The 106,253-nt window shown below is 39.4% G+C and overlaps 9 protein-coding genes and 3 long non-coding RNA genes across 19 annotated transcripts; 7 read left to right on the top strand and 5 right to left on the bottom strand.

Annotated features, from left to right (window-relative positions):
* The first annotated feature begins 4,050 nt into the window (after positions 1-4,050).
* Positions 4,051-12,088, top strand: ctsd (cathepsin D). The gene is made up of 9 exons (XM_028014628.1): positions 4,051-4,208; positions 6,703-6,859; positions 7,799-7,922; positions 7,991-8,109; positions 8,357-8,556; positions 9,191-9,313; positions 10,215-10,359; positions 10,724-10,822; positions 11,608-12,088. The coding sequence occupies exons 1-9, from the start codon at positions 4,147-4,149 to the stop codon at positions 11,767-11,769; spliced, it is 1,191 nt and encodes a 396-aa protein (XP_027870429.1). The 5' UTR covers positions 4,051-4,146; the 3' UTR covers positions 11,770-12,088.
* A 401-nt stretch (positions 12,089-12,489) lies between these two features.
* cdhr5a (cadherin-related family member 5a) lies at positions 12,490-21,135 on the bottom strand. 2 transcript variants are annotated; one of them, XM_028014627.1, is made up of 14 exons: positions 20,961-21,133; positions 19,493-19,665; positions 19,289-19,348; positions 19,102-19,191; positions 18,950-19,036; positions 18,222-18,341; positions 17,970-18,155; positions 17,207-17,297; positions 16,179-16,276; positions 15,876-16,082; positions 15,250-15,363; positions 14,508-14,574; positions 14,268-14,428; positions 12,490-13,469 (listed from the first exon to the last, which is right to left on the bottom strand). In XM_028014627.1, the coding sequence occupies exons 1-14, from the start codon at positions 21,049-21,051 to the stop codon at positions 12,918-12,920; spliced, it is 2,097 nt and encodes a 698-aa protein (XP_027870428.1). In that variant the 5' UTR covers positions 21,052-21,133; the 3' UTR covers positions 12,490-12,917. The 2 variants fall into 2 exon arrangements, with proteins under 2 accessions (XP_027870428.1, XP_027870427.1); XM_028014626.1 differs by having other exon boundaries at positions 17,970-18,341; positions 20,961-21,135.
* On the top strand, positions 14,503-15,330 carry LOC114142968 (uncharacterized). Its single transcript, XR_003595135.1, has 2 exons — positions 14,503-14,639; positions 15,204-15,330. It is a non-coding gene; the product is annotated as an uncharacterized LOC114142968 (long non-coding RNA).
* An 8,939-nt stretch (positions 21,136-30,074) lies between the features above and the next one.
* drd4b (dopamine receptor D4b) lies at positions 30,075-39,052 on the top strand. 2 transcript variants are annotated; one of them, XM_028013841.1, is made up of 6 exons: positions 30,075-30,318; positions 30,445-30,509; positions 30,578-31,077; positions 33,692-33,804; positions 35,017-35,612; positions 38,639-39,052. In XM_028013841.1, the coding sequence occupies exons 3-6, from the start codon at positions 30,829-30,831 to the stop codon at positions 38,839-38,841; spliced, it is 1,161 nt and encodes a 386-aa protein (XP_027869642.1). In that variant the 5' UTR covers positions 30,075-30,318; positions 30,445-30,509; positions 30,578-30,828; the 3' UTR covers positions 38,842-39,052. The 2 variants fall into 2 exon arrangements, with proteins under 2 accessions (XP_027869642.1, XP_027869641.1); XM_028013840.1 differs by having other exon boundaries at positions 30,440-30,509.
* Positions 39,053-43,811: 4,759 nt separating this feature from the next.
* On the bottom strand, positions 43,812-53,882 carry sirt3 (sirtuin 3). 2 transcript variants are annotated; one of them, XM_028015699.1, is made up of 8 exons: positions 53,650-53,882; positions 53,503-53,554; positions 52,538-52,714; positions 50,617-50,849; positions 50,435-50,535; positions 50,035-50,196; positions 48,807-49,008; positions 43,812-44,852 (listed from the first exon to the last, which is right to left on the bottom strand). In XM_028015699.1, the coding sequence occupies exons 1-8, from the start codon at positions 53,732-53,734 to the stop codon at positions 44,794-44,796; spliced, it is 1,071 nt and encodes a 356-aa protein (XP_027871500.1). In that variant the 5' UTR covers positions 53,735-53,882; the 3' UTR covers positions 43,812-44,793. The 2 variants fall into 2 exon arrangements, with proteins under 2 accessions (XP_027871500.1, XP_027871501.1); XM_028015700.1 differs by having other exon boundaries at positions 53,486-53,554; positions 53,650-53,665.
* Positions 53,883-54,114: 232 nt separating this feature from the next.
* Positions 54,115-59,309, top strand: psmd13 (proteasome 26S subunit, non-ATPase 13). The gene is made up of 12 exons (XM_028015698.1): positions 54,115-54,331; positions 55,474-55,552; positions 55,652-55,742; positions 55,828-55,871; positions 55,956-56,042; positions 56,611-56,782; positions 56,855-56,934; positions 57,014-57,139; positions 57,445-57,507; positions 58,682-58,762; positions 58,833-58,949; positions 59,031-59,309. The coding sequence occupies exons 1-12, from the start codon at positions 54,231-54,233 to the stop codon at positions 59,124-59,126; spliced, it is 1,137 nt and encodes a 378-aa protein (XP_027871499.1). The 5' UTR covers positions 54,115-54,230; the 3' UTR covers positions 59,127-59,309.
* A 2,048-nt stretch (positions 59,310-61,357) lies between these two features.
* jph3a (junctophilin 3a) lies at positions 61,358-75,496 on the top strand. The gene is made up of 5 exons (XM_028015304.1): positions 61,358-63,054; positions 69,590-70,370; positions 71,109-71,233; positions 72,389-73,593; positions 74,011-75,496. The coding sequence occupies exons 1-5, from the start codon at positions 62,673-62,675 to the stop codon at positions 74,089-74,091; spliced, it is 2,574 nt and encodes an 857-aa protein (XP_027871105.1). The 5' UTR covers positions 61,358-62,672; the 3' UTR covers positions 74,092-75,496.
* On the bottom strand, positions 65,761-69,568 carry LOC114143364 (uncharacterized). The gene is made up of 2 exons (XR_003595234.1): positions 69,224-69,568; positions 65,761-66,418 (listed from the first exon to the last, which is right to left on the bottom strand). It is a non-coding gene; the product is annotated as an uncharacterized LOC114143364 (long non-coding RNA).
* Positions 75,497-78,481: 2,985 nt separating the features above from the next.
* Positions 78,482-84,730, bottom strand: LOC114143317 (uncharacterized). The gene is made up of 2 exons (XR_003595216.1): positions 84,593-84,730; positions 78,482-78,863 (listed from the first exon to the last, which is right to left on the bottom strand). It is a non-coding gene; the product is annotated as an uncharacterized LOC114143317 (long non-coding RNA).
* LOC114143311 (zinc finger protein 319-like) lies at positions 78,795-83,271 on the top strand. Its single transcript, XM_028015200.1, has 2 exons — positions 78,795-78,938; positions 79,722-83,271. Exon 2 carries the CDS (start codon positions 79,814-79,816, stop codon positions 81,572-81,574), a length of 1,761 nt encoding a protein of 586 aa, XP_027871001.1. The 5' UTR covers positions 78,795-78,938; positions 79,722-79,813; the 3' UTR covers positions 81,575-83,271.
* Positions 84,644-95,889, top strand: LOC114143315 (casein kinase II subunit alpha'-like). Of its 5 annotated transcripts, XR_003595214.1 has the most exons (14): positions 84,644-84,829; positions 87,096-87,472; positions 87,556-87,667; positions 88,317-88,418; positions 88,537-88,587; positions 88,719-88,778; positions 89,539-89,622; positions 90,615-90,725; positions 90,796-90,897; positions 92,185-92,285; positions 93,040-93,188; positions 94,197-94,284; positions 94,455-94,554; positions 95,495-95,889. XR_003595214.1 is itself a non-coding variant. In XM_028015210.1 (13 exons), the coding sequence occupies exons 2-12, from the start codon at positions 87,366-87,368 to the stop codon at positions 94,268-94,270; spliced, it is 1,053 nt and encodes a 350-aa protein (XP_027871011.1). In that variant the 5' UTR covers positions 84,644-84,829; positions 87,096-87,365; the 3' UTR covers positions 94,271-94,284; positions 95,495-95,889. The 5 variants fall into 5 exon arrangements, 4 of the variants coding, with proteins under 4 accessions (XP_027871011.1, XP_027871012.1, XP_027871008.1 ...); XM_028015210.1 differs by lacking the exon at positions 94,455-94,554; XM_028015211.1 differs by lacking the exon at positions 95,495-95,889 and having other exon boundaries at positions 94,455-95,087.
* Positions 95,890-97,563: 1,674 nt separating this feature from the next.
* Positions 97,564-104,945, bottom strand: kiaa0895l. Its single transcript, XM_028015201.1, has 7 exons — positions 104,605-104,945; positions 102,050-102,701; positions 101,832-101,975; positions 101,631-101,763; positions 100,972-101,277; positions 100,492-100,589; positions 97,564-100,287 (listed from the first exon to the last, which is right to left on the bottom strand). Exons 2-7 carry the CDS (start codon positions 102,659-102,661, stop codon positions 100,126-100,128), a joined length of 1,455 nt encoding a protein of 484 aa, XP_027871002.1. The 5' UTR covers positions 102,662-102,701; positions 104,605-104,945; the 3' UTR covers positions 97,564-100,125.
* Between the last annotated feature and the right edge of the window lie 1,308 nt (positions 104,946-106,253).

Raw genomic sequence — 106,253 nt, 5'->3', positions numbered from 1 at the left:
TTATTTATTCATCATAAAATCAAGTATGCATTAAGGCCGCTCTGAAAAACTGATGGTTGTCGTCAATGTCAACAATTGTCATTTGCTAATTGTCCACTTGGAAAACACATATTATCCAAAACTTTAACTTCTTTTATAATGGAGCGTTAAAAAAGTTACATGTAACTTAATCAAGTTAATTTTATGGTCTGCATTTAATTAATCGCATTTTAGTCAAAACCTGTACATTTTCAATTAAAAAATCATTTTTGATAAGATAGACACATGAGCTCAACAACAAACATATTTATTGTCTTGTGCGTCTGATATATGACAGTACCAGAAACATGCACTTGCAAAGGTTCCTGCTGGAACCTTTATATGTAAAAAAAAATATATATATTATTCAGTTAAAATTTTTAACATGTTAAAATCTATGTATTTAATTAGTCAAAAGTAACAGTGTAGAATATTACTGTCTTGTTTGATTTAATTAAAGTTTTGGCCCTAGCTAACTCCTGGACGCCTGATAAAATCATCAGTGGTCTGAGTGAAAACAGATACTATATGTGCAAAATATTTCCTTTTATCACTAGAAATGTAAAGATATTATTGTGAAATTCTGATCATATTTAAAAGGTTTTCGGGGAACCGTGGATTTGTTTTAGTTGACCATATGTGTCGAGTTTGGTTAAGTTTCTGGTGAGATCAAAATGCAGACTGGAGTTAAAGGTTGTCATAAAGCACATAATTTAGGAGATAAAACTGCAATAAAAACAGAAAACCATAAAGCCAAAGAGGGAAATGAGGGAAATGCACAACTTAAATTTCCTGAGGGACTCTGGAAATGACAAAAGGGACCAAAAGAGCTAATCAAAGGTGAGTAGATGCAGCTGGGAAGAAAGAAGAGGAGAACCAAAGAGAATGAAAATGAAAATGTAAAATGTTTTAAAAGTCAAAAATAGGTTAATTGATCTGTATATTGCTGCTGGTTTGTGGATGTTTGTGTTGTGATGGACTGCTTATCCTTCAGAATAAAACTCTGGTTTAAAACATTGTTGTGGTTTGCAGTGCTGAGGTTTCTCCTGATTTAAAGCAAAGCAGCTGCTGCTCTGCTGCTTCGTTACCTCATATTGACTAAACTTCTTCCCAAAGTTTGACCAAATTAAACAAAATCTGTTCTGTTTGTGAGACCAAATATTACTGTAAAATGATTCATTTCCCTCCTCCAGCAAGACTCAAACTGTCTTTGCTGAGTTTATTGATCAGGCCAGTGGAAGGACTCAGTAATTTGGTTAAAACATCTATTAATCAGCTGAAAACTGATTAATGAAAACTGTCCTTCTGCGTTCCTAATGTGAATCAAGTTCCTGATTCATGAATCACTGGCTTGTGATTCATGTTCCTTTTTTTGTCTCTGTTTGTTCTCATGATTTTCCAAACCTGTCAAGTCGACACTTTTACTGCCCTGAGTGCAGTTTGGCTTCACATGATTGGTGCTTTTGTGCAATTCTGCGGTTTCATGTTGCTGTGAAAGTTTTCATTATGATAGAAAACAAATGCAAGTCACTGTCACACTGTATCTGACCACTTTGATGAGTCACTTTTTACAGTTTGTCCTTTTCCTTTCAGACTGTTGCCCTGTTGTTCCAATTGGACAGTATTTTAAAACCAACTTCAGGTAAACATCTTATTTAGATCAGATAAGATGTTTATCTAAACATCTTATCTTTAGATAAACATCTTATCTAAAGATAAGAACTTATTCAATGCAACAATTTGCATTGAAACTTATTGCAACAGTTTCAATGCAAATTGTTTCAATGTTTATATAGCTAAATAGCTCCAGCTATAACACTGAAATGTTAAGCTAATATTTAGCTAATGTTTAACATTAAGCTAAATCTTAGATAAACAGATGTTTGTCTAAGATAAACGTTTATTAAATCTAAACAGATCTAGCTTTGTTTATCTAGATCTTAGATAAACATGTGTTTATCTAAGATTTAGCAAATCATCTAGCTACAACTATAACACTGAAACATTAAGGTAAAGATTTAAATACTTAGCTACCAGTTAGCTACCAGTTAGCTACCAGTTAGCTACAGCTATAACACCGAAATATTTAGCTAAATATATAGTGAACATCTAGCTAATGATTTAGCTACAGCTAAACATTGAACACATAGCATTTTCTAAACTGTCTCATTCAAACAGAGCTCCTTCCTCTACATCTGCAATTATGCTTTGTTTTGTGTTTCACTGACGTTTTTTCACTGATACTGTAGCATTAATACACAACTCCATCAGATACAAGTGATGGATGGCTGGATGTTGCCTAACCACTGAAAGATACAGCAGCTATTATTCTTTTAAATACCTGGGTGTCTTTTTAATATTATCCTGTAAAACATAAGAAACAATTCAAACAATCAGATGATTTTGACAGCGCACAGTGAGATGTATCTGTAGGGTGAGGCAGCCACTCGCTGTTCAGTCCTCAGCATTACAAGGCAACAGCTTCACTCTGAAAAAACTGCAGCTGCAGCGGCGCTGATTAATTATTTACATCCCAACGTGCTGGAGATAAAATGTTTAAAATAGAAAAGGTAGATAATGGATTCATTTTCTGCACCAAACAACCTGTTTGCTCATCTTACTACAAAAATGCAGCAGAAAATGATTCAACAGTAAAACAGATAAAACCTTACTGGATAAAACATGAAATTATTTTTGTCTAACCTGGATAATTTTTGATCATAAACCTAATTCTGCAGCTTTTTTTATATTGAAAAGACAATCCTACCAGATATGCATTGGCTGTTTAAATAAATAAATGGAAAATATAGAATAATTGCTGCTTTGTCTAATGCATACCTACCTTTTTCTATGTCTGCATATATTTTCCCATATTGTTGGTATTTCTCCACTATTCGCTGCAAACATGTCAGATATAATGTATAATGTTTTCTGTAGGTAAATTAATTTTTTATCATGCTTTCCCACATATGGCTGATTTTTTAAATTCATCAAGTATTTGAGTTTTATCTTAGCAACATTTAGCGACATATAGTGATTGTTTACAGTCATACGGGCTTAATAGAAAAACAAAATTAGTCAAATTTGGCAAATCCCATATTTATTATAGCTCACTTCAAGAAAAAAAAAGTTTCTATCTGGGTGAAACAAATCCCCCAAAAAACTTTTAAATATTTTCATTTACAATTTTTTTCATTTATTTCCTTAATATTAAGAGAAACAAAAAATTTGGTCAGAACAAGAAAATGGGACTTCTACGCAAATAAAAAAATAAAATAAAATAATTTTAAAAACGTTTTCTCTTTTCTTTTTGCCTTTCATGGCTTCCATAGTTTTCATAACTTATGTTGAAAAAAATTGGTTTGGAAACATGTTTCTTCCCTGAATTTGTTATTTTGTAATCATTTTTATTTGCACCTTTTTGATTTTACTCTCTAAAATAGCATAATTTGCACATAATTTTAAATGTTTTCATCTGATTATTTTGTACAAATAAAGTGTTATTAGCTAACAAGTACTTAACTAGTTTCTTTAGAAAATACTTTACTCTTACTTTTTACTTTTACTTGAGTAAAATTATGTTGAAGGAAGAAGTGCAACTCTTACTTGAGTACAATGTTTGGGTAAAGTACAACTTTACCCAAATGAGGATTATGTTGAAAGATTTGGGCGCTAATTCCTGGCGGCCCAATGAGGTGTCAAAGGTCGTTGCAGTTAATCTTTCTAACTTGGAATTTGGAAATATTGTCTTTCAAGAATATTTCCAAATTTGGAAAACGGCATTTTTATTTTGTGCCTGTATTTTCACTAATTCTGATGTCTGTTTGCTTTTTCATACAAAAAAAAAAGGATTAATTTGTTTTAGCGCTGTTACTGTGTTGTATCCTAAATCACATAATTTTTTTGTACGTTTTTCTAGCCTTCCTGTTGGCTTTTTCCCTGGTTTTTTCCTCAGCTTAAAACAGGAAGTAAAAAAAAAAGAAAAGAAGAACCGTCAGTGACGTCACCACCGTGCTGTTCCGGAGGCACGTGACGCTGACTGGGTCAGCTGATAAAAGTCGGCTGTTTGTCGACAACAAGCTCGAAGTGCTCAGTCATTGTGGTTCTGCTGGTCCCGGTTCTGGCACAATGAGGAGCCTGGTCGTGTTGGTGTTGGCGGCGTTAGCCTTGACGAACGACGCCCTGGTTCGGTAAGTAAAAAAAAAAAAACAAAGAAACAAACAAAGAAACGTTTAATCCTTTTAGTCTATCAGCTTAAAACGACCTTAAAAGCTATAAAGTTAGAGCTAACAGCGTTAGCAGCAACTTACACAAGGTTACCTGTGTTGCATTAACGGTCATAATGGCGGTTTGTAAGCGTCATTTGGAGGTTTGTGTGCTAATGTCTCCCTCTGTGATCACCTGACCCGCTGTTTGCCTCAACAAGCCCCGCTAATCTCGTGACATGAAGCTGAAGCCGTTAGCTGACACCTGGTCTCACAGTTTCAACAAAGAAACGCATAAAGTAGATTAAATAACATCAGGCTGGTGAGATTCTGTAAGCGGAGAGTCTGTTTCGGTTTATTTTTTACTAAATATGGTTTTGAATTTACAATAACGGGCGGGAGTTTATTTTCAATCTAGAGCCGCAAAACGCCTACAAGAAGGTTTTTATCAGTCCATCCTCTGCGTCATTTCCGGTTGTCTAGGGACAAGTTACTGAGATACCGGGTCCAAATGGGAATCTCCAACATCCCTCTCATGGTACCATCCAAGTCAGAAGACATTATATAATCTTTCCAGGAAATTCAGTGTCTGCATCCTGGTTTATTCCCAGTTGAACCTACTTAGAAATGGGTGTCTTGGCAAAATTTGCTAAAACGATTATGTTGGTACACAAGTTTTAATCTGAAAGAGAATTAACAGATCTTGTGTGCTGATTAAAAATGTGTTTCTGTGACTAATGATGAGAATAAACTGTAACTAGGGCCAAAGTAAGGCCTTTTGGGGGTCAGGGCCCCACGTCCTGTTAAAACCAACAACACAACAAATGTTGTTCAGGTTTGGTGTAACCTGGAAGAGGAGTCCGAGTTTAATTGGCTCAGCCTAAAATAATCAAGAATAATTGGTTATTTGGCTGAGATGTAATTGCAAACAAACTGAAGTTGAAACACAAATTAAACTCATCTTACATTGTAACTATGATAACAACAATCAAATTATTATTTAGTGAAGTTTTAACAATTAAATGTTGTGATCTATACTGAAAACAAATAAAGTTGCATATTCTGATTTTCAATAAACAAATCCTTATGGTAATAAAAGTGACAGAATATTCTGCCTTGAAATAAAAGGCATTCAGCTGATGTTTCTCCAAACAACCGTTACAACAAAAACAACAAAATTAAGATGAATTTCCATTTTTTGATTCATTTCAAATACTCATACTCTTTGGTGTGTACATAGCTACTTTTAAATGATTAAAACCTCTTTCTGCTCCTCTTACGGTAAAGCTAAATTATTCTTGTCAAACCAAAAGTTGCCACAATACAATAAAATGAGTAACATGACTGATTTAACAAGTAGATATGGACTTCTCTACAAATTTATCTTGGCAGGAAGTCTCAAAACCACCAACTGCAGCAGCTACTAACAACTGTTTGCTTGAGGCGACTGTTGCAGCCAGTGACTGAATCCACCAATAGGAGCAGAAACGGCCACAGTGTCACTGATCCAAGCTATTCCTAATTCAGAATCAATAATTTATATACTTTGTTTCTGCTGGGGTTTACTTTTAGTTCTGTGCATCTTGAAACCTTCTGCAGACCTTTTGGTGCAGCGAAGCAGCAGCTCTACTCTGAGAAAAACCCTCACATTTCTAAACACTTCCTGTTTTAAGGTCTTTCCAAACTGTTTTACACATTGCTATTGAGTGGCTGACTTTTAAAACATGAACCCGAACAATAAAATGTCTTCATACTGATCATCATCTTTATTGTTTTAAGAGGTGACTATAAAACTCAACACCTGACTGAGGAAAATAAAGTTTCAGCTGACTATTTTTAGGCGTGTGGTAACTGGGTCAGCTGTGAACCAGATTGTACCAATAGATTTTTATTTTCCTCCTTGTGGAAAATTTCTGTTTGTCTTAGGAAGCCCACATTTCACCTTTTCTGCTCTTGCATCTTGCAGTTAAATTTGTGACGCATTTGTATCCTAAAGAAAAAGATGAAAACCTAAGATTCATAAGTGTTGCAATAATTCAATAAAGGTTCATTTCCATTTGCATGGTTTATTGTTTTTCTCTTTCTACCAAAAACTGGGTGATTAAAGTCCTCAGTCTGGAGAATTTGTCTGAACTGAACCGTTTTTTGAAGGACAACTTTGTTTGGAGACTTCATAATTTATTGTTTCTGTTTTGTTTATTTTGGATATTTAAAATGTTTTCCAGTTCCAGTGTTAAATGTTCATCAGAATTTAAAGTTTGCTCTTTGAGTAAGCGTTCTTATCCTACCATTACATTACTTGAAAAAGTTATTGGAGTAGATAACAGAAGTAGATCAGATCTTTGGTTTTCTTGGGCATAAATGTTGCTGTCAGTTCAGCTTTTGCTTCATTGTGGAAACTGGAGTAAAGTGTAACTGTTTAAATTGTCTAAATTAAACTTTTAACCTGTTTTTAAACAGTTTTTTGTTTTTTGTTCAGAATTCCCTTGAAGAAATTCCGTTCAATCCGACGCGAACTGACCGACTCGGGAAGAAGAGCCGATGAGCTGCTGGCCGACAGACACTCCCTGAAGTACAACCTGGGCTTCCCGTCCAGTAATGAACCCACTCCAGAAACGCTGAAGAACTACATGGATGTAAGCATGTCTGCTTCTCTAAAGCTGCGGCCTGAAAAGCTTTCAGCCGTTTTGTTTCAGCCGAGCTGCAAGAGGAAAGAACAACGGCTCGGTTGTTGCAGAATTATGCAACGTTTCCAGAAAGCCTGATAAAGTGCTGAAACTCTGGGGAAGTGTGACGGTTTCTGATCTCCATCAGCGGGTGGTTTGTTTACTCTGAGGCTGCAGAATATTAGATGATCACAACTTTTAGATCAAGGGTGTCCAAAGTGTGGCTCTGGGGCAGTTTGTGGTCTTTTGGTTTATAATTTTTATCTTCCACCTTTAAGAAAATCAAAATTGTATTTATTGTTGAAGTAATACAATTAATTCTGAAGTATTTAAACTCTAAATAACTACAATTTGTAATTATTTTATTAACTTTACATTAATATCTTATTAAATGACTAAAGTTGCACTATTTTGTTTTATTTTAAGCTTATGTTGAAGTTTTTTCCACTTATTAAAATATTCATAATGAAGCTTTATTAGTATTTTATCACAAGTTATGTTACAACTTCATATATTTTTAGCCTTAAGCTTGCTATTTAAACATTTTTATTTTTAAATGAACTCGGTATAAGCTGCGTTTCAGGGGTAATTCTGCTGGAGGGAGAAACGTTCTCCACTCTCAGGGAAATTTAAGCAGAAGTGAAAACTAATTGTACAATAAATCCGAATCCACTTCTCCATTTTGCGTTTGAGAAACTCTTGAGCATGACTCAACAGAAACGCAGCGTTTGGTCACATGAAGCAGAAATCTGATGGAGGTCATGAGTAATCGTTTCCTTTCTGTTGTTCCTCTTCATGTTGTAGCGGTTTGACCCGCGTTGTCCGCTGCTGTGAAAATGGGTCAAACTGGCTGATTAATTATTAAGCCTGCTCCGTTTGACCTTGATTGACCTTGTTTTCCCCGACCAGGCTCAGTATTACGGGGAGATCAGTCTGGGCACGCCTCCCCAGTCCTTCATGGTGGTGTTTGACACCGGCTCGTCCAACCTGTGGGTCCCCTCCGTTCACTGCTCCCTGCTGGACATCGCCTGCCGTGAGTCCGTCTCCTCTGACGCCAAACCCGGAACAAACCGGGAATTTAACCGTCTGCTTTCCTTTCAGTGCTTCACCACAAATATAACTCCGCTAAATCCAGCACATATGTGAAGAACGGCACCGCCTTCGCCATCCAGTATGGATCTGGCAGTTTGTCCGGATACCTCAGCCAGGATACGTGCACCGTAAGCTCCTCCCACTGCGGATCGGATCAGAACTGCGAGTATCAGGGCCACGCTATGAAAAAATTTAAATATGAGAATGCACTCATGTGAGGGTAAAGTTGTACCATTTTGTGAATCATGACTTCTTGTGAATTAATACTTCTCATATTTTGGCTGTTTCTCGTAATTGAATCATATTTTCCTAGCGTTGCCGTGTGAAACCCGAGTCGTTGCCGTGTGAAACCCGCTGACTCGGCTCTCCCCTCAGATCGGTGACATCGCCGTGGAGAAGCAGCTGTTCGGCGAAGCCATCAAGCAGCCCGGCATCGCCTTCATCGCAGCTAAGTTCGACGGGATCCTGGGCATGGCGTATCCCCGGATCTCTGTGGACGGCGTGGCTCCTGTGTTCGATAACATCATGAACCAGAAGAAGGTGGAGCAGAACATCTTCTCCTTCTACCTGAACAGGTGAGACGGATGTTTTTCTTCACGGGAATCAAACACCTTGATGTGCAAACGATGGATGAAAGGCTCCATTTGGTATGCTAGCTGGTCAGTAATGTAAAGTACAGACTTGGTGGGTCTTTTCAGAGTCTCTTATTAAACTGTCATAGTGACAATTTCAATAAATATGGAAAAAAACATTTTTTTGTATCTGTTACATGCTGAAAAACAAACCCTAAAAATCAGAACTGAATCTCTGGACTCAAAGATTTGCATCTCTAGAACTACTCTAATAGAAAAGGCTGTCTGTCTGTTAGCCTGTGAAATGTTACTTTAAAGTTAAATATATCAGTAAATTGCTACAGATTCTAACAAACTGCAGCTGGTGATGAAATCATGATTTAAAGATGGACAGGTTCACATCTTAACCCCATATAAACAAAATAAATGCAGATCTGAGAATCTTGAGCTTCTTGTTCTCCAGCTTTCAGCAAGTAGATGTTGCACTAGCTCCCTCTAGTGGCGCCACAGAAATAACTTATTTAATTTTGAGCTAAAAACCTGCAGTTTCTGTAAACAGACAGACCTTTGCAGTTGAAAAGTTGTTTAAATAAATTTTGGTGAAATAATTTTTTGTTTTTTTAATTGTTCTGCTCAGGAACCCGGACACGGAGCCGGGAGGCGAGCTGCTGCTGGGAGGAATCGACCCGAAATATTACAGTGGAGATTTTCACTACGTCAACATCAGCCGGCAGGCCTACTGGCAGGTCCACATGGACGGGTAAGAGTCACACAAACCTGCACAGCAGTCCCCAAAGTTAAACTAAACCAGTTTCTGTTTATGCTTCATTTAAGATGAACACACCGAAGGTTGATCTCTTTAAGAAAGTTATTATAGTTAATCAAAGCCAACGAAAACTGAAACCCAGAAAACCTTCTAACTGAAATAAAACTGTGATTAATGGGGGGGAAAACAATAACTGCAACTATATAATGCATTTATGAAACTAAAACATTGTAAAATTACAGAAATAATACCCTTCCTTTTTCTGGTTACGAATTCTTTTCTTTTTTTTCAGCTGTCGGCAAATTGCGGCACCGATGCTAGGCTACAAAATGGTGACAGTAAAAGTTGGTAGAAAACACAGAAGTCAGTTGGTTATTTAACAATAAATTAGTGAAATTTTTGAAAATGGCACCTTGTGTCTGTTTTGCTACCCAATTGATGTTTACATAATCACAATACAATAGTTTGATCTTTTTTTAATTCTGCAGCTAAAAAGATTAACAAAGGTATAGAAAAAACTTAAACTGCTACACCTAATAAAAACTAAACAATATTTGACTAATAAAAACCAACAGGCACTCTAAAAACTAAGAATTAGACGAACAAAAGTTCACAGCTAAATAAAGCTAAACTATTGTAACCCTGTCCTCTTTTCTACATTTTATTGATCACATAGCTGGAAGTTTGACCTCAAAACTGATCAGGAGCTGCTGCATCGTTGCTTATAGTTTAAAATGAGTTTAATGGCTTTTCTTAACTGTATTACAATATTGGTGTTTTTGTACTAGTATCTCTTTGACTTTTTAGAAATGCAACAAATATTTTATGGCACTTTATTTATTCTACTCAGATGGGGAAAGCAAAGTTCTGTTTTTAATTTTCTGTTGTGTTCCAGGATGACGATCGGCAGCCAGCTGAGTTTGTGTAAAGGCGGCTGTGAGGCCATCGTGGACACCGGGACGTCTCTGATCACCGGCCCGGCCGCCGAGGTCAAAGCTCTGCAGAAAGCCATCGGCGCGTTGCCGCTCATCCAGGGAGAGGTGAGGAAACGCCACGGCTTTAACCTTTCACATTTTGTCATGTTACAAGTTTCAGTGAATTTTATGTGATAAACGCAGAATGGAGACGTGTTAGGAGAATAATTCTTCACTTTCATGTCTGTAAAACACGTCAAGCCTCTGAGAACTTTAGAGGCTTGAAGTACTCTTTCCACAGACTCTCCGTTTATTTTAGGTTTGGATTTAAACCAATATTTTTATCTTTATTTTTCTGTTTTGGAGGCTAAAACTGGCAAATTTAAACCACTGGCAGGCCACAAAATTCATTAAATTAAAATGTCAAAACTTTGTGAAAAAAGAATTTTGCCTTCTGACAATAAACATTTTTTATTTTAATGTCTTTCAGTACATGGTGCCCTGTGAAAAGGTCCCAACGCTGCCCATCATCACCTTCAACATCGGCGGACAGACCTACAGTCTGACTGGAGACCAGTACATCCTCAAGGTGAGTGAACCAGCAGGGGGCGATGGTACCAAACACATTGACTCTGAATCATTAAAAGCAGAACAAGTGCAGCTCTGAAGCTGAGGAGGCAGGTCTGTTGGAGAGAGAAGTTGTTCTGCTCCTTCTGTCAGATTTACTCACAGGTCATTAAAGGGGACCTATTATGCAAAATTCACATTTGCACAACTTTTGTTCTTCCATGTTTGTTTCTACTGCTTCTAAAAACAGCCCAAATGCTTTAAAATAACTTCTTTTTTAGCTATAAGTTAATGTTATTTGCTGTCTCACATGTTTCAAAAACCTCTAGAATGTAACATCACCAGGCACTGCCCGTTACCTAGCAACCCCAGCCGAGTTCCACCCATCACATAGTAACCCAAGCGGAGCTCCAGCATGTTTGGTCAGCTAGTTTTATAGTTCTACGCGCTGTATAATGGCTGCTGGAAAGGTCAAGTGTTGAGTTACCATCCAGGAATAACTTCCTGCATTCTTGTTTGAAAAGCAGAAGTGGAGCCTCCTTAACAAAGATGTACAGTTGTATGATTGCTCATCTGTTTGCAGCCATTTTAAAGGTGTGAGTTGAGTTGGGGGGCGTGGCCAGCAGCAGCTCATTTGGATCTAAAGTATCAAGAGGTCCTAAAACGACTCATTCTGGAAGGATAACCAAACTAAGTTATCATCTAAAAATGAGTTTGCACAAAAAATGTATTGAGCATGTTTTGTATAGACCCATGGTAACGCGTTCAGGGAAGCGTAACGGTAACATTTTGCCCTTCGTCCTGCAGGAGAGTCAGGCTGGGAAGACAATCTGTCTGAGCGGCTTCATGGCGTTGGACATCCCTCCCCCCGCCGGGCCGCTGTGGATCCTGGGAGACGTTTTCATCGGTCAGTACTACACCGTGTTCGACCGCCAGAACAACCGGGTCGGCTTCGCCAAGTCCAAGTAAAAAGACGCATCCTGGACTGCAAGCTGAACACAACGCTCCGGATCTGAGCTGCTTGTTTCCTGTTTCTGTGATCAAAATGTACCTAACCATAGACTTTAGAGCAAACATGCACTGCTGAGGAGTCTGGACCGGTTCTGATGGAGCGTGAAGCAGAACCTGGATGCAATGAGTTGTGCTACGGCATCGATTCTGCTTTTTGAGACATCCAAGTAATTTTCTTTTCCGTCTTAATCAGGGATTTGTTTTAAATGGAAGGTGGTTTTACTACTGATGTTTTTATCAAGGTGATTGGGCTCAATAAATTTTTTTTTTAAAAGAATATTGTGTTCTGGTTCTGTTCAGATGTTTGAATAACCTGGTATTTGTTCAGAGGATGAGCCATTTCTCCCCCAGCGCTGTATTCCACTTCCTGCTTTTGGAGCGATCTCTGGTCTGCTTGGCGTTCACATGTGCATTAGAACCGAACCAGAGTTCACTGCAACTGAACCAAAGCTGTCCAGACAACCGAACTGGAAGTTGGCCCAGCGGGTCTGGCCAGAACTCACCCTAACTGCTTTTTGGGGATTCTATCTTTATATTTTTCCTACTGATTAACTCCCAACAAAATGGCGCCCAATGTGGAATTATTTTCAGTTTCTCTGCACATTTGTTTTTAATGTTTCACTTTAGTCACAACAAACATTCTAATATTTGCTTTTAACTCAAGAAAAAAGCATCAAATCATTTGTATAATGAATTAGGAATTTATTTTTCTGCTGCCTTAAAAACTGAATCAAAATAGGGAAAAAATTACACACCAATTTAACACTCAATCATTTTAGACTGTTAACAGGAAATGTTTAGTTGACTGTTTTTTGACCATAAATCCTTCAACTCCTTTTTTTTTTTTTGTCTTTTATTATAAAAATTGTCTCCCAACACTTTGAGGAAACGGGCGTCCCAGGTTATCTTGAACTCGCCAACGAGAGTTTCTGGTCCCGGTCGGTGACGCCGCGTTTCCGGACCTCCGGATAAAAGCTGCTCTGATCTGTGGGTTCCTGTTTGGAAGCAGCTCAGGGAATCCTGGGAACGCCATCCTGGAACTGCTGGACCAGAGTCTGAACTGTATAATAAAACCAGCAACGTTCAGCCCAGTCTGACCTCTGACCTCAGCGCTCCTGCTCCTTCTCCTCCGAGCCGTCTACCGGATCCGGCTCGTCGCTCTGGTTCTCCCGCTCTGTCTCCGGGTCTCTGAGCGGGGCGGCGGGGTCTCTCACCACCCCCTCCATCTCCACCTCCAGCTCCTCCTCCGTCTCCTCCTCCACCCGGCCCACCGAGTCGGGGATGATCTCCACTTCGATGTCCGAGGAGTCTTCGCTCTCCTTGAACCACACCGTCTTCTGCCCCTCCTTGCGGTGCTGCTTGGACAGGATGGACCTCATGCCGTACTCGTCGCCGTCGCTCCTGCTCCTCTGCACCGACGGGCTCCCCTTGGTGACGTGGTTGGCGTAGACGCCGCAGGTGGAGCAGTGGCGGCTCCGCCTCTCCAGGGGCAGGACGCGGCTCCGGGGCTGGGGGAAGGTGCTGCGCCGGGGCAGCACGTTGTTCCAGCGTTTGCCTCGGCTCGGGTCGGCCTCGTTCTGGAATCCGTCGTTGGTGAACTGGAGGGAGTCTCTGTGTCCGGACCGAGGCCGGTCGGACCGCAGGCAGGGGCCCAGGCACTGCAGGGGTCAACACAGGGGCCCCGCGTTAACCTCTCCACAATATTGGTAAAAATAAATTCAACTTTTTAAAGCAGAATTTTAAAAACCTTCAAACTGTACAGCAGAGTATTGGGACCATACGAAGAAAAAATAAAATTAATTTGTATGAGAATTTAGTCAAATGAGGATAAAGTCATGTTTTGAGTTGTCATATTACAAGAATAGTCAAAATTATAAAAATAGTCACAGTAGAAAGAGATTAAAGTCAAAGTTTAACAAAAATAGTCGTATTATAAGAATAAAGTTGTACAATAAGTCATAGTATTAAGGGAATAGTCAAAATAATACCATAAAGTTATACTATAAGAATAATGTAATATAAGAACAAACTCATAGAACAATAAAGTCATAATGACTTTCTTCTACTGATATTGTGACCTTGTTCTTGTAATTTTATAACGTGAATCTTGTCATTTTACTTTTGTTATTTACTCACCATGCCCTGTACCTCGTTGTAAAATTGGGAACATTTATTAAGTGAAAGAAAAATCGCACATTTAGATTTTTTTTTGTCTTTTCTACAGAAATGTTTTCCACAGGATTTAGGTTCAGGGACCAGTATATTAATCTTGTCTTATTTTCTATTCTGCGAAGGTTTTATATTTTGCTTCCAGCGGGCCAAATCTTTGAGTTTTAGTTTGAGGACAGAAAAAGCAAAGAAAGTCCAAAGAAACATTTCAGAAACCCTGGAGAACAAAGTGTGAGGAAAACGCCTGGGAAGATTTTTCACAGTTCTTTTGGATTTAGCAAACTGACCTCACAAATTTTCTCGAGACTCGTGTTTTCCTTCCACAGGCGGGAAATCAAGAAGCCAATCACGATGAGGGACAGAACCAGGAGAGCCGCCATGATGAGACCGAGCAGCGCCATGTCGCCGGGCCGATAGCCGATGTTCGACGGAGACGGGACGGCCACGGCTGCAGACAAACACGGGCAAGGGCTCAGAGATTCATTCCAGACAAAACCAGAGCTGAACTTTCAGTACTTCTGTGTTACCAGGTATGACTTGAACAGAGAGCGCTGCAGTCCCAAACTCTCCTGTGACCGAATCCACGGCTCTGAGCTGCAGCCACAACATTTACAGTCACAACAAGATGGAGCAAAGAGTCTCCTGGCAGCAACGAGCTGGTCGGTACGACGGCTTATTGGCGCCACTACGTTTGCGGCAAAACAATCTCAGAAATTTTCTGGAAAAATCTCATAAATTATCTAGAAAAAAGTATAACGTTCTGAGTTTGAAAAATTACTGGAAAAACAGAAATTTTCTAGAGAAAACTTGGCGATTTCTGAGTTTGAAAAATGGTAAAATTACTAGAAAAACTAAAAAAACTCAATTTTGAGTGGTCTCAAATTTTCTAGAAAAAATACGCTGACATTTCTCTGATCGAAAAGTTGCAAATGTGCCAGAATAAAATCAGAAATATTCTAGAAAAGAAGACATGAATAGTTAGAGTTAGAAAAGTTGCAAATTTGCTTTTAGAAACTGAAATTTTCTAGAAATAAAAATGGACATTTCTGAGTTTCAACAGTCTCAGAAATTTCCAAGTTTTTTCTAAAATATCTGAGAAAAATTTATCAAAATGTGAGTTTTTCTAGCTTCTTTTTTTCTTTTTTTTACTTTTCCAATTCAAAAGTGCTTTTTTTCTACAAACCTTCTGAGATTAATCTAAAAATTTCTGACTTTTTTGGCAGGAATGTACTCCTCTACATTGGCCATAACGGTGGATCCGTGGGTCACCTGAAGGGCGAAGGACTCCGTCTTCACCACTCTCTTCAGGATCACGAAGCCGTCGGGAGTCACGTTGACGTAGCTGCTGTACTGAACCTCATACTTCATGTCCGGGTTCAGACCCTGACACCAAAAACACCAAACAAAGGCGTTAATTATCCATGAAACATCAGGATTTAACTAGACTGTAAATTTAATTTGTGGGCAAGAAGGATCTCCTGTAGCAGTCTGTATCACCGTGGTTTTGAGAAAGCCTCTGACTGAAGACACTATACACTGCATCACTCTCTCCTGTATCACTTTCTTTTTTAAGAGTTTATCAAATTGTGTCAATTTATAAAAATGGAATAAACAACAAATAAAGCTAAAATAAAACTAGCTGCACCTGTTTTGTTTACTAGCATGAATCTATTTTGGAAGAACATTCTGTATGTTACTCATTTTTTTCTCTTTTTATTTTTAAAAATTTTTGTCCAGCAGTTTAGCAGTGTTACAGCTTTCACTATAATTCCCTGCTGGATATTAATATACACCAAAAACACACTTTATTGGACTTGGCTTTTGGTTTATTTTTATGCCACATTATATTTATTAAAGCAGACTTTAAGGAGTTTGTGTGAATGGGGGTCACTTACACTTGCGAAGTCTTCGTCGCGGGCTCGGACCCTGAAGGGTCTGTTGGTGGTCCGATCTCGGAGTATCATGCTCTCTGGGATGGAGTTGCTGTAGATGAATCCCTCGAATCGCTCTTTCTCAAAGCGCGGAGGGTTCCTGCTCTTCTTCATCACCTCTATGGTCACCTGAGTCACTGCAAACTGATCCCTGTTGTTCACCTGCGAAGCCTGACAGAGGAAAACTTGTTCAAAATCAGAGCTTCCCATTGTTGGATGTTTTTTATATGATCCACAGAAAAATTTTGTTTTTTTTCCCTGTTTTACCAGGATTGTCAGAATGATTGGGCCAACGATATCTGCAGCTTTGGTCATTGTAATGTTCCCTGTGTCTTCATCAATTTGGAAAATATTCCCTTCATTTCCTGATGATGAAAGAAAACATAAATCACAAAAAATCTAAAACTTCCCTAAAAACTCAAATATAACAAAACTAATAAAACTTATGACAGTTTTTTTTACATACCAAAAATAATTGTACAGATGTATTCATGAAAATATTGAGAAAGATTTTGGCTAGTAGCTCCTGAGCTAATGAGCTAAAGCTAATTGTTAAACTCTGGATTCTTTTTTAAAATCTTTTGAAACATTAGTGTACTTAAAAAAACAAGTTTATTGTTTTTCTTTAAGTAATGAACTAATAACTTTTGTCATATTTAATGAGCTGACTTAAATTGTTTTTAAATCTAGAGAAAAAGTAAATGCCAGCTAGCTTAGCATTTACTAAGCTAGCTGCCATGTTTTTAGCTTCTTAATTTTTTTGTTTTATTTGGTTGTACTAAATCTAATTCCTGAATGAAACATATTTATGTAAAGATATTTTCCTGAAATTTCTGATCAAGACAAGAAACCAAAACTAATTTCTGTTTATTTACTCATCTGGATAGTTTTGCTTTAGAATTGGGGTTGGTTCATGGTTAACGTAGGTTATAAATTTTAATTTATTAACTTCATTTATGTCAAATTTAACCCCATTAAATATTTTTACCAGTTTGATACTTTAAATAGATGAGAGAAGTTGGCAAAATGTTTATTATTATATTCAGTAAACACCTAAAACAGGGAAAAAAGAAAACGTTGACATATTTTTACTTACAATTCAGTGTGATACCATGAGATTCTTATGTATTTATATACATTATGTATAAAAAAGAAATATTTTGTATGTTTTTAATCTCAGAACTGTTAATTCTTCTCAATGAATAATAAATTAGACACTTTTTATAAAGTTATCAAGTCAAAAGATGAGACCTGAGAAAATAAAAATAAACACACGTTAGTCTCTTGTGTCTAACCTCGTAACATCTTGTAGCTGATCGGCTCGCTGCGGTTCCTGTCTCCATCTCTGGCGAAAACCGGGCCGGGCTCCAGAACCAACGGGCCTTCCTGTGTTTTAAATCAGTCTGGTTTCATTTACGATCTCAGAATTAAACTAAATTACCGATCAGATTCTGGATCCTAATCAATATTGTCAGTATAATCACATTTTTTCACAGTAGATATGATATAGAAAGTTAATTAAAATCATCAGTGACAGTCGGCCTTTTGCTAAAATAAACAACTTGCTGCTTCCGTTTTAGCGGGTCGCTAAAGTTAGAGTCAAACTTCATCATATTTTACAAATATTAAAAACTAAAAAAAAGAAAATCACACCACTATATGATCTGCAGATTGAAATTAAAGAATTTTGATTTTAATGCATGTTTCTCACATTTTGTTTCAGATTTTAGTTCTTACTAAAATTTGAACTAAGTTGAAATTTGTTCGTTTTTTAATTTTTTTGTTTTGTTTTTTGTGTAAAGTTTTATGATAATTTAACATTAGAGACAAAATTATTTTACATTTTGTACAAGCGCTGCAGATGTTCTGGACAGTAATAGTCACCCACACAAAGACAGTGGCCTGGTTTTTCCAAGTTGTGATATTTTGTGACCCAAACATCATATCTTAAAGTTTGGGTGAAAAAAACACAAGAAGAGTAAACATTTGTAGATTTTTAGTTTTAAATAGAGATGTTGTGATATTATAAGACTGCGTCTGGCTTTGACACAAACTCACTTCCTTCTCGGTCAGGTTGACTTTGCCTCTGTAGCCACCGCTGACACAAAGCTTGGCCAGTCCTAAGCTTGTCCTGAGACACGGCTGGAACCAGGGCGGCCGGTTGTCCACGTCCCTCACCTGGACCGTGATCGTGGCCACGGAGGTGAAGAACGGCTCGTTGGAGGCCGAACCGTTGAACGTGTCCTGGGAGTGGAAGATAAACGTCAGGGAGCAAACGAAAAGAAAAACAGACGAACGTCCTTCCTGTACCTGAACGTGCAACACCAGAGAGATCTTCTGCACCACATCGTAGTCCAGGAGGCTTTTCACAAGGATCTTTGGTGTGTTGATGTTCTCCAGACGGAAATATTTGTCCTGAGAAATTTGTGTCTAATATTGTCGGTGAGAAGGATAAGTAAGAAAGATCAATTATTTCCAATCATTTTACACCTTTAAGGGGAATGAAAAACCAGCTGAAATCTGTCAGGACTAGTAAGACCAAAATAATAATAATCATAATAACAAATTGTTTAAACACAGTTTGATTTACTCCAGCACTGAGGAGTCCATCAGCTTTTCACATCTCAGCTGGATAATTTTCCAAATCTGACGGATTGTGACAACATCTCCTGTTTTCAGAAATGTTGTTACCTTACAGCATTAAAGGTACAGTATGTAACTTTTAGAGAACCAATCAGAGCCAGGAGGCGGGTCTTAGGGCTGTCAATCACTATCTTGTGTGGTGTTGCTCAAGATATATATATAATATATAAAAAAACATTTTAATAAAGTTACATTCTGCACCTTTAATTAGCATTTTATTTCCCTCTTAATGCAGCACAAAATAATGTGTTTATATGCAGCAATATGCCAGTGATTTAATCCACATTGTTAACACAAATAACCAGAAGAAGACAGAGGAAAGAAATGTAAAGGTACAAATACTATTTTTGTTAAATGAATAATAATAAAAACATTAATAATGGAGGAAACCTTACAGTTGCAGACTCTAAGCGATAATAAAGCGGCTCTGAATCAACATCCGTTGCTTCTATGAGTCCGACGCTAGAGTTCACTGGAGCGAGCTGCAGGAACACAAGAGTTAGAGCCGAAACGTTTTACCAACACGTCGCAGAAAAACTCCGTCCACCTCGTTCACGTCCAGAACGTAGTGGTTCTGGGCGAAGTTCGGAGGATTATCGTTCACGTTTTCCACCAGAACCTCCACAGACTCGTTCACCTGCAGAGGAGATGAACAGCTAGTTCTGGAGGATGTAAAGTTCAGCGCCGGCTGAGCCAGAACAGGGAACATTTAGCGTGTTGTTGGTTTTACTCACAGAACTGGAGCCGGCTTTGCTGCACTTCACCCAAACCACCAGAGTGGGACTGGAAAGGGACTGGGAACACCAGAACACTGCTTGTTACCTACTCTGATTACTGTACATTTACCAAACTGTGAAAAGGTTTTATTACTATCACCTCATAATCTGGGAGGATTATTGTTATTACCTGATAATCCAGGGGATCATTATTGTTATTACCTCGTAATCCAGGCCTTTCTTCACCATCAGGACGTTGCCTTTGACGTAGAACAGATCCTCCGGGTTCACCGAGACGCTCAGAGTCGCATCGCTGCTGGAGATGATCTTCACCACCTGGATGTCGGCCGTGTTGTTTTCAGGGATGGTTACTGGGCCGGGCGGCACCGTGCAGACTGGGAACGGGACCAGAACCAGTAAACAGCAGAACCAGTAAATGTTAGAACCAGTAAAAAGCAGAACCAGTAAACATCAAACCAGTAAACGGCAAAACCAGTAAACATCAAAACCAGTAAACAGCAGAACCAGTAAACATCAAACCAGTAAATGGCAAAACCAGTAAACATCAAAACCAGTAAACGGCAAAACCAGTAAACATCAAACCAGTAAACGGCAAAACCAGTAAACATCAAAACCAGTAAACATCAGAACCAGTAAACAGCAGAACCAGTAAACATCAAACCAGTAAACATCAAAACCAGTAAACAGCAGAACCAGTAAACATCAAACCAGTAAACAGCAGAACCAGTAAACATCAAACCAGTAAACATCAAAACCAGTAAACATCAAACCAGTAAACATCAAAACCAGTAAACATCAAACCAGTAAACGGCAAAACCAGTAAACATCAAAACCAGTAAACATCAGAACCAGTAAAAAGCAGAACCAGTATGACAAGATGCATCAATGTTTTTTCCAAACCAAACTGATCAAATTAATCCCCAATAAATAATCAATCCTCTATAAAGGATTTAATTCTGTTTAACTTGGTTCAAATTTTAGTGTTTTTCTATGGAGCTAAATTGGGGCCAAAAAGTTTGTTCAGTAGGAAATAAATGTTTTCTTAAAAATGCTTTTTAAGAAAAAAGCTGTTAGATTATTTCACTTTTAAAATGTAAAAATGTGTTAGAAATAAAATAATTTACTTTTCGCACAAATATCTTACTGCACTAGAAATAAGACAAAACTAACTTACAACTGTTTTAATAATTCCTTAATATTGATTTTAAAACTGTACCAGTTCCACTGGTAGGTTACACCAGGTCTCCATGTTACAGATGAAATAATAACTAATCTGTTTTTTAAAATCAATATTAACTGAATTATTTAATTTCCCTTTGGGATCAATAAAGTATTCTTTAACTGAGCTGAATTTTTTGAATTTGCTTAAAACCAGCCCATATATTTAGCTGAAGACTTACTTTTGTCGTATTTACAGTGAAATCAGATATAGACAGAAAATACCTGGTAAGGTTTTGTGTTTTTGCAGTGAACCATATACACTAAAAAAAGAGAATGCAGCTCCAGTGATTTAAAGAAATTGTGAATTGATCCGAAGCTGAACTCAGATAAAACATAGCAAAGTAAATTTGGTGTTTCGCTTCATCCGAGAAGGTTTTGGAGAAGATTTGATCTGAAGTGTTTTAAAGGTCAGAGGTCGTCAGCAGGACGGTGGGTCGTCGGTACTCACGTCTCTGAGCCCAGCACGGCGTGGAAAAGCAGAAAGCGACGATGCATCCGAGCAGAACGTCCGCAGGTTGCTTCTTGGGTTTCAGTTCCATGTCCCGGTTCTAGAGGCAGCGGCGAATGAAGTCCAGAGGAGGACGAGGCGCCCGCGGTACCAGCTGGTACCGGGCCACACAATGCCCCGTCTGTGCCGCCCGGGGGGAGTGGGAGTCGACTACAGTCGCGATGTTTGTGACTTCATCAGGGCCGCTGTCTGCCAGCAGCAGGCTCCCAGCCTCCCACTGGAATAGCTGCATCTCCTTTAGCCTGCAGAGGAATGTCACCAGCTGGAAACGTTCCTGACGCGCTAAATACGGACATTTTCTTAGCTCCCTCTTTTATTTTGAAACCCGGTGCCAAGTTTCCTGTTAGTTTAAAAATCTCAACATCACAAAAGTCCAGTTGGCGAAAGCGTTACTTAAAGGGGCAGTGTCACGTAAAATCATGTAATTCTCTCATCAAAAACAAACCTGGAGTGTTGCCTTGATTCTTTCATGCAGGTTTGAGAAATCCTTTGATCGCCATGGCAACCATTCAGCTGTGCAAAACACCTGGTTGAACTAAGCTCCGCCTGTGAGACGCAGCTCCTCCCCCTTTCTCTCAGCTGTGTTGTTTACCTTCCACATGTTGATTATATTAAACTTTGCTTCTTCTTAGAGACACATATTGTCACCATATCATTCATTAATTTATTAATGTCACAGTTTCAAACTAAATATTGAATTAGCAAGCTAAATATTTAGCTTGGAACCTAAATATTTACTTTGGTGCTAGATATGGAGCTTTTGTCTCAAGCTAAACATTTATCTGCAAAACTCAACATTTGTGGCTGACTCTAAATATTTAGCTTCAACCAAAGCATTTAGTTTTTAAACCGAATATTTTAAAACTAAATGAATATTACATGTTTAGTTATTAATCTAAATATTTACTTTGGAGCTAAATATTTAGTTAGGAAATTAAATATTTAGCTTCACACTAATTATTTAGTGTGAAGCAAAATGTTTAGTTTGCTAAACATTATTTAGCAAACTAAATATATACCCTCAAGTTAAATAGTTAGCTTCAAGTTATTTATTTAGTTTACAAATTGAATATTTATTTGGCAAGTTAAATATTTACTTTGAAGCTGAATATTTAACTTTCTTGATAACTAAACATTTAGCTTCAAGGTTAATATTCAGTTTTAAAAACTAAATGTTTAGTTACTAAGTTAAATATTTACTTTGAAGCTAAATATTACATTTTTTGTAAAGTAAATATTGAGATTCCAAATAAGTATTTAGTTCATAAACATACTAAGCTACATTTCTAACTTGGAGCTAAGTATTTAGCAGGTTTTATCTTGCTAACTAAATATTTAGATTGGAGGTAAGTATTTATTTTAGAAAGTAAATATTTAGTTGGTGAGCTAAGTATTTAAATATTCAGGTTTCTAGCTCAATATTTTTGCTTCAAATTATATATTTAGGCAAACTAAATAACTAAATATTTCCTTATGTTCTTTTTTATGTTTTGTGGTTTAAAGGGCAACTAAAAATAAACCTCTCCAACAGTAAAGCACGGTGGTGGAACTATCATACTTTGGGCTCATTTTGCAACCAGGAAAATCCTGTCCATCCTTTAGAGTGCAGAAAATTCCCCTTCAAACATCTTCAGAATGACGTTTAGATGGATTTTGCAAACAAAAAGAAGGATTTGAACAAAAACAAAACCACTTGCTGTTGATCCGGCCCATCTTCCTTCTTCTGGTTCTGACATAAACACAGAGTAAACAGCCGGGGCGGTTTTCCTCTCTGCCCTCCCCGTCTGGTACCTGGCAGTAATAATAACGTGGCACAAACTGGAACACTAACGGCTTCACATGTGGACAAGGCAGCTCTGTCCCCATCTGTGTGGGAACAACAAGTTCACAGAGCCACATGGAGCTCATTCATTATGTCTACAACATGCAACACTCGGCCCAAGGCTGCTGGGAAATTTTTCTGGACTTATTGTTTCACAGGTTGGAGAAGAAGAGCTGCAGTTTTGATTTCTGACCAGCAGGAGGCGCCAGAGCCTCTCAGATCAGCCGAGAAAATGAACGTAACAGGAAAAACTGATGAGTTTTTAACTCATCTCTACGGAAGAGGATTAGGGCCAACAACAAAAAAAAAAGAGTTCTGAGTTCAAAGTCAGAATTCTGACTTTAATTTCAGAACTCTTTTTTTTTTTTTTTTTTTGGTCCTAATCCTCTTCCGTACATCTTAGCTTAATTTTGGATTTACACCAGAAAAATAATAAACTGGGTTTTGACATATGTTTCAACACACAATGTGAAAATAATATTTAAAAAATGGGTAAATATGAAATAAAAATGTGAAAAAACTTTCCTTTAAGACTTTTAAAGGATGTTTTTCCTCAGTTTTCTTCTTCATATTAATGTTTTTGAATGTTTTCAAACTTAGGGATACAGAAAGACTCCGTTTTGTATTAACAGAAAGGTGAATGAATTTAAAGTGTTAAATTATCCATTCTCCATTTTTTGTTCAGGTAATTTTCTGAAAGTATTTTCTGTCTTTTTTAATTTGTTTAATTGAATTGAACTCTTTGATTTGTAGCTCTGTTTGTTTGGATGTCCATTAAATTATTTCTGCAAAACAAATCCCTTAAACAATGAACTTGTCAATTTAGGTGACATCCATGTCTTTTATGAACTGCAATAAAAAAAACTTATAAAAAAAAGTTTACAAATATAGAAAATGAAATGTTTTCATTTGATAAACTGTCAATATAAATAGTAATTTTTGTCAATATTTAAAAGTTATTGACTCAAATCATGCAAATACAACATAATTCTGTCCCACGTTAGGTTTTTCTGACTCATAAAATCACAATGAATTATTAAAATCTGTGTTTTATCTGAATGTGGAAAGGTTTTATTTCCTTAGAAGTATCATTTACCTAAAGCTGCAAATCTTACAACAATTAAATATCTGGAGAAGATGAGAAACTGTTCAGATCTGAAACTGCTTCTTCAATAAAACGTACAAAAAGTCAGGAGGGAACAAAGATTTACAGCTGCAGTAAACATGTTTTATGGTGTTTGGTTTCAACTATTTCTCCGTCTGTGGAAGATCTCGCTTGTTTATGCAGATTTCCTCCTAATCTCTTCATGCATGCAGTGAGAAACTTCAGCAAAGTTTGACCTCATTCCCACCAGCAGGATGAATTTTTAGAGTTTCTCACCAAACATTCGAAGCGATTGTTTCCTGTCCGGCATTTTTATGACATATTTATGGTGAAATGTTGCTGCTGACGATGTAACTGAAACTTTGTGTTTAGCAGAAAACTGCTTTTAGCATCTTTAATCCGCCTGCAGTCGCAACACAGAGTCACTTCTTGATTTTTCCGCTTTATAGTGACTTATTGGGGAAAAAATGCTCGGATGCAGGAAGTTACAACGGATTAAAATTCCTGAGCTCTCAGATTTGTTCCTGTAAAGCAGAGCTTCTTAATTCCAGTCCTCAAGCCCCCCTGCTCTGCATGTTCTGGATGTGTTTCTATTCCAGAACAGCTGATTCAAATGATTACATGACGGTGATTAACAGGCAGAAGCCTATTAACCACCCACAGATTCAGTCCAGGTGTGTGGCAGAAGGAAAACATCTAAAACATGGAGGCAGCATGAGGACCGGGATTGAGAAACATTTCTGTAAAGCCAGAAACGAATCAGGACTGGAAAAACAGGCATCTGAGAAATTTGTTTTCTTCTGGTAAATTAAAGCAGAGAACCAAGCTAGTTCCTGGTGGTTTAGGTTCCTCATCCTGTTAGAAACCTGCTGAGATTCTGCTGCGTTTTCATGAAATTAGGGTGAATAATTTCTGGACGTAGAAATGATTAAAATGCTGAAATCAGTCGCATCCCAAAGGCAGGGCCAGTTCTGGGCCCCACTATAAAATATGTTATACAAACTGCAGAACACTAATGAGTAGACCATAAAGGGAAGCTATTATGCAAAATTCACATTTTGAGTGTTTTTGTACATTTTTGGTCTAAACTGCTTCTAAAAACAAACCAAGCACTTAAAAAAATGGCACTAATTTAATGTTTTTTGATTTGAAAAACGTTTCAAAACCCTCCAGAGTGTAACATCACAAATCAGCAGGCACTGCCCCGTCACCTAGCAACCCCAGCAGAATTCCGCCCGTTACCTAGCAACCCAGATGGAACTCCGTTTTACCGCTGTATGTGCTGTACAATGGCTGCTGGAAAAAACAAGAGTTTGTTTTCCTGTTGACTTACCATCCAGAAACAACCTGCTGCATTCTTGTTGGTTGTGCACGAGGCAAAGCGGAGGCCTCGTGGCCAGCAGCAGCTTTTTGGGATTTAAAGTGACAAAGGCCCTAAAAAGGCTCATTATGAGAAGGCTGACTAAAATCTCGTTATCTAAGAATGGTTTTGTGAAAAACTAACTTAGCAGTAACTTTTCAGCAACATATACCAGCTTGTTTTAAGTAAATGATATCTGAAAATGGACTAAATGTTCTAGTGCAGATTATTTCACTTCTAACAGGAAAAATGTTTTGTTATAAGGGGAATAATCTGCCAGTTGAACTAGAACTTTTACATCAATATTAATAAATTATTTTCTTTAAACAAACTCCTATATTTTGCAAAGAAGTTACTTCTGAGTTCGTTTTGTCTTATTTCAAGTGTACTGAGATATTTGTACTAGAAATGCTTGGTAGGATTTTTGTGTTTTTGCAGTGCAGGATGTTGTTTTCTTCTAGTTTCTCTCCTGGCTTTAAGATTTTTCTGTCACTTCTTGAACATCCTTAATTTAAATCTCTGTTTCTGGTCTCTGTTTTGCCTCTGAGGGTCAGGAGGGATCGTTAACCGCAGCAGGAGCAGATTCCTGGAAGCTGCTCAGTAATTTATCCCATCAGTCCGCTCTGCACCCTGCGGCTCTCCGCTCTCCTTTTTTATGAATATTTTAAAGTGACTCCAGAGAAACTCTTCCCCCTTTGTGGAATCTGAAATCAAGAGAAGCAAACCTTTAATTCTGCAAGGAGTTCACAGAAACCCCCTGCATCAAACAGCTGCAGCCATGGCAACAACCGATGGAGTTAATGTTGGCATAAAAGATTTTCTTTATGGCAACACTACAACAAATTCTTTTTAAAAATCTCATTAGGGAATATGTTGTATTGAATGGTCTTTTCTTCACATCAGGTTTAAAAATTACAGTCATATTCTTGAGTTTCCTGTATTAAAATAAGCAGATTTAGTTCCTTGTTCAGTATTTTCATGTTTAAAATTGTCTAAAAATCTGTGAAATGAGCCTTAATTATCCTTGGAATGACTTATGATCTGAAGGTTATGACGTTAAAATCAAATTGTGAAGTGGGAAATCAAAAGATTAAATCATATAATTAGGTGTAATTTCCACAACTGTTAACAGATTCTTGTATTTTTCCATACACAGTTTCAAATTTTTCATACTTTTCCAAACTTGAAAAATGCTCAAAGCAATCCATCTATAATGAGGTCAGAAAAAGTTATTATGCACCAGAAAAATTTACCATCGTGAGCTAAGTGAGAAACTAATGAATTAAAACATTTTAACTGCTGTAAAAAAAGAAGCTGTTTATTCTTCCAGACTGTTGGACGGTGTGTTTGGGCGGCTGAAAACAAAAAGAAGCGCATTTGCACAAAAAAACTCCAAAATTGTGAGATTAATCTCTGAAATTTTCTAGGAAAAGCAAAGATGTGTCTGAGTTTAAAAAGTCAAAAATTTCCTATAGAAAAAAAAAATTGTAATTTTGAGATTTAACTCAAACTTGGACTTTTGAAACTGAGTTTCAAAAGTGTCACATTTTCAAATGTTGGTTGTTTTTTTTTCTACTTTTGAAACCCGGAAAAGATTTTTCTTGAAAATGTTGAGATTAGTCTCAGAATTACTGAGTTTTCAGACTTACTCAGGTTTTATCCATATGCAGATATGGAGCCTGAATAAAATGTGTCAGTGATGTCACGTCTTTGTGCATCGTGAAGCCAAAGGACTCGGGGTGAATTTAGCATCTGCGCTGTGTTTTCCAAAGCATGTGTGCTCTTCCCCAACTTCTTCTTCTCCTCTTCCTCCTCGGGCTCTTGCACGACGTGTGAAAAGCTAATTGCTGCTGACTTTATTCTAATGATATTCACGCCACAGGAGCTGCTGTGACCCGAACACCTTTAATCAAAAGTAAGAGCCTGTCAGCTGTTTGCAGCATGTGACGGCAGATTCTGTCTCTGTGCTGTGAAATCCTCAAATTAAAGCGAATATTTACCTTTTTAGAAAACAGCACATTCAGGGGAAGATTAACAGACTGACATGTAATAATTAGTGTTCAATGAGATTTTGTTTCTCCGTCATTAATTACTGAAATATTTATTAGCTAAGAACCTCAGCAAACTGGCGTAAAATGGATACTAGATGATGCGACATCGGAGGTTCCTAATTACTGTTAAAAGAGTCATTATAGGAGAAACCTTATTTTAAAACATATCATCCATATTCAGTGAAGCTGCACTGTAACAAATGGCTGTAAAAACTACAGCATGAAAACTCAGTAAGGTGGCTGGGTTTGGAAAATACAGCTTTTAACTGTGATCTGAAATGCGTACGGAAAGTATGTGGGACGTGATTGGACCGCTGGATCACGTGCGCAATTTTACAGCTGTACTGTAAATTTTTAATGTACAGTTGCATTGTGGGATTTTTACCGGCTGTAGGCTAAAGTTCACAGGCTGGAGGGCCAACAATGACTTTCACCGGGTAAGTACTTTTTTTAAAAACATCGTATTGCAGTTTTGTGTTTGTGTGCAAAAATATATTTTATGTGGTTATATTGAGCTACTCTGGCTTCGGTTGTTTCTCAGCTAGCATTATGTGCAACACACAGTAAGTGTTTTTTAGTTCACCTAGAATACGCAGATGGTTGTATTCTGGTATTCTGGTCTTTTTGCGGAAGTTGTTTGAAGGTAAAATGCCTCAACTGTTTGTTTCTCTCGCGCGCGCACACAGGCCTGTCAACGTTAACGCGTTAGCGCACGCGATTAACATCAACATTTTAAAGCGTTAATATAACATAACGCAGATCAATGATCTATCAATGATCTATTCTGACATCAGCGCTTCTCTCCCACGGTGGTTTATCTAGTCCACAGCAACGCGTCACACACCGGGAGCTACGAACAGCCAAATATTTTCTCCTGCGACTGCAGACAGAAACCAGAGTTGAACAGTTTCAACTTTCTTGTGTTGAGTCTTTAGCCAACGTTGTGCACATAACTCCGGTCTTCACTGGCTGGATGAGGACAATAAAGTGTCGCTTCATCACAGGACATGAATTTAGAGGAATATTTCTAAACCAAAGTTTAAAACAAACTGAGTTTCTATAAACCTTCTTGAATATAAAAACCTGGAAAACTAAGAATCTTCAGACATGGTTGGTTTGAGACAAAACATTTTTTGAGAATGTGCATGATTGATATGAGCTTCATGGTGTCATAAAAGAGTGGGGCGTCCAAGAAGTAGAAGTTACAATAGATCTAATAAAACAGATGTTTGCTACTACTTGTATTCATGTGTAGTGGAGTCAATTTCTCTTAGTTGCTGTTGAGTATGGGACATTACAAATGCAAGATAATTGCTTGGATTTTAAATTGTTGGCGTGCAGCAAGAGGGGTTTGCACAGCTGTGTGCATATTTATATTCCTGTCATGAAATGGTGCGGTATAGGTGATGGTGAGGCAGACGCAGCGGACCCAGGTAAGATGATTATGGTGATTTAATGGCGAAAACATAATCCAAACAACAGGCAGGAACGCACATTAGACGCGACACTGAATCCACAAGTGACATTGACAAGGACCCGACACTGAACAAGGAACACAGGTGGAGTTAAATACATGGTAGGGTAATCACAGAAACGAGACACACCTGGGAACAATCAAGGGGAGGACAGGACAACGAAGAGACTCACGGACGCAGAAAACAATAAATAAATACACAGAAAACTCGAAATTAACACACAGAAAACACAGAACACGACAATTCCAAGCTTATAAAGTTAGGTATAGTGATTAATTGTGATTAATCAGCCAGTGCCAGATTCTGCTACGGGCGACGTAGGCAACCGCCCAGGAGGCATCTTGTGGGGGGGCGACACGACCGACCCCTGACCCCAGTTTCTTCACACTAATTATGCTGACCTAAGCTAACTTGTTAGCTAATGAAAACTGATACAAATTAGCTTCAGATTCATAAAATAAATAAAATATTCAACTCTTCCAAAGTACAGACATATCTGGGAGACTCAGGTAAAATGATATTAATGATACATCAGTCTCCTTAGAAACACACTTCATGGATGGTCATTATCTCAGTAGATTTTTGCATTTCCCAGTTATTTTAGCAACGTTTTGACCTGATTCCCTCCCGGCTCTGCAAAGTTCAGAGTCCCAAACTTGATAAAAGTTGTAACTTTTACTGATGATGAATTTAATTATAGACTGAAAAAAGTTAAGACTCTGTTCATGTGAACTTCAAAGTGTTCTGCCTCAAAAACATTTCATTTTCTGCTTTTAATTCTCCAGAGGTTGAGGAACATCCAGAAGGAAAGCTGCTAAAGCAAAAACTTGGAGAAAATTGGATTCATTTCCAGAACTTGTGGGATTAAAACTCCCAGACCTGAGAATAAATGCAGAGTTATAGAATATATAGAATATATCTGATGTAGAATCAGACCATATAGACAATATCTGTTACTTGTCTCAGCATCTTGTCTAATTGTTTTTGTGATTTATTTTGTATTAATTATTTGTATATTTGTTACTGCAAAAACAAAATCTTACCAAGCATATATATGTATATTTTAGATTTTTTTGCTTTTCCAAATTCAAGATTTTTTTTCTTCTTTTGAACAAAATTTATGACCTCAATTTAGCTCTGTAGTTATTATTTAAAGTAAATATTTCCTTAATATTGATTTTTTTATAAAAACAGTGCTAGTTCCTGGCAGATTATTTCACTTTTAAAACATTTTCCCATGTTGCAAGTGAAAAAATCTACCAATTGTATAATCAATAATCAATTTTAAGAATTTGTTGGCTTAAAACAAGCTCCCATTTCTTACTGAAAAAGCTGCACGTTAGTTTTGTCGTATTTCAAGTGTACTGAATAAAAATAATATTTTTCTCAATATTCGCACTAGAAACTAGGCAAAAATACTTGGTAAAATTGTTTGTTTTTCTAGTTTATCAGTTTAACTCTGTTGTCTGGACGGTGCATGAAGAGGTGAGATGTTATTATATCCTCCCAGTTTTTGTCTTCATCTGCTATAATTACATTAATTCCCTTAATAAACTATTTATTAAGCCTCCTGTCAGACTTGGAGACTAAAGTGTTTTACTTCCAGTTTAGTCGGCCGCTCTGAAGCTGATTCGTCACCCTGCGCAGATTGGTCACACACACCGAGCAGAGCCGCAGTAAGAAGATTTACGCGCACGGATTTGCTCTTGGCTTCTGATTCGCTAAATTGTTTCTGCATGAGCAGGTTGCAACACGACGGGAGGAAACAGATCCTGCAGGAATCTGTCGGGAACAACAGTGGAAGAAAGTGGAAACTGCGATCGGATGAAGTCTGCGGCTGCGGCGCGGAGGTTTTTGCGCACGGAGAGCGTTGCGCACCGGAGGAGCTCGCTTAGAAAGCCGCCGTTTACTGCGTAACTGCCGGGTTTCCGCTTCATAGATGAAAACCCCACCGGAGAGACCTGGGGGCCCCTCCGTCTGCCACCGCCGGGGACCATGGCGGACAACTTCTCGGACCTGATCAACGAGTCGCTGCCGGCGGCTCCGGTCTCGCACTACAACTTCCCTGCGCTCATATTCGGGATTTTACTGATCATCACCGTCACTGCTGGAAACGTGCTGGTGTGCCTCAGTGTTTACTTGGAGAAGGCTTTGAAAACTACAACCAACTACTTCATAGTGAGTCTGGCGTTTTCGGATTTGCTGCTGGCGGTTCTGGTTCTGCCGCTCTTCGTTTACGCAGAGGTGAGGTGGTTTTTGCGTGAAGAGTAGCTAAAAATATTCCTGTTTTTTATTATTATTATGAGTGCCTCTTGACTCTGTTACCTCTAAATAAATTCCTGTACAACTTAAAAACAGTTCGACTGGCAGCAAGTTTATCTCAATGCAAAGTTCTTAGAGTAAAAAAATCATGGAAATGTCTGAGCTCCAAATGTCGATTTATTTTTTCTTTTAGAACTTAGAAATTTCAGATTTTTTCTAGAAAAGTTTCTACTTTTTGAGCTCAGAAAACGTTTAAGTTTTTATTTTTATAGAAAATTTTTCAGTTTAATCTCAAAATTTCAGATTTTCAACTTTTTGAACTCAGAAATTAAAATGTTTTTCTGGCAAACGTTTGACTTTTTGAGTTAAAAGAAAACAAACGACAGTTTTCTACAAACTAGAAATTACAAACTAGATGCACATATAGTTCGTTAGCTGGCTACCTTATTAGCTAGCTGGCTAAAAAAATTGTACGAAAATTAGAAAATGGTGATTTCCACTACTTATTAACTAACACGTTTTGTCTAAATTAGCTAAATATATTTTTAAAAAACCAAAGTTTTCTACAAAGTAATGTTGATATGAGCTAAATTGTAAGCATCAACTTAGCTCATATGCGGGTGTGCTAAGGCTAGTGACTTTTCACCCCAGCCTCAGGTCTTCTGCAGCCTCCAGCCGGTTTTCTTCCAGGATTGTCCTGGATTTTTCTCCATCCATCCCATGAAGCCTGACCAGCTTCAAACTGCATAACAATGTTTGAGCACTTTAGTTAATATTTTTTACACTGGATTTAAAAAATGACATTTCAATTTGAGTCAAACACAACAATTATTTATTGTTTCATTATAACTTGATAAAAAAATAAGTGTTAGTACTTAAAACAATTAAAAACAAGCAATGTTAGATATGCAAAAATAAGTTTACTAAGTTAGGCAAATAAAAACACAAGAAATCCACAGTTTTTATAGCTGGTGACAAACTTTGATAAAGACAAAACCTCTGGCTATTTTATTTTATTTTTTAACTAAAATGAGACTTGATTAGCAAGCTTTTTCAATAAATATGTGAAAAGAAAAAACCCATTTAAAAATCTAAAGCTCTGAGTTTGGAGCATAAAAAAGCCCCTTTACATTAAAAGCTTTACGCCATTGGTGTCTTTGTGTTGTAGATATTATTGTTGTAGATCACATCGTAAGACTACGAAGTAACAAAATTACAGACAAATGAGGCGAGTGTGGACTGGAGAGTGATCCAAAATATACAAATGGTTCCAAATTGCGAAATGAGGCAGAAATGCTGCAAAAAAACAAGCCTACGGGCGTGCCGTGGTGGCGTAGTGGTTAGTGCGACCCGTATTTGGAGGCCTTGAGTCCCTGACGCAGCCATTGCGGGTTCGATTCCTGGACCCGTAGATATTTGCCAAAAGTCTTCCCCCCTCTCGTTCCCCGTTTCCTGTCAGCCCACTGTCATATAAGGGACACTAGAGCCCACAAAAGAATAAATAAAAAAACAAACAACAAGCCTACATATCTGGAGTCCATTTCCAGGCAGAAACGCAACAGAAATACAAAACAAACCTAAACGCATTCAGAAAATATATCTGGTGTTTTGGATGCAAACACCTGCAGATGATTCTAGACTTCCTGACGGAGATTATCAACATGAATCACCAACAGAGGAACACAGGAGTTTCTCTACTGGGTAAATGAGCGGCTATAATTCATATTTCCCACGTTATCCAGGTGATAAAGGTGTAATCTAACCGTCGTTTGAAAGCTTCCTGCTTGCTTTTCTTCCCTGTCAGCAGGGCCAGTCCAAGCCTTTTTGGGGCCTGAAACAGATTTTTATTTCAGGCCCCCTGTATGATGCATTATCATTACTAAGCTAACTATCATTAGCATTATTTGTAATTACATCATGACAGATTTATTATTTCTAATTTAACCTTATATGAGTAACAGATATAAAAATATTATTTATATTTTAAAATGCAGATTGGTATTTAAGTGTCCCATACTTGAAAGTAACATTAGCTGATAAAACCTAAATTTACAGTAAACATGTTGGATATTTTATATTTCAAATGGACGGCAGAAATCATCACAGATGAACAATTATTTCTGTAGTAACTATAAAAAACAATGTAGGAGTAGTTTTTCAATGAGTAATCGCATTTAGTTTGTATTATTCAATAGTATTTTAAATAAATACATATATATATATATATATATATAGTAGTATTTTATACATATGTTTTAATCCTGCCAGCTTGGTTCCCATGGGCGCCCCCTGGTGGTGTGGGGGGTCATAAACATATGCCTTGGGCCGGCTCTGCCTGTTAAAAAGCCCAGTTTTTGATCTTGTTACCTCGCAGTGAGGCGTCACATCGCCGGCATGCAGGCCCTGGATTAGAGACGTCAGCGTGCGTTCACCTGCAGACGGCGGGGGAAAGTGGGCGGGGCCTGAATGTTTGTGTTCAGGATTACACATTTTCTCACTGGGATTTGGGTCAGCTAATGACGTGCTGTGTGTGTGTGTGTGTGTGTGTGTGTGTGTGTGTGTGTGTGTGTGTGTGTGTGTGTGTGTTCTGGAGCAGTTTCAGGGCGGAGTTTGGACCCTGAACATGACGATATGCGACGGTCTGATGACCATGGACGTGATGCTGTGTACGGCATCGATCTTCAACCTGTGTGCCATCAGCGTGGACCGGTGGGTTTCCACCTTACTGTGGTCCGGATCACTGGTTCTACTGGATCTGTTTGGATTTTAGCCACTTTTTCAGTCAATCAAGGTTTTTAACTCTGTGTTCTGCTAATTATCAAACAAAACATCTTTTACTGACTGAGTTCATTTAAAACTTTGAGAAAGAATAAATCTTCACCTGTCAGATGTTCAGACAATAAATAATTAATTTCACTGATAGACTCAATTTGTTTAATTGGAACAAAATTGCAACATTTGTTACATTTTCAAACTTTGCCCAGGATAAATTGTTCCAGATGTTATTGCAGTAAACACTAACATTGCTGTTTTGAGACCATTTTCAAGTAATATTATGGTAATAACAGGACATCTGAAAACTCAATAAACTTTAAATTCTAATGAGCATTTAACCCTGGAACTGGAAACATCTTAAATGTACAAATAAAACAACAAATAAGATGAATTATGGAGTCTCTGTAAACAAAACTGTCCTTCAAAAAAAAGGTCTGGTTGAGGCCAAAGGACCTGACTGAAGACTTTTGTCATCCAGATTTTGGCAGAAGGAGAGAAAAAAAATTATTCAAATGAAAATTATTGAATTCGTTTTAATTTATCACATGATTAATTGATTTATTGCTAGTTGCGACAGGCCTATTTACAGCCACTGTGGTTTTCTTTCACATTGCTGGTGTCAAATGATCCAAACTAGTTGAAAAACCTATTCCCCTCCTCGCCTGTGGGGGCACTGCACCAAAGACCACTGAAGGAAACAACAGGAAAACCTCTGAAGAAGACATTGAGCACAACTTCCTTCTTCATAAAATTTAAACAAACAAAAGTGGAGTGGCATCAGATTTTAGCGGCTGTAGGAGTTTTCTTGTGTCTTTGAAACAAAATAAATGTAAACTACATCCAACATTTGCGGCTAAGCTAGCTGCTACATTACAAGGACATTTCCTGCAGCAAATGTTCGATTCATTAAGAAATTCTCTTTCAGTTACTTACTACACCATGTCTTTTTCATTATGCTTTAACTTATAGCGTAGATTTGAAAATATTTAGCATTATAGCAATCCTATAGAAATCCAGAAAAAATGGCTTTGGGTCAAAGAGCTTTTTTTGGTCCTAATTCTGTTAAAAAGTATCAAAGTTTTCCTTTGTTTTAGAACCTGAAAGAAAACCAAACTTCTGTTGAAGTAGCTCATGTTTTTTTTCCAGGTTCATTGCGGTGTCCATACCGCTGAATTACAACCGTAAACACGTGGACTACCGGCAGCTCATCCTGCTGTCCGCCACCTGGCTGCTGGCCTTGGCCGTCGCCTCGCCCGTCATCTTCGGCATCAACAACGTGCCGAACCGCGATACCAGAGAGTGCAAACTGGAGGACAACAACTACGTGGTGTACTCGTCCGTCTGCTCCTTCTTCATCCCCTGCCCCATCATGGTGCTGCTCTACTTTGGGATTTTTCGAGGTCTGAAGCGGTGGGAGGAGACGCGGAAGGCCAAGCTGCGCAGCAGCATCGAGGCGTGCCGGAAGCTGCAGCGGAGCAGCGTGGTCGGCGGCGCCCTGCCCCCGATGATGGGCACCATCCCCGGGGCGCTGCCCATGCCGCTGCCCAGGATCATAGAGAGAGATCTGGCCCAGTCTCGCATGGACGACTCGGGCGACTACATCCAGCAGGAGATTCCTTATCCACGGCAGTACAGGGAAAACTCAGTGCCAACAGTGAGATTCAACCAGCAGCAAGTCAAGAAGAGGGCGAAGATCAACAGCAGGGAACGGAAAGCTATGAGGGTCCTACCGGTTGTAGTAGGTGAGTAAAAGAAAATGGAAAATCAGGATTTAATGAGAACTGCTTTAAATATTATTCTGTGTGCTTTTGTGACCTCTTGGATGAGGCCGTTGGAGTATTTTTGGCATTGTGGTCCCTCTGGAGACTAGTAATGGCTCCCCAAATCCAGATTATGACTCAATCTCTCCCTTGGAGTGTTTTCTCACCTGATAGTCCGGTAGACTCAGATAAATTGGCCTAATTTAGAGCAGAAATGTGGAGTGCCGTTTGGTGATTTTATTTTAATATTTTTGTCACTGATCAACTCCCAACAAAATGGCGCCCAACAAAATGGTGCCCAACTTGGGGCGGTTCTGTCAGTTTCTCTTGTCATCTGTGGTTAATTTTTCAATCCGTTAATGTTTGTTCTGAAGCTAAAGGTTATTTCACCCTGATGGTTCACTAGATTTGGTTTGATTGGGGACCAAAGTTGCAACATTAGTTACATTTTAAGCTGCTGCAGTTCTCTTTCACACCAATCAAACCCTTTGAAAAACCCGTTCCCCTCCTCGCCTGTGGGGGCGCTGCACCAAGAACCATTGAAGGAAACAACATTAAAACCTCTGAAGAAGACACTGAGCACAACTTCCTTCATGAAATGTAAACAAAAATGCAGTGATGTCAGATTTTAGCGGTTGTAGTTTTTCTTTTTTTCTTTGGTTAAAGACCACAAGTCATTATTCCTCCTAGTGCTGGTCTTATCATTTGTTTTGGTTATATTTACCCATAATGCCCTGCACTTTAGTCCATTTCCTGCTTTTGGAGCGGTCTCCAGTCTGCTTGGTGTTCACATATCGATTTGAACCACACTAGAGTTCACTTAACCTGAACCCACAGTGAGGTTTGTAGGAGAAACAGATTCCCTTTATGGGTCCCAATGAGCATTCACACCTCCCCAAACGAACCGGACTTTCTGGGGGTTCAAAATCCAAATCCAAACGGTCTGGATTTGGATTAAAGTGGGCTGAACAGGACTGGTGGGGAAATACCCTTAAGGTTAATTAACACCAGCCCTGTTAAGTCCAACTTGAGTCCGTCTAAAAGGTTCGGTATGTTTGAGGTGCGAATGCATTATTGAATTCTGATCCACCTACAAATCTAGGTTTCAGTTTGAAATGAACTCTGGTTCGGTTCGAATGCATATGTGAACGGCAAGCGGATTGGAAACCGTTCCAAAAGCAGGAAGTGGACTACAGAGCAGAGCATTCAGGGTAAAAAAACCTAAACCGATCCACTAAGCTCACGCTAGCGGGAGAAATGGCTTGTGTTTTCTTAGCAAAGACAAAAGAGAAATCCTTGAGGCGCTAAAATCTGATGTCACTGCATTTTTGTTTAGATTTGGTGAAGAAGGAAGTTGTGCTCAGTGTCTTCTTCAGAGGCTTTCATGTTTTCTTCAGTGGTTCTTGGTGCAGCGCCCCCACAGGCCAGGAGGGGAACAGGTTGCTCAAAGGTTTGGTTGGTTTGAGTCAGAGCAGAGAGAAAGAGAACCGCAGCAGATGGAGATAAAATAAATGTTAAAACTTTGGTCCCAATCGAACCAAGTCTACCGGACTGTCAGGTGGAAAAGCTCATGGTAACCATGGTGACCAAACAAGGTCCAGAACATTTAAATGCAAATTAGTCCTTTAATTTAGTGCCAACTAAAGATGGGAACCAGACACCAACTTCATTGCCATTAGCCATTAGCAATAGCTAATACTAGCATTCAGGTCACTGATGACACTAAACAACCTCATTTGGTTTGTGAATCTTCCTGCAGACTCTGATCAGAGCTCTTAGGCGAGGAGGTCGACCTTCCTGCAGGTCATCCTGAGTCCCAGGATAAAAGCGGCGCTCCTGACCAACCGTAGCTCCTCATGTAGTGCTGTCACAGCTTAAAGCCTGCAATCCAATTATCACACAACACACGATGTTAAACTCAGACTGAGGAAACAACCTGAGATCCAGTCAGCGGCTGGTTTCAGCAACACACGAGTTTTATTCCTCATCATGTTGAGAAGCAAAATAAATGTTCTGTTTTACATTCAAAACAAACATAATTGGGTGCAAACCGCTCAGCTAAGCAGATTTTAATTCAACATTGGTTTAATTACATTGGGTTGTACAACATTAAACTCTTCAGAATAATGAGTGTCGAAATCAATTTTACTGAAAACAAAGCAGATGTTTTCTGTCTGACTCTCAATTTCTCACATCATTGAGGACAAGCTGTAGTTTACTCTTTGTTTCTACACAGCTGCCTTAAGGCCTAGACTTTGAGTAGGCCACTGCAACATCTTGATTCTTTCCTTATTTCAGTTTTTCTCTCGTTGACTTGCTGATCGTTATTGTTCTGTCGATAATAAAGTCTGGTTCATCTTCTGCTGCCGAATTGATGGGCCTCAAATTAGACTATTTTGGCCCAAAGAAAAACAAAAAAATAAAATTACAAAAATAATGTCATTTTACATTATTACAAAAAATACAATAAATACAACAAATTTGTATACAATATAAATAGATTGTATACAATTTATACAATAAATTTGTATTAATAAGAAAATAAAAGTCATAAAATTACAAAAATAAACTCATAAGGGAATACAGTAAAAGTTAAACAAGAATAAAGTCATAATATTTCAAGCCTAAAGTCAAAATAATAATACAAATAAAGTTGTAATATTACAAGAATAAAGTCGTATGAGAATAAGGTCAAAATAATACAAAAATAAAATAATAAAATTACGAGAATAAAGCTAAAATAATGCAAGATTAAAGTCATATTAATTTGGAATCAAGGTCATAAAATTGTGGGAATAAAGTCAAAACTACATGAGAATAAAGTCAGACATGTAGTGTTGTCTTTATTATAATACGTTTTATCTCATTTCTTTATTATTATTTTTTCTTTGCCTAGGCCTAATAATTTTAATCATCTCATCTGTAAAATCAGACCTGACCCTTTAAATCTGACCAGATTCCCACCGTTCGGATCTCTTAACCTGCGGTTCTCCTCTTCGTCTGTTCAGGCTGCTTCCTGTTCTGCTGGACGCCGTTCTTCGTGGTGCACACGCTGCGAGCGTTGTGCCTGATGTGCAACATCCCCGACGCGCTGATGAGCACCGTCACCTGGCTCGGCTACGTCAACAGCGCCCTCAATCCCATCATCTACACCATGTTCAACACGGAGTTCAAGAAGTTCTTCAAGAAATGTTTCCGCAGCTGCTGCTGACAGCAGGTTGCTGCCTCCACAGACTGAAACACCAGAGGAGGTTTGGGTTCATAACCTCAGACTGGGACGTTTCCAGTTCGCGAGCCGAACTGGAAATAAGAGGAAGAAAATTTTGTTAGAGTTCTGATTACATTTGAGGTTTTTATGGATTTTATGTAAAATACAAACAGACTTTGTTTGATCTGAAATAAAGATTTATTTGACCAGTTCAGATCTTCTGTGGGAGGATGCTGTCTGTCTGCCTATAGCTGGACCTGCTAGCTACAGCGCTGGATAAGAAGATTTAGAAGGAAACTGAAGAACACAAGATATCTGGAAAGATTTATCCAATAGCAAAACCTTTGGTGGGCACAGCTAGCTAAAAAGCTAGCTGCACTAATGCTAAAGCACTAACCATAAACTTTAGTTCTGCTAACGCTAAAGCACTAACCATAAACTTTAGTTCTGCTAATGCTAAAGCACTAACCATAAACTTTAGTTCTGCTAATGCTAAAGCACTAACCATAAACTTTAGTTCTGCTAATGCTAAAGCACTAACCATAAACTTTAGTTCTGCTAACGCTAAAGCACTAATCAAAACTTTAGTTCTGCTAACGCTAAAGCACTAACCATAAACTTTAGTTCTGCTAACGCTAAAGCACTAACCATAAACTTTAGTTCTGCTAACTCTAAAGCACTAACCATAAACTTTAGTTCTGCTAATGCTAAAGCACTAACCAAAAACGTTAGTTCTGCTAATGCTAAAGCACTAACCATAAACTTTAGTTCTGCTAATGCTAAAGCACTAACCATAAACTTTAGTTCTGCTAACGCTAAAGCACTAATCAAAACTTTAGTTCTGCTAACGCTAAAGCACTAACCATAAACTTTAGTTCTGCTAACGCTAAAGCACTAACCATAAACTTTAGTTCTGCTAACTCTAAAGCACTAACCATAAACTTTAGTTCTGCTAATGCTAAAGCACTAACCATAAACTTTAGTTCTGCTAATGCTAAAGCACTAACCATAAACTTTAGTTCTGCTAATGCTAAAGCACTAACCATAAACTTTAGTTCTGCTAACGCTAAAGCACTAATCAAAACTTTAGTTCTGCTAACGCTAAAGCACTAACCATAAACTTTAGTTCTGCTAACGCTAAAGCACTAATCAAAACTTTAGTTCTGCTAATGCTAAAGCACTAACCATAAACTTTAGTTCTGCTAATGCTAAAGCACTAACCATAAACTTTAGTTCTGCTAATGCTAAAGCACTAACCATAAACTTTAGTTCTGCTAACGCTAAAGCACTAATCAAAACTTTAGTTCTGCTAACGCTAAAGCACTAACCATAAACTTTAGTTCTGCTAACGCTAAAGTACAACAAAGTATTGGGGCCACACTAAGAAAATGTTCAAAAATAAAATGAGAATAAAGTGTGAATAAAACAATAATAAAGTCATAGTATTCCAATAATAAAGTTAAAATAGTATGAGATCCGGGAGGGACTCAGAGTAGAGCCGCTGCTCCTTCACATCGAGAGGAGCCAGTTGAGGTGGCTCGGGCATCTGGTCAGGATGCCTCCTGGACGCCTCCCTGGTGAGGTGTTCCGGGCACGTCCCACCGGGAGGAGGCCCCGGGGAAGACCCAGGGCACGCTGGAGAGACTATGTCTCTCGGCTGGCCTGGGAACGCCTCGGGATTCCCCCGGAGGAGCTGGAAGAAGTGGCTGGGGAGAGGGAAGTCTGGGCCTCCCTTCTGAAGCTGCTACCCCCGCGACCCGACCTCGGATAAGCGGAAGAAGATGGATGGATGGATAGTATGAGAATAAAGTTGCGGTATTGTGAGAATATTGTGAAATTGTATGACTTTATTCTCATATTACAACTATATGCTTGTAATATTTTGACTTTATTTAAATAAATTTTTGTTCCACTTCATATTATGACTTTATTATTGTCATTTTGTTTCAACTTTGTTCTCATATTACAACCTTATTCTTGTACAACCTTATAAAAGTTGGATTGTCAGAAAGTCAAAATATTACAACTTTATTCTCGTATGAGTTTACTCTCATAATATTATGGCGTTTTTCTCGTATTATTTACACTTTATTGTTTATATTTTTTGTAATTTTATGTTTTTGTTTGCATGGCTCTACGTAGTAGTCAGTTGTACTAAAGTGCTACACTAACTAACACCTGTTTAGCAGAAGCTAATGCTAAAGTGCTAGGATGCTAAGTTTCGTGTGAAAGTGAATCACAGCAGTGGAAAATGTAAATGTTGCAATTTTGGTCTGAAATCGAACCGATTCGGTGATTATCATGTTATAAACGGGTTATAATGGTTTTGGGTTATTCATCAATGTCTTTTTGTTTTTCTACTTTAGTTAGTTTTAACAAGTTTTTAGAGTGTTTGCTAGTTTTCATTAGTTACAGTTACAGTAGTTTTTTCATACTTTGGTATGTTTTACGTGTACCTTACGTTTTTGACGACACAGGAGAGCAGATTTTTATTTCTGTGAGAGAAAACTGTAAAATACTTAAAGCTTATGAAGAAACTGAGAGCAGCTCTGGCGATGCTTTTTGATCGATGTTACATTAAATGAGACGAGTTCTGAATAGAAACCCAGCTGAGACGTGCAAATTGGACACCAGAGGACTCACACTGGGTGTTATTAAATATTAAGCAGAAATGTCTTCTGCTCCAATCTGCAGTCCTGCAGCAGGAAGGTTAGAGACGACGTCAGAAATGAAGCAGCGTTCCAGACTTTGATGTTTATCCTGGACCAAAAAGGAGAAACGGGCGTCAGCTCTCAACAAAACACCAACATTTGTGAACTCAACTTGTTCCAGACTTGTTTATCTGGAAAAACCACATCATTGTTACCAGAACCAGAACTAATCAAGGTGAGGCAGCGTTCAGTTTTTAATCTCTTCCAACAGCTTTTAAAGGTGTTGTGTGTTTTCCAGTCACCTAGTGAAACTTTATATCACAATCAAGTAACTGTTACCATCAGTTGTTATAAAAATGCTACATATGTCAAACATGACTTATAAGAAATTTGACTTCCTGTCATAACGCCTTAACCCAACCACTGCCAACGGCTCCAACAGCTGCAACCGAGGCAAACTGGTGATTATCCTCACATCTAAAGAACATTTGCTGTTAGATACATGAAGAATAACTTCTCATTCTGACTCTCATCTAACCTCCATCTGTCGCAGCCGAATACTTCAGATGGTGACTGATTGGTGAGCAGAGAGCTGTCTGCTGTTTCTGGTGTTTCATGCATCATTACATGATGCTAAATTTGCTCAGTGGACGAATGACTTCCTGTGAGCAGATGTGAGCAGGATATAAATGGCGGCGCTGGAGAGGCGATAAATGGAGACGCTGGACACCTTTTCAGCTCTGAATGTCTTTATGTTTGCCTAGTCAGCGGGATGAGGTAGAAACAGAGGAGTTCATCCCTACAAGAGACAACTAGACTTTCCTTTGTGATCTATTCCTATATATTTAAATAGTTCTGCACCTGAGTCGTTGTGACTTGTGAAATGTCCTCACTTGAAAAACCTTATTTCTCAAAAACACAACTATCTGTTCCTTCAGAATATGTTTTAGACCTTAAGGCAGAGGAAATGTTTCATTATCCAGAATCTAGTTAACAGCTGGAGTCTGCTGCTGTGCAACGAAATAAATCAGAAAAATCCTATGGAAGCCCAGAGAGGCCTGTCAAAAAATAAAATAAATAAAAAGTAAACACATAAATCATTTTTTGTTACAACTTTAGAAGTTATCTAAGACAGAGTGTTAGTGCCAGGCAAAGAAAAAAATTACTAGAATAAAGTCATATGACAAAAAGTAAAAAATATTAGAATAAATTTGTAGTAACACAATTAAAAACTCATATTATGAGAGTAATATAATGTTACAAGAACAAAGTCACACAACAAATGTCATATTGTGAGATTAGTTGTGATAGAATGAGAAAAAAAGTCGTAATGTTACAAAAATAGATATAAGACCAAATGTCATACGACAAAAAGTCATAACATTATGAGAGCCAGCAGCCATTGTACAGCGCAATCAACGGAAAAACCAGCTGACTAAACGTGGTGGAGTCTGGCTTGAGTTGCTAGGTAACAGGTAGAGTTCCACTGGGGTTGCTAGGTAACGAGCAGTGCCTGCTGATTTCAGCAGTTTCAAAAGCTGGAAGTTTTTGAAACAGTTAATTTTCAAGACCTCAAACAAATATTAAATTATTGCCAAAAAGTGCTTGGGTGTGTTTTTTCTGAATCAGTTGAGACCCAAAATGAAAATATGAAAGTGAGCCAAATTTTAATTTTGGTTGACTTTAAATTACTTTTAAATAACTGAAGCTAACATAGTTACTTGATTGTGCTATGAAATGGCACTTTGTGCCTGGTAAATAGTCGCAACATTGAAACACTTTAAACACAAACCCCTCAACACAGTGTAGCCAAAGCATACAAACAAAACCAACAATAAAACATAAAATATCGTAAAACTATTGATGATAATCAGCTGATCTCAATTAAAACAAACCACGTGAAAAGTGAGACAGATGATGAATAATAACCAAAATGTTTTAACGTTTTTCCTCCGAGAAGAACATGAACACAGACAGAAAAGGTTTCACGGAAACTACATTACTTGTTATTTTCAAAGCAGCACTTTGAAATGCATTTTGCTCCAGACGGGACAGAAAATCAGGTAACGTGCGATCAGTGTGAGGATTTGATTTAGGAGGCACTGAAGTCCGTCGGATCTGTAATGATCTGCAACACAACAACCTATAAAAACCTGAGAGAGATCAGAGTCTGAAAACGTGTTCAGGTTCAAATAAAAAATACATTTAGATCTCTGCGGTTTATCCCAATCCCAGAGTATTAATTACCTCCCAAATCCTCAGTTTTATTTTACTATTATTATTATTATTATTATTATTATTATTATTATTATTATCATCATCATCTTACCGATGACAACAAATTTATTAGAAACTTCACAGCCATTTCTTCTACTCATCTAAATGCGTTAGCAAAGGATGAAGGGATGATACTGAGCTGCAGCGCCCCCTGTTGGCACCTAAAGCCAAATTAACAGCAAATCCATACTGTGCAGGAAAAAACACCATAAGTTTTAATAAAATAGAGGAAAAACTGGAGCTAAATCTCCACTTTGTGTTTGCATAGATGTTGGTGTTACTGCTGCAGTCCAGCTAGTGGTTACAGGAAGTTAGAAAAGCTGTGGTTTGAACTCACATCAACAATTATTTAAAAATGTGTTGCTCAATCCATTTGCTGGGTTTTAAGGTGAGATATGTAGCAGGAGAACTAAAGGTGCGTTCACACCTTGGACTGTTTAGTCCACTTTTAACTAAATACCATTGTGTATGTGTAGAAAGTTTGGTTCATTTGGTGAGGTGTGAATGATTAATCAAACCAAAAAGTGAACTCCGGGCCACCTAACTTTATTGTCGTAATCTTAGGTTTCTTTTCTTAGTGTAGCCCTAACACTCCATCATACTGTAGGTTTAAGCACTAAATGCCAGTAAATTTGCTGTAAAATTGTTAAAATTTTACCTCTTCGTTTAAATAAAATGAAGCCTGAGGAGGAGTGAACTTCTCTTCTACATTTCAGCGTTTCTTTCCCACCAGTTCACTTTAAATCAAAATGTGTAACAGCTGCATTACTGCATGGTATTCCTTCACAATGAAGGTTTAAAAAAGGTGAGAGGTCTTTTGTTTCTCTGCAGGATTTCTGGTAATGGACCCGTCACCGTGGCGACGAAATGAAATGGAAATCAGAGCTTTTGCAATTGTGTTAATGCTGGTTTATTTGAACGTTAAACACAAATAAATGAGCTCATGGGTGGTCCGTTTGATTGATCGGCTTTCACACTTCAGATCATAAATGCATCAGGAAATGTGATTCCAACTGTTGGAAAACTCCTAAACATTCCCTCTGAATCTGCATTCAGAAACTTTAGGATCCATAATGTGGAAAGAAACTGAAAAGAATAAACAGAAATAAATCTATGAAGAGCATTTTTAACTGTTTTGCAGATGTTTCATTGCATTTATAAGATTTAAACATATTTACTGTATTAGTCAAGTTTTTATAAAAAGGCTACTCAACTACTGCATAATTTATAACTTATCAATCATTTAATATCTAAAAATGACTAAAAGTAGAGACAAAGTACATTTTTAAACCTATGAAACTAAAACAAAACCTGCAGGTAAGTGTCTGTGTCTGGTAAATGTTTGGTTACTCACCGTGGGAAAAGTATCCAGGAAATCTTGGAAATATAAGTTTCAAAAGTCAAAAAATTTGCAAGAAAAAAACAGAAAATTTGAAGTCGAAAATTTCCTACTTTTGAAAATGTCTGAGATTAGAGGTTTTCCTGAGTTTTTTGGCAGAAATGTATTCTTTTTTTCTTTCTGCAATGGTTTTAAATGTGCCATCATATATTACTCTGTAAATTCTGATCAAAGATATTTTCAGTGCTGGGAGAAAACATCACACATACTGACGCGTCGCTGGGAACAATTCATATTTTTCTGTCTTCTTTTCTGACAATCCAGATTTGCGGGTAAATATCAGAACTGCTTTTATTTTCAGAAATTGGTCATTTATTGTTTTACCTTTACGGGCTCCGCTGTGTTCCGTCAGCTGGACAACATTTCTACATGTTTAAGACACAGGAAACTATTTTAGCTGCACTCTGGCTCCCTCTGCTGGCCGCTGTAAACGTTCCTGTTTGATTTCCATTTAAAGGGAAATTCATTCACAACATACGTATCTCTTTTTTGAGAATTTGTAATGAGTTTTAATCGATTATAAAAACAAACAATTGATAAATTAGTCGAATTTCTTCAGAATCTCTTTTTTTAAATATATGTAAACCAATTTTTGAGACTTATTGCTACTTATTTGCTTAATCTAAGGCCAGTTAAATAGATTCTACGTTTGTCTTTTACCTTAGAGATTAATCGTGTCATGGTGCAAATACTAAAATTATTTTAATTTTAATATACAATTAAATACTTTTTTATTGACAGTTAAAGAATTATGGATGCACTTATTTAATAAAGAAATGAACACATAAAATCTAAAACTAAATATTTATTACACTTTGACATAAAAATGGAAATATGGAATATTTATGGAAATATGTGAGTAAAACTGTGCAAATAACATTTCTGAAGTCCAAAATTAAATTAATAAAAAAGGAAAATACAGAATTAAATTTAGAAACATAAGCGGAAGACAATTATAAATAAATAAATAGATAAATTAAATAGATAAATAGCAATAAAATAATTCATTTTAATAGCACCAGTTTTATTCAGTGATATTGGCAGATTTATTCTTTTAAGCCAATGACGTTAAAATTGAAGACCATCATATACAGGTAAAAGCCAGTAAATTAGAATATTTTGAAAAACTTGATTTATTTCAGTAATTGCATTCAAAAGGTGTAACTTGTACATCATATTTATTCATTGCACACAGACTGATGCATTCAAATGTTTATTTCATTTAATTTTGATGATTTGAAGTGGCAACAAATGAAAATCCAAAATTCCGTGTGTCACAAAATTAGAATATTGTGTAAGGGTTACATTTTGAAGACACCTGGTGCCACAAACTAATCAACTGATTAACTCAAAACACCTGCAAAGGGCTTTAAATGGTCTCTCAGTCCAGTTCTGAAGCCTACACAAACATGGGGAAGACTTCAGATTTGACAGCTGTCCAAAAGGCGACCATGGACACATTGCACAAGGAGGGAAAGACACAAAAGGTTATTGCTGAAGAGGCTGGCTGTTCTCAGAGCTCTGTGTCCAAACACATTAATAGAGAGGCAAAGGGAAGGAAAAACTGTGGTCAGAAAAAGTGTACAAGCGATAGGGATCACCGCGCCCTAGTCAAGATTGTGAAAAAAAACCCATTCAAAAATGTGGGGGAGATTCACAAGGAGTGGACAGCTGCTGGAGTCAGTGCTTCAAGATCCACCACCAAGAGACGCTTGAAAGACATGGGTTTCAACTGCCGCATACCTCGTGTCAAGCCACTGTTGACCAAGAAACAGCGCGAAAAGCGTCTCACCTGGGCTAAGGAAAAAAAGAGCTGGACTGCTGCTGAGCGGTCCAAAGTCATGTTTTCTGACGAAAGCAAATTTTGCATTTCCTTTGGAAATCGAGGTCCCAGAGTCTGGAGGAAGACAGGAGAGGCACAGGATCCACGTTGCCTGAAGTCTAGTGTAAAGTTTCCACCATCAGTGATGGTTTGGGGTGCCATGTCATCTGCTGGTGTCGGTCCACTCTGTTTCCTGAGATCCAGGGTCAACGCAGCCGTCTACCAGCAAGTTTTAGAGCACTTCATGCTTCCTGCTGCTGACCTGCTCTATGGAGATGGAGATTTCAGGTTCCAACAGGACTTGGCGCCTGCACACAGCGCAAAATCTACCCGTGCCTGGTTTACGGACCATGGTATTTCTGTTCTAAATTGGCCAGCCAACTCCCCTGACCTTAGCCCCATAGAAAATCTGTGGGGTATTGTGAAAAGGAAGATGCAGAATGCCAGACCCAAAAACGCAGAAGAGTTGAAGCCCACTATCAGAGCAACCTGGGCTCTCATAACACCTGAGCAGTGCCAGAAACTCATCGACTCCATGCCACGCCGCATTAATGCAGTAATTGAGGCAAAAGGAGCTCCAGCCAAGTATTGAGTATTGTACATGCTCATATTTTTCATTTTCATACTTTTCAGTTGGCCAACATTTCTAAAAAATCCCTTTTTTGTATTAGCCTTAAGTAATATTCTAAATTTGTGACACACGGAATTTTGGATTTTCATTTGTTGCCACTTCAAATCATCAAAATTAAATGAAATAAACATTTGAATGCATCAGTCTGTGTGCAATGAATAAATATAATGTACAAGTTACACCTTTTGAATGCAATTACTGAAATAAATCAAGTTTTTCAAAATATTCTAATTTACTGGCTTTTACCTGTATTGCAAAACAATAACCAGTAGTAGCTTAAAAATTTTAAAATTACATGCATCTGACTTAATAAATAACTAAATGTTTAAAAATGCAAACATTCTCCATGATGAAGGAGCCGAAACGTTTTCATTTCAGTTTTCTAATCACAAACAAATAATCAGTTACAGGAGCTGAAAGTTGCTTGTTTAAAGAAACCAGAAGAAAGAAACATTAAATAAAATTAAACATTTCAGACGTAACTAAAAGTTAAAATGAGAACTAAATTATTCAAAACTTAAAACCTTATTTGATCTGGTGACCACTACAGTGATGGTAGTAAAATAGAGACCAGAACACAGCAGCTGTTACCACAGCAACTGTTACCACAGCAGCTGTTACCACAGCAACTGTTACCACAGCAGCATATTACGCCATCGGAGACAGAAAAAAAATTAGTTCATTTCAGCCAAAAACTCAGAAATTTCATAAGTGGAAAATGTTCAACTCTTCAGCTTTTCAACTCAGAAATGTTTTCTTTCTAGAAAACTTCTAAGATTACTCTAAAAAAATCAGTTTTATTCTTTTTAGCAAATTTGTGACTTAAAACTCAGGAATTTCCACGTCTTTTTCTCAAAGGTGTGTAAGATTAATCTAAAAATTTCAGATTTTTTTCAAGCTAAATTTTTGACTTTAAACTCAGAAATTTTCATGTGTTTTCTAGAAAGTTTCTAAAATTAAACTGAACATTTTTGAGTTTTTTGGCGGAAATTTACTCCCTTTATATTATCTACAATGGCCCTCATATGCCGTCGGACGTCACAGACTTTGATTTCTCATAAAACTGAGAGCAAACAAACCGAGTTCTGCTCAGTTTCTTCTGCTCTGAAAATCAGAGCAAAACTCAGAAGAAGAATCAACAAATCTTAACAAATTTAAAAACCCAGAAAAATCATCAAACTTCCTGACTTCCGGCCGCCATTAGAGCGTCCAGCTCGCGAGTCCAGTCCAGAGCGTCGACGAGTTCCTTCACGCCGCTGACCACGTCACCCAGCTGAGTGACGTCATGAGGGCGCCGCCCCCACGCGAAGGGCCCCACCAGGTTCCGGTTGATGAGGAGGCGGGGCACGGAGCTGCGCACGGCTCCGGCCAGGCTGGCAAACGGCTCCACCTGCAGGCCAGAAAACGTGGCTTTTCAGCGCCCAAAGTCCTGCAGACAAGTTTTGGTTGCTAGGTAATGTGGCTGGGGTTGCTAGGTAACGGCGCAGTTCCTGTGGAACGTGACTTAACAGGCGGGAGATTTTTGAAACGGCTCAAGATAAAACCCACCACACCTTCAGAATTAAGTTTTTATCATAATTTTTTAATATATGCTGAAACTATGTGCAGCACATTAGAATTATATATTTAAATATGTTGGTGTGCCGCAATAAATAATAATCAATTAATCAAATACATGATAAATTAAACCAAGTTCAATCATTTTCATGATTTATTGTTTTTCTCTTTCAACCAAAAACTAGATGACTAAAGTCTTCAGTTCGGTGCTTTGGTCTCAATTAGCCTTTAGTTTTTTGAAGGACAAGTTTGTTTGCAGAGACTTCCTAGTTCATTTTATGTGTTTCTGTTGTTTTGTTGATTTATTTTGGATATTTTAAATGTCTTCCAGTTCCAGTGTTAATGTTCATTAGGACTTCAATATTATTGATCTCTAAAAGAGTGTCATTGCATTATTACGCCATTACAATTTACTTGAAAATGGTTTCAAAACAACAATATTATTGTTTATCACAAAAACTTCTGGGACAATGTATCGTCCATATATGTAGCTTATGTTATATACGCATGCTAACCATAATCAGTGTTTGAAATGGATATAAATGTCATGAAACGTTAACATTTACTTTGTTTAAAAAATAAAGTCTAGAATAAAGTCTCTTCAACAGGTTGTGTTCTCGCTCCCAGTTAGGGAAACCAGGGCAAAAAATGTCAAATTGTGCCATGTGAACTAGGCTTTAGCTGACACACCAACATGCAGAAGCCTTATCTGATGATCCACCCACCCTCCCCCCGGGCCGCAGTAAAATATCCAAGTCTTGACCAGTCCGCTGTGATAAAACGGTTAGGGACAACTGTCTTAAAAGATGTGGAGCGAAGAAAACAAAGTGTCAGCATGTTTGGTTGCTATGACGCTCACCTCCAGTGATGTTCCCATGACGATCAGCAGGTCGGCCAGTGGGAAATCTGTCAGGTACTTGAAGAAACTCAGAGGAAGTTCCTCTCCAAAAAACACGATGTCAGGCTTCACCACGCCCTTACAGGTGGGACACCGAGGGACGGCCCCGCTCATCACCTCTGGCTGAAAACATGACAGCTTGGTTCATACCTACCAAGATGGCTGCCAGCTACAAAGTTCCCGGAAGTGTAGCGTCATATGAGATGTATTTATTAGCAAGATTTTAGCATTTTGCTAATTTCATTCCAACTTGGCAAAATCAACATTTTGCAAAATGAGGTGTATTTTCAGTAATATTCACAGTCCCATTTAAGTCAAATCCATTAAATTTATAAAGTGAAGTGAAGACTTTGTGACTCACTCTGAGCTCCTCGCCATCATATTTCCGCAGGCAGGAGGTGCAGGTGGCGGTTGCAAACGTGCCGTGGGCCTCCACCAGCATCTCCGGAGGAACTCCTGCAACTTGATCCACAAACAGCAGAGAGCAAACATTAAAACACAACAACACCCATCTGGACTGCAGGGAGCTTTGGAAATACCTACGTCTCTCCAGCCCGTCGATGTTCTGCGTGTACATCCGCAGCAGCTGGCCCTTCTGGTGAAGCAGGCGGACAAAGTAGTGGGTCAGGTTGGGCTGGTAGTTACCCGGGTACAGCTCTTTGGCCAGGGCGAAGAAGGGATTTGGGTTTCGATGGAAGAATCCGATCTCGAAGATGGCCTCGGCGTACGGCAGGTCGTACTGCTGCAGGTTGTCATACAGGCCGCTGCCCGGAGACCTGCAGGTCCAGAAAACAAAAATGCATATATACATATATAATTACATGTATTATATACAGTATGTTATAATATATGTAATTATACATATGTAATTAACAAAGATTACATATATAATTTTTGTTAATTATATATGTAAATAGTCTTAATTTAAATGTGACTCATGCAAAGTTTTGTGTTTATGCTGATGATTCTGTTTTATATTGTTCTGGTTTCTCACTAACAGTGATTTCAAGTATCCATCCATTCAGCCATTATTTTACATGCATATCCCTAATGACCAAGGGATCATTAATATGATCCCTAATGACCAAGGGATCATTAATATGATCCCTAATGAGGTCGCAAGGGGTGCTGGTTGCTTTTAATCATTTAAAGTCAAATCTTTATCAACTAAGTCTTGCTTTAGGCTGTTTTCCCACCTGATAGTCCGGTACATTTGGATCGATTGGGAACCAAATTTGCAACATTTGCTACATTTTCAGCTGCTGCAGTTCATTTCCACGCTGGACTGTGACTAATTGGAAAATCTGTTCCCTTCCTGGCCTGTGGGGGCACTGCACCAAAAACCACTGAAGGAAACGACACAAAAACCTCTGGAGACACTGAGTGCAACTTCCTTCTTCACCAAATGTAAACAAAAATGGAGTGGCGTCAGATTTTAGCAGTTGAAGGATTTCTCTATTGCCATTTCTCCTGCTAATGCTAGACTAGCATGTTCTAATTTTGGTTGTATTTACCCAGAATGCCTTGCGCTGTAATCCACTTCCTGTTTTTGTAGCAGCAGTGGTGGAAAGTAATGAAGTACAAGTACTTTGTTATTGTACTTAAGTACAATTTTCGTGTATCTGTACTTTATTTAAGTAGATTTAATAATGGATACTGTCGACTTTTATTCCACTACATTTTACAGTAAGTATCTGTACTTTATACACTACATTTCTACAAAACTGTCGCATTACTCGTTACATCCAAGTGGCATTGCGCTTTTTTCCGTTAAAATGTGAAGTTCAGGGACTTGACAAGGCGCTGTAAAATCCAAGCAATAACGTGACTTACTGATTACGTGTGTCTGCTGTCACCCATCGCCTCCCCGTTTCACTCGCACGCGGAGCTCCAAGACATGCGCAGTGGTTTCCTCTGAGCGGGACAAGATGTCTGTCTAATCGTCAGTAATAGAATTCCGCTACATAATTCCGCTGTGTATTTGTACATTTACTTAAGTACATTTTTTGAGTACTTTCTCCACCACTGTGTAGCAGTATCTGGTCCGCTTGGCGTTCACATATGCATTCAAACCGCACCAGAGTTCACTTCAACCGAAGCCAGACAGAGGTTTGTAGGCAGACCAGAGGTCACTTTTTTTGGTCCGATTACGAACTTTCTAGGCAAACGGACTGGAGTTGGATTAAAGCAGACTAAACAGGTGAATGCTCAGTTAAGTACAAATAAATCAAAGGTCATGCTGTATTCTAATTGGAAATTTGAAAGTAAGGATTTTCCAGTCATTACTACAGCTGTAGATCTGAAAATTGAAAACGTGTCACTGTATGAATATTTAGGATTTTTAAATGATGATTCTTTGTCTTTTACTTCCCACATTCAACAGCTGGTGAAGAAGTTGAGATTAAAATTGGGATTTTATTTCAGGATCAGCTCCTGTCTGCCAATCAGAGGCGGGTATTTGCACCTGAAATCTGGGATGCCGCTCGGAGTGCTGATCCCGGCTCCGGCCATCACCACCACCCTTTTGCAGCGCCGCTCTCGGATGTTTTTGGCGACATCCTGCAGAGTCTGCGGCTGAACGGATTCACCTCCACCACCAAACAGTCCCCTGATTATTATCCTCTGGAGAAACGACTCCTGTCTGAGAAGAACTGAACATTTTTATCAGCAAAAACTTCACTAAAAAACAGAAACAAAGACCAAGCAGATTTATTTCATTCTTATTACATTTGAATGTCACATTTAAAGTTAAATCATTAATACTTTTAGCTGAAAAAAAGTTTTTGTAACTGATTTAAACTGTTTTCCAGCCCAGGAAACAAGAGGAAACATGTAGTTCAGGTATAATACTGTTTATCTTAATTTCAGAGTTGGGTAGTAACTTCATTTACCTGAGTCATTTTAGGGAAAAAATTACTTTTAGGAGTTTTTTAAAACTACGCTGCAAATTATACTTTTACTTGAGTAACTTTATTGCTTTACTCTTACTTGAGTAACATTTCTGGATACTCTTATGCCTGTGAGTAACTTCTCTGAATCAAGAACAATCTTGTCTGAATCAAAAATTCACCAAATATTGATACACACCTGCAGTTTTTGGAAAAGTTTCATACGTTTTATATTTTAAAAAATTATGGAAAATGTTTATTTTATCTGATGTTATTTTGTAAAATTAATTGTTATTTTGGTCTTTAAAATACCAAGATTTCCAAATATCTTTATACATCGGTAAGTCTCATGATGGGATTTTTAAATATGATTTTACCAGTTTCTCAGTATCTTTTTACTGTTGAGTCATTTCATTTGACTTTTACTTCAGTAAAAAATATGTTGAAGTAGTTCTACTATTACTTGAGTACAATTTTTGAGTACTTTACTCAAATCCTGGTTTATTTATAAAAACATATGTCACCTCAGCAGGAGAAGTACCTGAACAAAGATACTGAACTTTCAACTGGACTCAACCTACAGGGACCGAAACCTGCAAAGAAAACCAGCGCAATGTCATGTATTATTATTTATTTTATTTTTTTATTACCAGTTCTGGTGGAAGAGTTTAGCTGTCAGTCCACTAACCTTTTGCACGAATCGTCCTGGCTGCCACTGAACTCAACCTGCGGTCCAAACAACACAGTCTGACAGCTAAAGATAAGCCAGCCATCCCGCAGGATCGGTTCGGATCCGGTTCTGTTGGTTTATGAAGACCGACACCTCCTAGCAACCCTTAAAATCACGCCAACGTGAGGGAAGCTGTCAGTTTTCCTGCTAAGATATTTGCTGTAGTCCTTTTTTGAATGCTGCATTCATGGTAACTCGGAATTAGCAGGTTCAACAAGACCCAATTAAGTTTGTTTGGATACCTCAGTGGTGTCTTGTGTCACGTTTAGATTGATCCGTGGTTCAACACACATAAATCAAACACGTGGTTACTTATCATGTTTCTGTAGATCGTAATGACATTGAATCAGCTAGGTTATACGCTTATTTTTGATGAACGGACGGCTAATGGGACCCTAAATCTTACTTCCCATACACCTTTGCGACGTGCAGCTGCGCCGACGCAGACTGTGAGCACAGAAGGCTACATAACGTTAGCGGATAGTTTAACAACACTCACCAGCTTTCTGTCTTAAAAAAATCTTTATTTTGTTTCTACCATGAAAGATGTCAGCGGGTACCTCAAACAACAACAGAGCAGCAGCTCCACGCCAGAAATGGCGGCGGAGTGGCACGCTATGGAGGATTTCTACAACAAAAGGTAAAAAGTTAGCTCTTAGCTTAGCTTCCGTTAGCTTTCCCATTGATTCTAAATGGCACGCTGAGTCATTGAGCTAAGGATAGCGAACTAAAAACAATATTAAAAGCTTATTGTAATGGTTTTTGTAAACATTTAATCTGACTATATCATAATGAGGAGGTTTTTATTTAAGTTCAGTATGTGAAATATTTACTACTTGCTGACGGACAATTTTGTTTAGGGACTTTATAGTTCATAATTATGTTTTAGGTCATTTAGTTGTTTAAAATGTCTTCCAGTTTGAGTTTTAAGCTCAAATTGAATTTCTAAACTCTTTAGAAATTCAAAGTTATTGATCCTGGAGATCATGATTATTTTTTTATCACATTAATGTATTAAATAATTTATCGTCAAAATGTATTATTGTGATGTTGTGTTGTGATCCATAGCAATCACTATTTATTGACCAGAAATTGCAAAGACGTGCTTAGATGCAACATTTTATGTATTCCAACCCAGTTTGGTCATTTGAAAGGACATTCACTGCATTTGTGCACACTCCTTTAAATTGTTGCAGTATTAAACAATGAGTTTATTTCTGGTTTAAAGCACACTGATTATTTTTTAAGCTGTCAAAATGTTATTTTTATTTTATTTCACGCTTTAATTTTTTGTTTCCTTACTTTTTAAAAAATACTACTGATTTAGAAAATATCTTTTTCCATATTTTTATAGATTTTTTTATATACCAATGATTCCAGTCAGGGACCCTCCTATATATTGTCATGATTGCAATATTTAAAAAATAATTTTTAAGCATACAGATGTTTTTTTTTTGCTGTCAATTATTTTCTTTTTTTTAATATTTCATATTACATTTTTAAAATACCAATGATTTTTTTATTTCTCCTATTTATATATACAATTGTTGATATAAAGATGATTATATCCAAATTTCTATGCAAACCCTTAATGTAAATGTAAACAATTTCACATGCTTGTAATTACAAACTTGTAAAGAGAAGTTGAGATTTGAGGATAGAGGGTTTTGGTATTTAAAAGCAATAGAGTTACAATCATATTTACAGTCTCTACTGCTGATCTGCAGCTGGTTTGTGCATTTCTCTGGGTTTTATTGGTGATTTTGTTTTTATTTTTTGCAGATTGTGGCATCAGTTGACGTTGAAGCTGACAGACTTTGTCAAAGATCCTTTTTTCAAAACAGGAGATGGCCTCATACAGGTAAATACCGACTCTCAGTGTGGCATACAGAGTCTGTTCCTCAAACTACTCCAGGAACCAGAAACTGAGGTTTTAATCTAAATTACTTTTTTTTTGTAGCTGTATGAAAACTTCATCAGTGACTTTGAACACAGAATCAACCCCCTGTCTCTGGTAGAAATCATCCTTTATGTTGCCAAGCAGATGTCAGGTGAGAACCAGAGGACAGATTTTCTTCAAATGTTTTATTTTCACTTCTTTTTGTGTTCATTGAGATGTTTTCTTCTGGTTTCCAGATCCTAAAGATGCCATCACTTTTCTGGAGAAGACCAAAGAGAAGGTCAGTGAAGCCTCAGATTATTTTTCTGTTAATTTTACCGATCACTGTTATTGATCGCTCCGGCCGTGTGTTCGTACCATCCAGGTGAAAAGCAGTGAAGAAGCCGTGATTCTCTGCAAGACGTCCATCGGCCGCCTGAAGCTGGAGATCAGCGATCTTCCTGCCACCAAGGTGACGCAGATTTAAAACGCTGGGAGACGCGATTCTGAAAACTCAGCTGATTGGTTCATCTAGATCAGGTTAAAATGGGGGGTAAAGTAAGTTAAGATGGAAAAGAAAAAAATTTGAAAATTAATAAATTGAGTCCGTTGTTGTTGTTTTTTTAAATATAAAAATGAATAAAAGGAAGAAACCCTAAAAAATATCAAAGGAAAAACGTGTATATATGGATAAAAGAAAAAATATGCAAAAAATAAATAAAAAGAAAATGAGAAAAATGAGTGAGAAAATAACGACAACAGAAAGAAAAAAAAAAAGAATAAAAACATAAAAGGGAAAATTAAAGGAAAAATAAACAAAACTAAGACAAATAGAAAATAGGAAAAAATGAGAGAATGAAGAGAAAAAATGGAAAAATGAATAAAAGGTAAAAACCTCATAGGAAAATGAAAGGAAAATACAAAATGAAAAAAAAGAAAAAAGGAATGAATAAAAGCAGCAACGTAAAAACCGATTGAGAAATGAATGGAAGATGGTCAGTGTTTGCTGATCTTTCTGTCTCTTCATTCTCCGCCTCCAGAAAATCATTGAGGAGGTGGAAGAAATGCTGAATAACTTACCCGGCATCACGTCGGTCCACGGACGGTTCTACGACCTCTCCAGCAAGTATTACCGCATCATCGGGAACCACGCCGCCTACTACAAGGACGCGCTGCGCTATCTGGGCTGCGTGGACATCAAAGACCTTCCAGGTGAGAAACTGTAACCGTGGCAACAGCATCTGAAGCTGAGAAAACCGTCTCTGACTCACTTCCTGTCCACAGAAACAGAGAAGCAGGAGAGAGCGTTCACCCTGGGCCTGGCCGGACTCCTGGGGGAGGGAGTTTACAACTTCGGAGAGCTGGTGGGGTTTCCTCTGAAAACTGATGTTATTGTTCGACTCCACAGGCGGGACGCTGACTGTCCTGCTGTTTGCTCTGCAGCTGATGCATCCGGTGCTGGAGACCCTGAGGAACACAGACAAGCAGTGGCTGATTGACACGTTATACGCCTTCAACGCCGGGAACGTGGAGAAGTTCCAGGGCTTCAAGTCTGCATGGGGGCAGCAGGTGGAGCGCCAGCGAACGCTCTTTATTTAAAAATTACAACTTTATGTTAACGATTGCACTGATTCCACACTAAAACCTCCATATTTGCATCAAAGTATGTTTCCCTTAATTTAAAAATGTAAATCAAAGCACATTCTGGACATATAGACCAAAAAACTCCTTTAGTGACTCAATTCTTCATTTCCAAGAGGAATTAAAATATGATTTATGTTTTTTAAACCTGAAAAGCAGCCAATTAAATTGATTTGTCTTCACTGATTGTTGATCAATTTTGCATCAATATATTTTTCTCTTATCACCCACAGCCCGACCTGGCAGCTCATGAACCTAAACTGATGCAGAAGATCCAGCTGCTCTGCGTCATGGAGGTGGGTTGGTTTTTCACTTCCTGTTTGATCAGAGCTGTTAGTTCAGAATATTACTGTAAAAGTCTTTAAAGTGTGACTATAAAGTATATAAAGTAGCATGCTAGGTCCTCAGGTCATATGCAATTCACTTGAATTTCAGGATGATGGCCATTTTTCAAGATGGCTGCCGTTTTTGAGCCTTTTAAACAAGTGGCTGCCCTAAACTGTTACCCGTTTCATGACCTCGGTTAACTCTGTCACATCATTTGTTTTTGACTTTGGTCCTTTTATTCATACAACTTTAAAGTCATAACATGTGGAAAAATCAGATTTTAACACTGAAAATGTCTTTTTGCTGGTTTCACACCAGTTGTCAACTGGAAAGAGATGGAAATGAGTGACAGACGGAGACAGTCATCTTAATGGCTAGCGTTAGCTTCCACAATTGTTTTGTTTTTAGCGGTTGATGTTAGCTTTAGCTAATGATTTTATGTTTAGCGTTAGCTTCCACATTTTTTTTGTTTAGCATTAGCTTTGATAATTTTTTGTGCTTAGCCATTCTTGTTAATTTTTTTGTTTAGCTTTGGCTAATTGTTTATGTTTAGTCTTCGCATCTGCTATTTTTTTGTTTCGCGGTTTAGCATTAGTTTCTGCTCATTTTTGTGTGTTTAGCATTAGCTCTCACAAATTTTTTATGTGTTTAGCAGAGATAAGATTCTTGTTTAGTAAATTAGTAGCTAGTGAACCTGACTTTATTGTTAGCTGTGCCCACCCATGGCAATAATTACTCTTATTAGATCAGTCAATACAACCACGGCAGCCATTTTGAAAAATGTTCATCAGAAAAAAAACCACAAGAATATATGTAGGGTTTCTTTGGTTATCATTAGACACCAAACATGTTTGGCTAATTGCTGATTTTAGCAGAAAAATAAATTTTCCTTGACAGGCCTGGTGGCCATCTTGAAACATGAAAACCGTATCAGTAAATATGATTGCTGTGGCTCCATTTATGTATGATTTAAACCAAAAGCAGTCATCTGTGATAAGTATTAGTAAACTCCTTGACCATGGGGGCCATCTTGAATATTTCAGTGGCTAACCGGGAACATCTGTTCCCATTTAGCTTCTGGTGTGCGCATGTGAATGGTTTTGCTGGGATATTTTGTCATAATGGGTGTTTGTGTTTTTCCAGATGACGTTCACTCGTCCTGCGAATCACCGACAGCTTACCTTCACAGAAATCGCTCAGAGCGCAAAGATCCCCGTCAACGAGGTTAGCTTGTTTCCTGCAGCTTAGCTGCCGCTGACCTGCTGGGCTGCTGACGTTTGCGTTCCTCCTGCAGGTGGAGCTGCTGGTGATGAAGGCGCTGTCTGTGGGCCTGATCAAAGGGAACATCGACGAAGTGGACCAGAAGGTCCAGATGACCTGGGTGCAGCCCAGAGTTCTGGACCTGCAGCAGGTTGGAGCTCGATCTCAGAACCTCAAACTTCCTCCTGATTTAAACATAAAGTAACCCATAAACCGCCGGTTTCTGCTTCAGATTAAAGGCATGAAGGACCGTTTGGACTCGTGGTGCAGCGACGTTAAGGACATGACGGTTCTGGTGGAGCACCAGGCTCACGACATCCTCACCTGAGCAGGTGTCTCCGTCGGTCCGCAGAGGGGGAAAATATCACCAACATTTCTGCTCTTTGTCCTTTTTTTACTGGATGTTCTTTCTTCTGTTACCCTCACTGTTTGTTATCATTTATGTTGTAACATCATCCCCAGAAAAAGACACAAACTGTACAAAATACAAATAAAACGCATATAAAAATGATTCTTCCCTTTAATTTCTTACAGTTTTGTACAACGGAGTTTTAGGCCCAAAATAAATAAAGAATAAAGTCTGAAAATTACAACTTATTGCCATAATATTCTAACTTAATTCTGTAATATAACATATGTAATAATTTCTAAATATCATTTTATACTCATGACTTTATTTTTGTATTATTTTGATTATTCTCTTAATATTCTGACCTTATTTTCATATTACAACTTTATTCACATTACTGCAACATTATTCTAATATGGGTTTATTGTAATATTCTGAATTTATTCTGGTAATTTTATGATTTTACACTTGAAATCTAACTTTATGCTCATATCACGACTTTATTCGCATATTATTTAAACTACTTCCATAAGTTAATTCTTGTAATATTCAGACTTTATTTTCAAAATATAACTGTATACCTATATTATTTTGACTTTATTCTCATAACATTATTTTCTTCTAAAAATCCAACTATAACAAAGCTCTATTAATATTTTTTAAATAATTTCGTAGTGTTTTGATTTACAACTCAGCAGATTTGCTCATTTTTATCCTCATCAACTGGCAAAAATAAACATTTCTTATACTAAATTATGTTTTTTACGTATTTAAACATTTTTAGAAATTACACAGGAACATTTATGCCTTTTCAATTTTATCCAAATTATATCAATATTTGTGACTTATTAATTGAACGGAGTAACTTCCTTAAAACAAAAACAGCTTGTTTTAGTTTAGCCTGCGGTTATTTGAACCGCAGACTGGAACAGATGAAACACCTGAACAGGTGAGGAAGCTGTAAGGTGATGAAAGGTGAAACCTTGCAACCTTCCTGACACATTTAGCGGCGTTAGCAACAGTTTTTTTTAATCATAAAACTCGTCTCGGTTTTACTGCAGCTGCTAAAAGACAAAAATAAAATTCAGTGAGAAATCAAACTCGTGATGTGAACGCAGTGACGTCATCGCCGTTATTCATTTACCCTTTTAAATAAAAAACCCCACTGTGTTTATCTCCTCTCCTGTTTCTGGAGGTTTATTTGTTTTAATTTTCTACACCTGCAGCTCAGTAGCAGCTCAGCTGAGGTTGGTCTCCATCACTTTGCGGATCTTATCTTTGTTTCTTTGTTTGTTTTTTCTCTCTTCAACAAAATCATCCAACTGATCATAAACAGATTATTTTCAACAGGTAAAATGAGAAATGAAGAACATATTGTGAAGTTTGGTTTTTCAAGTAAGAAAATAATGTTTTAACGCCAGAGAAATTATAATGTATTGATTATTTTCAAACTGATAATATTCTCATGCTGATTTTTTTTTTTTTTTGCTACGATTTTATTCTTATGACTTTTTTGTGTTATTACTTCGGCTTTATTCTGGTAATATTACTATTTTATGCTCTAATTACAACTTTTACCACTTTATTCTCTAAATATTATGACTTTATCCTCGTATCACTAAATCGACTTTATTATGATCATTTTCTTACTTTATTCTCATATTACTTATATTTTTCTGGTAATTTTATGTCTAGTTTTGGTTGTTGTTGGAGTTTATTCTCGCAATTTTACGACTTTATTTTCGAAATATGAGAATAATTGAGAATAAATTGCGACTTTATTTTCATAACATTATAACTTTGTAATTCTTATAATAGTACTTTATCCTCATATTATTACTACTTTATTCTGGTAATTTCATGATTTTATTCTCGTAATTCAGTTGTTTTGTAAGCCTTTACCTAATTCTTGGTCGTAACCAAACTCCAGTTATCAGGAAAACAGATTGCTGAGTGACCAGATTTGTGGGCTGGGATGAAGAGGAGGAGGAGGAGGAGAAGGAGGAGGAGGAGGAGGAGGAGGAGGAGGAGTGAAATGAGGCTGGATAATTAGGAGAAGCAGTCTGTATCCCCAAAGGAAAAGAGCAGCGAGCTCCGTACATGCAGCTATTTGCACCATCCTTCTGTCTCTATCTCTTTAAGAGCCACCAGGAGGAGTGTGTGTGTCGGTGTGTGTGTGTGTGTGTGTGTGTGTGTGTGTGTGTGTGTGTGTGTTGGTGGGGGAGGGGTATCGGCTGGGGTGGAACAGTCCTGTAATGAGCAGATTTTACAGAGCCAGCGACAGAAAGGCCTTCAAACCAGCGGGAGCTTTCTGGGATTTTACAACAACATTCCGGATTTTTGGGAAACACGAAGAGGAGGAAGAGGAGGAGGAGGAAGAGCCGCCGCACCTGCATCCTCATCCTCACCATCAGAGAGGTTTTTCAGGCTGAGTCTGTTTGTGATGGATGAGGGTCTCTGAGGCCACTGTGTTGCTGTGTGCGTGTCGGTGAGTTTAATGGCGCTCCCGCATCCCGCATCCCGCATCCCGGCCCCGCATCCGGCTCGGTGCGGCAGGGAGGTGAAGATGCTCTAATGTCGGAGTGAGGTGGCTCGGTTTGAACGCCTATAGGCCTCGCTTGTCTGGAGGAGCAGGAAGGTGGAGGAGGAAGAAGAGGAAGAGGAGGAAGAGGAGGAGAAAGAGGCATGCAGGGAGCCTTCATCTCTGTGCCGAGTCCTGGGTGTTTCCACACCTGGTAGTCCGGTAGGCTCGGCTCGGTTCGGGACCAAAACTGGAACATTTCTAATATTTTTCAGCTGCTGCGGTTCGTTTTCAGGCTGAGCAACCTGTTCCCCTCCTCGCCGCTGGGGGCGCCGCACCAAGAATCCCTGAGGGACCTGAAGAAGACGCTGAGCGCAACGTCCTTCTACAGGAAATGTGAACAAAAATGGAGTTTCGTCAGATTTTAGCGGTTGAAGGATTTCTCTTTTAGAGTGTAACCAGGGGCCATTTCTCTGGCTAGCGCTAGGCTAACGCGTTTGTTTTGGTTGTATTTACCCAGAATGCTCCGCGCTATAGTTCACTTCAGGTCTCCGGTCCGCTTGGCGTTCACATATGCATTCGAACAGCACCAGAGTTCATGTCAACCGAACTGAGATCTCAGTTTTTAGGCGAACTGGGCTTCATTTCAACCGAAGCAAGACCGAAGTTTTAACGGTGGACTAAAGTTAATTTCAACAGACGTTTTTAGGCGGACTGGAGTTCACAGAACTAAACCGAGACCAAAGTTTGTAGGCGGACTAGTTTTTTTATTCTCCCCTTTTTTGGTCCGCCTAGGCATTCACACCTCCACAAAGTGGACCTACACAAGCTGGATGAAAGTGGACTGAACACCGTGAAATCGTTTTTACATCCTGAGCCTCAAGAAGGCGAGTTATTGAGGCTCCTGCTGTCTGATCCACACCTCCCTCCAAATTCCCTCTGACTGAAGCAGTCGCTCCAGCTTTTCCTCACATTCTACGTTTTTGCCTAAACCTGTTTCATGCATGTCCACTGGAGGCAGGTTTGACTTTGATGATGGGGGGTCGTACTGCGGGGGGTGGGAGCAGGGAAAGGCCCACGGCCGGGGGGTTTGCACGGGGCCCCAGGGCCAGGGCGAGTACGCCGGCGCCTGGAGCCACGGCTTCGAGGTGCTGGGCGTCTACACCTGGCCCAGTGGGAACAACTACCAGGGCACCTGGGCGCAGGGCAAGCGGCACGGCGTCGGCGTGGAGAGCAAGGGCCGCTGGGAGTACAGGGGGGAGTGGACCCAGGGCTTCAAGGGCCGCTACGGGCAGCTGGAGAGCACGGCCAGCGGGGCCCGCTATGAGGGGACGTGGAGCAACGGGCTGCAGGACGGCTACGGCACGGAGACATACTCTGACGGAGGTAAGGGTCACACCTGAGGGACGATGTGTGGGGTCACAGAGGTTGGAAAAGGTTTCCTGCTTATTTATTCACGCTGAAACAGTTTCCAGGTTTCACCGATTCTGCTTTATTTTGAGGCAGTTTTATGTGAAACTAACTTTCACATTTTTTGTTTTAATTTTATTTCCTCATTTAAAACATACCTGGCGTGTTTGCCAACCTTTCAGCTATGCAAAACGCCTGAGTGGACCTAGCCCCGCCTTCGAGACTTAACTCCTCCCCCACCCAGCTCCTTCAGACTAGCCAGCAGCAATTAGCCAACACCTGGTGAAACTGCAGAGCTCATTATAGGAGCTGCTTCTCAGAGCAACGCTGGTAAAAATGTTGTTAAAGGGTTAATAGAGGAGCCATGTTGGGATGACTTCCTGATGGTGGCGTTTTTAAAGAGACAGAGGCCAAATTCAAGGCGTGAAATTACAAATTCAAATTTTGTTGTAAGTCACATTTGATGTATCCAGCATTTTTATAACAACTGAAGGTAGCATAGTTACTAGATTCTGCTATCAAGTGGCACTATATACCTGGAAAGAACAGAATGCCGCCCCTTTAACATATTTGTACCAATCAGGATTTTCTAAGCCAATTCCTGTTTTCTGTTTTTTTAACAATTACAATTTTTTAAAAAGGTTTGAGACACAATAAAGATAAAAAATAATAATTTAAATGAATAAAAATTCACCAATCAGACTGAAAGTGACTTTCTAGTTTTGACCGATTCTAGTTTATTTCATTAAGGACTGAGACCCTTAAGGAGAAAATATTAACATGTTTGCAACGGACCAATAACAATTTTGCTTTTATGAAAAGATCAATTTTATTTCTTTATTTTTTTACCAATCTAATGTTTTTGACCGATTCCAAATTAAAAAACAAGTGAAGTTGAGATGCACCCATCAGACTTATTCTGACTGAATCTGGTTTTCCAGTTTTGACCGATTCCAGTCTATTATTTTAGTCACTTTGAAACTTGAATATGAAAATATGAACATATTGTCACCAATCAGGTTTTCTGGGCTGATAACCATCTTGCTTTTTTTGTACAATAAAAAATTTTTTAAATTAAAATTAAGGATTGTGACACAACAAAAAAAACAAACCCCAAATCATATGAATTCAGTGCATGTGGAAGTGACCTACATGTTATTTATGTAGCCTGCTTTGGAGATGTGTTACAGCAGCAGCAGAGTAAGCAAGTCGCTCCACTTTCAGAGTCGGGCTGTTGAAACATTTTTTAACCAGACCAACGTTCTGCCGTAGAAATATACAGAAAACTCTGAAATCCAGTCCAAACCTTCAGGAATGTGGGTTCTGGGATGTGGGACTCCAGGTTCTGGTTCTTGCAGGCGAAAAACCACATATAATGTGATGTAATGTGATTTTATTTATTAACTACTCAATAATAAACTAAGCATAAACTATTGGAACTAAACAAATAATCTGTTTTTCTTGTATTAATGGAATTTTTGCACGTTTTTCTTTTTTAAAAAGGCAGTATTATGTATTTTCCAGACACATTCTGACAGGTTATAGCACAATCAAGTAATAATATTACATTCAATTGTTATAAAAATGCTTTATATATCAAATCTGACTCAAGAGAAATTTACAACCAAATTAAAGCCCTGAAATTGGATCTCTGTCTCTTTAAGAAGCTCCTGCTCTTTCTGAAGCTCCGCCTTCAGGAAGTCGTCACAACATGGCTCCTCTATTAACCCTTTGATAACGTTTTTCCCAGCGTCACTGAGAAGTCGGTCCTGTAATGAGCTAAATGTTGGTGGCTAGTCTGACGGAGCTCAGAGGGGGAGGAGCTGCTCCTCAAAGGCGGAGCTAAGTCCACCCAGTTGTACAGCTGAATGGTTGTCATGGAGATTAAAGTTTTTCTCAAACATGCATGACAGAATTAAAGCAACACTCCAGGTATGTTTTTGATGAGCGAATAATATTGAAACTCTATGAAAAGCTCAAAAGAGTTGATTTTACATAATCCTGTCCCTTTAAATGAAAAGAATGCTCGTTATTTTGAGCTCCACTGAAGAAAACAGAAAAATATTTTGTTTATTCTCAGAGATAAAAACAGAATCCAGGTCAGTCCTGCTGCTTTTAGCAATTAAAATCAGATTTGGGCAGCAAGTCGTACATTAGAGTAAAAGTCAATAGATGTGGTCCTAGTTGCCATGACAACAGAATAAAACCAGAAATGTTGGAAAAGATGGCCACTTTGAGTTACAGCTAACATCTTTGTAAGTAGGTTTTACTTTTAAAGTTATAGTTTTTTCTAGTTGATTCAATTCATTCTTGAATTGTGATCGGGTGAGGCCACACACACTCAGTCGAAGGTCCACAAATGGCCCCTGCACCTCACTTTGAACACCCTTGTTCTAAATAATGAGTATAAAATCTTAATATTTCCAGAATAAAGTTGTAATTTAGTATATTGAAGTAGCAACTCCAACACGAAAACTAAAAACTAATTAAAATGAGAAATGTTGAGCATTTTCCCCTGATTTACATTAAATGCCTCAAAACTAAGTACTTACTCCTTCTGCTTTTGTTTTCTTTTAACATTCAGTAAAAATCAGATAAAGGTTTGGCTCATGACGTTTAAATAGTATTAACTCTGTAATTCCTTCATTTTCTGTTGGAATCAAAAAGTTAACCTCAATTAAATAACATGCAGCACATTTTATGTTTTATTTTGACATGAAAATCAAAATGGAAACAGCCAAAATCAGAAACAGTAAGTGAGAAAAAATTACATTGGATATAAAAAGCGTAATCGGTGCATCTGTGCTTTAGTTATTCAGTTAGTTGTTTGTTTTTGTACTTGATAGCATAATAAAACTTCTGAAATTCACCTCTGACTTTTGCTTTTTTTTTTAAAGCAGCACAAAAATATGCAAAATAACTTCTTAAAATTGTTAAGTGAAATGAGAGAAAAATGTTGAAACGACTACAAAACCAATCAAAAATGCAAAGTAACGAAAAGACCAAGAAGGAAACAAAATGATGTGATAAGAGATTAAAAATGCAGAGAAAAGCAAAAAAAACACCTCAGATTATCAGAGAACAATAAAAACAGGATAACAATAGAAACCTTCTGTTTTCATCCCTCCGGTTTAAACTTTTCACAGCACATCATCGCTCCTGTCTCTCCTGTCCCCGCGCCCTGCGATGCGAGGTCGCCGTGGTAACGAGGAGACAGCGGGTCACCGGAGACGCCGCTGCTCCCTGATTGGCTCTCTCCTGCGTTTTGTTTCGTTTTTGTCTCCAGACTTCTGGGGGTTGTAATGTTGGCCAGACGGTGCAGAGGCTGCTCCTCGTTAATCTGAATGAGATTGAGATTAAATTCCGCCAGTTTTTTCCTCAGCTGCAGGTTTAAAAACAAAACAACTTTTAAACCAGCTGTACTTAAAAACAAATTTTATATTTTCCCACCTCATAGTCCGAAGTCATTGTAGATAGAAAATAAAAGATCAGTAAATTTCCCCTTCGCCCCCCAAAATCTTTTTAGAAAAAGAGAAAATTACTGAGTTTGAAAAGTTAAAAATGTCTGCCAAGAAACTTAATTTGAGAAACTTTCAAGAAAAAACAAGGAAATTTCTGAGTTTCAGAAATTAAAAATTTGAAAATTTTGAAACTTAAAAACCAAAAGTTTTCCATTTTGAAAAAGCTCCTTGTCTTTTCTAGAAAGTTTCTGAGATAAAATTAAAAAATTATCTCCAATATCTTTTTTTTGGAGGAAATTCACCCCTTCTTTTGTTTCTATTATATCTTTGACTATTTTATCTCAGAAATTTCTTTGTTTTTTCTAGACAGTTTCTGAGATAAATTTCAAAATTCTGAGTGTTTTGGCGGAAATGTACTCTCCCTTCTTTTGCATCTGCAATGCCGTGCTTGACATTACTCTGAGTCAAACCAACGAAACCCTTTGAGCAACCTGTTCCCCTCCTCGCCTGTGGGGGCGCTGCGCCAAGAACCACTGAAGGAAATGACACAAAAATCTCCTGCTACATTAAATGTATAGAAAAAGCAGAGGTGCATCAAATTTTAGCGATTGGAGGATTTCTCTTTTGTCTTTGATTAAAAACCAGGAGCCATTTTTTCTGCTAGTGCTAGGCTTTGTTTTGGTTGCCATTTTATTCATTCATTTATAAATGTCAAATTTCCAAACTAAATACTTAAGTAGCAAGCAAAATTTTTTAGCTTACACACTCAATGTTTAGCTTGTTACTTAAACAACAAAGAACAACCAAAAAGAGTTTTTGTTTATCGGTGTGTGGAGTAAATATATGGAATGGATTAAATGAGGAGTTCAGAAAAAGTACAAATATAAGCCAGCTTAAAAAACTGTTTAAAAAGGAGCTTATTGGGAAATGTGTTATATAAGATGGGTGTTTTAAAGTCCATAAATACTATTTCTATTTATGCTATTTATATCGCACAACTAGATGTACAATTATTAGATGTACAAATAATTGTACATCTATAGATGAGAATGTGAGATTTAAATATAATGTAAGGTGGAAATAATTTATGTCTTTCTGGTGTTTTGACATTTAATTGATTATAAGTTGATGAGTATGAAAGGGGCAGGACATAATAAGATCTTGTATTTTCTACCTGCTCCTTTTCGAACAGATAATATAAAATGTCACTTGGGAATGAGAATTTGTTTTAACTTTTAATTTCTTTGTCTTCTTTCTTGATTTTACTTTTGTCTGTTTGAAATAAATAAATAAATAAATACATAAATAAATAACTGTTTAGTTAGGAAGCTAAACATATGTATTTTTTCCATATAAAATTACAAATATATTTATGCACCTTTAAAAAAAAGGGTCCAATATGTACCAGATGTGTTGAATCGGGTTTCGTCCAAATTCATTCAAATCAATTAAATTTCAGTGTCATTATTAGAAAAAAAAAGTAAATTATGAAAATGTTGAAATTTGCAACAAGTTTTAAGTTCAGAAAGGACAAAAGGAATTATTACAGGGAGTTGACTTAAAAAATAACACACTAAAAGTAAATTACAGAGCAAGAAACATTAAAAAATAAAGGTTTTTTGCAGACTAAATATTCAAAATCAAAAGAATCGCCCAATCAGCTGTGGCTTCAGTCTTTTTGCCTGATTGGTTAGTTTTATCTCTGAGTCAGGCGGAGCTGAAGTCTCAGTTCCTGAAGGAAGAGGCGTCAGACGCTGAAACGGGTCTGAAAAAACAAACTTCATCAGCAGGAGCCGAAGTGAGTTTAGCTGACGGGCTGAGAGTTTAACGCCACTTCCTGTTCGGAAACATCAAAACCTGGAAAATGAAAACAGAAACTCATCTGGAGACAGTCAGAGGCTCAGGAGGGGGAGGAAGGCGTAAACCTTTTCATCGTTTGTCATTTCAGCTGTTTTTAATGTGTAACTGCATATTAGGGCCATTATAGACAGAAAAAAAAGTACATTTCTGACAAAAAAATAAAATAAAACTTTGACATTAATCTCAGAAATATTCAGAGACTAAAAGTCAAAAATGTTCAACTTTTGACACTCAAAAATTTTCCATTTTTTCTAGAAAGTTTCTGGAATTAATCTAAAAATTTGCTATTTTTTCTTGCAAATATTTGACTTTTCAAACTCAGAGATGTTTTTTTTAAAAGAAACTTCCTGAGATTCTTTACAAAACTTCAGATTTTTTTTCCAACAAAGTTTTAACTTTTAAAGTTGAGAAATTTCTTTATTTTCTAATTGTGGATTAATGGTTTAGATTAAAATTAGTTCCAATACACAGTTTTCATGTGACATCATGCTTCTGGGAACTTTGTAACTGACAGCCATGTTGGTAGGCAGTTGCAATTGAGTTGCTATGACAACATTAAACTACAAGCTTAGCACTAGCTCTCACCTTGTTATAACACTTATATATTATATACGATTATATACTTATAATTGATATAAGTACATTACAACTATTACTCAGTCAGTTTCTGAGCACTCTGCCCTCCTCCGTGTAATACTTAGATAAATATCAGATATTTACTGTAGTATTTACTGCTGATCTTGCAACGTTAGCTTAGCTAATGAAGCTTTTATCTGCTAGCTAAGACAGACATATAGCCTTTGTTTGTTACTACATGTACTTACTCTAAACACCAGAACCTTGTTATTCACCTGAACAGTTTGTACGTCGTTTATAAAGCCGTTTAAACATTGATTGTTTGCGTCCATTGATCTCACTCTTCAGTAACTAGTGAACTGTGTCGTAGGATGAGATCGGAGGCAGCTTCTCCATATCGTCTGACATGTTTCCATTCTCCGTCTGTCAATCCCGACAGCAGCCATTTTGATCATGTATCACACATTGGTAAAAAGTGTCAAGATACTTTCTTTTTGTTGGTTGGTGCTCTGCCTACCAAGATGGCGGTTCAGTCCTGTGGGAACTAAATATTTCATGGTTAATGGAGACATGGTGACGTATCGTCATCTGAAACTGACTTGTTTTTGTCTCAGGAACCTATCAGGGCCAGTGGCTGGCCGGGATGCGCCATGGTTACGGCGTCCGGCAGAGCGTCCCGTACGGCATGGCCGCCGTCATCCTCTTCCCTCTGAGGACTTCCATAAACTCCCTCCGCTCCGAGCACAGCCAGGGGCCGCCGGCCGCCCTGGAGGACGGCGTCGCCACCACGCCCACGGACGGCGTGGTGGCCGGGCTGGCGGGGAGCCCGGTGGGCCGAGGCGGGTTCGCCCTGACGACGCCGAGCGAAGCGGACCGGCAACGCAAGAGGAAGGGTCGGTTCCGGCAATCCATCCTGAGCGGGCTGAAGCTGCGGCGGTCCGAGTCCAAAAGCTCCCTGGCCAGCCAGCTGAGCAAGCAGAGCTCATTCTGCAGCGAGGCCGGCATGAGCACGGTCAGCTCCGCCGCCTCCGACATCCACTCAAACGCCAGCGAGAGCGAACAGGGCGCCCCGGTGGACGCCACGGTCACCGAAATGTACGCCGGGGAGTGGCGCAGCGACCAGCGGGCCGGCTGGGGCGTGAGCCGGCGCTCCGACGGGCTGCAATACGCCGGGGAGTGGGGCGCCAACAAGCGGCACGGGTACGGCTGCACCACGTTCCCCGACGGCACGAAGGAGGAAGGGAAGTACAAGCAGAACGTCCTGGTGAGCGGGAAGCGGAAGAACCTGATCCCACTGAGGGCCAGTAAGATCCGGGAGAAGGTGGACCGGGCGGTGGAGGCCGCCGAGAAGGCCGCCGAGATCGCCAAGCAGAAGGCCGAGATCGCCATGTCACGGTAAGACAGAACCAAATATCCCAAAACCGCAGAACACTCACGTCTGGATCAACCAGAACCAGATGCCTCAGGTCTTCTGGCTTTGGTTCTGAATGCAGAGCAGACCCAGAACATGGAGAAGCAGCATTCAGCTTCTATACACCACAAATCTGGAACAAACTTCCAGAAAACTGCAGAGCAGCCGAAACACTGAGTTTCTTTAAACCTAGACTGAAAACCCACCTGGTTGGAGTTGCTTTTGAAACATCATAGATGAAAAAATTAAATTTTTACTGCTTTACAGTGAGGCGTTTTTTTATGACTGTGTTTTTATTGTGTAAAGCACTTCGAACTATTTAGTTATAAATGTTTAGCTTGCAAACTAAATATTTAGTTAGCAAGCTATGTGGGTAGAACATATTTACTGACAAAAAGAGTTGGTTTTTTTTTTAAAAGTGCTATTTACTGCTCTGGATATGTTCTTTCAGAAAATTGCTTTTTAATTGATTCTATGTACTTGATTTAATAATTAATCAATTGCTAATTTAGTTGACGACTTTAATAATCCACTCAGCAATTAATTGTTTCAGCCCTCTTACTGTCTCCGTGTCTTAATTTGCTAGTACGATTACTGGATGAAATACGGATTATAAGAACTTCTGGTCCAAAAAGCTGATGATAAATAACAGCATGAACTTCGTAGACCTGGTGGTGCTGGAGGAGCTGACCTTTATTCCTGTGTCTCCCTGTCTGGGTCAGGATGAGCCACGCCCGTGGGAAGGCGGAGGCCGCTGAAAGGGTGGCGCAGAAAGCGATGGAGGAGGGCCGACTGGCCCGGATAACTGCCAAAGAGCTCTCGCCCTCGTTTCATATCTACGGCAACGGTGAGAAACCAAACGCAGCTGGACCAGCGCTGGTTCCTTCATTCATCAGAACTGCTGCAGTAACCTGCTGCACGCCCTGAACACCTTACGTTTATGGAATTAAATTCAGCCAAATTATACATTTTTGGTTATAACTCTGACTGATGGATGTCAGAAAATTGCTTTTAAGATGATCCACAGTGTCTGAATACTATGCATGATCAGAAATTAGTGGAGTTCAAACACAAGCTCAGCTGTGTTGCTGTTTGAGGCAAATTTGAGAAAATAGTCAAGAAGGTAAAGAAGTGAAATGTTTGTTGAATCATATTTTTATTTTTATTTCAAATTTATAGTTATATTTTCAACTTGTTCATTCAGTTTGGACCTACTAAATATTTAGCGTGCTAAATAAATGTATAAATCCAAAATAATAATTTGGACTAAATTATTAGCTCTAATTTAATATTTAGCAGCTCCAAACTAGATATTTAGTTAACAAGCTAAATAATAATCTTTCTAAGTAAATATTTAGCTCAAAACAAAAATATTTAGTATCTACAAACTAAATATTTATGTAGCAAGCAAAGTATTTAGACACAAACTAAATATTTAGCTAAAAAGCTAAATAGTTAGCTTGCTAACTAAATCTTTAGCATGGAGCTACAAATTTAGCTTGCTAAATAAATATATAGTTCTAAACTAATTGTTTAGTAAGCAAGCTAAATATTTAGTTTGAAGAGTTTCCCCACAAACTACTGACAGCATTTAAACTAACTATAGCTTAAATGCTGCAGTTAGCATTTAAGATAACTGTAGCATTGATAGCAATGAAGCTAATTTTAGCTTTCACAATATTGGTTGTATAACAAATGGAGTAAGTCCATGTTAATCAACGTGTTGGTGTTACCCCACATGCTGCAGGCTACATTTTAGCTAACCTTAGCATTGGTTAGGTTTTTACTGACACTTTGGCTGGCCTCTTTTAAATTTCTTGAGCAATTTAGCAGTTTGCTGTTACACTCCTATAAATATCAGTAACATAAGGTTCATTTTGTTGCAGCTCATCACCTCTTTGCTTCCCTGCATGTCAGTAGCACTCAAACACCTTCTCTCTGTGGGTTTCACTGTGGATCTTTGCCAAATTAATTCACCGGTCCCGCTCTCCTGCTCTCCTAGGGCTCGAATGTCAGACGCTCAAACACCAGGACGCCAAGGACAAAGACCACGAGGTCATCTCCACGGGAACAGACAGTCCAGAGCTGTGCACTCCGGACACCACGCCGCCTGTAACAACACCTGATCTCAGCCCCGTGCTGAGCGTCCCCACCTCACCCCCTCGCAGCCCGCAGAAGCACGTCCACCGGCCCAGAAACGCCTGCTTCATGCGGCAGAGCGCAGTGGACGATCAGGGCGGGGCTGAAATTCAGGTGTTGGTAGAGGGGCGTGGGGTGGACCTGTCGAGGCCCAGTGCCAACAGTTGGACTGACGACGCGTATGCAGAGCGTGGAGGCAGCAGCCGCTCAACCACGCCGTCTCTCCTGGAGGAGCAGGAGACCCAGATCAACGGCCACGAGCAAGCCCCTCTGTCCAATCACAAACCCCGGGAGAAACCCTCGTCCAATCACAAGCCGCGGGACTACCGGGCATGGGAGCACTCCCTGCCCAACCAGAAGCCGTCCAAGCATGCCAGCTCCAATCACAAGTCGAGGGAGTACTCGTCGTCCAATCACAAGACATGGGATCATTCCTCCACCAATCACAAGGCTTGTGAGCACGCCTCTTCCAACTACAAGCCGCAGGTCCACATCTTATCCAATCACAAGGCCTTTGAACACAACATATCCAATCACAAGACTTCTGAGCATGCTTCTTCCAATCACAAGCCCCAGGACTATATCTCCTCCAATCACCACGCAAAGGACCACGTTTCTTCCAGCGCCAACGCCCGAGAGCATGTCTACTCCAACCACCATCCGAAGCAGCACAACCCCTCCAACCACAAGCTGACGGAGCAAGCCGTCATCGACCAGCGGCCGGACGGCCTCGGCGGGGGGTGGAAGGCCGAAAGCACGCTGCGCTGGAGCCCCGCCCACTCCCGCCTCACAGAGCGGGACGAGGAGCGGATGAACGACTACACCGTCGACATGAGGCTGCACTGTCCGGAGTCGCCGGCGCCCAAGAACAACCGGCTGCGGTCGCGGGGCCTTCGGCCGGTCCGGGAGGGTTCCACGGACTCTGTGCAGATGCTGGAGAACCTGAATGTGGGGCCGGAGCTGGAGGAGTGGCCGCTGCACAGGGACCTCACCCTCTCCCCGCCTCTAAAGTCTCAGCCCATCACTCTGGAGCAGGAAGGAGAGCATCTGGCTCTCAAATCAAACTCAGTGAGTCCACTTCCCTCAGGTTAACACCAAACCTGCTGTGTTACATAATCTACCATTATTGAGAGCCACTGCCCTGCAACTTTTAGATTCATTAATTATGCAGCCATTTTCCTCAGAACTACAGTTTTCTGTTGCATCAAGATGGCCGACCTGCTTTCCATAACAAGGGCTAAATTATTCAAATATTTATTTAATTTTAAATATGTTTGAAATATTTAACATATGCTGAATACAAATCAAAATTATTTGCCCATTTAATCACATAATAAAATAATCACAGATTCATCCAACAATTTTTGGGAAAAAAAATTAAAACCTTATTTCTGTTCCTGGAAAATGTAACAACAATATTTATTCTGTTAAATCCCAAAAACAAGGTGAACTAATTGTTTCTTCTTCTCTTGTTTTGTCTTTTAGGGCTCCAGCTCTATTCTGGTGGTTTTGGTCATTTTACTCAATATTGGAGTAGCCATTCTTTTCATCCACTTCTTTATTTAAACATTATGCAGTTATAATCTAAGATTTATTGATGACTACGGTATATTATATTATTACTAACTGAGATGGACCGGACGCAGCAGAGCCTTTCTATTGTTGGTCTCTCCCTGTTTCGGTTTTCTCCTCCCAGTTTTTTCCAGATGCTTGTTTTGAGCTTGCAAACACGAGGAGGAAGACGCTTTTTGAGTCAACAGAGCAGCTTTAATAACCGGGACATGCATGGGTGTCCATCGCCGACGGACTCAAGGTGGCGCCGGTCTACACGAGAATATAGCAACCCTTGTTTCTTGGTTACCATGACTATCGTGCTAGCCAAGAGCATGGCTCACTCTCCATCCTTTAACCCCTTCCTCCCCTCTCCAGTCTATCGGCACTATGCGCTACGTACAAAACTATGCTGCAAGAGTAGATCCATTTTAAAGGGCTCTGTCATCATCTTTTTGTTTTCAGCCGTTGCATGAGGCTGTGTTTCTATCCCTTTAAATCGACTCGGTTCCGCCCTCTCCCCCCATTTCATCCATCATTCGCGTTTTGATTCCCCCGAATCGGACGCAAGCACACGCCTGAATTTACGATAAAGGATAAAAGTGGGTGGGATTTATACTTCCAAACACACACACACACACACCCCGACACACACGCATCAGCACGCAGAGAATAAAGTAACCGAGGAGGTTTCAGCCCCTTTGTACAGCCTGGAGACTGTTATGTTATAACCACTAATTCTAATATATATGTCGATGTGTCATTATTATCCGAATTTGTTACTTTTTGCAGTTTGCAAGACAGAGAGAATGCTGAGTGCCTCGTATTTATTCATTCCCCTTCTGAAATGTTCATTTCTAACCGGACCGTGATTTAAAAAAAACAAACAAACAAACAAAACAAAAAACACTAAAAGTGGGCGGGGCTTAGAGGAGAGCTCCGCCTCCCGTCTTTATCCTAAAATGGCATGCACTGTTTTGTCTCTCTCTCCTCGCCACCCCCTCCTCTTTTTGGACTAGTCACGTCGTGTCATTTTCAGACACACTCTGGTCCGGATGAGATTTATATGTATTTATTTTAATTATATATTTATTTATTTACTTCCTTCCAGCATGTTTGTTTAGCCTGCTCAATCTGGTGTCGGTCTGTGAGCTCTTCCCCTCTCGGCAGGGCAGGGCTGGGCGCAGAGGGCGGTGTAAAATTAACGCTAGCTTTTACCTCTCAGCGGGTACCGAGACGTCCCCGAGTTTCTGAATGATACGAAGAACAAATTCTGCTACTGTATGTTTTATACTTCGCACCCGGTGGCATCATCATGTTGTGACATCATTGCATGCCCGAGCATGCTCTTTCTTACTCTTTGGTTTATGAGGTTGTTTCAAAGTCAACGTGGAGAAAATAATATAATGTTTGAAATTAACAGGCTTGGTGTGGTTATTGCTTCAGTCTGGTATACTTCAGGTTCCTACAAGTCCCGGACGAGCCCCCAATTCTGCTATATACTATACTAACACAGTATTCAATGAAAGCTAATGCTAAAGTGCTATACCAACACAGTAGCATTAGCTATACCAACACCCGTATTTGTGGCAGCTAATGCTAAAGCGCTAACTTCTGTTCAAATTATATTTGCCCTTGAAAGACTACAAGCCTCGAGCAAAAATGTAATTTTGGCACAGCTTACATGTTCTCATCCTGGATGAGCCGTCCAATTCTGCTGCTCCACATGAAATGAATCTGTCAGAGGATAAAACATAAATTTGTAACTTTTCAGAAACATAAGCCGCTAAAATATTATCAAGTATTACCAATATTACCAACTTTAAATGATCTGAAGTGCTCTGATAATTTTTCCCCAATATCGATATCTTCATTTTTTTGGTAGTGGTGCGCACAGCTAGCTAAAACGTTACTTGTACTAATCCTAAAGCATCAGCTCTGCTAAAGCACTATGCCAGCACAGGATTTAGTGCAAGCTAATGCTAAAGCGCTAACTTCAAATAAAATTATATCTGCCCCTGAGAGACAATTTTGACACCATTTACATGTTCTCGTCCCGGATGAGCCCCCAATTCTTCTGCTCTACACAGATCCAAACACACTCAGTGAAGCTCAGTCAGGGGAAAAATATTAATTTGTAGCTTTTCAAAAACAAACAGCTAACACAAAATCAATCCAACTTTAACTCATCTGAAGTGCGGGCATGATTTTCCCCGTTTTACTGATCTTTTCAGTTTTTTCCAGTGGTGCTAGCTAAAAGTTATTTGTGCTAATCTTAAAGCATCAGCTATGCTAAAGCTGAAGCACTATGACAACACAGTATGTAACAGAAGCTGATGCTAACGTCTTATACCAACACATGCAAAATTCTGCTTCTACTAATTATGGAATTAGATATGACATGCAATATTTCATAGAATACCCTTTTTAACTTAACGAGTAAAAGTTTCACAAATCCCTAACTGTGAAATAAAAGCATAACATTTTTAAACACACTCAAGTCTCAGAGCTGTTTCTAATCTAAAAGTGTAGTGAAATCCTCAAAGAAATGGGACAGAAACCCAAACTAAATAGAAATTTTACAACTTTATCAGGTATTTTTGACTTTTTTGCACCATTTCTATTTCTTTCACTACAAGATTATTTCAAAACCAATAGCAGGAAATTATGTCCAATCTTAATAATTGAGAGTGGAAAATGTGTTGTTATATCATTCATATATCTGTTGGTAATAAAACATCCTTCAGGAGCCTGTCTGTGGTGATCAGTTATTAGCTACCAAACAAATCACATCATAATAACAAATAATCCATTTTATTTTAAGGGATGTTACAAAACTCTACAAAACAAAATAGGAGTTAAAATAACACTTACAGGAAAAATAATACAGTAAATCAAAAATAAAAAGTAACTAATTAAGGTGATTATTCTCATCTGTGAATAATCACCTTAATTAAATAATTAAATAATCACCTTTAAACTGCGTTATGGTCCAGCAGCAGCATTTGTAAAGCTACTCCAAGACGAACATGTTGAGTCACAATTATTGTATTTAAGTTGAATCTGTTGCATCATTTTATCCATTTAATTGATTAGTTTTATAATTAAGTCAATACTTTTTTTCTTTTTTTACTTTGTATTGCCATTAGTGTAAAACTCCTGAAAACTCACCTGAGTTTTCAGGATTTTAAGGATGATTTAGCAGAGGTCTCAAACTCCAGGCCTCCAGTCGCTGTCCTGCAGTTTTTAGATGAGCCACAGGTACAAAACGCTGGAATGAAATGACTTAATTACCTCCTCCTTGTGTAGATCAGTTCTCCCAGCCTTGCTAATGACCTAATTATTCTGTTCAGGTGCAGCAGAGGCACATCTAAAAGTTGCAGGCCTGGGGCCCTCGAGGACTGGAGTTTGAGACCCCTGATTTAAAGGAACAGCAAGCAGTGCTGAACCCATAGGACCAGACTGGAGGCACTGGTGTGTGAGATTGATTCATCTGGGCATATTTACTCTGTAAAAAGTCACTGACGAGAATGGTTCAGTTACCAGAAGTTTTAAAACGTAATTTACTCCACATGCAGACCAGAAATATGGATGTAAATTATCTAATTTATCAGGTTTTTCCAGATTATAGATTATATGTGGTGGCATCTCACACTTTTCAGATCTTTGTTCGCAATAAGGTTTGCAAATAATGTTCAATTTTTCTTCCACTTCTGCATTACCCACCACTTTGTTTTGGTCTTAAGTAGAGAAGTCCAGTGAGGTACATCGAAGTTTGTGGTTTTAACCTGACAAAATGAAAAAAGGTTCACAAGGTATGACTATTTTTTAGTCAACGGAGTGTTAGGACCGACAGATAAGGAAAATGTTGTAAATAATGCAAGAATAAAAACTTATAATGCCAGAATAAATTCATAATTTTACCCAAAGTTGTGAAAATATGACAAATTATAATTTTACCAGAATAAAGCTGTAATCTCGCCTGAATAAAGTCGTAATTTTAGCAGAAGAAGGTCATAAAGTTGGAATAATATAAGAATAAAGCTGTAATAATTCAAGGATAAGATTAATGCCAGAATACAGTCATGAAAATATGAGAATTAAATTGGAATTTTAGAGTAAAGTCGGAATAATACTTGAATAAAGTCATAATTTTACCATAATAAATTTGTTACAATACAAAAATAGAGCTATAATATTACAGGGGTAAAATCATATTAGTAGAATAAACTTGCAATAATAGGAGAATAAAGTCGTAATAACATGATAAAGTCTTTATAATATGAAAATAATTCCGTAATATTACCAGAATAAAGTAATGATATTGGGAAAATTAAGTATTAACTTCATGAGAACTTCTCCACGAAAAATAACTAAAAACTTAAAATGAGGAATTTTAACCATCTTGAGAAGTTATACTTTATTGGTTTACAAATAAGAAAATAGTAGCAGGACTTTAAAACAACCGAGTGGTTTTTAACTAGGTTGCGGTTACATTGGGTGATACAACGACCCCTGGTGTTCAAAAGCGGGTACTACACCTCATAATATTTTAACCAGCTCCAGATCGCCTTTGTGTTAGTTTGAAAGCAATTTTACGGAAGCTGAAAGGCGATTATTGCCGCCAGGGCTCCTTTTTAGCCACTTCCAGGTTCTCCTCCGACATGAAGCGGCTGTAGCTGCTGCAGCACAGCGGCAGCGGGTCGCTGCGTGGCGGTTTCCGGTGTCCGTCCGTCTGCTGGAGGATGGCGTCCGGCTTCGACCGCATCCCCTCCGCCGCCGCCGGTCTGAGAACCGAAAACACCCACGGTTACCGAGCGCAAACCAGAGACTGCGACAAGGAGCGTCGATAAGCAACTACGGTGAGCTCTGGCGGATCGCTCTGGCTCTCGTTGCGGGTTTGTTCGTTTTAGCGGATGCGAGGAGGCTCGGCTGCAGGAGGCGGATTTTTCCCCCTGCAGCTCCGGGGAAGGCCTGCTCTGATGTGGGCTCCCTCCGCCGCTTAGCCTCGCTTCAAGCCAGCCGTTTTTCCAGCTTCAATCGTGTCGCTACACGCTGCAGCGCTCCAGACGCCCGTCATAGTTAGAAATCAGCTTGCTTTTGTACTTAATCACTTTGAAACCCCGGATGTTATTCTCCTTTTATTTTTTCAAATGAGAGGAAGCTCCAGCCGTTAGCAGCTAGCATGCTAACATCGAGCTACATCCTGCAACAGAAACGTTTTTATGGCTCACTCTGAAGCCCTGAAAGAAATGACATCTTTAAACAAGGCGCTTTGTTATTAACATGTTTACAAAAACCCGAATTAAAAAATGTGACAAAACTTAATGCCGTTATATGTCTGATTAGCGCTCCAGGAAATAGACCGAGCCCATTGATTATGTTTTCTTTCTGAAGCGAAAGCTACTTTGACGAAGTGACATCTTAAGGGCTTTCTTTGCGCTCAAGAGCAAACAGTCTTGTGTTACAAACAGAAATAACACTTAACACAGTAGTTTACAAGAATTTTATTTAGTTTTATATCACTTTGAATTTATTATCACTTTGTTAGACATTGTTTCAGCTTAAATACTTACATTATTTCAGTGTTATCTTGTTTATTTGTTGTTTATTTATTTTTCTCTTTACTCTGCGCCCCCCTCCAGGGTTTCTCCAGACATTGAGGGATCCATTACAGACTTTCCTGCAGCTGCATCCATCCTTGTGTCAAATTTGGGATATCCTCCCTGCATCCAGGATGACGGAGGCATGGCAGCAGCAGCAGCAGCAGCATGCAGTGGCTCCACCCTCTGTTGTGCACACTCTCCCTCAGGCAGGCGACAACTCTCTGAGCTGCACCGTGTACGGTGTCGTCCTGCAGCCGGACGCCTCCCTGCAGCAGCCGCAGCATCCGCAGCAGCACGTCGTCCAAGCGCAGCAGGCCTCCTTGCAGGTAGGGGCCGACAGAGGGCATAAATGCGGAGCCTGTGGCCACGACATTTCCCACCTGGCCAACCCACACGAGCACCAGTGCATGGTGACGCAGGACCGCTCGTTCCAGTGCACGCAGTGTATGAAGATCTTCAGCCAGGCGACCGACTTGTTGGAGCACCAGTGCGTTCAGGTGGAGCAGAAGCCGTTCGTGTGCGGCGTCTGCAAAATGGGCTTCTCGTTGCTTACCTCGCTGGCACAGCATCACAACTCGCACGGTAACAACCCGATGAAGTGCTCCATCTGCGAGAAGACGTACCGGCCGGGCTCCGGGAACGTCACGCCCACCTCGTCCGCCGCCAACCCCCAGCAGCCCTCCAGCGGCGAGACTTCCGGCGGTGGCGCAGTTATCAGTGCCGCCTCACCGCCAACGTTCGAGGCATCCGCGCCCGACCGGCCATACAAGTGCTCCGTGTGCCACAAGTCCTTTCGCCATCTGTCGGAGCTAACGCGCCACGAGCGGATACACACAGGGGAGAAGCCGTACAAATGTGACACGTGCGACAAAAGCTTCAGCCAGTCATCGCATCTGGCGCACCACCAGCGCACGCACAGCTCCGAGCGGCCGTACAAGTGCGCCGTGTGCGAGAAGAGCTTCAAGCACCGCTCCCACCTGGTGCGGCACATGTACGCGCATTCGGGCGAGCACCTGTTCAAGTGCAATTTATGCGAGATGCACTTCAAAGAGTCGTCGGAGCTCCTGCACCACCAGTGCCAGCCGGAGAGCGAGAGGCCATTCCGCTGCGGCTCGTGCGGGAAGAGCTTCAAGCGGCCGTCCGACCTGCGGCAGCACGAGCGCACGCACTCTGAGGAGCGGCCTTTCCAATGCGACGAGTGCCAGATGAGCTTCAAGCAGCAGTACGCGCTGGTGCGCCACCGCCGCACGCACAAGAACCCCGCCGACCGGCCGTTCAAGTGCAACCTCTGCGACAAGGGCTTCCTGCAGCCGTCGCATCTGCTCTACCACCAGCAGGTCCACGGCATGGAGTCGCTCTTCAAATGTGCGTCCTGCCAGAAGTCCTTCAGCCAGTCGGGGGAGCTGTTGCGGCATAAATGTGGCGGTGAGGTGGAAAAGCCTTACAAATGCGACGTGTGCGGCAAAGGTTACAAAAAGAATTCCACACTGCAGCGGCACCAAAGCACTCACTGCACGGAGAAGCCGCTCAAGTGCTCTCTGTGCGACAAGCGCTTCGTGTCGTCGTCCGAGTTCGTCCAACACCGCTGCGACCCGACGCGGGAGAAGCCGCTGAAGTGCCCCGACTGCGAGAAGCGCTTCAGGTACTCCTCAGAGCTGCAGCGGCACCGCCGCGTCCACACGGGTGAGAAGCCTTTCAAATGCGCCAACTGTGACAAGAGCTTCAAGCAGCGGGAGCACCTGGCCAAGCACCAGAGCGTGCATTCACGGGAGACGCAGTTTAAATGCGTGTGGTGTGGCGAGCGCTTTGTCGACCTCACGGCGCTGCAGGAGCACACGGTGCAGCACACAGCGGAGAACGAGAACTTCCCCGAAGCGCCGTGCATCCAATGAACTCCGAAAACACTCCCAGTGACTCCTGCTTGTGGTGAATCCAAGACATAGAGGGGGGAATCGTACGACGGCGCATTAGGGCCATCGTAGATAGGGGAAAAAAGGAATGGATTTCTGCCCAAAAAACAAAATATTTTAAAATTAATATCAGAAATGTTCTAGAAAAAAATTGAAAATTTTTGAGCTCCAAAACTTGAAAGTTTGAGAGAAAAAACTCAGAAATTTGAGAAAAACACTGAAATGTCTAAACTCAAAATTGAAAATTTGCAGGCAGAAACTCAAAAATTTTAATCTCAGAAATTTTCAAGGAAAAAAAATTTCACCTGTTTCACTCCAAAAGTTGAAAATTTGCTAGAAAAGAAAACTTTTAGATTAGTCTCAAGATTTTTCTAGGACAAACTCGGTCAAAAATTTGCAAAAGAAAAAAAACCTTAAAAATTTTAAGATTAAGCTCAGAAATCTTTTAGAAAAACACTTTGAAATTTCTGGCCTCATAGTTGAAAATTTGCAAGCAAAAACTCAAAATGTTGAACTTTAGCTCAGAAATTTTCAAGAAAAAACTCAGTAACTTTGAGGAAAATCTCATTTTTTGTAGAACAAACTTGTACACTTCCAAGCTCAAAGACAAAAATTAGCAAAAAAAACAAACAAAACAGCTCAACATTTGACTTTCAAAGCTCTGAAATTATTAGGTGTTTTTTTATTTTTACAAAATTCCATCTCCATTGTCCCTCAGACGCCGCTGTAGGGAGTCGGGATCCCTCTTCTATTTGAAGAACAAAAACTAGAGCAGAAAGAAATGGATGTGAACGTTGGAGCGCGGGACGGTTTTCTCTGTAAAGTCTGGGACCGTAGTCTGTGGTTGCATGTGGTTGTTTGTTCCGTAACCGTTGTTGAGAAAGATGGCTCTCGTTTCCAGACAGTCATCCCATTTGTGTCGACTCCTCTTCAGTCCATGTGCCTTTTTATTATTCTTATTATTGTTATTGTTATTATTAGTTTTTATTCTTTCTGCTCACTCGTTTTTGTTTTTATTTAACGTCCGGTGAAGCTGAAAGCGAACACGTCAGTAGAACGTAGATCCATCCATTTGTGCATGGATTCTTCTCCCACATTAGTATTACTGTTGTATGATAGCTTTGCTTTATTTAGGACATCCTCAGAGGAAGAAGAAGAAGAAGAAGAAAAGACTTCATATGGATTTGTGAAAGTGTACAGCCCGTCTCCTATAAAATCTGTGTTGTTGCATCTTTGTATTAAAACAAGCGACATGTAGGTAACTAACCCGCGTACCTATTGTGTCGTAGAAACACTTGACTTGTGCAATAGGACATGCACAGTGTAATATTTATGACTACTGATTCATGGAATAGTCTACTCTGTTATATTATAGATTGTGTGTATACGCAATGTAAACTCTGATAACTGTATAGTGCTTATGTTACCTGCTTTTTTATTCACTCTGAATGAGCTTCATTTCCACCGGAAATATCACAAGTTTTAACCCCACGAAGCATTATGTTGCTCACTTGCCACAGATGTAGTTGCATTAGTTTTAGATATAACAAAAGTTATTATTATTATTATTATTATTATTGAGTATTGTTATTTGTTTTTAAGAATTGGCCTTGTATTGTTTCCACTGAATCCTAGCCTCCTCCTGATCCAACAGGACTTAAAAATCTGAGTAAAACTTGCCACTTATGTGTTTTTTTTTTTTACCAAGGATAAAGGTAAGAAAAAAATAGAAAAATATGTGTGTACTTTAGTTTACTGTGTGGATTTATATTCTGTACAATCTTTGCAGTATATTTAAAGGAAAGATTTTGGAGTCGTGGACTTGGGGGGGTTTACAGGGTGGCCATGGTTTGAATCCTGGTGAGTTCGCTTCAGAAGCTCCAGTTGGAGTTCATCGAAGCGTAAGGATATCATTATAAACCCTGTTCATACTGTATATTAAAATAAACCACCCTTATAATAAGCTGCTCCGCCTCTGCTAAATTCTGTAAAACATTTATCCACCATTTTGCCAACAAGAAACTTCAGTTTTATTTCATTTTTTAGTGTTTGATTTACTTGGATATTTTGAATCAAGAACATGCATAAATGGTATTTTTGCTAGATATATAAACTTACATTAAGGATATTCATTAATATCTTTATAAAAATAATAATAAAAACAATTTGCAATTCGGACTCACCTATGGACAACATGCGAATTATTGTTTTGTTGTCCAGGCGTTTTTAAAACTTACTCTTCTTCTTTTTTTCTCCGAAGAGTTTTTGCGGCGCTAGTGGCTCGTATTTTTTTGTACAGTAGGCAGACAGGAAGGAGGGGGGAAGACATGCGGCAAAGGTCGTCGGGACCGGGAGTCGAACCCGCGACGTCCGCGTCGAGGACTAAGGCCTCCAAGCGTGGGGCGTGCTAACCCGCTGCGCCACCACAGCACGCCCCTAAAACTTACTTTTTAACAGTTTCGTCACCTAAACCAACATCCTTGCAATGAAATATTTTAATCAATCGACAATCCTTAAAAATGTATATATATATTTTATTTTTAAAAAGTAGTACATTTGTCTACTTCAATGCTTATAAGACTAAGACTAATATAAATAAAAGAAATATTTGCGATAAATCACGAGTTAACTATGGACAATATGCAATTAGATACTTTAATCAATCCCCTTTAATCAATGCCCTTTGTGTGTGTGTGTGCGCGCACACACACACACACATATATATATATGTGTATATATATATATATATATATATATATAACAAAGGTTGACAAAACCTGGCTTTTTTTCTGGTATATGTCTACATTTTATAAACAATTAAAAAAATTAAATACAATTTTGCATGGATAATTTGAAAATTTAATAATAGGTCATTTCTGAAATATTTTATTAAACCCTCATTTTAAAATTGTGGTTTATTGGAAAACAGATATTTAAATAATTTTGTTTTGTAATTTAAATAATGGTAAATATAATGTTTTTGTTGTATTCTCTTTATACCGTTTGTGTGGTGATGGAGCCTCTGCGCGGTTAGCTTCCGGGTAATGTTGACTGCAGAGGTGAAGAGCAGCCGCTGATGGAGACGCATCCACTACCGCCCATCTGTCGGGATCAATAAACCAATCACCTCATCGATCATCTGGAAATCCAAGTTCGGCTCGCATCGCCGCGAGGACATCGCAGCTCAAGTCGCGAGCGAACGACCGTTGATGACGGAGGAGCCTCTCTGCGCTCGAGGTTAGCAGCTAGCTTTAGCTTCTCTCTCTCAGTTTACAGAAACTACGCCACTAATCGATCCAATTGATTGATAGTGTGATCGGTTTGAGTTGCGTGGGGACACACAGGTGAGTCTAGCTGGTATATTTCTCTGTGACGCCACATTTCTAGATGAAACTTTACGCTTTTTGAACGGTTTTATGCAGCTAGGCTACCGTTACTAGTTAGCCTCGTTAGCGCTGGTTGAGTTCATCACAGATGATGCTAACTAATCCCGCCTCAGAGTTACGACTAGTCCCCGGTGTTATTGATGGGTTTTCACTTTGATTCACACCAAACCCCGAATTTAGATGCAAAATAAAACAGATTTTAGGCTGAAGAGAAAACAGACGATGATTGAGCGTTTAAAGGCCCCAAAAACAGGACTTAAAATGAGAAATCTGCGCTAAAAGAGGCTCAAATTACAACAATTTAACCCATAATCCGTTCATAACGGTTAAGAGGCGCGTCTGTTTCTCACTGTTTGAGTGGAAATAAAAAGCATCATTCAAATTAAATCAGAAGTTATGAAATCCTATGTTTTATAGTAGTTATTTGTATAAAAATATTTGTATAAAGGTTCATAATATGAAGTGGTTAACAGCTCATAATGAGGCTCAAAGGAATTTGATCAAGTTGCATATTTATTTAACCTAATTTTATGCTTTAATAGGCCCCTGTTTTCCACATTGTAGTAGTTTTCTCCTGTCCATTCATACCTGGCTGGCTCCTCTGATTTTGCTGAGGTGTGTGTGTTGTTATATTGCAATAAAACCCAATAATATCCAGAAATAGTAAGACAAAACAAAACCATCCCCACACATCTGGCTTTCAGATGGACTAAAAACTGGTAATTACAGTTAGACTGACTTGTTTAACTGTAATTACCAGCCTGTTTTGATTTAAGCAAGTCATGAGGTCATGTGTCACAGCACTGCTGTTTACAGATATTTAAACTGGACACCTGGATCTTTGACAGTCTGTAGTTATGATGGTCACAGTGTTTAGATATGCTAACGGGTAATCTCACCTGTATTATGATTTATTTTATATTTTTTGAGCTCCATTTTTGAATGTTTGTCTAAACCAGCTGGTTAACTTTAACTGTCCACACTTTTTTTGTCAAGAAAGAGGTTTATAAAACTAGAATTTTAGAAACTAGATAAAATATTATTAATACGTGTCAGTTTCATCATTACCCGTCGTTCTGTTCAGGCAGATATGAATCACATTTAATCCAGAATCTTCCCACCTTAATGCAAATCAGGTTTAATTTATTTATAGATTGAGAACATGTGTTTTAAAGTCCATTATTACCTTTAATTTGACCTAAGTTTTAGTTGACAAATTTTCACAGATCGAGGTCAAACTGAGAGAAAACAAATCAGAAACATAATAACATCTGTTTTAAATGCCAATAATGAAGCGTTTAATTATTTAATCGATCACCTTTACACCAGTTAGTCAACGTGGGGCGCAGCAATACTCAGCACAGCCTGCCGGTGTCATGCTGTATAACATTATAGTGTTATAAAAAAAAGTTCTGCATCTCACTCAGAGAAACTGAAAAATATTCCTGCAGACATACATTTCTCCAATCGTCAGTAGGCTTGTTGCAATAAGAAATAAATCCATTAATCACGTAATAAATTAAAACTGCTCTATAATTTCAATTTCCATGATTCATCATTTCTCTCTTTCTACCAAAAACTGGTTGATAAAAGTCTTCAGTCTGGTGTTTTGGCCTCAACTAGACTTTTTTTTTTGGAGGATAATTTTGTTTGCAGAGACTTCATAATTCATTTTATTTGTTGTTTTTGTTGTTTTGTTTATTTGTTTGGGATACTTAAATTATCTTTCAGTGTTAAATGTTCACTAGAATTTAAAGTTTATTAATCTTTGAGAATATGTTCTTACATTATTATGCCATTATGTTACTTGAAAATGGTCTCAAAACAACAATATTATCGTTTATTACAATAACTTCTGGGACAATTTATCGTCCAGCAGAACGTATCGTGATTTGTTTTCTGTCCACTGGTATCTTCAGCTTTTCTTTTCAGTGACCAGGGCTTGAGACGTGTATAAATTATCATTTTAAACATTAACATTCGTTTACGTGCAGTACCATGATGACCACTAGGTGGCGCCTGTAGATCACAGTGTGCTGGTGGATGTCGTTTTATTCAGTGTAAATAAAATGTTTTGAGTCCAGGCGGACTGTAAGGCCTCCTCTTTCTCCCCACAGCTGGCGGTTCTCCATCCCATCCTTCCCAATATCCTGCTCAGGAGCTTCACTCACTCCGTGATCGTAGCGCTGTCGTTCTGCACCGCGGCCGCCCCGGACCGGCCCGCCGCCTCCCCTGTCAGGCCGCGAGCCGCCAAAGCCAATGGTAAGCACAGCGGGGCGACCTTAGAGCCGCAGACCCTGCACAGCCGCTGCGCTGCTTTCCGCTATCGAGCCGACGAGTATTACGAGGGAGGAGACGGTCCGGGACGCGGAGCCTCAACGCCAGCGATGCCCGGATCTTCGCCGGCCAGCAGCAAGGCTCGGGTTTACACCGACGTCAACACGCAGAAGAACCGGGAGTACTGGGATTACGACGCACACGTGCCAAACTGGAGGTGAGGCGGCGCCTACGAGCGCCAGCGGGCACCGGGAGGTTGTCGTTGTCGTGGTAACGTCGAGTTGTCTCTGCTCTTTTCAGCAACCAGGACAACTACCAGCTGGTGCGCAAACTGGGCCGGGGGAAGTACAGCGAAGTGTTTGAGGCGATAAACATTACAAACAACGAGAAGGTGGTGGTGAAAATCCTCAAGGTGAGAACTCTTCATCATCCTCATCCTCACTGTTACAGATTAATGAGAATCAGGAAACGGTTTGGCTCTTCTCAATGGCAGCACCATAAACTACAATAAAAAAAACAATATTGGACACACACAGTGGAAAAATACTTTTTAAACTGAAGATTTACAAATAAAAACTGATATTTAATCTGATATCTGACACCAGTTAGGATTTTTAATGGAAATTATGTTTATGGTTAGTGATTTAGAGTTAACACAACTAACTTTCTAGTTAGCAGTGCCAACCACTTCTGATTAGCTCCTGAAATCACCTAATTACCAAATAAAGCAAAACATCTTCAACAAGGAGCTCAGTGAAGTTGAGACTAACGTTCTGCCTGGATGGAAAACCCGGCAGGTAACAAAACCAGACATTCAGTCAGACTGAGTTTGAACTGTTTGCAAAGAATAATGAGGAAAACGTTCAGTCTGCAGGCCGAAAGCTGCAGTGGAAGCTGTTCTGCAAAGACTCGGGTTTGTTGTGGTATATTTCAGATTATTCTTTGCGAAACTGTTTAAACACTGAACATCTGAACATGACCAGCCTTTCCAGGCTTCGAGCTAAGCCAGATCTTCCTCTCATTTCGTTTCTGTCGGTTAAATCCTGGTTTCTGCTCCTCAGCCCGTCAAGAAGAAGAAGATCAAACGGGAAATAAAGATTCTGGAAAACCTGCGAGGAGGAACCAACATCATCCGCCTGGTGGACACGGTCAAAGACCCGGTGGTGAGTGAGAGCGGAGCGCCCGCCCGCAGCGCTGCATGCCCGCCGCCGTAATCCAGTCCGGCTAATGATCTCCACTTACCTGCAACTGCTGTCCGTGTTTGTTGTTTTCTCTTTGCAGTCCAGAACGCCAGCACTTGTCTTTGAATTCATCAATAACACAGATTTTAAGGTACTTGAGTTGGGCTGGCTCCACACTACCATCCATGCACCGATAGGCAGCTAACAGAATGACTTCCTGTTAGCGTAGAAGCCGCTAGCGGCTAACGGCTAAAACACGAGTGTCTCTTATCGTTCCTGCAGGAGCTGTACCAGAAGCTGACCGACTACGACATCCGCTACTACATGTATGAGCTGCTCAAGGTGAGATCAGCTTACAAAGATTAACTGTGACTTCCAGGATCTGTGGAGAATAAAACCTCAGAAAACAAGAAATATTTATTTGATGCATTACTTCAGCGATAAGTAAATATCAAACATTCATACAAGAAATGATTCCACTAAAAATGCATCTTATTGATCTCCAAATCGCTGCAGATGGAAAATATTAGAACAACAAAGCTGGTTTATGAACAAGAGGTCTCACTACGACATGAAGATCTCTGCCTCTGTTTGGTGTATTTTTATTCTTCATCAAGTGAAATTAGTTGCATTTTGTAAAGTATCCAGAAATTGAACTCGACACAGAGTAAAATAAAAAAATGTGGTGGAGAAAAACTATTAATGAAAGAAATAAAAATACTGAAGTAAACGTAAGTTGTGACCATGATTTCATATATAAAAGCTGAAGTTTGTCACAACATGGCGCATGGAGCTGCTCTGTTCTTGTTTTCTGTAAAATCAAGTTAAACTTTGTGGTTTTTAGACCTTAAACTCATCAGGAAGGTTTTTGGTTTTACAGGATATTTTTAGGTGCAGGAAACGTTACAGGGACAAATGTCATTAGGATTTGAGTATTTTTGTGTTTTTACTTAGTTTGTATTTATTTTGCTGTTAATTATGAATAATGTTTTAAAAAGTGAAGCGTTGATGAAGGCTGTTGGTCCTGCTTGGTTCCAGATGGTTAAATGAATTTCTCATTATTCCTGTCTGAGGAGGAAACGTTGGTTTGTTTCTGCTCCAGGCTCTGGACTACTGCCACAGCATGGGGATCATGCACCGGGACGTGAAGCCGCACAACGTCATGATCGACCACCAGCTGAGGAAGGTGCTGCTCCTCTTCCTCTTCTTCCTCCCTAAAATGATTGTTTAGCTGCTGAATAAACAGGGCTGGATTTTAATCAGGCATTTTCAAGGTTTGGAAAGTGCTGGATTTCTGCTTAAAGTCCTGGAAAGAGTTTAATATGTTTAATATTCAAACAGCACCGTGTTGTAATAAAGTTTATTATTTACAGTCAAAACCAGATATTTAAATATGATAAAACCATAACTACACATTTTGTTTCTCACTGTCTGAAGCTAAATTATACCGCAGAATATCAGAGCTTTGCTAAGAAGATAAGAAAAAATAAAAGTACGAGAATAAAGTCATAATATTAAACATTTATTCTCGTTTTATTTTGACTCTGTTCAAGTAGTTTTATAGTTTTATATTTAAAGATTCTAAAAAGACAAAAACATATTTTTTACTCACTGTCTCAAATTAAATCATACGACAAATTATTAGAGTCGATTCAAAAAAATAATATGAAAATTCAGTCATAAAATTCTAACAGAAAATAAAGACTTAATTTTACAAAAATTAAGTCAAAAATACCAGCATGAAGTTACAATAATACGAGAACAAAGTTACTAAAATAAAGTCGTAACATTATGGGAATAAAGTCGTAATATTACAAAAATAAAGTTGTGACGTTACAGGAATGAAGTTGTATTGAGTGAGGATGAATTCAGAACACTTTGAGAATAAAATCTCCACAATGCAGGAATAAAGTCGTAACGTTACTGGAATAAAGTAAAAAAAACAAAACAAGAATAAAGTTGTATTACAGAAATAAAATGAATATTTTGAAAATAAAATTATAATTTTACCAGAATAAAGTGGTAATGTGACAGGAATAAAGTCATGAGAATAAATCTGAATATTTAGAGAAAAAAGTCATAATATTGTGGCTTAATTCTTAATTTTCTTGGCCCTATCGCTGCGCCCTAGATGGTCAGTAATCAGTTTGTTGACTAATGGAGTCTGTTGTGCTGCAGCTTCGTCTCATCGATTGGGGTTTGGCCGAGTTCTACCATCCCGCTCAGGAATACAACGTCAGGGTGGCGTCTCGCTATTTCAAAGGCCCTGAGCTGCTAGTGGACTATCAGGTTAGTTAATCTGAGTTCAATCTCATACTTAAACGGCTCAGTCGGTCTGATTCTGCGGATGTTTTTGCAGATGTATGACTACAGTTTGGACATGTGGAGCTTTGGCTGCATGCTGGCCAGCATGATCTTCCTGAAGGAGCCGTTTTTCCACGGCCAGGACAACTACGACCAGGTAGGAGGCGGGAACAGCCTGCAGGTCCTCCACACTTTACCACAACGCAGAGAAACGTCGGAAATATGACACCCAACAGGATCGATCCCTCTGAAATGAACACAACTGAATTATGCTTTAACCATCCAGACACCTTTCTTTAAAGTTTGTTGAGATCCATTTAATCCAAAGCAAAAACCGTTTCTATCATCATAAATAATGCTGGATGTTATACACTGCAAAAAACCAAATCTTACCGAGTATTTTAGTTTAGTTTCTAATGCAAATATTTTAGTGTACTAACTTACAAATATACATGTAGATTGAAATAATAACTGCAGATTTTGGCAGTCGTGCTGGAGGACTTCAGGATTTCTAAATGCTGCATTTTTTAGACTCAAAGTTTGTTTTTCTTTGTTTTTTGTGATTGTGGAAACTTGACTAGTATTCAGTCAGCAGGGGGCGCCACTGATTCCCTCAAAGCTGCTGTGTCAGCTGCAAACTGGATTCTTCACAGTGGCTCTTAATAACTCTGGATAAAATAATAAAGAGTCATTTAACGTTTTCAAATATACATTTAAAACTAACTGCAGGTTTTAGCCGTTTTTCAGTGTTTTAAGACATAATTATGTAGAATTTCAGACATCAATCTCAAAATTTCTGAGTTTTTTGGCTGAAATTTACTCAATTTTTCTGTCTACAATATCCCTAATAACCAACAATCTAATATATTTTATTTTATTACATAATTTGAACCAGGTGAAGTTATAACAAATTGGTGGCTGTATGATGTTTTTATGGCTTTTTATTTTTATTTTTTACGATGTAAAGCACTTTGAACTGGCTACACAGATAAACGTGAATGATTGAAAGCTGGGAGTTCTGAGTGGAAAATTACAGAAAAAATGTTTTTTTTTTATCTTAAATGCAAAATGTTAATAATTTTGGCTCTATTGCTGCTCTGATTGTGTTGTTCTGTTAGGAAATGACTTTATGTAGAGTCTCTATACTCCAGTTAACAATTATTCGATTACTAAATTAGTTAACGTTTATGTCAACAATTGTTTCAGCTCTGCACTTCTTGGAATTGCAGTTTTGAGTTTTGGGTTTCATAAATCCTGTTATTAGCTGCTGCACCGTTTTTTTCCAGGAAACAAACAGCTGCAAGCAAGAACCTTCAGTTTCTGGGAAACATGCAAACGGTTCTAACTGAGCCTGTCTGTGTGTGTGTGTCTGTCGGGGTGTGTGTGTGTGTGTGTGTGTGTGTGTGTGTGTATGTCGGCGTGTGTGTGTTCGTTTGTTCTGCAGCTGGTCCGCATCGCCAAAGTTCTCGGCACCGACGAACTGTTCGGCTACCTGCACAAGTATCACATAGAACTGGACACTCGCTTCAAAGACCTGCTGGGACAGTGAGTACCAACTCGACCCGGTTCTGACCCAGACAGAACTCAAACATGTTCTTTTGTTTGTTTTTTTTCATGATTTTGATCAGTTTTATGAACTCTGGAGTTGCGTTTCTGTCGTTACGTAAAGGTATTAGTCAGGGTGAGGGTTTTTTTTACAGACGTGTAAAATTTACTGAAAGTTTCTCCTAAACTGGTGAACCCGACCAGCACCTGCAGGAACGTCCAGCAGGTGCTGGTTGGGTTCAACAGGTGGCGCTGTTCTCCTGATTTCTCCAAATGGGTCGCAGACGGAGTTTGCATCCAAACGTGATGATGAAACCAAACGAACCCCAAATAAACCTGATGAGCACCATGGAGCCTAATGGGTGGTGGCAGCATCATGATCTGGGTTACATTTCTGCTAATGGATCCTCTTTTCTTTCTTGGATGTTTTTTGTCAGTCTACTAGCTAAAAAATGTGGAACGTTTCCAAATATGGGATTGTAATACAAATATGGGATTGTAGTATTACGACTTTATTCACATATTATTAAAATTTTATTCCCTTTCATTTTAAACATCGTAATTTTCTTAGTCTTGTCTTAATATTCGGTCATACACTGACCGCTGGACGAAGCCTGAGATTAACGTTTAACAGTTTTAGTTTCAGAAAACGTACGCAGCCAGATTATGTTTTGTTGGCCTCATTAAATATGAATCCTGTCGTAATTTGTGTCGTCATACCGTGGCTGACTGTGCGGGGGCGCTGTGGTTCCAGGCAGTCGCGGAAGCGCTGGGAGCAGTTCATCCAGTCGGAGAACCAGCACCTGGTGAGTCCGGAGGCGCTGGACCTGCTGGACAAGCTGCTGCGCTACGACCACCAGCAGAGGCTGACGGCGGCCGAGGCCATGCGCCACGCCTACTTCTGTCAGTACCTGCAGCACACAGCCGGGTTGCCAGGTTGGACGGGTTTCCCCCAACTGGGCTGCTTCTAAAGCACCAGGAGGGTTTCTAGAAATATTACAGAGGAACATTTTTAAAAATAAGTATTCTGTTTCAGAAAGGAACCAAAGTTTTCATAAACTCATATTATTGGACATATTAGTTAATTTGTTCAGAAATGTGTTGAATGATTAGTCCAGGAGTGTTAAAAGTCGCAGGGCAAACAATCCAACCTGAAATAAAGTAGCTCAATTTGGTTTATTTTTAATTTTTTCAAAATCGATATTTATTATAGATCCAAAACTTAAGAGATTTTTATGACGGTGTATCTGGGCTATTGTAAAAAGAAAAAAATAAAAGACGTAAAAGTAAATGATTTTGATTTGATTTTGATTAATTTCAAAAATTCTCTAGAAAAAAATTCAAAAGTCAAATTTTTTTTTGAAATTTTCAGTGTTTTGTAGAAAATTTATGAGATTAATCTAAAAATGTCTACGTTCTTGAGCGAAAGAAAACTCCTGTTTTTCCTCTACAGTAGCCCAAATACGCCATCATAGATTTTGCACGTTTGTTATATTAATAGGAGTTGGACGTTTTTTCTTTTCTTTGTTTGCTGTTTTTGGGCTGGACCTGTCAGTCGGATCCAGCTGCTTCCCATCCAGTGGTCAGACTAACTCTCTGGAGGTCGGATGTTTTCTCAGTAGTTGAGCTGCTTCCTGTGAAAGCAGCAGGCGATGCGTTCAGGGGGCCAAGGCGTGGCTGCAGCTCTTGTTGCACCAGTTATAGGACAAACTTTGAATTTTTAAAGCTTCTGGGAACAGAAGGACAGCAGATATGTAAAGTGATACATTCCAGAGAGGAATTAGCTTTCAGCAGAAAGAAAAGGACCAGAAACTGGAGCTGCCGTTATCTTCCTGACACTCCTAGAGTCTGGTTCCGACCGTTTCCAGGAACTTTCCGCTCATTCCTCGTCTCCGGTTGTTTGTCCCGCAGATCCAGTGGTGAAGGAACAAGCGAACGCCAACACAGACGGCACAAAGGCAATAAGCAGCTCCAATGCAACATGATGACCAGACAGCAGGTAACCCACTGGTGGCCCTCTGGCATGGACTAATAAACGAGAAATGCAGCTTTAAAAGCAGAAAACATCACAAACGGGGGGATAACTCTTCACACCTTCCTGTGTTTAACTCCATCTGTTGTGACCAGAAGGTTTTATTAAACGTGACGAAGCAAACCTTTGAATTACAGGAAGAGGAGTTTCCACTTCTAGACGGAGGCGTTCTTATTAGGAGACACAGATCAACGGAAAACGACTAATACATGTTTCACCGTCCTGCTGCTGCAGCCAGTTTGTACCACAGTCCAGGAAAAGTTTATTTAATATTAGATTTATCTGCAAACATTCACCATATTCCTTTACTGAACTCAAAAATCTGGTCAGTGAACGCACCATGCCTACTGGATCGCATCGACAACAATACGCCAAGAGTTAATATCTTTATCTAAATTAATGCGTGAATGTCCTGTCCTGTTATTTATATTAGAATCCATCATATTATTATATGTTATGTTAAATGCCACATTTTAGCTCTTTAAAGGGTCAAAGCTCTACATCTGGATTCATCTGATTATCTCTCCAGTTGAAGGTCCAAATAAAATCAGCTTGTTTAATTAATGAGCGGCGCAGCAAACAAGAGTTATAAACACCAAAACAGGCGTTATAAACACCAAAAGGAGTTATAAACACCAAAAGGAGTTATAAACACGAAAACGGGAGTAATAAACACGAAAACGGGAGTAATAAACACAAAAACGGGAGTAATAAACACAAAAACGGGAGTAATAAACACAAAAACGGGAGTAATAAACACAAAAACGGGAGTAATAAACACAAAATGGGAGTAATAAACACAAAAACAGGAGTAATAAACACAAAAACAGGAGTAATAAACACAAAAACAGGAGTAATAAACACAAAAACAGGAGTAATAAACACAAAAACGGGAGTAATAAACACAAAAACGGGAGTAATAAACACAAAAACGGGAGTAATAAACACAAAAACGGGAGTAATAAACACAAAAACAGGAGTAATAAACACAAAAACAGGAGTAATAAACATGAAATATAAGTTTAGTGTTTATAACGCCAAACAACAGTTCTAAACTGTCCCAGGCAGGATTTAAACAGCACCAGGAAATATTAAAAGATTTATTAAATCTGTTTTTATTTCATTAATCAGATTTTATGTCTTCTTTTAATAACTTTGTTTTTTTTCACCCATTCAGGAAAAAAATCTTTCTTACCTCAACTTGCAACCTTTTCTTGGCAGAAACATCTGCCTCCACATCAACAGCCATACTGGAGCAAGATGTCAGTTTTTGCAGCACACACACTCAACCCCAGCACACACACACCCCAACACACACACACCCAATGGATCAGTACTGGACGGACTAAACCAATCCCATCAGAGCCCAGGGAACCCGCAGCCCCTCATAATTCGGATGGGAAATCGGATCTGAACCCGTTTTTAAACTAAGTGACTCGCTGGATCCGAATCCGGCCAAACCGTGTTGCAGGAGATCCAGTTCCAGGTTTTAGCACTGACGTGGAGGCTCTTTTCTGCTATGATAGAACAAAAGCTATATTGAAAGAGAATAAACAGTTTTTATTTAAAAAACGTGTCCGAGTTTCTTTCCCTAAGCCACTGAGTGGATTTCACTGTTTCTGTGACATTAAAATAAATCATTAAATACTGATAGACGAACGTTTCAACCTGTAAGCTGATTGGATGCTGAGAAACTACATCACAAACTGAACTGACCAATCAGAGGGAAGAATTTATATCTTCAAATATAAATAATCACAATCACTTAAGGTTGCTCTTTACACGCAGCTTTCTATCTAAAACAAAGTTTCCCACATTTTTTATCTAAAAATATAAATTCTTGTCCAAGATTTAATTTCTTAGCATGAAAACAGAAAATAAGAAAATCCACAGATTTTGGTTTTAAGGGTTTTTTGCCTTCATGACGATGAAATCTTTATTTTGAAAATTGAAAAAGACAAAAACACTTCCATCTCCTAAATGCTGACCTGAAGGGGGTGAATGTTTATGCAGGTTTTATAATTTTTTATTTAGTATTTTGTAAAAATCAGTTTACACCGTTTGACAAGTTTTAGAAAAAAAACCAAACAAAGCCAGATTTTGTTGATCATGTTTGATTTCTAACACCAATAAAAAGCCAAAACATCCCAGGGTTTGATATGAATAAATTAATAATTAAAGTCACTTTAGTATCTTTTTCCCTTTTTGCCAAAACTGCAACATTAGTTGAAGCTTCCAACAGATTTTATGATCCAATGTAAACAAAAAAATTGTATTTCATCTAATATCATTTGCATTTAATCCATTTTAGTATTCCAAATCATATAAATTTTGTTTTACTTAAATTTATTAATTTGTTCATATCCAACCACAGTTCTAAATGACTAATTTCTGATGTTGGCGTCTCTAAAAAGATTAATAAATTTCTGCATCTTTGAGACTTTATTTATTCCAGTTTGTGTTTTTTTTACTGTCTTATTTTCTGAATCATCTCCATGGTATCCAGCCCTAACTCATTTTTATTTAAAAGAAACTGAGTTTAGTTTGAGATAACGAGCCAAAGTGTGTTTATCTTTATATATTGAGTCATAAAGCTTCATAAGCAGAGCGGCAATAAATGATCCTTCATCACACTGATGGCACCATATTTCTGTTATCGCAGGACGAGGCTCGTCTCAGGCGCCAACAGGAAGCAGGCGGGCTTTAGGACCCATCGGAGACTTCTCATCCCGTTTACAATTAAAGGGCTGGAAATACTTTTTTAAAAAAATACAAACCCGACCAGATCAAGAAGGTTTAAGGTTTCATAATCACACCATAAAATATATCCATCATTTCAGATTAATGAAATGTTGCTATTCAATATCTTTAAATACATATTAGCACAAATCCAACATGTAGTAAATTAATTAGAGGAGGCAAAAATGATGGATTTCCGTTGAGCTCATATAGAGACGTTTCAGCGCTTTGGCTTGGAAGTAAATTCAGGAGCAAAAAAACGAGTTTTGAACCTCAAAGGAAAATTTCTCAGATATTATTGCTCCTGAATTTATTTCCAATTTCTGGCAGTTGAATGCTTCCGTAGAAATGAGCATGTTGAGGTGGTAAGAATCTGTTTTGCGTTTTGGTCATAGCAGTAACATTAAAAGTCCAGAACTTTAGCGTTCAAACTTAAGTTTAAAATAAAAACGTGAAATGGAGAAGGCGTTTGGGTTTTACTGACAGTAATGAGCCAGAAAACAAGAGTTCAATAAGTGCGTGTTTAATAAATAACACTGGAACTTCAACATGTATTTCCAGAACAGAAAACACTTGTGCAACATTCGTGCGTTACAAGTTGGTGCATTCGTTTTGGGAGAATCCGGGTCGAAGTTCTGAACGGGACGGCCCGCTCGGATTCGAAACGTTCCTGCTGAGGCGACGTGAGCTGTAAACACAGCAGAGAAAAGTCCAACCGCTTCCGAAAAAATCAAACCCACGCATTTAAAAAGCATCCAGATAAAAACCGGTTCTGCTCCGACCCGAACCGAATGCCCTGACCGACGTCTGTAGTGTCAAAGTAAAAAGCAGCCAACGAACACAGTAATTAGCTACAGCAGATGAGCGCTACACCCATCAAAGGCACCGCGAGACCCGGCCTCCTCAGAACCAAAACATCTGGATCAGAACCAAAACATCTGGATCAGAACCACGACAACTGGATCAGAACCGAGACATCTGGTTCAGAACCAGGACAGCTGGGTTCAGCTGCTTCACTAAACAACCGATAACAATAGATGCCACTTTGGCATTTCATCTATTTAAAAAATCAGGACTGGTTCAACATTTGGGAGGTTTATGGTTTCACTGCAGGTGTTGTTTGTGAGCATAAAGTTTCTCAGCTAAAAAATTCAAAATATAAAAATACAAAAGATCTGACAACCACAGTTCTGATAAATAAATTCTCTCTCCAAATGTTCCCCTTCAAACTTTGCGTGTCAATACTTTACCTTCCTATCCGTCCACCAGATGGTTAGCATTAGCTTGAAGAAGCTACAAAGAGGCGTGACTCACAGTTAAACCATGATTATGTGCAGAAAAGTGCGACTTTTGGCTGCTTCCCTTCACTGCTGCTATGTTTTATCCAACTTCTCCACAACTTATTAATGACCTTCTTTTTATTATTTTTCGGATAATTTGGAGAGTTGGTGTCAATTTGACCAGAAATTGTTACATTTACCAGGAATCTAATAAAATGTTATCTAAAAAAATTTTTTTTTGTCATATTTAAATTTCTCTGTAGGGTGCCGATTTGTTAGATCTCCATTATGCCATTATTATTGACTTCTATAAATAATTCTCATCTTCTGCTTTCTTATTAGGTGGTCATTTTGTTATTCATAAATCTCTTATCTCTGCGATCGATTAGTATTCCTAGATATCATTAAGCTCATTATTTGCTTGACATGGTTATTTCCCTTCAAAAACATAGATTAAAGTTTGAATTAATTATATTTTTGATTTAAAAATCATGATTTTCAGGGGCAGTGGTCACCAAAAACCTGTTATCTTTGGAAGACGTCCACCAAAGACCCCAAATATTGAACCAAACAAAGTAAAGTTTGGTTGTTGCAGCTGGAGAACTCACAGTAGCGAACTAAGAAAGCCCACCAAGGACACAGTTAAGACAACGCCGCTGATTAGCTTCATTATAACACTGATAATTAAAACCCTGGGGGCGAAACGCTCGGCTGAGTCCAGTGGCACTTGGTATTTTAAAGATTCATGGCCTCAGTCACTGCGAACCCCTCCGGTTTTTAAATGTTGTGTCCTTGGTGTTCTTTTTAAAAACGCAAACAATCTAAGGCATAAAACCGTCGTTTCACAAACAAAACGTAAAGCTAACACCAGTGACATTCAGTTTGTTCTTTTTGCAACGCAACAAAAACGTAAACAAGTGCATAAATAAAGCCGTCTATGATTATGTGAGTCTACATATATAATGGTGACTACGTAGTGATAATAGTGAGGTAACTTGATAAAGGGAGCGCGGTTAAAATGCGCCGATCCGCGTGGGAAACGCAGCACAATCATGCATCCGAGTGAAAACGAAGGAGGCGTCGTCCCGTTTGGATTGTTCAAGTTTTATAAAAACGCTGGACGGGTTTTTCCACGTAAAGTGGCGTTACGATGCGACGTGTGTTTTATTGTCAAGTTTTGGTGGGAATCAATAAAATCACCGGGCAGGTTTTCCATACAAAGAGTCATTACGACTCCCTGTAAAGTTTTGTTACAATGCCACGTTTTTTCCCCGTAGAGCGCCGTTACGATGTTTTTTCCCCGTAGAGCGCCGTTACGATGTTTTTTCCCCGTAGAGCGCCGTTACGATGTTTTTTCCCCGTAGAGCGCCGTTATGATGTTTTTCCCCGTAGAGCGCCGTTACGATGTTTTTCCCCGTAGAGCGCCGTTACGATGTTTTTCCCCGTAGAGCGCCGTTACGATGTTTTTTCCCCGTAGAGCGCCGTTACGATGCGATGTTTTTCCCCGTAGAGCGCCGTTACGATGTTTTTTCCCCGTAGAGCGCCGTTACGATGCGATGTTTTTCCCCGTAGAGCGCCGTTACGATGTTTTTTCCCCGTAGAGCGCTGTTACGATGCGATGTTTTTCCCCGTAGAGCGCCGTTACGATGCGATGTTTTTCCCCGTAGAGCGCCGTTACGATGTTTTTTCCCCGTAGAGCGCTGTTACGATGCGATGTTTTTCCCCGTAGAGCGCCGTTACGATGTTTTTTCCCCGTAGAGCGCTGTTACGATGCGACCTTTCGTGGGACTCAGGGCAGCAGCTGCTGCAGCGTTGCGTCGTCCAGCTCGTTGACGGCCACGATGTGGTCCAGGTGCTGCAGGTAACGCTCCTGGTCACGCATGAAGTGAGGGATTCTGGTCCGGTTCAGTGCCGCCAGAGGACGCAGACGCTCCACGTCCTCGAAAGACACCTGCAGAGGAGACAAGTTGGAAACATGTTTAGAAAACTTTGTAGCAAAATGAAGCATGGAAGACGTTTTGTTGGCTTCAGGACAGACTGATGCCTGCAGGCATCAGGAAAACTCGGTTCCTGTCATTTATTTCTTTCCATCTCTTGAAGAGTTTGGAGAGTTTGTCTCGGTTTATCTCAGGCGTCAGATAATCCGGTCGCTCACCTTTCCTAGAGACGTCAGCATCTTAAAGTCGATGTTCCTTCGATGGCGAAGAATCCGCAGGATCCCGTCCAGGTAAACCTGATCTTTGCTGAAGCAACCTGAAAAAAAACAAACGATGATCCAGGATTTTCTACAAAAAGATGAAATAAACATTTCTTCTAAAGCCAATTTTCCCTGGGTTTTGTCTCTCAGGCTCATCAGACTCTTGACCGACTTTCTGCAGAAAACGATGCTAACGTTTCCTCTCGCTCTACATTTAGCTCTAAAACCTGAACAAACCGAACAAACGGCTCCACGTTGGAGATGAAAAACGGTAAAAATCTGTGGGGGTTTTTTCCCCCCATTGGGCCTGAATGAGTCTGTTTTAGGTTAGCGGTTAGCTTACAAACTAACACAACTTTATTCTTGGTTGGCTGAGGTGAAAGTCAGCAGTCGGTCCTCATGAGGACAGAAACCTGGAGGTGTGTGTGTGTGTCTCACCGGGCTGCGCGGTGTCGGTCTGGCCCCTCTTGGCCCGCAGGCAGTACTCCCAGCGGACGTCCGGGTCGTGGACGAAGCGGGCGATGTGGGCGAAGAGGCGGCTGAAGCTCATGCTGGCGGCGTGGAACACGGTGTAGTAGAGCAGCGCCGCGCGCCACAGGTGCGGCTGCTTCCTCAGCAGAACGCTGTGCAGGCTGGCCAGGCCCTCCTCCGTCGGGTTGGCCGGCTTCAGGCCCAGCTGCCGCCGCGCCTCGGCAGACGCCCAGGGCTGCAGCGCGTTGTTGGCGCCGCGCAGGTAGTGGGTTCCTGAGGAAGAGGACGGGTCAGGAAATAGAAGATAAAGATTCTTCATGTCAATGTGAAGCTGAACAGAGTCTGTTTCCTTCGACCTCAGCAGTTTGAAAGTGGCTTCATTGTGACATCATCAGTCCTTTGGGTCCAGTTTAACCCAGTTTGGTCCAGTTCTAAGTAACATTGATTCAGAAACAGGCAGCTTTGATCTGCTGAGTTTGTGAGCCATGTTTTTATATGCTAGTGGGGACCAGGTCTGGCCCCTATGAGGGGAAATGCTGCTTTTGGGATGTGTGTGTGTTGGCGTGTGTGTGTGGGCGTGTGTGTGTGGGCATGTGTGTGTGGGCGTGTGTGTGTTGGCGGCGCACCGATCTCGTGCCGCAGCATCCCCTCCAGCCAGTGCTGGCGAGCGCCGGCCAGGTTGATGGTCAGAGTGGGACGGCAGCTCTCCACCACCATGACGGCCTGCGACAGCAGCTCATCAGAGAGACGCACCACCACCTGGAAACACACACAGGTAAACACCTGCACAGGTAACAGACACGCCTCCCCCCCCTGCCTGCCCTCACCTCCCCCACGCAGCCCTCCTTCTGCAGGTATTTGCGGACCGCCGCCCAGACCTGACTCTTCGGCAGGACGCCGCCGCCCGTCGCCTCCTCGAAGTTCTCGTAGGAGCCGAACTTCCTCAGGACGCACTCCATGATCCCAACGGCCTGCGGACAACCAGAGGCTATCAGAACCGCCGGTTGGGCGCTGGGTCGGGGTCAAAGGTCAGAGTGGGACCCACCTGCTCCAGGAAGAGGCCCGACCCCTCCCGGTACTTGTCGAGGACGCTCCGCGGTTCGGGCTGCGCGTACTCGAACTGCGGCTCGTACTTATAGTCAGACTGGAAGAACGTCTGCTTCTCCTGCTCCAGGTTCAAAGGTCGCAGGGCAACCAGCAGGCAGGGTCGGGCCGGCGGGGGGGCCGCCGAGCCCACCGCCCCTTTGGCGATGTGAGGCAGGGAGGTGGCGGGACGCAAGCGTCCGCCGGCCCGCAGCCCCGCGGCGTAGTTGACGGAGCAGGAGCTCTCGCTGCGGCGCATCCAGCCGCCCATCGACAGGCTGGGGCTGGTGAGGCTGCGCGCCCGGGGCGACGGGGAGGCCGCACCGCCGCGCCACGGCGGCTGCAGCACCCCGGGACGCGGCGGCGGAGTCACCTCCATGCTGAGGGGCCGGCGGAGCGGCACCCTGGTCCTCGGGGTCGCGACCCCGTTCTGGGACGGCGCCGCCTCCTTTTTGGCCGCATTGCTCCGTCTGGCTTTGGCGGTTCTGGGCGGATCTGGAGGGACGTCGGACCGGTCCCTGACCCTTTCAGCCTCGACCTGATCCATGAAGACTTCACCTGATTCCAACACCATCACCACCGCCGCCGCGCCTCAGGCTCCGCCTCATTTACACCTGAGGATCGACACAAACAAATCATTCCACTTTAAAACTGCAGCTTGTGACTTTTAGAACATATATTTTCACATATTTAATAAAACTCTATGTTGTGACACTATGAGACAAATAATCTGTGAAAAGATCGATCTCCTCCACCTCTTCTCTGATCTACCACTAGGAAACGCCCAGATCATGACCTAAAACAACCAATCAGAGCCAGGAGGAGGGGCTTAGCGCTGTCAATCATCCTCCTGTACGTTGCCAAAGGTGCGAATGGCGGAGAAACAATTTATTGTTCCAGAAAATTGTCTATCTGCCATAATTAGTGGCTTTGCTAACTAGCTTATAGCATAGCAGAGAGCAAGCAGGAGAGGGTTAGAGGTGCGTACACTAGGACGATTGACAGCAGTAAGACCCTCCGCCTGGCTCTGATTGGTTGTTTATGACTGAACTGTGGATTTCTGCAGTTAGCTCTTTTTTCACATATCTCTCGTATTATTCTGTTACAACACAGTGACGTTTAATAATATGTAAAAACTTTTTATTTTATAAAAGTTACATACTTCAGCTTTAAAACCCGTTACTTAAAAACATTTAAAACCCCCACAAATGCTCCCGTTGCATGATGCTGCCACCACCGTGCTCATCGGTGGCTCAGTGAATCTCAATCTGACATCTTGATGTCGCACACAAACCAACTTAGGCAAAAAAGAAAAAAAAACTATTTTATGAAGGATTGATTCGGTTCGAAAGATAAAAACTGCTGAATCCACTTTTAGAAATAAAAGTAAAAACATTATTGAGGATGAAATAACTTTTCCTTCAGGGAGCAGATCAGGGCTGCAGCTAATAATTATTTATTCATTTCATTAATTGGATAAAAAAAATTATAATTCTGCTGATTTTTCATCTAACCAATTAAGCCTTTCCTGCATATTATAAACATTTTAAAGATGCAAATAAATTGTTCAATTCATTTTAAAATAAGAAAATAAGCATTTTATTGCCTAAATCCACTTTATAACCCACTTCATTATGATTTCGGTTTGTTTGATTTTTGTTTTACTTTTTTTTTTTTGGTTTTATTTTTTTATTCCGGATGTTTAAAATGTATCTAAGCTCGAGTATTAATTGTTCTTTAGAAATCAAAGTTTATTGATCTGTGAAAGAGCGTATTTCCATTACTATGTTATTACCAATATATTAGCTGGAAATGGTCTCAAAATTATGATGTTATCGTTTATTGCAATAATTTTGGGCACATTTTATTGCCCAGCAAAGTTTGTAATTGACAGGATTAGCTTAGAGGCTGCAGAAGACATGGAACTAGGGTGGAGCTTCATCCAACCTAGATATTATGGGATGGTTTAGATTGTAAGCAGGTTTCACCTTAGAGTGGCCTAATCAAAGTCCAGTTGTAAATATGGCGGAGAGTCTGTGATAAAACCTGAAAACTGATGTTTAGAGATGCTAACCTTCAGCTAAATCCTAGTAAAACACGTTGAAGTTTGTTAATCTAGCTAGATAATATCTTCCGTTGGTTTAAGCAGTTTAGCAATAAGTGAATGAATAAATGAATGAGTGAATGAATGAATGGCTGTGATTTAGGAACTTTTTGGTGTTTCTGGGTGAATAAATGGAGTGAAACGGATTGAAGTTGATCAGGATGACGGCGGCTTCTGTCTCTGGTGGAAACAGAAAACAGGATTTGATTAATCCAGGACATCCGGCCAGAAACTGTCCGAAACGGGAGACAAATCTCAGCGTTTCCTCCACATGGCAGAAAATAAGTCAACCAGCCCGAGGCAGAAACAAGCAAACAAAAACACCCAGCAGGATCTCCGGAACAGAAACAGATCCGTTCAGCGTCAACGATACTCTTTTTAATTCCGCAAAGTCACTAAAAAACAACACTCACCGAGCTAAAAACAAAAAGTCCCGGTTCTCCGGCGGAGGATGGGAAGGTGTCAGCGGCTCCTTCCAGTCATGGCCGAGGCGGAGCCGCGTCTGCTTCCACCGGGGGAGGTGATGGTGATTAGCGGATAACGGTTCAGGGAGGAGCGGGGCCTGAGGCGGCTGGCTGCCTGGCTGGAAGCCGGCCACCGAGCGGCGGATGTGTTGGAAGATATGACGCAGCACGCCTGGCACGACGTGCTCCCGTTGCGTCATTACGTACAGCAACGTTGTACGTAAAATGTTAGCTTTTTGCTAACATTTTTTGGTCACTAGATAAAATACAAATAAAGAAGTCAGAATAACAAGAAACTACACCCGTTTTCAATTCTGATGTTTTATGTATCCAATTAATAATAATTCTTACTAAGTTTTACAATAATTAAATCAAGCCCAACAGATTCTGCTCTTGTTGCTATTATACACATAGCAAGAGCACAAATGTGCTCAAAACGATGTCAATGTTCTGCTAATGTGGAAAAAACAGAATTTCTCAGTTGTGATGTTTCCATTAAATAAGAAACATAATTAAAATCCCATGAAAATAAGTTTGCTCACACGATAAATCATTAAAAAAACATGTCACAACATCATGCTCCAACCACTCCGTGTTGTTTTCTTCCTTAGTTACTCAATAGAGTTGCAGCTGATGTCCGTTTTTATTTTCATATTGAAAAGATTTATCTCAGCTTGCAATAAAAATAGCATGTTGTATTGTCTCAGCTTTCCCACAGTCACCTTTCCCAGTCTGATGATTCCCTGATATGAATAATGTTCCATTAAGTCCAGTCTTCCCAGTTCTGAGTCGTGAAATAATTGTCTCCTCTCCTGTTCCTTTCTGTTCTCACTTCTCCAAATTTTCCTTCTGATTTTATAAAACGTTTCCTTTCCTTTCCTTTCTTCCTCCCATTACTTTTGCCACCTCTTCCATTTTCTGTTTTATTTAACCTTTTTAATGATTTTAACTGATATTCTGCAACCCTTTTCTCTACTTTGATATGAAATCATGGTAGAGTGAACGCCACCCCTATTGTATTTTCTTAGCGTTTTATCTCCTTTGTGTTAATTATTCACCTTTGCCCTTCCTGTTTGCTTTATTCTGCAGCCATTTCCTGACGCCTCCCTTCCTCACCGCCATGAATTGTTATTCTGTAGTCAAGCTCTCTGTTTTCTCTTCAGCTTACTGGATTTTTTCGTTACCTTCTCTGGTTCATTCATGCTGGCTTCTCATCCTTCGTGCCACACTGTAAGTTTTTATGTTTTATATTTGACTCTGGCATTTTTGGCCAAAGTTTCCACTATGATTATTTATACGATATGCGACGATAAATGACATACTAGAGGATAAATTTGCATGTTTTGTTGTTTCAAAAAAAAAATTAAATGAAAGTGCATGAGGAGAATATCCATGTTAAAAAAAGCTCTTTTACTACTCAGATATTTTTGTCAATTCCTATCTTGAAGTGAAAGTAGATGTCAAATAAACTGCTACATTTGTTTTATCATTATTTTGTAAAAAAAAAAAAAAAAATACTGCTCATACAAATACACAATTGTATGAGCAAGACCAATTATTCATATAAAATATATATGAACAAGACCAATTATTCATAT

The sequence above is a fragment of the Xiphophorus couchianus genome, chromosome 4 (genome assembly GCF_001444195.1).
Source record: "Xiphophorus couchianus chromosome 4, X_couchianus-1.0, whole genome shotgun sequence".
In the NCBI taxonomy this organism is placed as follows: domain Eukaryota; kingdom Metazoa; phylum Chordata; class Actinopteri; order Cyprinodontiformes; family Poeciliidae; genus Xiphophorus; species Xiphophorus couchianus.
The sequence above is the reverse complement of the archived record's forward strand: the minus strand, read 5'-3'. Positions and strand labels throughout refer to the sequence as shown.

Bases quoted from the DNA above. Each gene is read 5' to 3' on its own strand.
- ctsd (XM_028014628.1), top strand. From the start codon at position 4,147: ATGAGGAGCCTGGTCGTGTTGGTGTTGGCGGCGTTAGCCTTGACGAAC. The intron at 7,923-7,990 runs GTGAGTCCGTCT...CTTTCCTTTCAG, and splicing joins CCTGCTGGACATCGCCTGCC to TGCTTCACCACAAATATAAC. The intron at 10,823-11,607 runs GTGAGTGAACCA...TTCGTCCTGCAG, and splicing joins GAGACCAGTACATCCTCAAG to GAGAGTCAGGCTGGGAAGAC.
- cdhr5a (XM_028014626.1), bottom strand. From the start codon at position 21,051: ATGGAACTGAAACCCAAGAAGCAACCTGCGGACGTTCTGCTCGGATGC. The intron at 19,349-19,492 runs GTAATAACAATA...TGGTGTTCCCAG, and splicing joins AGAAAGGCCTGGATTACGAG to TCCCTTTCCAGTCCCACTCT. The intron at 16,083-16,178 runs GTAAAACAGGGA...TTCCTCTGTCAG, and splicing joins CAATCATTCTGACAATCCTG to GCTTCGCAGGTGAACAACAG.
- drd4b (XM_028013841.1), top strand. From the start codon at position 30,829: ATGGCGGACAACTTCTCGGACCTGATCAACGAGTCGCTGCCGGCGGCT. The intron at 31,078-33,691 runs GTGAGGTGGTTT...GTTCTGGAGCAG, and splicing joins CGCTCTTCGTTTACGCAGAG to TTTCAGGGCGGAGTTTGGAC. The intron at 35,613-38,638 runs GTGAGTAAAAGA...TCGTCTGTTCAG, and splicing joins GGTCCTACCGGTTGTAGTAG to GCTGCTTCCTGTTCTGCTGG.
- sirt3 (XM_028015699.1), bottom strand. From the start codon at position 53,734: ATGGCTGGCTTATCTTTAGCTGTCAGACTGTGTTGTTTGGACCGCAGG. The intron at 52,715-53,502 runs GTACTTCTCCTG...AGTTCTTCTCAG, and splicing joins AGTTCAGTATCTTTGTTCAG to ACAGGAGTCGTTTCTCCAGA. The intron at 50,536-50,616 runs GTAGGTATTTCC...TTGTGGATCAAG, and splicing joins CATCGACGGGCTGGAGAGAC to TTGCAGGAGTTCCTCCGGAG.
- psmd13 (XM_028015698.1), top strand. From the start codon at position 54,231: ATGAAAGATGTCAGCGGGTACCTCAAACAACAACAGAGCAGCAGCTCC. The intron at 54,332-55,473 runs GTAAAAAGTTAG...TATTTTTTGCAG, and splicing joins GAGGATTTCTACAACAAAAG to ATTGTGGCATCAGTTGACGT. The intron at 55,553-55,651 runs GTAAATACCGAC...TTTTTTTTGTAG, and splicing joins CAGGAGATGGCCTCATACAG to CTGTATGAAAACTTCATCAG.
- jph3a (XM_028015304.1), top strand. From the start codon at position 62,673: ATGTCCACTGGAGGCAGGTTTGACTTTGATGATGGGGGGTCGTACTGC. The intron at 71,234-72,388 runs GTGAGAAACCAA...CTGCTCTCCTAG, and splicing joins GTTTCATATCTACGGCAACG to GGCTCGAATGTCAGACGCTC. The intron at 73,594-74,010 runs GTGAGTCCACTT...TTTGTCTTTTAG, and splicing joins TGGCTCTCAAATCAAACTCA to GGCTCCAGCTCTATTCTGGT.
- LOC114143311 (XM_028015200.1), top strand. From the start codon at position 79,814: ATGACGGAGGCATGGCAGCAGCAGCAGCAGCAGCATGCAGTGGCTCCA.
- LOC114143315 (XM_028015210.1), top strand. From the start codon at position 87,366: ATGCCCGGATCTTCGCCGGCCAGCAGCAAGGCTCGGGTTTACACCGAC. The intron at 89,623-90,614 runs GTGCTGCTCCTC...GTTGTGCTGCAG, and splicing joins TCGACCACCAGCTGAGGAAG to CTTCGTCTCATCGATTGGGG. The intron at 92,286-93,039 runs GTGAGTACCAAC...CTGTGGTTCCAG, and splicing joins TTCAAAGACCTGCTGGGACA to GCAGTCGCGGAAGCGCTGGG.
- kiaa0895l (XM_028015201.1), bottom strand. From the start codon at position 102,661: ATGGTGTTGGAATCAGGTGAAGTCTTCATGGATCAGGTCGAGGCTGAA. The intron at 101,976-102,049 runs GTGGGTCCCACT...GGTTGTCCGCAG, and splicing joins CGGGCCTCTTCCTGGAGCAG to GCCGTTGGGATCATGGAGTG. The intron at 100,288-100,491 runs GTGAGCGACCGG...TCTCCTCTGCAG, and splicing joins TGCTGACGTCTCTAGGAAAG to GTGTCTTTCGAGGACGTGGA.